Below are 144,179 nucleotides of genomic sequence, written 5' to 3' on the forward strand. Positions count from 1 at the left end.
AAGCCCCCAAAGGGGGAAGGGGGTCTACAACTCCAGTGACTGAAAGGACTGAGGGCTGGAGTGGGAAGGAAAGGACTCAAAGAAGCTAAAGGGAAGGGTGGAGGTGTTAAAAAGAAGGGAGGAGGAGAGGGTAAGAGAAGTGGGGGGTCATGGATGAGCCATTTTGGGGAGATCTCAAGTTTCCCAAAGAGGCCATTGGCGTTCTCGGGTGTCCTTAGCAAAATCATGCCATGGAGAAATAAATTGGAGTTAACATCCTAATTGCAAAGCGTATCAACAGCTGGTCTCTTCAGGGGCGGAGTGCCAGAAGATTGCCAAAACAGAGACCAAAATGCAAATAAGATCTCCAGGAAAGAGGGAGCTCAAAATTTAAATGAGATCTCAACAAAGAAGACAAACAGAAAAGATATGCCCAGAAAGAGTTCTACTCGGGCAGGGGGCAGGGGCAGGAGCCAGAAAAGATCCCAATCAAACCGAATTGACTTTAAAAAAACAAGTTCCAGAATATTATGCAAGCAAGATGTCCTTTTTGATATATTAAGAACAACTCAAAGTAAATAATGTGCTTTTTAGGAGCACACACCCACACTCACACACAAGCAAGGGAATGAAAAGCACAACATTCAGGGAGGAGGTTGGGGGAGGGACAAATGGAGGGCTGTGAGTTACTGGCAGTGCCCTTTCACGTCTGCATGGTGAGCTCCTAGGTGCTTACTGTCGCAAAACAAATGAAACTAAACATACTGTGAACTTATTGTACACTGTGGATGATTATATGGTTTATGAATATAACTCAATAAAATTGAATTATTTAAAACAAAAAACCTAAACAGAGTGTGCAAGAGCCAGTAATGAGCATCTTGAACCAAGATTTATGATTTATTCAATTCTGAGCATCTGAGGTCCATTAGAAAATAAATAACATAGCCATCAATGAAATAATAGAGAGGGTGGCAAAAACCAAATGCTGATTCTTTGAAAAGATGAATAAAACAAACCAACCTCTGGCATGATGACCAAGATGAAAGGGGGAAAACAAAAACAATCCTAGAAATATAAAGGAATGTAATGGCAGATACCGTAAAAACTTAAACAATAATTTGAGAATAAGGTGAACTTGTTTTATACATTGGAAAACTTGGATCAAATGAAAAACTTTCTACAGAAATATGGCTTCTTAAAAGTAGCATAAGAAAAAATAGAAATCCAGAATAGAGTCATATCAATTTTAAAAAGTGGAATCAGTAGTTACAACTCCCACAAGTAGTTATTAAACGAGTCTTCCAAAATTTCAAGGAGCAGATAATCATATGCCAATTGCGCCAAAGACATAAAAAAAAAAAAAAAAGAAAAGGGAAATCTCCATTTATGAGATGAGACAAGTATAACCTTGAGTCTAAAACCAAAAAAGAACAGTGCAAGAAAGGAAAATTATACCGCCAATTCCATGCAAATATCTTACATAAAATAGTGGCAAACTGAATCTAACAGATACATGAAAAAAGCGACAAAGTAGGATTTATTGCAGGAATGCACAGCTTCACCTACAGTGGAGCAGTGTAGTTCACACTTTAAAAGATTAAAGGAGGAACTCAAACCACAATCAGTCCCAGTGGATACCAAAAGACATCTGATAACAGTCAACACCCATTTATGCTAACAGCTCTTAGTGAAACCAGGGAAGCCAATTTCTTTAGCCTGATAAAGCCCAGCTATCAGAACCTAACACAAACATCATACATAATAGTGAAACTTTGAAATTTTTCCCCGTAAAACGTGGAATAAGAATTTACTACAAAGGGGAATCAAGTGAATTTGCAGATAAAATAATAGAACTATTCGGAAGATTCAGTCATGAGCTGGTAAATACTTCAACAAGCAATAAAGAAAGGTAACTCTGAAAATGGTGGCATTCACAGCCTCATGAGTCATTAACGTTTTGCAAAGCAAAACCACAATGATGTATCACTTCACATACTCCAGGATGGCCATAATAATAATAATAATAATAATAGTAATAAATTGGCAAAGATGTAGAGGAATTGGAACCCTCCTGGCATTGCTAGTGGGGACAAAAAATGGTGCAGACACTTTGGAAAACTGTTTGGCAGTTCTTCAGCAAGTTGAACATGGAATTCCCATATGACCCAGCAATTTCACTGATAGGGATATCCCCAAAAGAATTAAAAACCTAAGTCCACACAAAAACCTGCACATTGATGTTTATAGCACTTACACTCACAAACGCCGAAAGATGGAAACAACGCAAATGTCCATCATCTGATGAATGGATAAACAAAATGTGGTGCATCCATATAATGGAATATTATTCGGCCGCAAGAAGGAATGATGTTCTGATGCACGCTACAACACAGATTGACCTTGAGGACATCATGTTGAGTGAAATAAGCCAGATACAAAAGGACAAATATTGTATGATTCTATTTATACAGAATACCCAGAATAGGCAAATCCATAGAGATGGAAAGCAGACTGGTGGCTGCCAGGGGCTGGAGAGACAGGGAATGGGGAGCGACTGCTAATTGGGCTCAGGGTTTCCATTTGGGGTGATGAAAAACTTCTGAAACTAGAGAGTGGTGATGGCCGCACAACTTTGTGAACGTACTTGACACCACTGAATTGTACATGTAAAAGAGGTTAAAATGGTAAATTTGATGGCACGCGTATTTTACCACAATAAAAAATAAAAGCAAATATTAATTTAAAATGGGTATTACCCAGAATGGCAATAAAATCTGCATATACCTTTGAATGTATCTAACCAGATGTGTATGAACTTTTATTGCTGAAAGTATCAAACTTTATTGCAGAATGTAAAAGAAGATCTACAGAAACGGAGACTGTACCATGTTTGGATAGATGATTCCACATCATAAATAGAGCAAGTCTCACTAGATCTATGAATTCCATGCAATTCTAATTTAAATCTCAACAAGAGTTTTCACAGAAACTGAAGGGACGATCTTACCTTTCCGATGGACAAAAAGAGCCAAGAAAAGCTGGGTCAGTTCTGAGGAAGAAAATGGTGGATTTTCTACTCCACGAGTCAAGATCTGCCACAGTGCTATAGAAATAGGAACAGGATAGTACTGGTGCTAGGTAGACAAATGACTTAAAGTAGAATACGCATGTGTGTATATTTATGCATATACAGGTATCTGTGTGTGTATGTGTGATCTGAACGAGGTGGCATTACAACGGGGGAAAGAAAGGACCATTCATTAAATTGTGCAGAGTCAATTGGCTCTGTATATGAAAAAAAGATAAAATTAAAGTTCCACCTCACATCATTCACAAAAATAAATTCCACACAGATTGAAGACCTAAATATGAAAAATGAAACTTTAAACATTTAGGTGAAAATATAGATGATCTTTATGTCATCAGGGAGAGGGAATGATTTCATAAATATAACACGATAAGCTCAAACCACAAATCAAAAGAATGACAAGGAAAAATGGCCATGATAAAAGATATACTGTACAAAAGGAAAACGTCAATTACTTGGAGACAGTATTTGCACCATGCAAATAAAAGATTAGTGTCTAAAATATACATAAATAAGCCATAAAAGGAAACAAAAAAAAAAAAAAAAAGGAAACAGAAAGAGGCAAATGATATAAACAGGCAAATGACAGATGCAGGGCCTGAATATCTCTTGAACAAATGACAAGATGTCTACCTCACTAGTAATCAGAGAAATGGAATATAAAGCAAGAAGCTATAGTTTCACAATCCACCATTGAAAATAAGTTATTTTAAAAAAAAAAAGATGTCTATGTCGGAAATAAAGCGGTGCCTGTAAGGGAATAAACGCTCTCTCGGTTCTGGAGGAGAAAAGAATTTATTTACAATCTTGCAAGATGGGGCGTCCAGCCAAACACGCGGGAGGCTGGCGCGCCAGAGGAAGAGAATGGCGATGTTTAAATCCCCTACTCCTAATTCGCAAGTCCCTCCCCTGTTTCCCCATTGACTGGGTACTACAGAGGTTACAGCCTATCCGAGAACACTAACTAATTCATCTTTTGAGATTTTAATTTGTACAGCCAATCCCAGAGAGCCAACTAGCTCATTATTGAAATTTTGAACTGATTAGCCAATGCCCCCCCAAATTTTTATTTTTTGCTGTGAGTTCCCGCCTCTGATACTACCTCATGTCTCTTTACATCAGGCAGATTCTCTCTTCTCTTTGTCTGGGGCTTGTTTAAACTGGTTTTGCCTCCATTTCCCTTATTCCATGCTGTCTCTATGTGAAAACGAAACTTATTCCTTTCTTACAGATTCCCTCCTCTTTCTTTTTTAAACACTTTTAGTTTTCACATTTTAGATTCTCAAATTTGCTAAGGGCTTTTTCACATTCCTCATCATACGGATCTTTCTTATTTTTGATTCTAGTGGTTTTGATGGGTTTTTGAACTAGCCTTTGAGCACACAGGATTATGTAGCACCCAGCTGTTATAAACATTTTGGCTGGAATGATAAGGAAAATTAAAATAGATGTTGCAATTCCTTTCCATTTCTCGAACCAATTTTCCAACCATTCTATGAGTGGGTTGTTAATGCTAGAATTCTTTTCTAGTTTCTGAAATAAGGCTGTTAAGCCTTGTAGGGCTTTGGTGATAGTTCCATTAGGCGCAGTATTATAGGGGATGAATGTGCGACAATTTCCCCCAACTATAGCACAGATGCCTCCTTTTTCAGCTAGCATCATGTCTAGGGCCATTCTGTTTTCCCATGCCATTCGGCTAGTGGCATCTAACTGTTCTGCTATTTCTTTAATGACATCCCTGGTATAGTTGATAAATTTTAGCTGATGATTGACATTTTTATTGATGGTGACCCACCAGAATAAGGACGATTTAAATTCTGCAGGTACTTGATTTTTAGCTTTAAACTCATTAGGAACTTTCTGGGGAACCCCTATACTATCTACAAACATTTTTTATTGAAGGAACTAGGTACACTTTGTACATTTTTCTTTTCTCCTTTGCCTTGGGTTGGTACTTTTTTATTACTTTCAAATGCCAGGGTAAATGAGATAGCCAATTGAACCAGAGCACAGGTTCCTCCCCACCTTTCAGGTAGTGTTGGCCAGAGGATGCCCTTCCCACAGTACCACCAGAGGTCTGCTCGGGGTATAGTTAGGCTGGAGAAGTTGCCAGTACTATCCTTGCTCACATTCCACACCTGTGTACACAGAGCCATGGTACCAAGATCCTGGAGCCCTTCTTCCCATCTGGAGAGACAGGCAGAGTGGTTTCCGGGACCGAGGTGAGACGCTGGTATGGCTTTGACACTTCCCTTCTGGACTGGAGGGAAAAGGGAGGACAACGTACTACAACTTTCACCAGGAGTAGCATTTTGAAAGAGGAGTGTTATACATTTAAACTCCCTTTCATGCTTTTTCATCCCCAAGGGGAAGGGCATAATCTGAACAGTGGGTTGTTTGGTTGTACAAGCATGACAGTCACTTCTGTTTAGACTCTGGATGGTATGTTTGCCCCATTCTACCCAGGCATTTGTATTTCCATAACCTGTCTCTATTTCTGTGGTTTGCTTTAAGTCTTTGGTCTTAAGTGTTCTAATGACCTTGGGGTCAATTTGAACTGGAGAGTTAAATTCCAGCCAAGTTTCCCTTAATAGTTTTTCCTCCAACCTGGGTAAGACCCATCCCTCATACTGTGTGGTCCACCAAGCAGTGTCCCAAGAATAACAGGGGTTAGGTGTCTCATAAGTTATACTCTCAAATGTTCGCCCCCCAACAATCTTGCTTTCTATTTGAACAGTCTGCTTACATAAATGCTTATATTCCTCACTCAGTTGTTGCTGACGTTTTAGATTTTTACAGCTCATTACTTGACAAACATCAAATTGTACAGTTTGAGACTTTAAACCTTTGACTACACTTATAACCAGCTTAGCAGAACCTGTTACTCCTTGAATATAGAACATTATGATCAGTATAAGCAATTTCATCATTAAGCTATACACAGAGCACAATGCAAACATAGGGTTTAATTCAGCCCTTCCTCCCTCCTAGTATGTTCTTTCAACTGTTGCCTATTTAAAGTGATCCTTAGGGGATCTGAGGTAGGAGTCACTTTCCAGGATTCAGGTTGAGTTGCTGGATACTTATCGTCTGGTTCAGGCACCGGTCCCTTCACTCGTGTGTAATGAGTCCAGCCTCTTTCTGCCGTTCGGACTGCCGTCTCAGTTGTCAGCAAGACCTGATAGGGTCCTTCCCAGATCGGTTGAAGTTTGGATTCTTTCCACGACCGGATCAGAACCCAGCTGCCAGGCTGATGTCGATGGGCAGCAAATTCAAGAGGCGGGGTCTGAGCCAGCAGTCCACGGTGCCTGAGAGATGATAAAGTAGAAGACAAGGCCAGTATATAATTCTTAAGAAAAAGATCTTTTGTGTCTAGGGAGGGGAGCTCTCCAGTCCACCTGGGGAAAGGCAAACCAAAAAGCATTTCATAAGGGGAAATTCCCAGTTCTTTTCTAGGGGCAGTCCTGATTCTTAGTAGAGCTATAGGTAAGCACTTGATCCAAGGTAACTTTGTTTCCAAAACTAATTTAGAAAGATGTTTCTTTATGGTTTGATTCATTCTTTCCACTCTCCCAGAGGATGGTGGATGCCAGGGAGTGTGGAAGTCCCAAGTGACACCCAGGCTTCTCATGACATTCTGCAACACACAGGAGGTAAAGTGACTGCCATTATCAGAGTCTATATTTTCCACTAACCCATAACGGGGAATGATTTGTTCAAGGATAACTTTAGAAGTTCCCAATGCTGTAGCTGAGGATAGAGGGTAGGCTTCCACCCATCCAGTGAGGTGGTCGACAATTACCAAAATATATTTTAAACGACCGATTGGTGGCATTTCAGTATAATCAACTTGAATGCTCTGGAATGGTCTCAGGCCCGGCTCTCTTCCCCCTTGTACCTGTTTTCTTAAAACCTTTTTATTAATTTTTTTTTTGACAAATTATGCACCGCTCACAGATTTGTTTAGCAACTGTATAAAAGCCTACACATCCAAATTGTCTAAGTACTACATCACACATGGCTTGTACCCCCCAATGACTCCCCTGGTGTAGGACTGCTAATATCTCCCTCATTATTTGTTTATTTAACATTTGTCTGCCATCTGGGAGAAACCATTTCCCCTGATCATTTAAGGTTGCTCCTAACTGTTTCAACTCTTTTACTTCTTTGGCAGAGAATGTAGGGACCCCAAATTCCTTAGGGATAGAGGGTATTAGGATCATTATTTTTAAAGGGGGGTAGAGAGAGGCCTCCTTAGCCTTTTCATCAGCCAACCTATTGCCTTTTGCCTCAAAAGTAGGTCCCTTCTGGTGTCCATTTATATGCACCACTGATATTTCTCTAGGTAAGAGTAGATTGGTTAATACTTGTTTCACCAATTCCCCATGAACCAGTTCTTTTCCTTTGCTATTGATTAATCCCCTTTCTTCCCAGATCTTTCCAAAGGTGTGGACTACCCCAAAGGCATACTTAGAGTCAGTGTATATTGTACCATCCTTTCCTTCTAATAATTTGAGGGCTTGATTTAGTGCATACAATTCACAAGTTTGAGCTGACCACTTATTGGGCAATCGGCTAGCTTCTTTTACTTCACAAGTTATCCCATCCACAACTGCATAGCCATTGTGCCTTTCTCCTTCTAGGACTTTGGAGGATCCATCTATGAACAGTCTTTCCCCCGAGTGCAGGGGAAGATCCCTTAGGTCAGGTCGGACTCGAGTTTGGTATTCAATTAGGTCTAAACAGTCATGCTCAGGGGTCTCTACTTGCTCAGGCCCCTTCCAGAGGAAGGAGGCCGGGTTTAGGCTATGATCTGTTGTTAAGACCAAATCATCTTTTTCCATTAGGATTGCTTCATATTTTAAGATTCGAGAATCAGTTAACCATTTCCCTGCCCTTTGAGACAGAATAGTTCTCACTTGATGAGGAGTACTAACTACTAATGCCCCTCCAAAGGTTAATTTCCTGCTTTCTTCTACTAAAAGGGCAGTTGCTGCAATGGCTTGAACACACCCAGGCCACCCCCTAGAGACTGGATCTAAAACCTTCGAAAGGAAAGCCACCGGCCTTCTTTGGCCTCCCCAGATTTGGGTTAGGACCCCCAAAGCTGTTCCCTTATCTACTGTAACAAACAGGTGAAAGGGTTTTTCGAGGGAAGGAAGTGCTAGAACAGGAGCTTGCACCAGTGCCTGCTTGAGTTCATTTAATGCCTTTATTTCCACTTCCTCCCATTCTATCTTGTCAGGCTCTTCCTCTAGTAATTTTTGGTATAGCTCTTTAGTTCGAGATGCAAAAGAATCTATCCACAATCTACAGTACCCTACCAATCCCAGGAATTTTCTTAGCTCTCTTTTTGTTTGAGGAAGAGGCAACTCTACTATGGCCTGGATTCTTTCTGGATGGATTTTTCTTTTTCCTTCACTTATGAGGTGGCCTAGGTACTTAACTTCCCTTGCTACAAATTGCAGTTTACTTTTAGATACCCTTAATCCTTGTTCCCCTAAAAAGTTCAGTAGATTTTTCGTAGCTTGAGCCACCACTTGCCTTTCTTTACCTGATATTAATAGATCATCTACATATTGCAGAAGGGTGATTTCAGGTGGGACTGGAAATTTTTCCAGTACCCTCTCTAACTCTTGCCCAAAGAGATTGGGGGACTCCGTGAAACCCTGAGGTAAGACCGTCCATCTGTATTGCTGCTTTCGCCCATTGAAGAGATCTTCCCACTCAAAGGCAAACAGGTCTCTACTTTCTGGATCAAGGGGACAGGCCCAGAAGGCATCCTTTAAATCTACTACACTAAACCACTTATGATGGAAGGGAATTTTACTCAGGAGAGTGTAAGGATTAGGAACTACAGGGTGTCGAACCTGGACAATTTTATTAATGGCCCTTAGATCCTGCACCATTCTCCAGCTACCATCTGGTTTCTGAATGGGGAGAATGGGAGTATTAAAAGAGGACATACAGGTTTCCAAGAGTCCATCCCGAAGGAGACCCTCAATGATGGGTTGGAGTCCCTGTCTTCCTTTAAGAGGAATAGGATATTGTTTCTGGCACACGACCTCCCCTTCCTTTTTTTAACTTGATTTTAATTGGGGGAATTTGCAACCCTCCCCTGTTTCCTTCTTTTACCCATACCTCCTCCTTAATGTCTCTTTCATCTTCTTCAGTGAGCAGGGCCAAAACCTCAATCCGTCCATTCCTTACCTCTAAATCCAGTCCCATAGGTATTATTAGGTCTCTTCCTAATAAATTACTCCCAGCTTCTGGGATGTGCAACAAGGGAGCTATGATTTGATTATTTTCCCAACAAATGTTAGTAGGTTCAAGAATGGGAACTTTAAATCCCTCCCCTTTTACCCCTGTGACGGTGAGGGAACTGCCAGAGAGCCTGGCCCCCTTTGGAAGATGATTTACAGAGGAGCAAGCTGCTCCAGTGTCTACCAAGAATGTAATTTCCTCTTGATATGGGCCCACCTTTAAATTTACTAAAGGCTCCCGGTGGGCTTCTGAGATGAGGAGCCTCTGACTCTCCTAGTCTTCAAAATTCATTAGCGGTATAACTCGACCCTCCTTCTGTAAGTCTGGGCACTCCCTTTTGAAATGGCCAGGCTTTTCACAATGATAACACCCTGCAGAGTTCTGCATTTTCCTTGCTCCTTTTTTTAAATCAGCCCAGCCCCCTCCCCTATCTCGCCTCTGTCTGCATCCCCCATTTCCTGTTTCTAATCTTTTCTTGACCAAGTGGTCAACAGTGGCTATCATGACTTTAGCCTGCTGCTTTTGTTTTTCGTCCTCCCTTCTTACAAATACTTTCTGTGCTTCCCTTAATAACTCCTCCAATGGCTTATTCATCCATCCATCTATTTTCTGAATCTTTTTCCGAATATCAGGCCAAGATCCCTTCACATAGCTGACCTTTAACATTCCCTGGGCTACAGGGTCATCAGGGTTCATACCTGAATATTTCCTTACTTGTTCTCTCAATCTTTGTAGATAAGCAGAGGGAGACTCATCTTTCTCTTGATTTACCTCAAAGGCCTTATCCAAATTTTGAGATTTGGGTACCGCCAATTTTATTCCCTCTACAATGAGGTCTCTGAGATCCTTCATTTGTGCCCTATCCTCTTTATCATTATTATCCCAATCAGGGTCAGTATTTGGAAATTTTTGCTCTGCTGCCATCACCCCTTGCCCTGGCGGGTGTTGCCTTTCCCATTCTTTCATAGCAGCCCCTCTTATCATTCCTCTCTCCTCTTTTGTAAAGAGGATGTTTAATATGGACATAAGTTCAGACCACGTGTATAGGCTAGAGCCTAGGAACTGATCTATTTGCTCAGCCAGCCCCATTGGGTCCTCTATTAGCAATTTCATCTCCTTCTTAAAATTTCTTACTTCTGCACTCGTTAATGGGGCATTTACATACCCGACTTCCTGTGGCCCCATAGGCACCTCCCTCAAGGGGTAAAGGGATTTAACGGGGTGATGTTCCCTTACTCTCTTTCCTTCAAGAGTTTTTGGAAATGGAAAATTCTGTACATCCTTTTTGCACTGTATTAATTCTTTCCTCAACCATTGATGGGTCATATCTGGTGGGGCAGTTGGCGCCGATGGGCCTCCTGATTCCCCTGGAACCTGTGCGGACCTTATTAGGTCCTCAGACTCTAACAATCTCTGCCCTGGGGGAGGAGGGGAATAGTAGGGAGGAGGAAGGCTTAATAAGGGGTCCCAGGGTTTAGATTCTACCAACTCATCTTCCAAGTTTGGGTTTTTATCTTTCACAAGGTAAAGGGGAGTTTTTTTGTTCTTTAGCCAGCACGTGGCATAATCAGACTCCTCCTTAGAAAAGGGTTTCTTCTCATTAACATAAATTACAAGGTTGGCACAGAGCCAGTCCTCCTCTGACCCATACTTTGGCCAGAATACGTCTGGTGGTGAAATGCTTTCTTCAGTCCAAATGTAACAACAGTATTTAATCATTTTCTTTTTGTCCTTTCCCTTGGTCCGATCGCTATCGGTCCAATATTTTAACATCCTACCTAGTGGGCTATCTGGAGGGATGTCCCCGAGGGACTCTATAGGTGCCCCCTTTTCTTCTTCCCCGGCCGGCCAACTGCCTCTATTTCCCATCCTGAGTCTTGTCTGGGCTTCTTTCTCTCAGTTCCTTTCGCTTCGTCTGTCTCTGGCCCTTTCCCTCGCGGGAGAAGGGAACCGCAGATTGAGACTCCGCACTCGCTTCCTGCAGTATGTCGCACGTCTCAGTCACACACAAGCAGCTCCAGACTCATCAGGAATTCCCGACCACCAAGGCAATATATTACTTTCCTTACCTTGGTCCGTGCACGGAGTTGCCTGGTCAAACAGAGGCAAGCCCTTTCCCCCTTTTCTCATCCACAACCGGCAGATCCAAGCGTCTGGTCTCGGGCCCTTTAGCTGCCGGAGATGGGCCCCCAATGGCGGAGTCCGAGACCGCTCAATCAGCGGGGCGCGCCTTCCCTTTGTCCACCTCGGGGGTCCCCCTCCGAAGCTTTGGATCCCGGACGAGCCCCCAAGTTGTCGGAAATAAAGCGGTGCCTGTAAGGGAATAAACGCTCTCTCGGTTCTGGAGGAGAAAAGAATTTATTTACAATCTTGCAAGATGGGGCGTCCAGCCAAACACGCGGGAGGCTGGCGCGCCAGAGGAAGAGAATGGCGATGTTTAAATCCCCTACTCCTAATTCGCAAGTCCCTCCCCTGTTTCCCCATTGACTGGGTACTACAGAGGTTACAGCCTATCCGAGAACACTAACTAATTCATCTTTTGAGATTTTAATTTGTACAGCCAATCCCAGAGAGCCAACTAGCTCATTATTGAAATTTTGAACTGATTAGCCAATGCCCCCCAAATTTTTATTTTTTGCTGTGAGTTCCCGCCTCTGATACTACCTCATGTCTCTTTACATCAGGCAGATTCTCTCTTCTCTTTGTCTGGGGCTTGTTTAAACTGGTTTTGCCTCCATTTCCCTTATTCCATGCTGTCTCTATGTGAAAACGAAACTTATTCCTTTCTTACATCTATATTTTTAAACTCTGATAACACCAAGAGTTGAAAAGGGTATATCTCTAAACTGGGAGAGAACAATGATTATGGAGAGAAATCTGTCAGTGCCTAGAGAAGCTGAAGATGCAGCCTCACATCTAGATGTCTGTTCTACAGAAACCCTGGCACAAGAAAGAGGAACAGTGACTGCATTCTTTTTGGCATCAGCAAAAAAGTGTGGACACCTGTCTGTCAAGAGTGGATTGGGTTACAAAGGAGTATTACACAGCAGTTAAATTAACAAATAAGAACTATGCATTATGCATTACCAACATGAGTAAAATCTCAAAAGCATAGTATGTGAAAAAGCAAGTTGCAAAAAACAAACAAACAAACAAACAAAAGTACACTATTCTGCATATATTTTTAAAATTTACTAAGCAGCATTATATTTTGTGTATGGATATATACATATATAGTCAAAGTATAACAATACGCCTGGGATGAATACAAATCAACTTCAGAAGAGTGCTAACCTCTGGGGAGAGAGGAAGTAATAAGGGATGGGGGAGGGGGTGGTTAATTTTTGTCACATTTATTTCTTTAACGAGAAGGATCTGAAACAAATTTTTGCATACTCTTGATATCTGCTAAATTTGAGCAACAGATACATGGATGCAATATTCATAATGCAAAATAATAAGTACAGATCCCTCCATGCATCTTTCTGCCTTCATGAAAGAGCACAAACCTAAAAGGTTTGTTCATTGAAAACTAAAAGAATGTATTCAAAAATGGGGAGAGGGGGAATGCAGAAAAAAAGCATCAGATGAAGTAGGATTTATCCCAAGGAATAAGAGGCTTGAGTGGGGCCAGGGGCTGAAATCTCTGAGAGAAGGGAAGAAGAGAGCAACGGGGCTGGGAGGTACATGGCTGTGGGTGTAGGGCGGGGCCGTGGGGTGCAATGGGTGTTTGGGTGTGAGGGCCTGTGTATGGCTGTGCAGATATGGCTGTGGTGTAGGAGGAGGGGGGACAGGGGTGCAGGTACTTGGGTGAGGGGAGAGGGAATGGGAAACAGCTGGAAACCACCGGAAACCCTTGCAAAAGTGTATTAAAAATATCATCTTCCCACCTTGGCATCTCAGACATGTTTTAGGTTCCAAACTGTAGTTATCACATGGAGGAGGGAATCTCCTTTTGTAATGTAAAGTTATAATTAATTATTCTAAAATTGTGAGTAGCATAAAAGCATGGCTAACAGAAAAAAACGGAAGAAAATAAAAAAGAAACCCCTATTGCCCTCTTAGTAAAATCAGATCTGTTTATATTTTCCCCTCTTCCTTTGCCTCTTTATCTTGATATAATCCTGTCTTACAGGGTGTTCAACTCTACATTCTGATTTCTTAGTAAAGCCAAGCATTCCTGGAGTTTCCCACAGGGTCGCCAGAATCTTCACAGCCACAGAGCCCTGGCTGGATGTTTTCTGGGGTCACAGGATCCCAGAGAGCTTGGATTTTACGACCCTGGGCCCACAACCCTGGTCTCCTGAGAGCTCCTTTACAAAGATTCTCCTCCCAATTTAGCACACATCAAAATAGTGCTTTCTTTTCTTTGACTGCTGGTGAGAACAGACTAAAAGCAGGAAGGAGATAAGGCAGGAAATGAAAAACCCTGGAAGGGACGAGAGTGGGAGACAGATGGGTGCTTAAGCATTTAAAGAACAACTGTTCTGTCAGATAAGCCTGGAAATCCCTGGGAGAAATGGAAACCTGCAGTGCCCATTCGCCACAATGTTCCTTTTGGTTGAGACACCTTCCCACCCCTGGATGTTTGTATCCAAACAAGATCCCTGCCCTGTAGGTTTTCCTATCCCAAGGGAAAACCAAACTGAGTCAGAGTTGCAAATATTTGCCTTTTTTTCTGTTGTTATTTTAGACAGAGGAGTTAAACAAATGCCTAGTTTTACTGATTTGCATCACTGCCCTCCAAATTACAGTTGCATGCAGTTCAAGTCACATTTGCTAAAGATGTGGGACCATCCCTCTGGGGCCGCCTCCTCCCTTGGGCTGCCCTGTGTGTGTGTGTGTGGGGGGGGATCTGGCCCACCCCGGCCCTTGGAGCAGAGTGGGATCCCCTGTCCCCAGGTCTCAGAAAACAAATGGTGAAGGTGCAGTTTCCATGTGCAATCCTTTCAAGCAGAGGGCACTAAAATCATTAGGAAGAAGAAAATGATTGGTGCTGGTAGCTAATGCGAGATGCACAGGTTCTCAAATCAAGACACCAAGCTGTGGCACTGACTTTCCATTTTCAAAGAAGCAAGAAGCTTATGAAAAGCAATTTAGAGACACTTAACAGGGACAGTGCTACTAAGATGCACTAGCCGATCCCCCACGTCTAAAACTCAGAAATTATCCAATGCGACAATCTCAATTAAACCTGGTGCCAGTCTTTTCCAAATCTGAAATCCACAATACATGGAAGAGAAAACATGTGGAACAAAAGGTTTGGGAGCAGGGGTCGCTCCCACCCCCTTATAAGTATTTTTATACTTATAGTCAAAGTATAAAAATACACCTGGGATGAACACAAATCAACTTCAGAAGAGTGCTGACCTCTGGGGAGAGAGGAAGTGATAAGGGATGGGGGAGAAGGATGGTTAATTGTCACATTTATTTCTTCAAGGAGAAGGATCTGAAACAAATTTTTGCATACTCTTAATATCTGCTAAATTTGAGCAACAGATACATGGATGCAATATCGTAATGCAAAATAATAACCACAGATCCCTCCGTGTATCTTTCTGCCTTCATGAAAGAGCACAAACCTAAAAGGTAGTTCAAGCCTTGGTGGCTTGAACTTACTAGGCAAACATGTTCATAGAACTACGAGGAACTTCTGTAAAGCAAACTGGCGAGCATGAAGATCAAGGTGAAACACCCCCAAAAGGTAGCAGGCCAAACAGTTTTGTAAGCACTCCATCAAATGTTCATATAATCCCCAGGCCATGTGAACTTTTGTCATAGAAAGGTTGGAAGTTTCCCAACTCATTCTCCAAAACTGGAATAACCACATGTGCACACACAGAAGAAAATCACATCAAAAAAATGAGAAAAAAAATTGAACAACTATACACAAACTTCCCTTAGGAATCACAAGGCTAAAAATCTAATAAGGTATTAGTCAACTGAAACCAGCAATATATTAAAAGTAAAACGTATCGTGACCAAATGGGGATCCCTACCCTCACCCCAGGAATGGGAACATCCCAGGAATGAGTTGATTAAAAACAAAACAAAACAAAACCTAGATCTACTAATCCAATTCAGAAATTTAGCAGATTAAAGAAGGAAAGTATCATCATTCTGTAAATGCAATAGAAAAATCTAACATTCACTCACAATTAAAAAACGATTTGCAAATTAAGAATAAGAAAAAAAAAAAAACATTCTTTACTCCACAAGATTGCATGAAAGAATGTGGCATTTTGGGGGACATAATACATCCAAACCGGCACAATTGCCAAACAGGAATTTTGCATCTGGCAAAACTATCTTTCAAAAATGAGAAAAAAATTAAGACATTCACAATAAACAAAAGCTGAGGGACTTCATTCATCTCTATCTAGACTGTCCCTGTAAGAAATGCTCATGGGAGTTCTACAGGTTGAGAAGAAAAGACACTAAACAAGTGACTGAAACTATATGAAGAAATGAAGTTTTCATGTAAAAAATAATGTTCTAGTAATGGATGGTGGCAAAGGTACTACAGCATGGTGAATGTGATTAATCCCAGTGAATATTATGCTTGGCAAGGCATGGTATGAGAAGATTTATGTCAAATATATGTTTCCATATTTCTAAGAAAAGAAAAACTAAAGAGATGATGACAATTAAATATAGTACATGATACTGCATAGGATCTAAGAATGAAGGAGACAAGACTAAAAGGAACATTATGGGGACATAAGAAAAATTAGAATTAGAGTGTGTGGTTTATATCACTCTGTTAAATTTTTTGAACTTAGTAAGTGCACTCAAGGTGTTGAAATGTACATGGAAGCATTTTATTCAAGGATTATGTGTATAACCAGCTCTCTCAAGGGTTCAGAAGATAGATAGATAGATAGATAGATAGATAGATAGATAGATAGATAGATAGATGGATAAATAGATAGATAGATAGACAGACAGATAGATGATATAATGACATGACCAAGATGGCAAAATACTAAAATTGGTAGATCTCTGTATCTGTGTATCTGGGGTGAGGGAGTAGTTGGAGTTCACACTATGGGGTTTGTATTATTTTTGCAACTGTCCTGTGGGTTTGAAATCATTTCAAAATAAAAAGTAAAAAAAAAAATACAGTTGCTGTAGGGTCAGATGCCAGCCACCAACCCTTATGGTCAACACGGCTCTTGTGTAAATAGTCAGAAGAGAAAAAACACGAGTGACTCCAAAGATCACACCTTTAGACTGCGTGTGCTTGATATTGGAAGAAGTGAAGATTGAGATGTTTCTCCCCTAGGTTTTAAAGGTGAAATTAGTAAAGTCAGTTGAAACCCTATGCGGGGACCATCATAACCCCTCTGACACACATCACATGTCCAAGGCCCATTGGGCACAAAGCAAGGAGGGCACTGAAAGTGGTAGTCTTTTCTGATCACCCTGGGCTGGATTAGGTCTCCAAGGGCACAAAACAAAATGTTTATTTAAGAGAAAGATCAGTGGCCGGTGTTAGGGGTCGGCAATCTTCCACAATAATGCCTCCCAATCAGTGACCCAGATGGTTACAGGTATAGAAAGACATTTATCTCCTTAGCCCTGGGGCTGCCAGAAGGGATTCAGCTTGGCCAGAGCCACAGGCCATGCCCACTGGTTTATGAACCTACCCCGTATACCCAGGATCTTGTGATGTGATCACTGACTTTGTGGGTCAAGGTGTGGCAAAGATGGAGGCACCATTTTTCTTGTCCCCTCCCCCACCTCACCTGTCATCTGCCTTAGTTGCCAGGCAGTGGGGGTTCTGGGTAGAATGCTCACCGTGGTGTTCTGTCCTGTTGGGCTACAGGTTCGTGGCAGTTGAGGTGACTCAGCAGAGCTCTTGGGAGCTTCAGAGGGTGTGTGGATAGCTGTGACACTTTGCACAATCCTGATCCTAGTGGCCTTGTGCCAGGTGTTGGCAGCACAGCTGGAGGACTTTATACCAAGCCCAGGTCCTCAGGAGCATGGAATTTGATATACTGAAGACATCAGAAAATGGAGATCTCAGAGATGAAGAACCCAAAGTAGTGTTGACTGATGAGATGGAGTTGAATACTTACTTACGAACTCTCAAAGAAAAGATAAAACAAATGCACGTGAAACTAAAAGAAGAAACCAAAATCATCAATACACTTAATAACTGTGTGGAAAGATCCCAAACTGAAAGAGCCTCACTCCAGTCAGAAATCACCCAACTGGAAAGAGAGAGGCAAAAGCTCCAGCAGAAACATCAAGTCCATTCCAAACATCATCGAGAAAAAGAAACAGATTTTTATTCAATGTTCAATTTAAAGAGAATTTACCCCATGAAACCAGAGGAGGACTTTTTCAAAGCAAACAAAAATAGTAGCAATGAATGTGAAGAGCTGAAAACTTATAAAATTCAAGCAGAAATTGTTTCAGAAAAGTTCAATAGAATCACCAGGTATTACCAAAGCCTTCCTATATCCCAGGAGAGGAAAACTCGTGACATGTGGGTAAGAGCTCAGATAGCTGAGAGAAACCTATATCAATTAAGAAAAGAAAATGCCTACCTGATGCAAAAATTAATGGAGGAAGAATATAAAGTTTCTGAGAATTGTCATTCCATCCCTGATCTTCCAAATGGAGCATTTGACAGAGTCCTGAGAGCACATCCAGGAACCCTCTGGGCCAACGGATCTCCAAGGAAGGAGGCGCATCGGGCTGGCAGGGCAGGGCCTGTTTCCACCAGTTGCCAAAACTGTGATTCCCTCCGTAGTGGCCAACACCATCCTGATGCAGCAGGTGCCACAGGAGATCAAGTCAGAGCTGCTCCTGGGGCTCCTTGCACAGGCAGACGCAGCTCAGTGGCTTCTTCTCATACAACCCTCTCACCGGATAAGGGAGCGGCTGGCCCAGGCTCTGGTCCTCCACATCGCCCTCCTGTCAGAAGCCAGAGGTTACGAAGGAGTCCAAGGAGGAATTTCCCGAGAAGAGGGCATCCCGTTCTTCCCACCATCATGGAAACTGAAGAGGAAGCTCTTCAAGAGTCCGTTTGCTAAGGGAACTCCCTGGACAAACACTGATCTCCACTGGTGACAAGAATGTATCAGCAGCAATGGACAGACTCCCAGTTCTGTGTAGGTAACCTGGAAACCAATGTTTCATCTGCAGTGTTGATCATCTTTCCAAAGTCTACTTTGAAAATCATAATAGCAAGATCTTTTTTGTCTTATTTGATTTCCTTTAGGTTTATTCTATTAATCTATACCTTATTTTGTTTCTTTTTGTTTTATTCTATTAAGGAATTATAAAATGACTCAATTGTAAATTTGATAGGTTATAATTATTAGTGTATTTGATAAATGTAGATCGCCTAATATGAATCATAAGTTAATTTTAGTCTACTTAAATATAGTCTATGTATGTTTAGCACATTATAAAATCAACTATAGTAGCAGTTTTATATAAGAGGTTTTTTAAGTGAAAGCATTTGGATCTAAAGGTTTATTTCTGTATATCAAGGGGACAGTACCCACTGGTTATGTTAATGTAATTCACCATTATAAAATTTGGATAACAAAAAAAAAACACAAATGTTAAAAAAACATGTAAAATCAAACAATATGCTCTTTAGAATTACATACAAGATGTGTTTAAATGATAAAGACAGGCAAAGAAATGATAATTTCAGAATGATGGCTGCCTCTTGTTGGGGGCAGTCAAGTACAATTGGGTCAGGGAACGTCAAAATTGTGTAATGTCCTATTGCTTAGTTTGGCTGTCTCCTATTTCTATGTTCCCTGGATTATTATCATTATTCTTTAAACTGATGTATATATATTTTCTTTTATGTGTTTGATTTCATTCATAATAAAAGTTAAATCAAATGTGAGAATAAAATCATTTTATCATATAGCATATAATATTGATAAGATAGTGAAGATGTCTGAGTGCAAGTAGATCCAATCCACTTCAGCACAGGTGGATACCCGCAGCTCTCACTCAGGTGGCACCAAGTGGTGCTGCCCCACGTGGGACAGCAGGTGGAGACAGGGTAGACAGTGCACCCACTCAGAGAGCTGATGGGGGAGCCCACAGTGTAAAAGAGCCTGTTCAGGACCTGAAGGATAGAAGGCAGGAAAGGGGGCTACAAAGATGAGTGCATGGAAGACATGGGTTTCATGCCTGAACCAAAGGACTAATGGAAGTTTTGAGAAAGTACTAAGTCCATTTCAAAACAAATTGATAGTAAATGAGTCAACCTGAAAGCAGCAATGGGCTCATGTGAAAAATCTTACTCCTTCCTCTCTGTAAGGCAAAGACAGCTGGACTTCACTTATATCTGTCCCTTTACTGCAAGTTATCCGTCTGAGTAATAGTGTGGATGCAGCAAATGCTGGTTGATTTCCTTTTGTGTTGTCTGCTGGGAGATGGGCAGGGAAGAAGAGAGATGAATGAGGCACAAATAACTGCCAAGTATGTCAGTGAGGTGGGGAAGCACAGAAGAGTCATGAGGGAAAAATCAGAGCGGAGTCATATGATCACTAAATTGTTCACTCATTCATTTAACATTTGTTGAGCCACTTTACATATCAATAACTGTGCTGGACTTAGGGATGAAAAGATAAATATGACATTACCAATGTGTTCAAAGACTTGACAATCTAGATAAGGGGACAGACATGTAAATAGAAAACCACAACAAAATGTGGTAAATTCAGTGATACAGTTCTTCAGAGAACATTATGGAAAGAGAGAACAACACCCAATGTGGAGGTTAGACATAGAACTGAGAGTAGAGATTTTAGGAAAGTTTCTTAGAGAAGGCAAACTCTAAGTTGATATGGAATAACCAAGTGAAGAATAATGGATCAGCATTCCAGACAGGAACAGTAGATCAAAGACACAACAACAGCAACCTTTGTGTGGTTGGAAGCTGAGGATGGGGCAGATCATGAAAAGCCTTGGTTTTCTGGAGAGAAGTTGTAATTTTATCCTACATAATACATCCAAACCAGCACAAAGTCTATACTTATACTTTGTTTCTCAATCTTCTTGCCATTTCTGGTTCTCTTCATTTGTTCCTGTGGTTTAGAGTTACCATCTGGTGTAGTTTCTTTAATAACACTTCCTCTGTGCCATTATTGTCAAATATATTGCATTTCTATGTTATAGGACCAATAACACAATTAAATATATGCTTATACATGTGCTTCTTTTTAAACCAGTTAAAAGAATAATGGAGAAATATGCATTTATATGATCTTTTATAATTACATAATTATCTAATTATCTTTTCAGGTGCTTTGTTTCTTCATGAGGATTTGGATTATGGTCTGGAGCCACTTGCTTTTAGCCTGAAGAACTTCATTTAGTATTTCTTATAAGGCACATCTGCTAGCAACAAATTCTTTCGGTTCTTGTTTGTATAGAATGTCTTCATTTTGCCTTCATTTCTGAAAGACAGTTTCACTGGGTATAGAATTCTTGGTTGACAGGTTTTTTTCTTTTAGCACTTTTATTATATCATGCTGCTGCCTTCTCATTGTTTCTAAGGAAAATTCATCTGCTAATCTTATTGGGGTTCCCTTGTATGTGATGAGTTTCTCTTGCTGCTTTCAAAACATTCTCCTTGCCTTTGACTTTTGGCACTTTTATGATAGATCTAGATGTGAATCTATGTTTATCCTATTTGGAGTTGTTGAGTTTCTTTGATATGTAGATTAATGTTTTTCATCAAATTCGGGAAGTTTTCAACTCTTATTTCTTGAATTATTTTTCTGCTCCTTTTTCTGCCTCCTCTCCTTCTGCTACTCCCTTTACACCAATGATGGTGCAGGTAATGGCATCCCACATTTCTCTAAGGCTCTTTTCATTTTTCTTCATTCTTTTTTCTCTATTCCTTGGATCGCATAAACTCTATTAATTTATCTTCAAGATTGCTGATTCTTTTTCTCTGCCAGTTCAAATCTACTACTGAGCCCCTCTAGTATATTTTGCATTTCAGATATTATACTTTTTAACTCCACAAATTTAGCCTCTGCACCTTGGACATGGGAGGATGAGAAATGCTGGTGGCCTGTCCACCCCCCGCCCCCCCACCATGAGATCTGTGCCCCTCGTTTTCTCGGCTTACCCACTCAGGCTGGAGCTTCCATTATCACACTGAGATGAGGAGGGGAAGGCAAGGAACATGTCACGGGCCGAGGTCACAGACTCCAGCTGTTCCTACCAAGGCTTAGTTGGTTTCCTTGAGTAAATGTTTCATTTGCTGTATGCCCACAGGACAATTTCCAGAGACATTAAATTGTTGTTTTTTGTTTCCAATGGTTACGATGGTTATGATGGTTTGCTGGGTAGCAGGTCCACAGAGCATCTCATGCTGCCATCCTGGAAGTGGAAGTCTAAAGTATGTTTAAAGGTGGAAAATTTGACAGTGTGCTTCACTACATAAAGACGTATAGTAAAGGAGGAAAACTACAATATATCAATATATACAGAAGCATTTAATAAATATTCAGCACTTATTCATAACTTAAAAACAAAACAAAAATCTTAGACAATAGGACTGAAAAGTCCTTAACCTGATTAAGTTCATTTACTAGAAAACAACTGCCATATTTAATAGTAAAATTCTAGAAGCTTTACCTTCAATATCAGGAACAACATGTGAAGGCCACTATCACCATTTACATTGATTGTCACATTGGAAATACATAAAATATAAGGACTGGAGTGGAAGAAACACATTGTTGTTAATTGCAGGGGACATGATTGCCACAAGAAGGACAATTTATAGACTATTAGAACTAATAAAGAGTTCAACAAGGTTGCTGGATACAAGAACAATACATAAAACAATGGTATTCTTATAAATTAGAAAATGCAATTAAAAAGATGCCACTTATTATAGTTAGGAATGTAAGATGTGCATGACCTTGTTACAAAACACGTGAAAGTCACAATGGAACACCTAAATAAATGGAGTGATATACCCTATTCATAGATGAGAAACTCAGTATCATAAACAATCCTCCCCAACTAATCTGTACATTCACTGCACTTGTAAAAACAACACAAAATCCAAATGTGACAAGCTGATCTCCAAATTTACATGGAAGACAAAGGAGAAATCACTCCACCACACATGATGATGACCAATTATAAAGCTATGATAATTAAAAGAGAGGGTTAATGGCAAACTTAGATAAAGGGACCAATTTAACAGAAAACGGAGCCCAGAAACATTCCCATGGTCATGGGGAAAGTGGATATAATAATAGAGATGGCATTACAAACCAAGAGGGAAAGGATGGATTCTTTTCTTAAAAGGTATAGAAAGTCTAGTTATCCACATGGAATTAATGAGAGAATTTATGAGAATGCTTGTGAGCTTAGTTAGGTAAGAGGTTCTTAAATAAGGCACACACACACACACACACAAAGTAATGACTGAAAATTTTAACTACATTTAAGAACTTCTAGATGATAAATGATGCTATAAACAAAGTAGAGACACAGATATTCTACTTCTCCACATTTTTATATAAAAGATTCCCTTTTCTATCTTTAAATTACTGAAGAATAAGTCTAATGTGAAATGTCTAAGATCTTCATGAGGAAAGTTATTAAACTTGTATCCAAAAGACTTTAATAAATTGAGGTCTATGATGATATGAATGGGGAAAATTATATTAACTTAAAATCTATTATCCTCCAACCCCAATCCAATCCAGAAAGACATGATTGAGCCTATGATAAACTTGGCATTTCAAGTTGGTGGAGAAAAGAATGGACTACTGATTAAGAGTTGTGACAACTAAATGTTCATTTTTGTTAGGAGGAAGAGGGGCTAAAAGCTGAATAACCCATAGGAAAATTTAGCAAATGTGACACAAACAGGCAATGTACAACAGAGAATCTACAAATGATCAGAAACATGAAAATGTTTGATTTTACTGGGAATTAGGGAAATTCAAATTACAACTAGCTATTTCGACCATGAGGTTGGTGAGAAAAACTACCAAGACTGATACCACCTGGTGCCAGCAAGGGTAGGGAGAAATGGGTACTTTTTGTGGAGCATGAATTGAAGGAAGTAATTTCACCACATCTCTGATGCTATAATCTATATAATTTTTAATCCAGCAATTCCATGAAAAACGCAGAGCAATAATTACAGGAATGAAAAGCTGCCTTTTACATGTGCCAGTTTGAATGTATTGTGTCCCCCAAACGCCATTATCTTTGATGTAGTCTTGTGGGGCAGACATTTTGGTGCTGATTAGATTTGCTTGGAATGTGCCCCACCCAGCCGTGCATGATGACTCTGATGAGATATTCCCATGGAGGCATGGCCCCACCCATTCAGGGTGGGCCTTGATCAGTGGAGCCATATAAATGAGCTGACTCAAAGAGAAGGAACTCAGTGCAGCTGTGAGTGATGTTTTGAAGAGAGGAACGTCCTGGGAGAAAGCCATTTTGAAACCAGAACTTTGGAGCAGACGCCAGCCACGTGCCTTCCCAGCTAACAGAGGTTTTCCGGACGCCATTGGCCATAGTCCAGTGAAGGTACCCGATTACTGATGTGTTACCTTGGACACTTTATGGCCTTAAGACTGTAACTGTAGCCAAATAAACCCCCTTTTTATAAAAGCCAATCCATCTCTGGTGTTTTGCATTCCGCAGCATTAGCAAACTAGAACACATGTTAAGTGAAAAGTTGCAAAATAATGAGGGTATAATCCCATTTATGTGAAACATAGATATAAAACAAAACTAGCTGCTTAAACAAGTGAGGAATTTCACTCCAAGTGACAGGTCAGAGGAAAGCAGTTCAAGACTGGTGAGCCAGTTTCTCCAGCCTCAACACGTGCCCTCCATCTCGATGCCAGGTCACAGCCTCAGCCCCAGCACTGGCATCCCAGCCAGCAAGAAGGGGGAAATGGAGAGGAGTGTACCCCCAATTCCTTATTTAAGGGCCCAGTATGGAAGTTTTACTCACATCACACTGCCTAAAACTTGGCCACAATTAATGGTTTGAGAGGCTGAGGAATATAGTCTTTAGCTGAGCAGCCCTGCATCCAGGGAGAAGGAGTTGTATTGAAGAAGGGGGAAATGGTTATGGCAGCAGTCTCTGCCAATGTACTTAGGCCTGTGAACGCACAGAACAGAGCCTGGGAGGACACACGCCAAACAGCGCTCGGCTCTGGAACAGGACTAAGTATGATGATGGTGGGGAGCCAGTTGGGAGGCAGAGCATTGTATGAAATTTTTTCACAGTAATGACACATTCGTGTATTGATTAAGGAATTAAAAAAATGTAATAAAGGTTAAAAATTCTTTATTTGTAGCTTCACACTGATAGAACACATTGCATACATTAAATCTATCTACATTTCCCCAAATTAGATTTTATCCCATGCCTAAGTTACTCTACATTGGTGACCCATTATACCTAGAGCCTTGTTCTGGGAGTCCCTCCGCTTGCGAGGCACGAGAACTTTGTTCCGTGATATCGGCGTGCAGCGCGGTGGCCAAAGTGCCTGCGTGTCAGGGGCAGAAATGGGACACGAACTGGAACCAGCAGCGCCTGGCCCTTTCTGCAGCGTTGCATGCAGCAATGGTGTTTCTTACTGGAACAGAAGGCTACGACTTCTCTAGCTCAGTGTAACTCAGCTTTTAGACAATGGAGAAGGCAGGAATTGGCTATGATGCCCAAAGGCTTTGCACTACTGAATTGGATCAGGACTTCGCCCCCACAGCTAGGGGACCACAAGTTTTTTTGTAGGCTAAGGATTACAAAAATAAAAATAAAGAACTTCCCAGAAACAAAACAGTCATCGTCAGCTTTGACTTCCTTCTCAACCAACTATTCAGGTATAGGATTATCTACTGAACTGTTTAAAATGATGGCAGAGGGGAGAAAAAGAATCTGCCTCTCTTAATGTATAATAAAACAAACTAAAAACAGAAAAAAAATGAACAAGCCAGGATCCAAAATTACAAACAAAATTCTGGTGGGAATCATGAATCCTCAGTAGGACACATCTCTGTCTATGGGGAATGATTCTTGGCAGAAGCGGTTTAACAAACTCTCAGAACAGAGGAAGTCAAGCCCAATGTCCTCCAAAGAAAGCTGCATGCAGCTCCAGCAGGGGCTCTTCCCCAGCCCCAGCCCAGGCCCCTTCTCTCCAGGTCGCAGAGCAGAGCAAAGAAAAGATCAGGACCCAGCTGCCTACTTTAAGGTATAAAGAAATGGCATGGGATAAAGGCAAACATAATACAGGGCAAAAAAAAAAAAAAAAAAAAAGAGAGAGAGAGAGAGAAAAGATGGCAAGCAAGAGAAAGCATAATCCTAGAACCAAACAAAATGTCTCATGAAGAAAACATCTCAAAGATGACATGATAAATGACAAGGAGAAGGAAATGAGAAAAACAGACTGAGGACCCAAACAGCACCATCACAAAACTGAAAATATATGAAGTCCAGCCGAAACAGAACAGACACAGCCAAAACCCAAGCCACCAAAACAGGAACAAGAGAGGAAAGCAATTATATAAGGAGAACAATGATGTTCTAATATAAAATAACCAGCACCTTTAGCAAAGCAAACTGAACAAAATAGGAAACATTTGAAGATATCTATCAGCATTTAAAAAGCGAGAAAGGAATGGTTATTTATGGAGTGTAGATTCTAGAGTGATGACTGTGTGCGTGTGTGTGTGTTGTTTGATTTGTACTTTTTGGTTCTGCTTGAATTTTTTTTTATTTTATGAGAAGACATTTCATTTTCTTAAAACCAACAGTTATTGCAGGGAGAACAATAGACGTCCTCTGTTTAAAGCACAGCTAGTGTCAACTGAATACACTACAACTTCGTGTCAAATGCATGTCTTATCATGTATTACCATGCTATTTCATTCTTTAATTTTTCTTGGTGGCAAATGATAAACTGAAACCTTTAAAAGTTACGCATCAAAATAATATTGCTGTCAGATACTGATGAACTAGTTTGTTGAACAGGTCACACAAAATATATGACATGTTTTTAGCACCAATTAAAAAAAATCCCGAATTTCTGTTACCCAAACTTCTAAATGAGAGGTTATGAACTCCCTGATAGCCTTCTCTGGATAAAGAACAAATGTGCCCCAAGAAGTAACTGCTAGGTCCCTGATTAATAACATAATTCATAGTGCCCTAAACAAAGAAAAGATCAATCCCAGGATTTTCTCCTTTAGTTAGCATTATTAAAACTCTGAAGCTTTGGGGAAGAGTTTCTTCTTTTTTCAAGTTTTAATCATGAGGTAGACACCATTCAAAGTCACCATTAAGTGCATCCAACTTCTCTCGATAAAAATATGATTATTAATCATAAGATTAACAATCAGAAATTCCCACTATAAAAAGTTGATTCAAAGTTTTAGGAAACAATGCTGATCAGCAGTACTCTGGCTTGAGTTTCCACATTCCTTCACCACTTGAAGTCCTATGAAAAGTGCAAAGATTTCTCAGTAGTTCTCGAAATACACAGGACTGTGATGCTGATAGCTTGAATTCGAACTCCTGCAGTATCTCCCGAGTGCTGGCCTGGCCGTCGACCTGGGCCTGAAAAGCAATGAAGTTTCTCATTTCTACCAGGAGATCATCGTGCTCCGTCGTGGCGGGCGGTGGCCTGGAAGCCTCTGGAAGGTGTGCGTTTTCACTCTCTAACCGCTCTGGCAAAATCAGGTGGTTTCTAGCTCTCATTTTAGCCAAGAGTGAGGACGAAGTGGGGGCCCCAGACGAAGAGTCTGCATCTTCTGCTTTTCCACTAAAATGCTCTGGCACATTCTCTCTCCCCTCTTTCTTCACTACGCTGCCCTGGAGAGAGGAGATAGTATATTTATATATTTAATTTCATGCTTATGCCCCCACTCCTTCCCAAAAGGCTTTGAGAAGGCCATAAAATAAACACATGTGCCCAGGGAGAAAGAAATGAGCTAATGCAGGGAGAAGGGAGGGCAAATAAGCATCAGAATCCACTGACTATGAAAGACAGGAGGAGGGGCACAGTGAGGAGAAGATGAAGGAGGAGAAGGGGGAGGAGAAAAAACTAAAACATTCCCTTCATGTGCATTCTGAGGGGGTGAAGGAAGAGGGAAGTCAGAGTGGCCAGGATGGATGTGTCCTTTCCTTTTCTGTGGTCTTGTCCTGTTCTCCCACCACTTTATCCTCACTAGGCTCTGTGGAATAAGGAACGTATCATGGCTGTGCCTCTTCACTTTTAAATGTAATGTTTTTACTTGTTCCTATCCTATACCTCATGTTAGTTCCCTTAAAACAACACAAATCTACCTTTGAGAGGTCTCAAAGCCCTTCTGCCAAAAGGACTTGGGAAGTCAAAAAGATCCTCCATTCCTACATGTGCTCACATTAATCAAAACTGGAGTCTGAACCTGGCAGTTTTCCAAGTTTGTTATTAACGTAACTCCTAACTAGAAAAGACCAAGGGAAGCATGCAATGATGGGCTTTACCCAGTAGGTTAGGCCTTGGAGAATTTACTCTCATCAGTGCTCTCAGGTGTGCTGGGGGTTATGGAACAGGGAGCCAGACACCTGCTCCCGCAGCTAGTAACCCACGAGTGGCAGCCAATGCGGCTTTCCAAGCCTTTGTCTACTGGGCCTGCAGCAGGCCCGGCACCTCCAGCCGGGAAAGGTTCCTTTGGCAGTGACATCATCCCTGTCCCTGCGTTAACTTTCTGAGGGCAAAACAGAGATACTGCTACATTTCTTGGGTTAAAAACTTTGTCTTTTAGGAACTTGGCTGGCCCCTTTAGATTCAAATGTAAGTGCTTCATGTGTCAGAGCCTACAGTACACCATCAGGTGTCATCCTGCCGGCGATAACCATTTTCCTTTTACATCCAGAATCTAGTGAAACTCTCATGGCAATTTGTGCCAGTTTGGATATATCATGTCCCCCAGAAAAAGCCATGTTCTTTAATGTGGGGGCAGATGTATTTAGTCTTGATTAGGTTGGAACCTTTGGCTTAGGTTTTTTCCATGGAGATGCACCCCACCTAACTGTAGGTGATAACTCTGATTAGATAATTTCCATGGAGGTGGGGCCCCACCCATTCAGCCTGGGCCTTGATTAGTTTACTAGAGCCCTATAAGAGCTCAGATAGAAGGAGCTCGCAGCTGCAGCTTAGAGAGATTATTTCAGAGACGGCCTTTGAAAGCAGACTTTTGCTGATGCTTTAGAGATACTAGCCCAGAGTTTGCCCCAAAAAGCTAAGCCCAGAGACATTTTGGAGAATGCCATTTTGAAATGCAACCTGGGAGGCAGCAGACAGCAGCCATGTGCCTTCCCAGCTAACAGAGGTTTTCTGGATGCCAAAGGCTTTTCTCCAGTGAAGGTATACTCATATTTATGCCTTGGTCTGGACACTTTTTATGGCTGTAGAATTGTAAATTTGTAACCAAATAAAACCTCTTTATAAAAGCCAATCCATTTCTGATATTTTGCATAATGGCAGCATTAGCAAACCAGAACACAATTCAATCAAGTGAGTCTCACATGGGAAAAGCACGCAGGCCGCCACGTTACCTGGCATTTTTCTTTTGGAGATGTTGAAGGAGGTGGCTGAACAGAGAAGTTAGAATTCCTTTTCTGACCAAATCTACTCCTAAATAAAGAAAAGAATTACAGAAGTTAAAAATGTGCATATTTGCTTTTGAGACTTAAGAGATCAAAATAACCCCTCAACAACTAAACTCTTCCTGGAAGAATTTTTGTCCATATAGTTATGCGTTCATAGCCACGAAGTTTCTCTTCTATCTGCTTGGATTCCTCTACTTTATTCTCCTGGAAGGTAGGTGCTGCCTCTCAGAGTGAGAACCACATGCTATCCTGAATTTGACAGGTGGTGGAAACCACCTCAGATTCTAGGCAGGAAAGTTATTCTAAAAGAGCATAATGATACCACAGTAATTACTGCTTGTGTGACTCAGCTCATCACCTTACACACCTGACTCTGGCTGATGGAAGTCCAGATACCAGGGCCCTCCCTACTTCAGAGAAGCAGGAGGGTGCACCCATGCCTGCCCCAACTTCATTCCTAGCATGAATTGTTTGGCCTCCTCCGCGTCCGGCGGGGCAGCACCTCTTACTTTATTCCAGCTGAGGTGCCAGAAAGTCCCCGCTGGCCAGTCCAGGTCGGGACCCCAGATGTGGCCCCCAGGCACCGCTGGCGGGAGAGTCTCAGCGCTTTCAGGGCGTCCTGGGCCACTCGGTTGGCTTCTGCTTCCACCAGCACAAAATCGGGATTGGCGCCATCCATGATGACATCGTGCTTCATGACACTGTGCACACCGACTGGCAAGAGCAAAGCACACTGTCAAAGGGCACTCTGTGTGCACACAGCCCCACCTTCCTGCTTCCGTGACAGCTGCTGGGTCATGGTGGAGAGACGACAATGCTATTACCAGTGGCTGCTACAACCCAGGCACTACACCAGGCCTGCCCTGTCACCCCCCCGCCACCTCTAAGGGAGCTGTCGCGACCCCTGCTTACAGACAAGTGCACTGTGTGGAAGCCAGTCACCCAGGGGTCCTCAGCCTGAAGGTGAGAAATTAGGGTTCAAACCCACTTCTGCTGGAGGTTGCGTGCCCCCCACTGGAGACTTTCCCAGTAAGTGAATTTTCCAAATTCTCTACTCAAAGCATAATGCTTTAATTACATCATGTTAAACATTTAACCTCTTCCCTGCTACCCGGAAACTAAAAACGAATCTTCTATTAATAAACTCCGTAAGTGAAGAGACAAATACAAACCTGAGTTACGGAATTACTAAAAAATAATGATCATGAAAACACTACATAGCAGAATCTATGTGATACATTTATTGCACTGATCAGGGGAAAATTCATAGCCTTCAACACTTTTATCGACAAAAATGAAAGGATAAAAATAAACAAATTAAATTTCCAAGACAAAGTTACAAAAAGAAGAAATTGGGCTAAAAACATCTAAACTCAAAATAGGACAACAGCAACAAAAAAACACCCCAAAAGCATAAGGAAGAAAATAATAAAGATAAAGGTAAAGGCAAAAACGAATGAAGTACAGAACCACCAGGGTTAATTAATAAAACAAAATTCTGGTTTACTGAAACAAAAATCATAAAATAGACACATCACTAGCTAATTTAATAAAGGAAAAAGGATAAATACACAAAACTAAAAATGACAGAAGAAAAATTTTGAGAAGTCATGACAAGAATATTTTGTATATCACTATGCAAATAAATTTGAAAACTAGGCAAAATAGATAATTTCCCAGGAAAACTGATTCAGTTGAGACAGAATGGTTAAATGGCCCAATAACCTTAGAAATAGAGAAAGTCATAAAGGAACTACCCTACAAAAAAGCATTGGGTCCAAACGGTTTCACAGGAGAATTCTAACAAATCTTCAAAAGACAAGATAGTCCTGATGCTACATAATTATTCTGGAGCATTGAAAATGAAGGAAAACTTGTTTCACAGTATTTTTATGAAACAAGTTATAATACTGACAACTAAACCTGATAAACACAGTACATAGAAAGAAAACTATAGATCAATATTCATTTATGAGTATCAATGGGAAAATACTAAATACAACATTAGCAAATAGAATCCAACACCAAAGTAAGACAATAATACACCACAACCAAGTAGGAGTTTATCTCAGAATTCAAGGTTGATTCGATGTTAGAAAATCCATCGAAATAATAAACCTACTTAACATGGTTTATCGTCTCCTTAGATGAAAGCTCCATAAGTGCCGAAAACACCTTTGACAAAATTCAACATCCGTTCCTGATAAAAACAGTCACAAAATTGGGAATTGATCAATACTCCCTTGATACAATAAAACACAAAGTCAGCATTCTTAATGGGGAAACACTAGCCTAGGTATTTCTACTAAGATTGGAAAAGACAAGGAATATTCATTATATTTAATATTTAACATTTTACTTATTAGCCAGTGCAATTAGAAAAATCAATGAAAGATCTGTGAATTGAAAAGGAGAAAAAAAGTTTTCTTTTTGAGGTTTTTTTTTTTTTAAATGGTAGTACGCCTAGAAAACCCTAGAGAATCAATGATAACATCAACTCAGACAGTAAAATAATTCAGAAAAGAGAAAGATAAACAATTAGCATACAGAAGTCCACAACCTTCCTATTTACCAGTTAAAGCCAGTTAGAGAATATAAGGGTGGGAAAAACTCCATTCACAAAAGCAACAAAGAAGATAAAATACTTTGGAGAAAAAACTAAGAAATATGTAAAACCTCCATGAAGAAAACTTTAAAACATACCTGGAAAGATACAAAAATTAGACTTTAACAACAGAACAACATCTCTTGTTCTTGAATAGAACGACTCAGAAACATAAAGATTAGTTATCTCCATGTCAATTTATACATTTAGTGCAATCCCAGTAGAAACACCAACAGGCTTTTTTATGAAGCAAAAACTGACATTGAAGTTCATTTGGAAATATAAACCTTCAGGAATGTTGGGAAAACCACTGCAATTACAAAAGGCATGAATGGAGAGCAGTGGAACTGAGCAGAAAGTTCAGAAAGAGGCCCAACGACACATGGAAATATACTATATTACGTAATAACGGTGGCCTTACAATCAGTGGAGAAAAACAGATTTTTAAATAAAGGGTGTGAGAAAAACTGGACAGCCATTTGAAACAAGATAAAATTCGATTCATACTTCATACTCTAAATGGGATCAGTGATCTAAATGTTTGAAAAATAAACCATACAAGTACAACAAGAAAACATGGTAAATTCCTATTTTACCTAGGTTTACAAAAAGCTTTCTAACTATGACTCAAAACCCAGAAGCAATAACAGAAGAGATAGTTAAATCTGATTACATTAAAAAATAAAACTTTTACATGGGAAAAAAAACACCATAAGTAAAGCAAAAGACAAACTGAGAAAATATTTGCAACATATATGAAAAATAAAAGGTTAATATCCCAAAATTACAAAGAACTCTTAAAAACCAAGGGGATAAAAGATTAAAAATCTGATTTAGAAAACAGGCAAAAGAAACGAACAGACAATTCACACAAACAAAATATGATATTAAAATCGTCCTATAAAAAGTTGTGCAGTTTCTCTCATAATAAAATTAAAAGGATAACAACACACTGTCAGCAAGGCTGTGGGAAACGCTCTCTCGTACGTTGCTGGTGACAGTCATTTTGATATAAGCCTGATGGAAGGGAATAAAAGCTAAAAAAACAACCCTATTTTAGCAATCCCAGTTTTAGGATTTTTCCCTTAAGATATGCCTCCAACAATACACAAATACATAAGTACAAGATTATTTATTGCAGCGTTCTTTGAAATTGAAAAAAGCCCATTTTATGGCACAGCCACATAACAGAGGACTCCAGCAATAAAAACAAAAATGAGGACACTCTCTATGAACAAATATGGAGTGATTTTCAGGAAATCTTAAGTTAAAAAAAAAAAAAGTACAAGAGTATACAATGTGCATAGTGTGCTATTTTTCTGTGTGAGAGAAAGGGAAATATGAAATGATACATGTACCTGCTTATTTTCCCAAAAAGAAACACAGGAAAGACAAACCAGAAACTACTGAGAATGGGAAGAAGGGGCAAGTGTGGGAAGGGGCAATGACACTTTTTGTACAGCTTTGTCTTTTATAACGATGTTAACATTTCACATACTCAAAAACTAAAATAAGATCAACAGGGAAGGGGGCGGGGGACTCTAAAATGGAACACAAACTGAACTTAATAAATAAAGAAGGGAGAATAAATAAAGAAGGGAAGAGGAAAATCTCATCCATACAGTACAATGCTAATCACCATGTGGCAACCAACACAGTAATAAGAGGGGAAAGAAGCATCCATGAATGCCATAACTGGTGGATAAAAGCTTGTTCAGAAACAGGACATTTGTACAGTCTCAAAGAATACCCTCCAAATTACACATCAATTACAAAGGGGAAAAAAATGCCACTTTAACCAAGGGATCAACACTAACCTCCTCAGGAACAGGACAGATCAGCATCACGTGTCTCCTGAGAGATGCACTGAGTTAAGATACAGCATCATTTTTGTGGTCTTCCTGTCAAACAGGTCTGCACATATGTGTGTGTGTGTGTGCGTGCGCGCATATGTGTGTACAAAAAAGCAAATGCCAGAAAATGTTATTAACAAGGAATGGATGAAGAGTACAGGAGAGTTCTTTGTACCATTCACATTTCTGTCTTTAAGCTTAAAGTGATTCCAAAATAAGAAAGTAACAAAAAACTGTACCTATGTTAAAATGTCATGCATAATCCTGCCTTCTTGGAGCTCCTTAAACACAACAATCAAGGCCAACACAATGAGAGCCGAGGGCTGAACTAGATGCTTCTCCCCGTGACGACTAAGCTATGCACAGCCATTTGTCCTCCCCGGTCTGGACAACTTCTCAGTCTGCTTCTCCTGGTTCTTCTCCCTTGACATCAGCCATCAGCTTTCACTACTTTTAGAGGGGCTGCCCCCCACTGTACTTCTGCCTCCTTCCTCCATGACCTGTTACTTTAATTTCCTGAGCTTAGAAAATCAGATAACCAAGTTCATCAGGAAAGCATGCTCTTATAATAAAACAAGAGCAAGCAGACTTAAGTGGAGGCCTGATTGCTTCTATAAATCAAATGTACAGGGATAAAAGCTCAGGATAGCTCCTGTAGCCACTCATTGGGGTCCTTCTGGCTTAGTTTGTTTCTTCCTCTGCTTGGGACAGTGTGACTTTGCAAAGGGCTTCCAGGTAAGTGAATTTGCTACTGTAGTTGGAGGGGAGAAATCAATGAATAACTATAGTTAAATACCTGCATCGCTTAGCAATTATAACATTTAAAATTAAGTAGCAGAGACCCCAGAATTATTTAACATTATTTCTGATAAATACAGCACATAGAAAAATTGGCTATCAATATTCCAGTAGTACAAATCTTAAGGCATTGCACCACCCCCATAAGAGGTCACAAGTTACGTGCTCCTATTCTCCAAAGTTTCAAATTCTTCTAGGTCTAGGTCTTCAGAAAATTGTGAATAGGATTTTCAAAACATCAACACACTTCAAAATGAGTTTTAGAAGAAAAAATATTTTAGCCTTAAAGCCCACCTGCACCATCAGTTAGTTCAAGGCTGCCACTTCTAGAAACAGTCTACTCATTTTATATTCCTCGCACACCTGTGGAAAATGCATCAAAAGGATTACCTGATTTTCTGAAAAGCTTTTCCAAAACATAATCATCATTGTTCTGTTCCTTTGCTTCACTTTCGTTTTCGTTGTCTGGCTTCCGGTACCGCCTCTTCTTCACTAGATGTGGAATTCGAGTTCCTTCAAACTTGGCGTCTCTACGATGTGTGGAGTTCTTAGATTTTTGCTTCTGGGTTGGCTGCTTCTCCAGGGTCTCTTTTGATGCCACACTACGATGCTTTGTTTTTGATTTGTGTTTATAACAATTATTTTCTCCATGTTCATTCTCTGAAATAGATTCTGTTAGAACCTGGCAGCTTTCTCTTTTATGAGAAAGCTCTTGCTTTTCATCAATAATACTTTCCTCACCAGATGCTGCATGTGTTTCACTGATTCTTGGAGAATTTGAACATTTCCCATTTCCAGTAATCATTGATGAACCCTCTAGTCTGGACACTGCATGTGCCTGCAAACATTTCTCATCTACGAGGATGCTGCTAACTGTAAGATCACTACTGGATTGAGGATCATCTTTCAAAGCATTGCTTTGATTAGAAGTTACTGCATTTACTTCATCTCCTGTAGGTTTAGGTTTATCTTCAGATGATGTCACATCATTTGCGGATGTATCAGGATCAGACATCGTTTTGCACTTTGGAACATCAGGGTCTGCTCCGAAGGCTGGTTGGGTTTTTCTTTTTAAATGGCGTTTGGGTGTCTGAACATCCGAACCAGTTCCTTAAAGGGGAAGAACACAACTAATGTTATACCACACGGTGCTTATGTAAGTTATTACTCTAACTTAAAGGATGTGAGGCAATACCTGCAAAGATGGCACTTGTCTCGGTACTCTGGGATACATCAGGACTAGTCAGAGTAAATAGCTCATAAAGATCATTGGATTTGAAAAACCGCCGTTGTTTTGGATCTTTTAGCACTCTATTTGTTAAAAACTGCTTGAAGATTTGTCTAAAAAGACACAAATTGAATTGGTATGAAAACAATATTTAGCTCTACCTTAAAACTTGAGTTATAAAACAATGTAAGAGAAACCTGAAAACTGCCAATGTCTAAATAATCCCCCCAATTTTCAGCCTTGGAAAACTACAATTCAGGAAGTAAATAATATACCAGGTGGGTTGGTCTCCTGCAGTTTCCACGATTTAAAGTAGAAATGATACTTTATTATCGACACCCAATAAGGTTTTTCAACTTCTAAGATCCAGAGCCTCTCTGAGCTGGACCAAGAGTCCTCTGCCAACCCCTCGGGAGCCTCCTGTGATGGGGCTTGGGCAACTCTATTACTTGGGCTTTGCAAAGCTTTCACCTTGACCTGCTCCATGCTCTCGGCTGAAGCCCCACACCGTCACTTTTGCAGGGTACCTTAACAAAGCAGCCTGGCTCCTTCCTCCCAGCCGCTTATTCTCCAGGCTAATGCATATATCTCCTAGAGGAAGCTCTTCCTCTCAAGAGGATTCAGTTTATTGCCAGCTGTCTCACAACAAGAGCCCTCGAAGAACATTTAAGATTCCAGGAGTGGCCCGGTACACTGTGTAGCGCAGGGGACCCCCCCCTTCAGGAGCTGGGGCACAGCTTGAGGATACAGATTTTGGTGGTGGGAGGGGGAGAAAGAAGCTGGAAATATCGCATCTCCACTGCTGAACTTACCCTTGCCTCAAGCCCCCCAGGCATTAGAGAGAAGTGGAGCAACGAAATGGAGGGGCCTTCTGGTCAACTGCTCTCTAAGGGGCGTCCGTGCCAAAGACCCCCAGCGCAGGGTGTGGAAACACCAACACATTCGTATTTCAAATTTGCCACTTTTAAAAAATTTTCTGATAGAAGGTGGCAGACTGTAGGGAACCTTTCTCCCAGATAACAATATGAAGTTTACATCTAAGCTATCCTTGAAGTTTAATAAAGTTAGAAAAATTATCAGGTTTGAGGACATTTTCAAAAATGCACAATGTGCCACCTAAGCTTACTTGAATGGGGAAGAAAACAGAAACAAACGCAAAATAAAACCTGAAAACCTTACATCCCTGTGTTATAGCAATTATTATTCTGAGACAGAAAGACTTATTTAAAATAAGCACTTCAAAAACAATTCCCTGCTTCAAACCCTGGGGATGGTGTTTCTGTGCCCAGCCCTGTCGCAGTGAGGCACGCGCACGGGGGCCGTGGTCATCCTACTGACCGGTGGTAGATCTTTTCTTCAATGGTGCCCGCGGTCAGAAGCCTGTACACGGTCACCTGCTTCTTCTGGCCTATTCGCCACGCTCGCTCCCGGGCCTACAGCAGAGAGAGACACCTCAGCAAGGGCCTCCCCAGAAAGGAGGACCCACCACGAGGAACGGTAGCTGGTGGCTCCCTTTCACGCCCAAGGTTAAACTTCTGGCTGAGTCAAAGCACACCTAAGGCCTGCTAAGGAAGTGACACCTCCAAGTGACAGAGACAGGACAGGGACATCGCTGCCTGAAAAAAAGTCGTATCCCCTTTCCTCCCCAAACCCAGCAGTGAGAACTATAGGTCAACTGCTGGAGCCTCCTCCCGGTTGTGTGAGTCCCTTGGCTGAAGACTAGGACACCCCCAGAGACATACACTGTGCGCTGAAGCTCACTGGGACACCCCGAGACCACCGGAAGTGCTAATGACTAAACTGCATCTCCACCGACCCGTTCCTTTCTTACACAAACAGACCTGCGTGTCAGTGCTGGGATTCCAGTCGGGGTCGTAGATGATGACTCGGTTGGCCCCGGTCAGGTTGACTCCAATGCCTCCCACCCGAGTGGTCAGAAGAAACACGAACACGGACGTGTCCTGGAGGCGGCAGGCAACATGCGGAGAGGGCAGTCAAGACTGGCCACAGCTCTCCACCCCGACCCTCACACCCTCTACACGTGGAAATCTTTCCCTGACATAAGGAATCAAGATCCCATTTTACGGCTCTTACTTTCAGTACCAATTATATCAGCAATATTTAAAAATGGGGTTTTAAAAAAGATGGAATAGATGAGAAATTGAGAAATGCACGGAGTTAAAAACAAAAAGCCCCTTCCCCCCATCCAACCCTGCTCAGAGTGGTGAGGGCCCGTCTGATGTGACTGTCACAGCGACTTGTTACCTCATTGTATCTTGTAATCAGAGGTTGTCTTGAAGCGATTGTGGTGGTCCCGTCCATCTTGAGATAGGAGTAGTTTTGGGCTCTAAGGAACACTTCAAGTATGTCCAGCATCTATTTGGGGGTGGGGAATAAACACTTCAAAATCAAATAAACACTCGCAGTGAGTGACTCTACATTTGTGTGAACACAGTCCTACCTTCCCCAGACCACTTTCAATTAAAAAGGGTTTCTTGCTGTGAGTCAGAGAAACATAGCTGCGGCAAGAGTATTTTGGTATTGCCTTCCTGTTAATTCTTGCCAGTTTTATAAACAGCCTGGCATTTATTTGCATTTAGGCTCTAACTCACCTACACACCAGAATCACGCTGTGAGCCTTTTTTAAAAAGTCAACTTTCATGCACCATCTCTAGAGAAAGAACCAAACTCCCCAAGCAATTTGCAGGCTGCCACCCCATTTCCCAGGTACAGACTTGCTTTTGGAAAACATTAGTTAGAGTATATCCTTTTCCTATTCTGTGAATTACTGGTAAAATCATAAAAAAAAAAACCCAACTTGTTTCTTGCATGAGGTTTGTATACTCACCTGCTTTGACTGAGAAAAGAGCAATACTCGTTGGCCTTGCTTGTGCCATATTTTCAACAGGGACTCAACAACTATCATTTTCCCGGAACGTTTCCAGTATCCAAACTGATTTTCTTCCAGTTCCTGATCCGCAGCGCCTGTGAGATTCCTGGGACCTCCAGAAAAGAGGTCCGGGTGGTTGCATATTTTTCTTAGAGCCACAAGTCCAGAGAAAATCTGTGGTGCAAAAGGACATAATGTGCACTCAGATTATTCCACGTGAAATAATATTTATTCAGGGAGAAAGGGAAGGAGGCTCCTCAATGACACAAAAGAAGAAGTAATTCTTCACCAGCTTCTTAGTTTCTACCCAAATCACAGCGTATTAAGACTTGAAGAAATCAACATTCACTAATTTTCTTTTCCCATTAGGGAAAGTTCTCTGGGAAAAAGAATTTCTACTGAACTAAACATGTTTACAGGGGCTCTATTCAAATGCTGATAAAATTTATTTTCCCTCACTAGAACGAACAGCTCAGCAGTTCACAGCATCATAAATTTGATATAAAAATATGACTCATCTTGTAAATATAGATAAAAAATCTAGACCTGGAGAAATTGGTCATGTGACTTATCTAGCAGGAGTTAAATGCAACATTCCTAAATAAAGTACCATGCAGAAAGTTCTGTAGTTTTAATGAGTCAGAGGTTGACATTCCGTTTACCTTTATGCTACAATTGTATCAGAAAGCATGTTTGCATGAAAAATGCACTAATTGGAAAGATGTGAAACATCATCAGAAGGGCATGAGAAACCACATATGCCTCAAGGGTTCAGGGCATGGGGCACCCTCCCCAAACTGGCCCCCCAGCAGGACGGCACTAACAAAATGTTGACACAGGCCTCCTCCACAACTTTCAGAGGATGACTCAAACCAAGCCCACCAACATAAAAGCTCAAGTAGGAAAAAGAGAGTCATATATTAATGCCAATTATCAAAGGGTATGGAAGTTTTAACTCATCAACAAAGCTAAAAAGAGATGATAAGAGAATGGAACAAGTCAAGAACACCGTCAAAACTCTCCAAAGGAGCCAGGTGTGAGTCGTTTCTCCTCTCAAGCCCTGTGCAATCTGATACGGAAGGCACTAGTCAACAGGTGGCTACTGAGTGCGGGAATGTAGCAAGTCCAAATTGGGATATGCTGTAATTTACGAGAAAGTAAAATACCACTAATAATTTTTTGTTTTTATTATATAATGAAGTATTTTGGGTACATCAAGTTAAACAAAATATGTTTATTTGAAGTTAATAATTTAATTAAATTAATAATTTATTTAATAAAATTAATTCCCCATTTTCCTTTTCACCTTTCTAAATGTGAGAACCGGAAAAGGTACAATGACAGGTGCGGCTGGGTGTTCTGTTGCCCTTGGATTGGGCTGGCCTGTGCCACCTGAGGCTGCCCAACCTGGAGGCACATGAAGAAGTTAAGGGGAGACTGAGGAGAGATGACTAGAAGGGGATATTTAAAAAGGCCCCTAGAGATACTAGTGATAGATGAAAGAAGAAACAGTGAGAGATGGCTGAAGGAACTGAAATCAGGCCACCTGGAAAAAGGCATCTAGACTGAGGAAGAGCAAATGGCTGTGGGCTGAAGACCAACGCAGGCTACGGGGGACGTGTGGATGGATCTGCTCACAGGAAGAGCTGATGTCCAAGGGCCTGGGCTCTGACAGCCTGCTTTGGAAACCTTCTGTCCAGGGGGCGGCAAGGAGAGCCCGAGCAGATCACTGCGAAGTCTCCTCTGGCCCAAGCTAGTCTTACACACCAAATAAACGGAACACCGTTCACATTTTAAGATATGGAAGCACAAAGAAGTTGAGAGGTTTAATGGAAGCTTTACTGTAAACACTGACTATAAACCTAGGACACATGCTTCTAGAATAGACATGGGCCCACACGGACCGCTGAGCATTGCCAACTGCCACAATGCTATTGACTTGGAGGAAGATGTATAAAGAGAACCCTTCCTCGTGCGCCTACTGGCCCCGGGAGTCCAGGGCTGTCCCTCTGGCTCTGTGCAGTGTCTGTCCCCAGTCCCTGCAGGACTCATCAAACCCCACAGCTACTGCCGTTTTTCAGCCAGGCCTCAGTGTTGGGTTCGAGCAGCACAACACTATAGTACGATAAAGGGGGAGGGTGCCGAGAGCCCCTGCCTCCATGTCCAGTGAACGCCCTCCTGGTAAACACCGATGCCCAGGTCCCAGCACACAAGTCGAGCCTCGGCCTGATGCATAGTGGTCACCCCACTTGTGGGTCCCAGCATTTATGCTTATTGAAGGTGCTCTGGGAACACCCCAGAGTGCAAAATGTGTTCCAGAAAATCAAATTCAAGTACACCATTATGATTTTTGCAATGGGGCTTTTCTGAGAAGATACTATCAGTAACTTTAAAATTCCAGAGAAGAATAAAAAGAAGTTTTCTTAGTATCGGAGAGAAGAGAGTGACATTCATTCAATTCCTTTCACATACTGGCGACGATGAGAATTAGCATCAGAGACATTTGAACCAGAGATGACATCTGGCTTCTAATATCATAGAGTTCATAAACTTTCATTCAGATATGGGGCTCTCTTAAGAAGCTGATGAAAAATTATAAATCCCCTACCCTGAATACATCATTTCGGTCAGAATTCCTAGGTAAACCCAACCGCACGCCCGACACCCACCCACCTGCCTGGTAAGAACCTCTTCAGAACAGATGAGAACCTCTTTAGAAACAGAACGGCAGGGGCTTTGTAGCCCAGCTCCGTGGCTCTTGAGCTATGCCCCCTTGACCGGGGACAAGCACCTCCGCACCTTAATGTCTCCAGGCTGCAAGCCGTGGCACGATACCTACCGGGGGGGGCCACAGGAGGATGAACTGAGACAATATTACGAGAAAAGCCTGGCACGTTCTAGGTACTTAAATGCCAGATTCCTTTCCTCCCCGCTGCCCTTGGCCCACGACTTGTTTCTTCATTTTTGAGCAGCTTCTGTTTTTAGCTGACCTGCATCTCCCCATTGAGGATCCCGTAAACCTCTTTGGAGTCAATGAAGTTTTGGTAGACTTTATGCTGCTCGTCTGTAAGGCGGCAAAATAAGACCTATGTGGGGAAAATAGAGAAATTATAATCTCCAAAAAAATTAATTTAACAGAATAAATTAACTAAAATATCCTAAGTGAAAAAATGCACAAGGTATTCAGTTTTAACAATGCACCTTTTATTTAAAAACAACAAAACAATTCATCTTGCCTGGCATGCTCCCTTTCCTAGAATATGGAGTGCAGGTCTACAAATTTAATCTCCCTCACAACCCCTTCCCTCCCAGCCAATTGCTCTGTGACATCATGTTCTTTGACTTTCTGCCTCTCAACCCTTCCTCTCTCTCTGAGCTCACCACGACCTCGTGGCCTCACTTTCTTCCCCACCCCGTTCATATTCCCACAGTATTTTCCTTCGGTCACCTGTCTTCCAGTCACTGTATCTGCCCAGTAAACTTCCCAATGCAGAGTAACTCAACCACCGACCTCTCTATTCCTTTATGGTAACTGCTGAGCACTGTAGGAGAGAATCACCCAACTGCGCAGCTTCCTCCAGTGTAGCTTCTGCTCTCCAGTGGAATCTTCTAGGCACCTGCTGCCCAGCACCTCCCTCACACCCCAGAAAGCCTGTTCCAGCCCTCCCACTCCACTCATCAGGTACAAACAACTGGGTTAGGTATTCCAAGGGATTCTGAGGTGAATATGATACAGTCCTGACCCCGACGAGTTTCCAGTCTAGTAGAGATGACAAGATCTTAAAGTGGAATTCCCCCGTGCATTTGCTGGAACGGGGGGAGGGACACAGAAAAAAGCCCAGATGAAGGGCACACTATAGGCAAATAGAAGGGAAGTGGCACATGTTTGGAAAACGACAAAGTGATCTGCCTTGGCTACAGCATGGTGGACAAAAACAGACATTCTGGATTCCATACTTAAAATAAGTTGGTGCAATAAACTCCATCGGTATTCTTAATTAGGTAGGTGAAGTGGAGAGGGATAGTCAAGGGGGGCTGTAGAAAGATGGGCCTTGGAAAAATTAACCCAGCAATCATGTGCAATACAATTTATGAGGGACGCCTTAAGGACAGGGAGCAGAGGGGTCAGAGTGAGAATGTGAAAAGGTACAGATAAAACACCTCAGCAACTGGCTGACTTGGACTGGAGGCAGCTCAGAGGATTGTGGCCTGACTCCCAGACAGGTAGGCAGGGGCAGCTGGGAAAGAAGGGCTGAGACTTGAGTTCTGTGCGCAGGAAGGGGGAAGGCAGGAAAGCAGCCTTGATGGAGCTCCATCTTTTGTAGATTTCACACTTGAAAATTCTACAAAGCATCTACTTTTAGATTTGGAGTGGAAGGTGTAGTCACCTACTACGATTACAGAACACTAGGATGGACTTTAAAATTGAAATCAGAACATGTCACTTTGCTTCCTGGGAACTCCCTCCTCACTCAGAGGAAAACCCAACGTACCCAGTCCAGCCAGCAGGCCCTGGTGATCCGGCCTCTAGCTGATAATCTGACTTCCTTCCTCACCACACTCCTCCTCACTCCCACCTCCAGCCACCCTGGGTTCTGTGCGGTCTGTGAATACACAAACACACTCCCACCATCCATCTAGCTGGGAGGCTTCTCCTCCAAGAAACCAATGTGACTCCCTTTTACACCTTCTTTGGGTCTCTGCTGAAGTGTCATTTATCAGAGACACCGTCTTTGACATCCCTTATAAAAGGTTTCCCTAAATCCTTGCCCTCAGCACACCCTTCTGCCCCCTACCCCTGCTTTCTTTTTCTCCACCACACTTAGCACCACCTGGCATTCTGCATATTTATTTGTTGTTCCATCTCCCCCTCAGGAAGGACTGTGAGCTCTGTGAGAGCAGGAACTTTGCTCACTGCTCTACCCCAGAGCCTAGCACAGCGCCAGGCCCACAGTCAACACAGAGTACAATTTGTGGAATGAATGAACTGGGAACTTAAGGAAAATGGAAAAGTCTATAAAGAGCAGCTATATGGAAACCGTGTCAACAGGAGAGAGAAAAGAGCCTGTGGGCTAGAGGAAGGGGCCTGCTGAGGGCAGACGCCACACCGGCGCCTTGCACACTCAGGGACATGCAGATGTGCCAGGGCCAGCATCCACACATGTCAGCCTCACCGATGACACATGAGAAAATGAGCGCAAAGGGGCAGGCACATGTGTGCTTTAGGAATGTTCTGGTAACCCCTGGATTTACAGACCTGTTCATTTTTATCTGGTAGAGAAACGCTCATTTTGACATCTGACTTCATTCTCCGCAGTAGGTATGGATTTATGGTGTCTCGTAAGACACATGCACACTTATAAGCAGTTTTAACCTTTAATAAGAAAAAAGAAGAAAGTATTACTGCATGTTTAAATACTGCATTTGTCACCTTTCAATTGATTTGAGTGCTTTAAGACAAATGACCAATGTTTGCAGAAAATTGGTTGGAAACGGATGGAAAATGGTTGGAGATACCAGCACAAGATCTGTATACTCCAGGGTAGTAGCTTTCATATTAATATCACCATTAATATCAATATTAACCAACACATACAACAAAAGTAAAGCTAGTAACTTTGTGCCTTATCCCTCTTCTACAGTTTGCTTTAGTTATTATTAAATAGTTAAACTCTAAAGAAAAGATTTACTTGGTTCTCGACCACCCTCTAGGGATAAAAATGCTTTAGAATGAATCTCTATTTATGATCTTGTAGTCTCCAAAAGCTACAAAGGAACTGCTAATCTGTAAGACGGAAGATGAAAAGCGAACTCTGGGGAAAGCTGCAGCAACCAGATCATAAGCGGAGATTACTGCCCACTGGAGAGTAAATTCAAGAAAATCCCTGTGATCCCAGAAACAAAAGGTCACTCTGGCCTAAAATGGAGCATATGGTTCTATAATGGAGCTCAGCCACATGAGAAGGGTATTAACTGTACACAGAAAAACAAAGACCTACAACCCAGGAAAACGACTCCCTCTGCAATCCACTTAGAGGCAAACAAAGAATTCAATAAATTATTGATACCTAAAAAAAACACAAAAAAACAAAACTAAATAGGCTTAACAATTTACTCAATTACTATTCAATGGGACAAGAAAAATTCCAACTAAAGTTCAAATTTAAAAGCGGTAGCTGTAAAATGAATAATAAGAGCCTCACCATAAGAAACACAGAAAAATTCATGCTAAAAAAAATCAACACATTAAAAACAGCATTTTAAAAGCCTCCAAGAATACCTCACACAAGTCTGTATACGCGTGCATATATATATATATGTATGTATGTGTGTGTACATAAATATAAAAATCAGGCTTACTTAGAATAATAAGCAATAACAGAGTAGGTCAACTAATCAACAACTTTTGGATACATGTAAGCTTCTAAATGTATCATTCAGACACTGATAAAGATTACCTTTAAGACGATAATCAGGTAAATATGTTGTGATTTGTAGTAAAGAGATGATTAAATTTCAGAATGTAACAATATATTACAGTCCCACCAAGGAAGCAGGTATATTGTTTAAATCATTCTTAACACATGCGGTGTGTTAAGGAAACCTCCCTGTGTCCCTGCCTCTGTCCATACCTAGGAACTTCTGTCCACATCTCTGTCCGGGAGAATCAGGGAGCTGGTGGGTGAGGGGGTGAGGCTGGGTGAGGGGTCTGGGCCTATGAGTGGCCTGGCCTCTCCGCTCACCTCACATACTCTCCTGCCTGTCCGCCCGCCCCATAGGGCCCCATGGGGAGTTCCTCCACCTGCTCCTTCCCCTGCTCACAAAGATCAGAGCCCAGAGGGGCTGGGGATGGGTCTGCTTTCCACACCCACTCTCCCCAGAGGAAGAGCTTAAACTCTAGACTGGGGTGTGACTAGGGAAACAGGGAAGCACAGAAAACTCTAACTTAGTCGTGGAGTCAAGCCATGTTCTCGTTCTCCAGCCCAGCTTTACAAGGGAGTCCTGTGCTTTGGGCAACAAAGCTGGTCCTATATTTAATTCCAGACCCCTGGTGGAGTGTGCCCATGCTCCCTCCCTTTCCTGGCCCAGTGAAAGCAGCAACAAAAGCTCCCACAATGCCTCTTCAAGGGCTGGGTGACCCTAGGCAAGACATCAAAACGCTGAGACTCAATAACGCCAAGCATGAAATGAGGAGGCAGCTAGAGGATGACTCTAACATCCCTGCACCACCCTAGCATACCAGTTCAGGAAGCAGTCTGTACTTTCAGCTGGCACTGCTCTCCCCACAAACTTATAAGTCCTAGCCCAGTCACCTCTTTCTCCAGAAGCCTTTCCTGACTCCCACAAGCTCTGAGCACTGGAATCTCCCCTGACCAGGTCCTGATTGCATTGTACTGAGATGATCCGTTTATTTATCACTTTCCCCACTGCCCACCCTCCACTAGACCAGGAACACAATTTAAAGGAAGGTTCTGGTTTCCAGCTACCTCCCATCATTTTAGCCTCAGGCTGACACAAAGAATATCTGCTGAAATACTATCTGTGATCCAATAACGCAGATACCATGCTTTTAAACAAAAAGGAGCAAATAAAGTGCAGGCCACAGATTTCCCAAAAGGACTTATACCTCCTCTGTGCCTGGTGCTAGGTTCTGGGGGTACATGTCACTTCTGCTCCCAAGGACCTTACAATCTAGAGAGTGGAAAAAGATAAGCACACAAACTCGTAATCCAAGGACTTCAGGGAAGGAACAGATCACATTTACCTGGTCTCAAAGTATCTTCCCATGAATTACTTACTAATTCCAAAGGATAAAAACCATCCTTACATTGGCTTCTCCACCTGAGGCTCCTGCCTGGGACAACCCCATTCCACCAATCACCCAGCCTAAAACCTCTGGGGTCGGCTGCAGCAACCCTACCCCCCATCCCAATTCCTTTACCTTGTAGTCTAAAGCCCTCTCTGAAGGTGTACACATTTCCTCGAGCCTTCCCCAAATAACCCAGTCACCCCGCTTCCCCCTTTCCTACACTTACATAAAGTCTACATTACTTTATATGACACACTTCACTAAATTACACACTGCCCAGAGCTGATTCCCTCTTGTTTCATTAATTCTGACTGCTCTACTGATTACAGATGACAACTTTTAAAAAGAAAAATTTCGTATCTGTCAGAAATATTCCAGGAAAAATCAATACCCTAGCTATTTGATTTCTATTATGTGAGGAGAAGTTTTATTCTAGGGATTTCCTCTAAGTGGGTGTTTTCCACAATTTTAAAAAACTCATCAGGAAAAACAGGATTTTTTATTTTATCATACCACCTCCCTTAGGCTCTGCATGGCTGAGCTGCAAGGTCTGACATTTAGCAGGAACATTTTTACCGCAGAAACGCCAAAAGCCTGGCCGCCCAGCCCGGTACCTGCACTGGGGAAGCGTTTGAGTACCCGCCCATGGTGATGGGCACGGAAAACTGCTCCATGAACACTGGCAGTGTGCCTAGCTTTCCCGGGAAGACAAAGTCGAAGAGCGACCACAGCTCCCGGAGGTTATTCTGCATCGGTGATCCAGACAGGATGAGGCGATGAGGGGTGCGGAACTGTTTTGTGAAAGGACACATCTTTTTGTTAAATTCTCCCTTTACCAGGTGATCACCATCCCTACTCCAAGACACCCCCACACAAGCTGGTGATTTGTGACCTCATTTAACACATTTGCATCACTTTAGTTCTTGCATCGTTTTGGAGAGGCCCAAAATATAGAAATTTTCTGCAATTATAATTCTTCAATTACAAAGAGATCAAACAAATGGGGAAACTGTTTCTTAGAGTTTAAGCTGAATAGAACAGATTAGAGTTGTATTTGGTTACATTCTAACAATTGACCCTTATAAGAGACATTAAATAATGTGAGCAATTAGGATAAAAAAACATTATGGGTAACACTAAAGAATTTTTTGCATTATGGTAACATACATATTTTTAATTCCTGATGCAAAGGCACAAGGAGAAAGAGTCAATAAATGTGTTGCTAAGAGCAGTTTACTTTGAAATAAATACTGTTCTCTACCTGGAAATCCCCCTTGTTATACGAAGTCATACCTGCTTGCAAGCAAGGGTAATGGCAGCATTCGGGTTTCGAATTTTGTGTCCTTCATCCAAGATCACATAATGCCAGTCGTGCCTGCTGATGTCATCTTGCATCAGTCGGATGTAGGAATAAGAAGTGATCAAAATCCCATGACAGTGAGCAATCTCTTGAATTAGTTTCTCCTACAACCATAATAAAGCAGTAATGTCAATTTTAAATGAGAAGTTAAATTAAATGAGCCTGGCTCCTAAAATGACAACCTTTCATCAGGAAGCAATCTAAAGACTATAAATATGCACAAATACAAACATAGTATGTACAATCATAATCACACATTATTGGCCCTGAAAGTTTACTTTTACATTTTGTCTGCAAGGTAATAAACACTGATTAATATTACCACTATCAAAATAAGATTGGGAGTGGGGGTAGAGAGAGCTCTCAACGTAAGATCAGAAAAGGTGCTAATGTGTGAACACTTGCCCAACTTTTATTTTTCCAAAACCTGCTTTGTGTCTATCCTTGTTGAACTTAAAACAACAAGGTAGAGGGAAAGTGATTGATTATTTTAAAACAGAGAAAAACCATGAGAAAAGTCAAGAACATAAAGAAGATAAATCTAGGAGCTCTAACAAAAGTGTAACATGAATTCCAGGAGGACAGACTGGAAAAGATATAGAAGCGGTGATTTTAAAAAAAAAAAAAAAAAAAAAGGTAGGAAAAAATTCCCTAAACTGAGGAAAGACTCAAGCAAAGCATCCCCAGAGAGTGCCAGGCTGAAACACTGAAAAAAGGCATGCACCCAATTAGATCCTACTTAAATGTTTGAATTACAAAAATAAATGCCATAGCTTACAGTCAGGACAAAACAGAAAAAGAAAAAGAAAAGATTCCTTGCAGAGGAAAAAGAATCTGCTTACATTGGACACCCTGTCTGCAATATTAAAAATCTCAGAAAGCAGAGGGAAAATCTGCACATAATTCTAAGAGGGAAAAGCAGTGACCCTGGAATTCTATATCTATTCAAATTAGCAGTCATGCTTGACAGAAAAAATAAACCCCACCTTCGGACATGCAAGGACTCAGAAGAAAAACCGCCCAGAGACTGGCTGAATCCATCATGGGTTTACCCAGACAATGGGGGAAGGAAGTCAACCAAAAGAACGAGGCTCCTGCAAACGAACCGAAAGGGAAGATGGAAGCTGTAAGTGGAAAAGCACGCTGCAGAGCAGCAGAACAGCCTCTTCCACAAAGGGCACAGGTACATGACAAACCCCATCTCCCAGGTGCAAACACTGTGGCCTAGAGACAGCAGACAGGTCACATTGCTGCTGAGCAGCAGAGTCAGGATTTGAATACAGAAAGGACGTCAGCTCCAAAGCCAGTACCATTAAATACTAGGCCACGCTGCCTCTTACTATAGTATAAAAGAAAAAATTTTAAAAGGAAAATCACACGTAATATATATACCACTTATCAGAATAAATCAATAAAACATAATAAAGTCTAAATGAATATTAAAACATTGTTTTAAATATTTAATGAAACTGTTAGAGGACTCAAATCTGAAAAGGTATATATCTGTTATTGTAATTGCAGTTAGTTTAACAAAACTTGGACTGAGATCAGGGGAAAATAAAAGTGTAGTAAAAATCTCATCTTGTACAAGGGTGGGATGGGGTATACGTAACAGATACTGTTTAATTCCAAACCTCCATAGAAAAACACATTCGAATACATCTGTAAAAAATTTAAGCTCATCTAGTGATTGATAGTTGTTACTTCAGCATAATCACTGGAAAAGAAACAGAACATTGAACTATAAACCACGATAGGGGGAATAAAGTAATAGAAAATAGCAAGAGTCAAGAAAAGAAAATGTAAAAGAAAGTAAGACAGCAAGTTTTGGGCTAAACATGTTAGGGACTGCTGTACAAGTGTGGGTCATTTATTAACAGCCAGACTTGCCAACTGGTAAGTAAGGCGAAATCCAGCCTCCCGTTCAAAAGAGACCCAAATAGACTTGCACTGGAAGATGCAAATAAGGCAGCTATTAAAGGTATACCAAGGAAATGCAAACCAAAAAGGGCAGGATAAGCCATATAAATATCAGACAAAAAGAATTAAGCAGAACAAAGAGGGATAATTTCTAAAGGGACAACACTAAGAGTGCAGAGCCATGAACCTTTACTTACAGAAGGCACCAAAACTAACCCTAAAAGCAACAGTTGGGCCATGCGTCAGCACTGGGACACATCCCACTCCGCTGGAGTCATGACCACAGCCTATCTCAGAAACCAACAGGTCAAGAGACAAAATAAGATATAAGAAAATAAAATGTTTAAAAATTAGCAAATAAGGGACCTCAATGTCCCCATTATCGAGCTCCTTTTAGTAGCTCCCATCAGAGCTTTAAACCACATCAAGCTCTTTTCAAATATGCTAGCAAGAAAGACTGAAATCAAACTAAGTAGTCAACTTGAGTGGTGGAAAAAGGAAATAAAAAATACTAAGATAAAAACAAAGCTTTGGGACTCCTAAAGAAATAATCTGGTAGAATTAATAAAGAAAAAGAATTACTCTTTGAAAAGACCAAACAATTTGAAAAGTCAGACCAAAAGAAAAGAGTCAGCTGCACAGCATTAGAAATATCACAGGGATGTAATCACAGAGAGAATACAGACATACGATTTAATGCCAAAAAATCTGGTTTGATAGAGGATGACTGGTAGTTTGAAGCTGTTATGTACCCCAGAAAACGCCATGTTCGTTTAATCCATTCCTGTGGGTGTAGACCTATTGTGGGTGGGACCTTTTGATTAGGTTATTTCAATTAAGAAGTGACCCACCTCATTCAAGGTGGGTCTTAATCTGCTTACTGGAGTCCTTTACAAGAGGATAAAGGACACACAGTAAAAGCGCAGAGAGCTCAGAGAAACATCCAGAGAAATTTAGAGAAAAAGGCACAGATGGAGAAGCCAGAAGCTGAAGCACGAAAGCCAGCAGAGAAGGACCAGCAGACGCTGGCCACGTGCCTTCCCAAGTGACTGAGGTGTCCCAGATGCCAGCAGCCTGTCTTCAGAGAAAGTATCCTCTTGTTGATGCCTTAATTTGGACATTTTCATGGACTTAGAATTTGTAAAATTTTAAGCTCAGTTTAAAAGCCAACCCATTTCAGGTATATTGCATCCTGGCAGCTTTAGCAAACCAGAATGATTTAAAGAAAAGAATTACCAAAATGGATCCAAGAAAAATTACACAAAGCAAACAGACTGATAATCACGAACTGGAAAAGGATGTGAGGCTCCTCCCACCAAGAGTGCACCAGACCCTAACAGATTCATGAGTGAAATGGGGTAGACAGCTCCTGTTATTTAACTGCTCCCAAGTATAGAAACGAATAGGATGTACTCCAAATCATCATTCTAAGGCTAGCAAAACCCTGCTTTTAAAACTGACAGCATACTATACTTTACAGCACATGTACCATACCCCCAAGCTAGAGACCCACTACTTTACAAATAAAATCTAGCAATATATTACTTATTAAGGTTTATTGCATGACTATAAGAAAAGCAAAATATTAGGGAAACCTGATAGCATAATTCATGTCATCACAATCATCTCATAAAAATTTAATAAAATTCAATACCAAAAATAATGATTTTATTAATATCTTAAAATATGAGAATATCTTTTTTTTATTAAATTCAGTTTTATTGAAATACATTCACACACCATACATCCATGATATACAATCCACTGTCCACAGTATGATAACATAGTTACGCGTCCATCACCACAATCCATCTCTGAACATTTTCCTTACATCAGAAAGAACCAGAACAAGAATAAAAAATAAAAGTGAAAAAAAAACACCCAAATCATCCCCCCATCCCACCCCATTTGTCCTTCAGTTTTTATCCCCATTCCTCCACTCATCCATACACTAGATAAAGGGGGTGTGATCCACAAGGTCTTCACAATCACACTGTCACCCCTTGTAATCTACATTATTATATAATTGCCTTTAGGAGTCCAGACTGCTGGGTTGGAGTTCGGTAGTTTCAGGTATTTACTTCTAGCTATTCCAATACATTAAATCCTAAGAGGTGTTATCTATATAGTGCATAAGAATGTCCACCAGAGTGACCTCTTGACTCCATTTGGAATCTCTCAGCCACTGAAACTATTTCGTCTCATTTTGCATCCCCCTTTTGGTCAAGAAGACACTCTCAGTCCCATGATGCCGGGTCCACATTCATCCCCGGGAGTCATACTCTGCGTTGCCAGAGAGATTTACACCCCTGGGAGTTGGGTCCCATGTAGGGGGGAGGGCAGCGAGTTCACCTGTCGAGATGGCTCAGTTAGAGAGAGAGAGGGCCACATCTGAGCAACAAAGAGGTACTCAGGGGGAGACTCTTAGGCACCATTACATACAACCCTAGACTCTCCTTTGTGGTAATGAGCCTCATAAGGGCAAGTCCCATGCTTGAGGGCTCAGCGCATCAAACCGACAGTCCCAATGTTTGTGACAACATACGCTAGGGGTTCAGCATCTCAAAGTTTAGAGATAGGCCTTACAATTCAGGGATAGAGTTAACTGTTGTAAGAGCTTACAATCTAGGGACTATTACAATTATTGTGTCCACGTTAGGCTATGTTCTAAGATTCAATTCTGAGTTTACACATTGTAGTTAGTCTGAGAATATTTTCTAATTCAATAAGGTATAAAAGGATGCAACAACAGCTAAAAAAAACTGACAAAAATAAAAGAGGGAAAAGTGTCCTCTCATGTCACAATACAATAGACACATGAGAAATAATAAAAGTGCTTTGGGAAGATGATTGTATAGCAATGCAGCTTACAATGGGTGACAGTGTGACTGTGAAAACCTTGTGGCTCGCACTCCCTTTATCCAGTGTATGGATGGATGAGTAAGAAAATAGGGTGGTGGTGGGGAATGATTTGGGTGTTCTTTTTTACTTTTATTTTTTATTCTTATTTTTACTTTTTCTGGATAAGGAAAACGTTCAAAAAATAGATTGGGGTGAGGAATGCAGAACTATATGATGATACTATGAACAGTTGATTGTACACCATGGATGATCGTATGATATGTGAATATATCTCAATAAAACTGAATTAATAAAAAAAAAAAGAAAACCTTTCAAAATAAAAGTTTCCAAATAAAAGTGAGCACGTTCTGAATAAAAATTGTCTTTATGAGTGTAAAAAAAAAAGTGCTTTGGAAAATAAGCACAATATCAGTACCTATTAAAGGTTTGAGAGGTGAGAGCTGGATCATTCTTACTATTTTTCCCTCTTCTGACTTACAATTTCCAGTGACTGCACAATACTGCATGCGGGCCCCATCTGATTTAACCATTTCTGAGTTTAAACCTCGTAACTAACACAACAGTGACTCCTCAGGGCCCACAGCCTCACGAATACACACCCCTTTTCCCAGGACTCCCTGTGCTGCCCCAGCTCCCTGCCCTCTCGGTTGCCACCGGCCCTGGCTCAGGGAAGGGGTCCACAAGATGCCCCTCAGCCTACAACACTTCACCCGGCCAGTCCTGCGACTCTCAAGCATTATTCCACGTGCCGGTTTGGATATATTGTGTCCCCCAGAAAAGTCATGTTCTTTGAGACACTCTTGTGGGGGCAGACTTATTAGTCTTTTGATTAGGGTGGAACCTTTTGATTGAAGGTTTCCATGGAGATGTGGCTCAAGCAACTGTGGGTGAGACCTTTGTTTGGGTTATTTCCTGGAGGTGTGGACCCCACACATTCAGAGTGGGTCTTGACTGGTTCACTGGAGTACTTTAGAGAGCTCAGGAACCAACACAGGTGCAGATGCTTGGAGAGACTTGGAGATGCAGATGGAAAGACATTTGGAGATGCTAAGCTAAGAGATGAAGCCGAGAATTTGTCCAGAGAAGGTAGGAGAGGACCCCTAGATGCTTAGAGAGAAATGCCTTGGGAGAACAAGCAAAGATGCACAGGAGCTAAGAGAAAGAAGCTAAGAGAGAGAAGCTAAGAGAGAAAGAAGCCCAGAGACATGTTGGAGAAGGCCATTTTGAAATGCAACCTGGAAGCAAAGGACCAGCAGATGCCAGCCAGGTGCCTTCCCAGCTGACAGAGGTGTTCAGTGAAGGTATCCTCTTTTTGATGCCTTAGTTGGACACTTTTATGGCCTTAGAACTTTACATTTGTAACCAGATAAATCCCCTTTATAAAAGCCAATCCATTTCTGGTGTTTTGCATAACGGCAGCATTAGCAAACTGAACACTCCACCAGATGACGGGCAGGCAGCAACCCGACTCTACTCTTCTTCTCACCTCCGGGAGCAGTGACAGTCAGAAGCCGTGACAGCAGGGGCAGGGGGGCATAAGGTGACAGCAAACTGAAACCCATGCCTGGTTCTACTTCCGCTGCAGAGCACTGTGTGCCGATAGAGATCAAAGGCCAATGAAAATGACTAAAACTGTTTGGGGGCTTGAAATACAGTCGGAGTTAAATTATCCCTCTGGTTTATGAAATGCCCTCTGCATGACAGCTAGACCCTGCCCATCTATGTGACTCAAGTGCTAACCGCTTGGGGCACAAACACGCTGTGGTCATTCCATTAACCTAGAAGGAACACCACCCGAACTGAATTTTGGGCATCACCTGGGGTAACTGGGAGGTTTTCCTAGAGTTAAGCAAATGACCTGCCAAGCTTCTCAAATATACAACACTGGGAAAATGCCTAGTTTCTTTTGTTTAAGGGTTGAAGTTTGTTTGAAAAATTCTGTAATGCTGGCTAGAGAAACACAGAGTTTCTACCACATTCAGAAAGATGTATAACAATTAACAAAAATTAACAAGACACTTTTTTAAAAAAAAACAAAGAATTTTAAAAGCTGCTCTCATTGAAAATATGATCTTCTCTTAACAGCCAGTGGATAAAAAACATGTCCAAGACTGTTTGTTCTCACCTGATTCAATCTCAGAATCCTGCAACTGCCTGGACTGTAGTTTCAATAACGGTGAATTGTTGGATATTATGGACGTCTCTACCCAAACACTTAAGACAAATCATCTCGGGCGGTTTCAAATTAAAAGCCTGTAAAATATGTAACCTCTCCTAGTTTTTGCAATTAATAGGGTACATCTGCAATTAGCCTGACTTACTGAACGCAGTGCTGTTGTCATTAAAAGATGTCTTGTGAAAGTGCGGCTGTTCTTACGGAGGCTCAGGAGACCAATCCCTCCTAGAGGGCAAACAGTGGACGGGTGGAAAACAACAGCCATAAATCACACTGTCAGGTGGCGGGGAGAGGATGCGCCGGGCTCAGGCACGGGAAGGCCGCTCGCGGTAAACACAGCCCGGCAGCTTCCCAGGCAGGATTTACAGCACCTGTAATTAATTAAAACTTCCTTCAAGCTAAATCTTTAATAAACAAGGATTTGTGCTGACACTGAAGAAAAAAGGACTCCAGCAACACAATTTCACAATATTCCTCGCGAAGCAAGCGTAGCTCCTATCACTTCCTGCGTCCCGTGGACATGCTGTCCCCGGGGTTAATAGGCACTACATCGCTTTGCGTGATAATCTGTGCGCTTGGAATGGGTTGGGAATATTTAGGTTGCTTGAGGGACCAAGTGGCCCTTTTGTTTCGTTATATTTTTTACTTGATCTCAGAAAACGAGACTCTTCAAAGAACATGAGGTGGTAGTTCCGTCAGATGGCCGAGTTTTCGCGTGGTTTGTTTTTTAACCACACCCTGCATTTCCCAAAAGAATTCTGATATTCCATTTGATTGTTCCTATGTGGGACCACATGTGTCTAGACTTGAGGAATACAGGTCTAGGGACATACACTCACATTTTTTATAAAGCAAGTGCGACCCTTCTATCTTTCCAATCACAACTGCCTCCTTCACCTTCTTTTCTTTACTCAACCACTGAGATGAAGAGTTCTGCTATCTTCTTTGTTTCTCACAAAAGTAAGAACTGTCTGAGCAAATAGTATATGCAAGGAGCCACACGAAGCTCTTTATACAGACACAGACACAGACACACACACACACACCCAGCAGTCCTTGCACCACCAGCAGTTTTTTCCCCATTATGCAGGTGTTGAAATTGGGCACAGAGAAGCTACTGTCACAAACTACAAAACAACTGATCTGAGAGTCAAACCTTGGTCTGGTAACCACAAAACCTATTTCTGAAAACTTGATGCCATTAGTTCTTTTCCCACTCGTATGCTTCTGAATGGTGTTATTGATGCAAATGAGAGAAAATCTTTGAATTATCTAAGATATTTCATTGACTTTTGTACTAGATTCTACATAGCAGAAAAAGACGGGAGAGAGAAAGTGACAACCATTTCAGAATGAAACAAGACATTTCTAATTATACATATTCCAACACATTGAGAAAAGAGACCCTTATCGTTAAATAAACTTCACAACATAGTGCTAAAGAAGCCACCACCCAGTATAAGCTATGTGGTAAGTTATCACAAAACTGTCTGCTTTTATTCTCTTTCCATATATTATATTTGCTTTTCCCAAGGAAACTGCTAGCTTTTCAAGGCCAGCTAACAATATCATATTAAATTTTTGGGAGCCCTGCCAGCACCAAATACTGGGATATAGTGTTTATAGCTACTCAACAAATAAATATTAGTTGACTCATCTAACATGTCCCTCTATGTTAGAAAAAGAGATGACAAAACATACTAAGAACATCTTACATTCCTATTAAATGAAAAGTTTAACTGACCATTAAAGGAGAGTCTAAAGCCTGAAAACTTCTTTAACTGATTTGAATGTTTGGTTGAAAATATTAGCTGCATATTTTTACACAGTTGCTAGACATACATTTGGTAATTCTAAATTATGCTGCCCATCAAAGAGAATATCAACAAAGACAATATAGGATCAAATGGTGAGACTGGCAGGAAGCTAAAAGGCAATTTGGGGAAGAAGAATGATAAATGTGCTCTATTCCAAAATTCTTTAATCATTGAATATCTGCTCTCTAAACAAAACAAAAAAAATTCACAATTTTATGTCATACCAGCCACAGCAAATCATTAGGTGAATAAAGGGTATATCTGAGAGAGAAACAAAACAATTACGGTCTATCTAAAGAGAAATCCTCCTCTTCCCTCTTTTCTCTAGCATTGAATGTTTCTCTGCCTGAGGTTCACTTTTACATTTAGATGGGAAGCTGGTGGGCACAGAAAGGGCACCCATGGAGAAAAGAAAGCTGATAAGAACGGAATTAGATTATGAGCTAGAGGAACAGCCTGGCATTGAGAGAATATGTGAGATAGGAATAAAAAGCATACGCTCTGCTACAAATGTCACACATCTATGCAAGCCAGCAGGTGTGGACGGGTGGAGCAAAGATCTGTCTGTACAGACAGTAAAGGAAGGAGCGGAGGGAGCACATGCCACCCCACCTCGGTGATGTCACCTGGAGCCAGGGTCTTGGAAGCATCACTCACTAACCAGGACTGCGCAAAGGAACGAATAACAACGTTCTCGATATGCCACTGCCACAGATGACAGACGGATTGAATTTCCAAGTTAAGAGTAGAGTTTGATAGATGAAAAAGTACATCTTCCCTTTTTTTTTTTTTTTTGCATAACAGCTTACATCCTTAGAAGTTTGAGGTGCTTTATAAAGGAAAAGGAATAGAAGAAAGAGAGTTAAAGGCTAAGGATAAAAACACAAGGGAATTGTATGTGGCTTTTCTGGAAAAGTTAAGTAAGAAACTTCAAGGTAAAGTACTTGGTAAACTGTAAAGCACTGAAAAATTTATGAACCACCACCTGTCCATGTTTGCAAAACAACTTCGGAAGGTAGAACCACCCACTGTACCCGAAAGTAAAATGCCTATTATTTAAGGTTTTGCCCTCCAGGCAAGCTAAGGAAGGTAGTCTCATGAAGAGCGTCAGTGTCAATTCTACTGCTCTTAAAGAGTCAGTTACTTTAATGCCCATTTTGTTTACATGAACGTATTTCTTTATGTGGTAATAACAGAGGGAATGCAGGAAATCCACGATCTAGGGGAAGGCGTGAAATACATACACTTCATCAGTCAAAATAAAAACAAAAGGATAAAGAGGAACATATGAAAAGCTTGCCTTTTTAAGACAAACATCAACAAACAAATCCTGCTAAAAGATTTCATGATACCAAACATCAAGAGACCTCAATAGACAATGAAAATGTAAAAAGGTATCAAAAACTTGGAAACCAAAAATAATCATTAGCAAGACTGAAGACAAGCTAGTTAACAGCAATTTAGACTTTGACTAGAAAAATAATCTAAACTGTTATGATTTTCAGGATGCTAAAAATCACTGGTTTTCCAACACAGCATTTACCCTACTTCACCAACGGCCTTAACTCTGTTTCCCACGTATCATTTAAAATCAAGGCAAAGTCAGTAAATGTGAACAACAGCTAGGATAAACGAGATTCCATCTCACCTCATTTGGGCTAACAAATTACAGATACTCCTGATTCATTTCCATCGAAAGTTCTGCTTACCAAATGATCAAGAACAAAATCGGAATGTGTAGGAAAAGGAGTTTCAAGAAAACTACAGAAGCCGTGGATTTCAGGGGCGCACATGTATCCTTATATCCCAAAGAGGCAAAATGTCAACAGTTCTTTCCAACCGGCACTCCTTGTGTGGGATCTGTGAGCGCTCCGCCAAGAGTTCAGAAGACTCAGGGAAGAAAGAACTTACACAAACTGATCCTCTTTCTTAAAAATAAAACCTGCAAATCCATAGTGAAAAGGTCTAGTTAGTGGTCATTCAGCAAATGCTTATGGGACACTTGGAATACAAATTAAGTAAGACACAGTCCCTGCTCTGACAGAGCTCACAGATGGTGAGACGGAGATGACGACAAAAAAATCATACTACAACATTTCTATCCATGCTAACCATAAGGGCACAGATACGCCTCCTTTCTGAGAATGTGGCTATTAACAAAACCATAAATAAGGGAGGAAATGCAACTTTCTAAATACAGTGATTAAAGTTACATGATAATCGAGGATTCAGAGAACAAAAAGCAACTTAACTAAAAAGCATCAACATAGATTGCGAAACTCAAAAGGAGCATGCTGCTTTTTTCTTTCAACAAAAACACATTGTAAAAGCATACGAATAAATGTCTTTACCAATGAAAAGTCATTATATTACTTTTTGTATCCACTTCCCTTGGGCAGGTGACTGTTACTGAAGCCACCTGATTTATGATCCCATTCACACTCCCAGCCTTCGAGAACCCCTGTCTGTGCCCAAGTTTGTTTCACTGGACAATAAACATGTCACAGGATCACTGAGAACTGCTGGAACAATAAAGCCTGTATTCATCACTGTTTTGAAGATACAGAATTCTAAATTAAGGCAACAATAACCAAATAATTTTTAAGATATGAAACAGAGGAATATACATTTGAGAAATAGATGGATCAAAGAAAAACCAAGTATGTAACATGGTTTGTTTTAAAACAAAACAAAACGGTCCTGAAGTATTATGAACGTTACCTTTCTGTGGGCATAGGAACCGGTATCGTGCAGGACGGCCACTCTGAACGGAGGCCACCACGTGTGCAGCTCTTTCACCCACTGATGCATCACTGTCGTTGGACAGACAATGATGGATGGACCCAGCCCCTCAAACCTGCACCCAAAACATTCAAGAAGATACAACCGTGAAAGACAGCAGATTGAGGGGTCAACAGATCAAAAAAAGAGAGTACTTATTTCAAAAAAGAAAACTCTAACTATGGAAACATATTGATGTTTTCTGTAAAGAAAAAGCTATTGGGGTTTAAAAACCAGAATGCAAAATCTCTACCACCCCATTCAGCAGGTCTTAAGTGAAAACTCCAGGATATTAGAAGATAATATCTAAAATAAAGTAAAAGAAAACCAAACAAGAATTACTTATCAAAGATACTTTTTCTCTCCCCTTTGACTCCATATAAGTAAACGTTCTACGCAGTGTTATCTTAAGCAAAGTGAACATAATGGTATCTTAAATTTGCTTGGGGCTTTATGGCCCACAAAGAGTTGTTACCCATTGAGGTTCAACCAATCTTCACAGCCCTGGGAGGCTCAGGGGCTCTGAAGGTCAGCATGCCCGAGCAGATCTGGTCACCGAGTGGTGGTGCAACAACAGTCTCCCGAGTGCTGACACATGCTCTCCCAGCAAGCCAGGCCGCCCGTCCTCGGTGGGATGAGACACAGGGCATAACGGTGAGGCTGTATGCCAGAGAGCCCACACCGAGTGTGTAAGGAGCACTACTCTCAGGGCATGCGGCTCAGCAGCGCAAGACAAGAGCCTTCAAAATCCTCGCATGTGGGCCTGGCAACCCCATACAAAGATTTATGAACCGGGATGCCCACAGTAACATTATTTATATTGTGCAAAAAGTGGACACCGCCAAAATGCCCACAGGTAAGTGAGGAATCAAATAAACGATCCCCTATCTCTGACACATTGCCAGCTGGTGGGGAGGAGCACACCCCAGCTTCTCACAAGCTAGCTGTGTGGTCTTGGGCACATTATTTAATTCTCTGGACCTCCACTTCTCCTCTTAAAATGGGACTAATAACAGTGCCGATCCTGCAGGGTTATCATGAAGATTAAATCAGTCAATATCTGTAAAGGGCTTAGAATAGAGCCTGCCGTATAGAAAACCCTATAGAAGATGAAATAGCATATAACCATTAAATATTGGTTGTGAAGAATATTTAGTGACATGGAGAAATGCTCATAAGTTTAAAAAAACAAAATTGTTTCTAGATGCAGCTCCATCCCCACAGCCACACGTAGCTCAATAGAATGGCTGTGGCCACCATCCCCGACCCATTTCCTACCCTCTCCTTCCAGATGCCCATGGCTGTCTCACACTCATTCTCACTTTCCCCTACCTTTTCCACCCAAAAAGTATGCTGAGTATGTGAAGCTACAAGTACATAGATGACTCCACTGTACACACTTTCCTGTGCTATCTCATTAACTCCCACAGTTTCAGGGACTATCTTTATACCCATGATGTCCAAATCTGTCTCTAGCCCAGATCTACCTTCTTGTCTACTGGCTGTCATCTCCTCCTGGATGACCTCAAGGCACCACTAATCACTTTCCGCCACCTTGCGCTCCTGCTGTTTCCTAATCCAGTGAAGAGAATCGCCACCCTCTCTCCAGCTGCTTGAATCGGGAATCCAGGCCTCACCCTTGACCCCTCCTGGCCCCCATCATATCCAGTCTATACCTAGTCCGTGTCTCCTCCCTCCTACAACCCTCTCAAATATCCCCATCAATATGGCCGCTACTCCAGCACAGGCTGGTGTCTCTTCTCTTGGGATGACTGCAACTTCCAGCACTGTCATTTATTTTATTTTATTTTATTTTATTTTATTTTATTTTTGGAAAAACATGTTATTATTATTGCATAAATAACAGTAACAATGGCAGACACTACCACTTAGTGGGCACACTAGGTGTTATGCTCTATTCTAAGAGCTGTACAGCTATCAACTCTGCCATTTACAAGTGTTTTTTTTTTTATCATCATTTTATTGAGATATATTCACATACCACGCAGTCATACAAAACAAATCGTACTTTCGATTGTTTACAGTACCATTACATAGTTGTACATTCATCACCTAAATCAATCCCTGACACCTTCATTAGCACACACACAAAAATAACAAGAATAATAATTAGAGTGAAAAAGAGCAATTGAAGTAAAAAAGAACACTGGGTACCTTTGTCTGTTTGTTTCCTTCCCCTATTTTTCTACTCATCCATCCATAAACTAGACAAAGTGGAGTGTGGTCCTTATGGCTTTCCCAATCCCACTGTCACCCCTCATAAGCTACATTTTTATACAACTGTCTTCGAGATTCATGGGTTCTGGGTTGTAGTTTGATAGTTTCAGGTATCCACCACCAGCTACCCCAATTCTTTAGAACCTAAAAAGGGAGCACTGTCATTTAGAAAGAGGCCTGGCGGTCTCACGCCTCAGCCTAAAAGCCTCCAACAGTTCCCCACTGTTGAGGGGACAGTCACAAACTGTCCACGGGGACCTGGCCTCTGCTCGCCTCCCAGCCTCTCTCACATCCCCAACCCTAACACTTGCACCTACGGTTCGGAATCCTGTCAACCTGAACTTTTTTCAGATTCTAGAAGGTACACACTTCTCTCACCTCCTGCCCTTAGCCTTGCTCCTCCTCACCCTCTTACCCATGCTAATGCCTGCTCATGCTTCCCAGCCTCCAGAACGGTTCCCACTTTCTCTCCAGGGTGAGGGATGCTTCTTGGGCACCCATGCTCATCAGTCCCCTGCCCTAACCAGGTCACAACACTCACCACCCTTACTGTAAATAACTGCTTGTTTGTACCCGTCCTCAGCTCTAGGAGGGTCAGGGCAGTCTCTCCTTCAAACACTCTCAACACCTAAGCTGCGGCTGGTAATTACAAGGTGCCTGCATGCCTGAAAAACAATTTGTAATTCTACGGGATTTGGGCCAAGCCGTACTTAAGTGAGGCCTCCTCTGGTACCCGGCCCAAAGGACGGCAACAACATGCCCCTGGTGACCCTGATGTGAGGAAATGCCTCTGGCCACATCTAAATTCTCTCAGCTTCAGTCACTGCCTCTGACCCTTTGCTCGGTAAAAAGGGTTCAGACTACAAGAAGCCACAGACTACAGGCTAGCGCACTTCCTGTAGAAATCCTACGCTACGCTTTTCACCCAGGGGTACGGTATAAACTGAAGTGGTCCCGGAGAAGCTACCACCTTGAATTCCCTGCAGAGAACAGTGGCTCTGCCCTGCCCTCCTTCAAGAATACTCCTTTCCAAAAAGGACTAAGTGGACTAGCTTCTCTAGATCCTCCAAAGGGAATACAAGAGAGTTCTCTTTAATACACACTTAGCAGAGATTAAGAAACAACCAACCAAAGCCGACAAAAAAAATTTTAAAACACTCAAATAAGCATAAATACATACATATGCCTTTTCAGGTTATTCAGCATTTTTTTTTTATTTTTAAACATACCTTCTGCAAACTTCCACATTGATGATTCATACTTTGTCATGCGAGGCCAGTATTTTATTCTGACTAAACATTTCTTTAGCATTATTATGCCCATTAATTTCTGTCATTTTCACTCCACTTCAAGAACATGAGGATTTTTATTCTAAGCTGAATTCTAGGAGCAGGCCTAGATGCTTCTTGGACCACAAAAGTGGTAATAAAGTCCATTAGGAGTCATGAAAACGGAAGCACCCTTTTCCAACCCTCAATCCCAGAGAGATGAGCGTAAGAAATGGCTAAATGTACTCGAGTGATTAGCATCAATTACCAAACTGGCTACAGCTCCTTTCCTCTTTGACTATCATTGATTACCTAATGAATTTTGGACAAGCCAGTATCTCCACGGTCAGATATCTCAACTCACAGGATGGAAATCTACTATTCACGGCCGACAATTCACCAGGAATTACAAAGTTAAACATGAAACTTTGGAAGTCTATTAGCTTTGTCTGGCCACTTATTCTCAATTAGGAATTTACAGAGTGATATCAAAGACTTTAAAGCATTAACTGAAGTTTGAAAGGTAAATAATTCATTTCCTCTTCCCCATAAAAATTCAGGGGAATGACAAAGTGAAAGGAAGGCACTGTGTTTTGTCAGATCCAGGAACACAACCACCAGCCTGGACTTTCATCCAGCACACATGATATGCTTCTCCCTCTTTTTAAAACAAACACACATACAAACACTTAAAAATCTTATTTATCCATGAGACTTACTATCCCAGAGTCTTGGACCCTTTCAATATTCATGGACGTTCACATGGTAACAACACTAAGATCATCTCAAATTGGGACCCAAATATCCACAGCTTGCAAGAGTTCCCAGGAAATGTGCACAGCCAATGAAGCAATGCCACTTTACACAGAACCCCATTTGCCCTCAAGGGCTGCCTATTCTTCTCTGGGACATATGCATAGAGGAGAACTCCAAATTCATCTTTTTTCAGAGGAGGACGTGCTATAAGAACAGGATAAAATTTACCCTGGCCCATTTGAGGGGAGGGGTCCAAGCCCCTTGGCAACCCAACAGGATTGCGAAGCGGCCTGGTGGTTTAGTTGATACACGACCACCTTCTGGAAAGCCTTTCTACCAATACTATTTTAATAAAGATGGTCTGGGCTATACTCTAACATGCTACACTATTTCATTATGGAAAGGAGGATATGAGCATTGATAGTTAATTGATTACAGCTGCTACTCATTATTAGCCCTGACTTCACTCGAGAAGGATTGTCACTTCTCCAGAGAGCATGTTTTAATTTTTAGATCAAAACTACACTGCAGGGATGACTTCAGGGCTCCTAGGCCCAGAGTATTAGACGCCCACACAACTTTCATGATAATAGAAAGGGAAGGGAAGAGATGGGAAGCAAGAAAATCCCAGAAATCATTTACGGAAAGAAAGGCAATCCCAGAAAGCATCTGGGGTGGCTGGGGGCATTCTAGTTATCAAAGAAACCCACATAGAGTCGCAGAAACCAAGCCAAGGCTTATTCAGAATAGAGCAAGTGTTTTTTATAATGCTAAAATAATGACAGCCATAGATAAGAAAATGCTAAATGCCCATTTCAACTTGGACTTTTCCCTTGGTTTGGAATGTTTTCACATTTCTAGGCAAAATGTAACACAATTCTAATATTTGAAGAAAAAACCCTGCTTCAATACAACCTCCTTGTAAGTAACAACAACAACAAAACACTTGGTATTACAAATCCTCCAAAGGCTTTCCCCACTTCCTACATCTATATAAACGCAACTGGAGTTTCTAAAATATTCTAAAACTTCAAACACTAATCCTGGGAGGTGTTGATCTGCTAAACTAATGAAAGAATAAGGACTAAACACAAACCACTACCCCCGAAGAGTGAAGCCATGTTCTTTACTCAGTATTTACAGTGCGTCTTTGGCTCTCTCCTAAAAATTCCTCAACTGATGACCAGAAGTGTGGGACAGAGATTAGCTGTAGTTGCTGGCTCAATCCAGGCACATCAACACTAACTTAAAGGTGTCTCCAAATCATATCCAGCATGTGGCGGAAGCTTCCATGACACCACAGTCTGGAACATTTCTTGCTGTTCCTCATTAGAAAAACCTATTGAAACCCAAGGAGCTTTTGGATTAACTCAGCGCAAGATGAAATATCCCACATAATTTATGCAGTAACATTTTTACCAATACTGGTTTACGGAAAGCCAATTTACAGCTTAAACATGGAAATTCTCAGAATACTTTATTTCCAGATGAAGGATTTCGGTCCAACCATACTTAATTCGCAGAGATTAAGTGTTTGTGCTTTCGTAATACTAAAGCTTCAACAGTTTATTTAAATTTTTACAGAGAGCAAAGATTAAAATCTCAGCACAGTTTACTATTTTTTTCTGAACAGTCATTTCGGCTTTGGCCTGAGAATTTATATAAATTTCATAAAAGATTAGGAAGGAGAGTAAAAGCATACAGAACAGACTATTGTAGAGCAGTAACTTTATTTAAAAAAAGAGCTATCTACAAATGCTATCATACACACTGATTATAAAAGAAATCCAGGAGAACGCTTCCCCAAAGCTCTGACTTCCCCCCTGAAAAGACTGTACTTACTGTAAGCTCACCTGGTCTCCTGCCAGAACAAATATTTTAACGTAAAATTTAATAAATGGAACCGAAGGTATTATGTCTAATTTAAAATTCCATATTGTGTAAACTATTGATATTAACATAATTGAGTTTGTAAACAATCCATTTGTAGAAGCTAACCTTAGACATTGTATTGACCCAAAATATCTAGTGGGGCTCATCTGCAAAATGAAGCATCAGTGCCTGGAATTCATTAAAAGTGTTACATGTTTAATTTCTCCTGCCCTACAGCTCCATTGTCTCGTAAAAATTTTCCTTTGATGTCCCCCACTAAAAGAATTAAAGGAATATTGTAATTGAAATGTCATCAATAATTCACAAGACCCTCCTCCACAGCAATACATCTGATGAAATATTAATTGAGCGCCACAGACTGACAGTCTGCAGAGGAGCACTTGCCTGTAATTTGAACCACGAGTCCTGATCTTGCTGTAGCTCAGACCTGCCAAGAAGGCAATTATCTGGATGGTCTTGCCCAATCCCATCTCGTCTCCCAGAATCCCTCCTGCCTGCTGGCAGTGCAATTCCCACAGCCACCGAACACCTGTCTGCTGGTACCTACGACAACAAACACCAAGAAAGGGAAAATGGCAAATGGCGGATAATACAGATCATAACCGAAAGCACTCATGAATTAATCATTTGTCTAGGTTCTAGCACCAGTCATCGAAACTTGCCGGATGTGTGTTTTACATGAGTGCTATATTTATAAGGTCATACATTTTTGATCACCTAGGCATAAAATCACAAATTTTTCTTTACAGAACATTAACACATTTCTAATTAAACTGATAGATGGCATAATTAGGGACCATTTCATTTCTTTTTCAACATTAGAAATAGCTTGGTAAACAAGCATAAACTTACTATCTTTTATTCACCATCTTTCTGGGAAAAAATCCCAAATATTTTTAGTGTGTAGAGTTCCATTAATTTTTCCACAGAAAAGAGGCATTCACATTTATTTTTTTCAATCTGACTAGCATCAAAAAAGAAGGGCAAAGGACACCACAATCTACAGCATACAGTGTTGGAAAACCACTTGGTAATCATATTATCTTTTTACAGGAAAAATTAAATTAAATTTTAAGACCATAAACAATTCTGAATAACAGGGTTGCTCTCAAAATTAGTACGTAACAGATGATTCTGTAATATTACAAGCAGATGCAAAAAAGAATGGTTTAAAGACTTTACAATTCAAAAGGAAAGAGGTTTTTGAAAGGATAATTTGGAAAAGGTCTTTTTAATATTTTAAAGCAGAACTTGTTTTAGGATCTGTATCATAGACACAAAAAGAACAGAACCATTAAAATTTTAAATAAGGACTTATGGGTGGAAGAGAAATTACATATTCTACCCCCTCTAAAAAAAAATCAAACAATATAGAAGTTGGTACATTCCTTTCTCCATCAATGGTGTGCTTAGGAAATAAAAAGGAATAATGCAAAAAACATTTCTGAGAGAGGAAGAAAGATTGATCATGGGAATAACATGAAGCTTATATGCCACATACAAAATCTAAAGCAAAAAACACCTAAGAGAATGATATCAAAGATAAGATACCAAAAGCACAATTCATTTTTGCTTAACTATATGAGTGTACTGTGAACAGGTGATTGTATACCATGGATGATTGTATGGTATGTGAATATATTTCAATAAAACTGAATTAAAAAAAAAAAGCACAATTCATTTTAAAAAATATTAAACTGGATATCATCAAAATTAAAACCTATTTCTCTGAGACAGACAATAATAAAAGAAAGAAAATACCAAAACAAAAACAAAAAAGAAAAGACAATGAAAGCAAATGATTTTTTTTTTTAAGAACAGCAAGGTGAATAAGTTCCCCACATTAAAAGAAGTTCATTTTGTGGTTGCTACAGAGATTGTTTTACGGCTCAAATGCTTACCAATTGCTACCTGGTACATCCACTTAACATCTCATTTTGGACCTCAGGCTTTGTTGAACTGGTTTTATATGCTCTCCTCTCAGTAAATATGTGGGACTCCCCACTTCCCCAACCCGGTATTTTGGAGATCAATTCCTGAAGTCTGAACTTAGCTGTTGCAATTAGCATTGATCATATAAGGATAACTTAGAACGAGAATTTTGCTGCTCATTAAGTTTGCTAATTGTAATATATACATTGAGTATGTCCCTTGGAGAAAAGGATTAAAAATTAAAATAAAATACCGCCCAATATTTAAGGTTGTTTAATTTGGGAAGAAGGACAAGTACCATAAACATGTGGTATGCCATTGGAGAACTCAGGAGGCACTAGGCCAAGTGCTTTAGATTTAGCCTCACAACTCTGCACAGTGGAGATCACAAACCCATTTTATAGTCAAGGAAACAAAGGCTCAGAGCAGTTAAGTAACTTGCCAAAGGTCACACTGCCAGAAAAAAATGAAAGAGCCAGAATTCATATCTAGAACTGTCTGGTTCCAAAGTTCCACTTTGGAGATAATCTGGATGGACCAGTGGTTCTCAGCAGGGGGAATTTTGCTCCCCAAGGGACATTTTGCAAATGGGGAGTGCGACAGGCACCTAGTGGGTGGAGGCCAGAGATGCTGTTCAACAATGACCTTACAATGCATAGGACGGTCCCCACAACAAAGAATTAAACAGCCCAAAACGTCCGCTGTGCTGAGGAGGCTGATTTGTGAATCGGTTACACTGGAACACTCTCAGCTTTTGAAAACTATGTATTCCAAAAAGCTCTCCAAATGGTTCTGAGGTGCACTCAGCCTCCAGAGTCACTACACACTCGTCCATTGACCTCCTTCCACGGAGGCACAGAGCGAGTATGGGAACAGGTCCTGGGACGACACAGGGCCCACATCTCCCAGGGATCCTGCCATCCTTTGCCACTACACCCCTCTGACTCCCTCCAACATGGCCCAATACCTCTCTCTGTTTGTGGCCAATTACTGAATTAAAATGGGAAAAATCTGGAGAGGAGCTTTGAGAAATTATGAAAGAAATAAGAAACAGAACCAGGATAGTACCCCAGAGGGAGTTCAGGAGGGAGTGAGGACATCTGGATTCTGCGTGGCCCGGGGGTGGGGGGGGGAGTTTGGCAGTGTTTGCTTGTGTACAGATACAATCTCTGAGGACTTTCAAACAGCATATCATTATGTATAAGAGGATGATTAAGCCTAAAAAAATGACTTAAGAAAAAATATCTACTAGGTAGAGCTTCTAAAATCTCACTACTTCGTGGAAATCAACAAGTAGGGATACTGTACAAAGATGGCCCAGACTGGCTCACTCTTTTCCCCCAGGACAGATGAAGGCCCTCAGACTGCAGGTTAAGAAAATTCACTTGCCCATTAAAAATCTTCAGATGAACTGGTCAGCAGCCATGTATCACTGAGATCTAATGCTTGAGTTTCCTAATAATAAACCCTGTGAAACAGTTATACCGTTGAAACAAAAGCAGGGTTTAGACTCTCATTTTCCAAAGCTTTGAGAAGTAGACAGATTATTCTTTAGGAAAAGTTCAAGATTTTTACACACTACTCTGCCACAATAAAGACATATCCACGCTCTGCCACCGTTATGAGACTGAGCATCACAAAATCGGCACAGGTAGTTGGTATATCTTGGCATCATCACACTAACACAAGACTGCGTTTGCTTCTGTAGCTGAAAGTAAGGTCAAAAGATTGGAATCTGTCGTTCGCTTGCTTAATTATGCAGACAAATGCATCTGCTGGGCAAACTTTCAAAACAGAAGTTTAAAAGTTAAATATTATCCTGCAGAAAATACTGCTTAAATGGATAATTGTACCTTCTCACTCCCTTGTGTACAACTATATCCTGTTAATTTAATTCCACAGAGTGTGGTAAGTACAGTAAAAATACAACTACAGTTTAAAATTAGATTGGCCTGGCTAAAACTTAATCATCAAAGGGAAATGGAGATCCATCTATCCTATTAATTTTTATCATATGGCAAAAGAAAAGAAATAGTTGTTTTATCACAGTTATAAAATATTTAAAATCCTGTTTTTGTAGAGATGAAAACAATGAAATAGTTTCCAGGAATATGCAATTAAGCACAATTTTTTAAAAACCCACACTATGTATTTGTATTAACTACTACCGAGTTAATTATCAACATACTGAATCCCGTAAGTCTTAGTCAGCAGTTTGGTTCTATTAACTGTGAGTTTTCTTTGTTGAAAATTTGACATTTAACCAAAAACACTCAATCAATGACCCTTGAGGATATTTTTCAAATCACCTACTACACATGTAGAAGCATCCTATCCTTGCTGGATCAACTTAATCTATAATTTGGTATTCCTTTTGCTAATACAATACCAATACTATGTGGGCTGTTCCTTAATAAGCGATTGCTTTAGAAAAGATAAAAGAGTTGCCAATAAATTTTGTCTTTATTTACCTTTCCATAGTCAGTTTTCATTTAGGAGAAGCAATAATCAAAGAAGCCAGCTCTCAGGGCTTCACAATGATTTATCTGAAAAAAGAACTAGAGTGACTTAGATTTGAACTTCTAAGCAGTTCTTCTGCCTGGTTTTGGCAACCCCAACCAAGTCGCTTCACATCTTTAGGGCTCAACTTTCCTTTACGGTCCGTGGGATAAAATAAGTACTCCCCATTCTCCTTGCTCCCCAGCCAGAGAAAACAATTAAGACTGTAATACAAGCTCTTTGAGAAGAAATATAAAAAGCATGCTGTTTTTAAGCAGACAACTTGCACAAGTTTAGGGCATGGCTGACAGCTGAATATATGGAGGGGATTAAATTTAATCATCTTAAAGAAAGAAGTTTGCATCCTCTTTCCAACCACCAATTGATGATACAAAAGAGACAGAAAAGAAGCCCATTTAATGGTTTAACTTCCTATATGCATCTAAGCAGCTCTTCTAAAGCATCTTGTTAAGTAAATCCCAGGGGTGATAAGACTGAAAATGTTTCTCAGTATTTACATTCATCATCAGAGAACCTCAAGCCATATATACTACGAGCTTGTCATCTCTCAGGCAGCATCCGGTTATCAACAACACTCAGCCCCTTCACAAACGAAACTTAGTCAGTTTCAAACAGCTACATAATCCCGAAGGTGCTGGACTATCTCCTCTCTTTTGACATGAGAACACTATTAACATAAAATATTTAGATACACATTTGGTCAACTCAAAAGTATTATACTTGGGTACAACAGAAGACAATTAGAAAATAATCTGAAAGATGTTTAGGTCCATACAGAATAAAAAAGCCTCCCCAATACTGATCTGAATACTAAACTCTTCTTGTTAAGTTAATCTGAAGGAGAGGTTTGGTCCCTTAAAATTACTCCAGAACAACAACAAAAAAATCCAACATAGATGGCTTTTAAACATGTTGCTTTTAGTCTGCTTAAATAGATCCATATAGGTTCATCAGGTTATAAACACACCCAGTATGCACTTTAGTCAATTTATGATTATCTAATTTTAATGAAGAATATGTGACTAAAATTTCATTTGACAGTGTCTGTATTTGCAATAAATTGCCCCAAGTACGCTAAGGGCCCACAAGTAACCACTGATTAATTCCTAAAATATTAATCTGTACATAATGACTTGATGACGAAAGGACAGAACACATGGTACCTACTTAAAAAGCTTTCTGAACAGAAAACCCGGTATTTTAAAACCTTCATCAAATTCAGTGTCACTTTCCTCAGATTCGTCTTCAAGCTTTAGGTTCTTTTCTTTGTCCTTCAGTCTCAGTTTATCCCATTTCCTACCACAAAAATAAAAACTATGTTAACAATTATTTCGATTACAAGATAGGTTAAAATAGATAGCTCTAGATTAACATACTGGAAAAAAACAGGCAAATGAGAAAGGGTCTTTCAGGTTTCTGCTGCCATTATCAACCAAAACACTGCGATTTGAAGAAGGAAAACAATTTTCCTTTCCTTCTCTTCAATTCAATTCAATTCTTATTTGAATTATTACAGTTGCTCTAGAAATACTTCTATCAGCCCCCATTTCATTATCAAAACTACATGCTTCTTCTCTGGCATACCCTAAGGGAAAATTTCTCTGCTCATTCATAAGATACATGAATTTCCAGAAATGATTCAGTGAAAATTTCAATATAACTAAATATCTTCAAAATGGCAATACACTCTGTAACAAAAAATAGATTTTATTCATAGTTTACCATTTCTGTGCCAAAGATCTGATAGTCATAGCATGAGAGAACATAGTATCTTGGACATAAAGCAAAGTTTGGGTCAAAACTGCTATATCAGATTAACATATTGATTATTTAATTGGAGGGAGTCAACAAAAGAAAAGTACTGAGAATTATATTGCTTAGAAAAAATGTGTTCACTGAACAAAGTCGAAGTTACTAATTTAGTAATAGGATGCTCTTTGAACATAAAATAAGATAAACACACTTATATTTCAGAAGGGTGACCTATCTCTTTCTAACAGGAGAAATGCCATTTGTCTAAAGACCTGAAAGTCGCAACACGGGGAGGTTGTCAGGAAAGTGCAGCTACTTACCCAGACTGACTTTGCTTTCATGTAACTACAATGGAGACTGGTGTCCTGACGAATTAAAAAAAATAAAATAAAATAAAAAAATCACCGAAGTCGATAGCCTCACATTCTATTCACTTTCAAAATGAAAGGACGACTTTTTCCAGCAGGTGTGCAACTGACACTCTGAATTTCTGAAAATGATGGGAATGGAATAAAAGCACCAGGACAGATAAATGCCTTCCAAATATAAAGCTCAGAGAAAGGGAACGGGAGTAGCAACACATAAAGAAAGGCATCTATCTGCCACTGACCATGCTAGAATAATAGAGAACATCTGAGAGAAGGCAAAGGAGAAAAAGGAAGGATAGTTTTGCAGAAATAAACCACACACCCTGCCTGGGTAGAGCTGTATGGTTTTCTGGCGTCAATTACAGAACCAGCACAGGGGCAAAATGCAAGACGAACGCTGCCGAGGACTTCCCGGCAGAGCCTCTGACACATTCTTGCCCTGTTGAAAATTTCACGCCTTCAAGGTAACAGAGGGAAGGGCTCGCTGAGATTTAATTGTGACCAGTAAGGAAGAACTAGTTGGTGATGTGAAACTCCAACCGAGGGTAGTAAGAAAATGCATAAATAAGATTTTATTTATTTCCAGAGAAGAGCAGCAAATGAAAAAGCCAGTACATGGTCAAGTCTAAGGAAAGAGCGACCCTATAACCACAGGTTTATGATGTGAAACTCTTTCTATATAAAAAAAAATTAATGATTTTTTTGGCTTCTAAAAGCAATCTCTTCCTCTCTTATTTTCACTTCTTTTCCTTAAAAATGATCTCCAGGCAACTGATGAAATGAAGTCTCCAGGTTAACTGTAAGAGCATTTGTTATCTTCTGAGTTTCATGTTATCCACAAATTTCATTAAATGCAATGGTCTACAGCAGTAGTTCTCAATCGGTGGGGGGCATAGGGGAGGCGCTTTTGCATCCCCTACCCCTACCCCAGGGGACATCGGGCAATATCTGGAGATACTTTTGGTTGTCACAGCTGGGGAAAATGCTACTGGCATCTAGTGGGTAGAGGCCAGGGGTGCTAAACACAAGACGGTACCCCACAACAAAGAATTATCCAGCCCCCAACAACAATAGTGTCGAGGCTGAGAAATCCTGGTGTCCCTAACTGTGGGAACTTAGAGACCCAAGCGATGTATATACAGTTTCCTGATGTATATATCCTAGTTCCTGCTACTCTCTGGCTGAAATTCAGGTGGCAAGCAGGTTCAGATAACAAGCACCCCTTGGGATCCAAACTCCATCAGAACTCAAAACCAAACACATTTGCCTAACAAAGGGTACTTCTATGAAGCCAATTTGTGGAAACTCCGAAGGATGGCAAAAGCCATCACAGCCACTTAAAAAGACTTCATTTTGCAATTACTCAAGGATTATTTTCCAGGAAGAAAAATAAATATACCAGAAGAAGATATTGGCCCAAAAAGATCATTAAATATTTTACATGCAAGAGTATTGCATATTAAACTTCATTGACAGATGGTAGCTATTTCCTTAGACTTAGCCAGTACATCTTTGTGGCTGTTAAATTTCCCAACACATCACTCTGCATCAAAAGGGCTGCAGCTTCCTTCCTCCCCCTCCCTCCGAAAATATACAGGCATTGTGTCATCCACAGAACACAACACATAGGAAACCACATAAGCCACTACTGAAATGATTGCATTCAAGCGCCTTCCGCTCCTTAAAGAAAGATGAAAAGAACCAAACATTTATTTAGTTTGGCTACGGGATGACTAAAGGTGGTGGGGAAAAATCATTATTGCCTACAAGTATTTGAATTACTGTGAAGACAAATCGCCCCAGTAGTATCATATACACGTATTAAAGACAGAAAAAACCAGCGTTATAAAACCACATGCGTATGTGGCTCAGGCTAAAGAGAATCTTCTGTTATATATAAAGCAGTAATTCCTCATGCAGCTTGAAACCAAAACATCCCTGGTCATCTAACCAGTGCCCGCGAAGAAAGGGGCCACAGGAAGACAGCTGGTCAACAAAATCATGACTCAGCACATGAGGAAGACGGAGCTGGGCTCACCTGAGTGCCAGCCTGCAGCGTGCTCACCTGGCATGTCCTGGAATCAGGCTGAGTCATCTACCCGACCACCAGAAGGAAAGGGGGATCCCGCAGTATATACACAGTAAACGCCAGCCAACACGCCAAGTCTGGGCTCAGATGCCCCGAACCCAATCATGACCATTCATGAGCTCTCCAACCCTCAGTGAGCATCTCTTCAGCACCCCGCTCTCCTTGGCTGTGAAGTGGGGAGGACAAGAGCACCCACTTTACCGGGATTGGGGGGGCAATTAAATGAGGTGTAAAACACTCAGCATGGTGCGCAGGACACAGCACGAGTCTAATGAATCCATCCACTATCATTATGATCAAAGATGCCTCTGAAGTCCACACAGCAGCCCCACACCAGGCACCATAAGGACATCTGCTTCCAGGGGAAACGGAGGCAGGATCGTCAGCACACCACCACCCACTAGAACGGCCGGAGCAGACATGTTTGAACAGAAACTGGTATTTTATCAGATGGATCCTGATTAATTATTAATATGAACAATCCCATGGGAGTACAGGCAGGAGGCCTTCAGAAGGGGCCTGCTGAAATAGTGCAACTTAAAAGTTCTGTAACAAACTTGGGGAGAGTAAACTGGCACAAAAAGGAGGCTGGCCAGCTGTTATATGAGACGAACAGAAAACAGAGACAGAGTGATTTAAAAATGGCGGTGACCCGAGTCAAAGCTGAGATCCAGGAATCTGAAATCTTAAAAAATAGAATTGTCCCCCGAATGTCTCATTTCCATAATTTCAATAAACCAGATAAGGGGGGAAGAGGCAGTCAGTAGTACAACATTTACACTTTTAGAGAAGAAGTAACTTTATTACGCTCTCTACCTCTCGTTTTATAATCTCCACAAATGTAATAGTCACAGCTGCAGCCGCATAAAAGCAAGCGGGCCTGGTGTTCCCTGGCAGGCCTCCCCACGCTTCAGACCACTGCCACGCGCAGCCCACCTCGGCTCCACTGGCAGCCACTTAGAAGAGAACCCGGTAATAAACATAAACTTACCACTGCAATCAGATGCCGGCAGAGAAAGCACTCCCTGGCCTCCCCACAGGCTTGCAGGCGGTGGGGCCTCGGGCAGATTCTGCAAGCATCGTCTGTCAGGAGCACCTCGGACCCAGGGCCAGACTGCTAATGACACAGCGCTGCCTAATAAGTTGAACTGCACCAGGAGCACTGCTTCTTCCAGTTGCAACCTAGTGGGGCACCATATCCGTGGAACGCTAACACACTCCTGAGGGCCAGTTTCTGCCATTGCAAGTTCATTTATTTTGGAAGAACTTCCATGCATTTTGAGGCCATTAGAACCACATAAGTGGAAAAACGTGGCTGGCTGGCCCCCTCATCTTTGTGCATTTGTGTTTCCCATGCTGGCCCAGCCTCTCTCCCCCCAACACACACCCACACACCCTGGCAGTCACCACCCCCCCACGCCTTGGCTCAAGCAGCAACCCCCAAGGGAGCCTCCCCGAGCAGCCCAGAGCCAGGCCTCCTGTCCTCCCAGCTCCACGGCACCCTGGGCAGGCCCGGGGTCTCTACTCAAGTGCTCATCAAGAGTTAGCACAGTTTAAAACTTGTACCTGTCTCCTCCATTAGACTGGGAGACCCCTGAGGACAGGGTGCCTTCCTCATTTTTATAGCCTGAGAGAACACCTCATGGCAGACATGCAGCAGACGCTGCATGAATCGAGGAGCGAGATTCAGGACTGGGCTGGGGATGAGGAAGACATCCAGGACAGAAAAGCATGGCTGGAAAAGGCCAGAGTGGGCTGCCCAGACAGGGATCTGCGGACTTACTGTTCTGTATCATTTACAGTCCGCTCTCTGCTCCCGGCCCTGCTCCTCCTACCCTTCCGAAGGTGAGGCTCTACTCCCAGCTGCAGCCACAGGGTAAATGTGGTTCTGCGCCACAGCAAAGAATGCCCCCACCGCAAATGGCACTGCCAGTCACGTCTACCCCAAGTCAGAGAAATTCTTAATTTAGGCTTTTATAAAGGGGAAAAAAGGAGAAGAGGAAGCTCATTATTTTAATAAGAAGGTTTGTAAATTATTTTCAAGTCCTGAATTCAGCTCTTAGGGTTCCCCAGTGGATGCACTTTGGAAAGAGAATGGTTTCTGCAAACTGGCCAATGGAAAGAATAGGAGATCTGAGTTTGGTTCCAGTGACCAATTAGGAAAAAGGTGAAAAATTCAATTTCTTATGACAGGATTCTTCTTCTCATGACAGAAAAAAAAAAAAAGTTGTTTAACCAGCCCTAAACTATATTTACATGGCCAGACAAGAAATCATAGTTTTTATGTTCCCACTTTCACATGGTTTTTGATACATGTATGTAACAGTCACAGATGCAACCAAATAAAACCCAGTTTGTGCCCTTCACTGGCATGTCTTCTAAGGCCTACCATTTTCACTCCGATCAGACTCTCCCAGAGGCCACCTAGAAAAGTGCTCAGTAATAAACACAACTTAAAATACCCATTGGGAAGTAAAAACCCGTTACAGCTGGAAGGCTGCATTACAGGCCTATAACTGCTAAGGGGAGGTTCGAACTTCAGAAAAGTCATTTAGCAGTGCTGCATGTTTCCTTGACCATTACTGAGCCAAATAATAGATTCTTATGAGGATTAAATGAGATTATATACGTACAATACACTTTGGAAACTGTTATACTACATTAGCATCATATATGCTCCTACAATTATTGGCAGAAGTTTATGTAAAAAACACAAAATGAGAAATTTCAGTTAATTGCATAAAGGTGAATAAAAAATAACAAGGGTCAAACACCTCTGGCAACCTTGGGCAGGCCTGGGTGAGGTTCAGCCCAAACCGAGACGGCCACTCTACTACTCTCCTCCTGCCACGGTCATCATGGCCCATCCTGGGCGTGATGTCCCATGCAACAGGACAGCAAGGGGTCTGGAAATCAAGCCAAATGAAGAACAACAGAAGGATCTGGAACATCTATCTTACAATAGAGAGAAGGACCGAAGTGGGACCGAGACCAACAACCCAGGAGCAGGTTATAAAGTTTAATACCCCCTGGGTAGATGACCAGTGCCCCCTAGTGTGTTCAAGGGAGAAATGGCTTTTTATTTCTCCTCAAACAACTGCTAACACTGTTCTTCCAATCATATAGACATTTTATCACGAAGGAGGCATCAATTGTATAAATAAGAAATGTATGAAAGCTAAGAAAAATGTGACAACAAAAAAATAAGTGTATTGAAGCTAAGGATCTGGCTATGCATATTAATATAATTGCTAAACTGCCTTTCACTTTGGAAAGAGGTCACTCTCATAAAATATCCATGTTTAGGAACATGATTCTCGCTGACCCTCTTTTTCAAGCTTCTACTGGGATCTCTGTACTAACTGTTTTGGCTGGTGGGCAGGTGAGGACCAAGAGCACCGAATATTTACCAAGTGTTTGACGTAAGCCAAGCATCTGACATGAATTACCTTTTGTAATCCTCATCTCACTCTTTGAAGAAGGTGCTACTAGGATTCCCATTTTACAGATGAGGAGAAGAGTAAATAAACTGCACAAGTTTGCATAGCTACTAAGCAAGACCCTGGCAATGTGAGCTCACGTCCCGGGTTTCTTAACCCCCACGCTACCCACCACCTTCTTAAGTTTCCTTAACACACACATGCATATATATATATATACATGTACGTGTGTGTGTGTATGCGTGTGTTAGAGTCAGAAAATAAACACAAAGTAATAACAAAAATGGCTGAGTTTCTCAGGCTTGCTGGGTGCCAGGCACTGCTTTCAATATACTGCATGAGTTAACCCATTTAATCTTTACAACCCTACGAGGTGGATGCTATGATTATTCTCTTTTTTTTACAGTTAAGGAAACGTAGGTGGAGAGAGGCCAAGCTCCCCACCCAAGATCAGTAGTCAGTGGTGGAGTCAGGCTTCAAACACAGGTAACCCAGATATATAACACTGCCTCTCAGAAAGTATTTTTCAAACTCCCCGAAACCACCGCTTTTCTCAGAGTGCCAGCCAGAGTCAAAAATCACCTCAATTACAGTCACATAATGAAAACAATTGTACCAGAGCAAACCAAATTCTAAAACTTCAATTCAAATTTTGTGTCCAAAAATATCACTGCAAAAATTTAAAGAAGGAAAAGATTACCTTAGTTTTTGTACAATAAAATGATTCCGTCTCTACCTCAATACAGTATGGGGCAAGTCAAAACTTTCTAGACTCTTGCAAATTTTTCCAAGTAACAGTAAAATCAGTTTCAAAGTTCTTTTGACTATAGATAACCTGCGCTGAACAAATAAGATGCACTTAATACCAGACCAATCAACGCACACAACTGCTTATAACAAACCACACAGAAAGCAAAATATATATATTAGTGGGAATCAGGAAACATCAGCAGCCTAAGAGCATATGTTCACAAAACGAACATGTTCTCTCCAAAATGTCCAGGAAGCCACATACTGAACTCCTTGGAATGCAACAATAACCTCTGTGCTCTGTCTCTATTTTTATGTTGCAAGGGTCACTAACCCTGGAGCAGTTTAAATCTGTACTGGCTGCACAGGCAAAAAGCTGTATGTCATACAATTAAGTCATCCTGAATATAAGGGTAAAATTTAAGTCTTGGGATCATTTTCTACTTATTGCAATACCCATGAAAAAAATTCTACAACAGCAGCACAATGAGTACAATTTGATTTTTTAAAAAATACATTCAGGCACCAAGCTGGGTATTTAATATAGTTTGCATTTCAGTAGCGCAATAGGTTTTCTATTTCAGACAGCTAAGAATCCCTTACAGATTAGTCTAATTTGCTAAATTGAGATACTCCGTGTTTTAGTTTTCTTATCTGCCTTTTTATGGTCTATCTGGGTGGACTTAATTGGCACATACTAGCAGATGAAATACCCTCAGTTAGGAGCCCAGGCCTCACAGAGTAAATTAAGACGGATGCAGACAATTATGCACTGGAGCTGAGGAAGGAAAGGTGTGAGCTGAGCAGGAAGCAGAATTAGTCTTCATTTGTGTCTCTGCTTTGTCATTTAAAGAAGCCAACGTGCTCTCTAAGAAAACATCCTTAAGGGAGTAACTATAGATTCCTAGAAGGGGGAAAAACCAACAAACAAACATAGGTTTATTTTTTTTTTTTTTTTTTTTTTTTTTTTTTTGTCTGTGGAGCTATTTTTTAAAATTTATTTTAAAATTATTTTTAATGCATTTTTTATTGTGAACTTTAACATATATACATAACAGGTATAACTTTCAATGTACGATTTAACAATTAGAGAGCAAATGTCAAAGAAGGTCATGGGTCACAGTTCCACAACTTCTTCAGCTATTTCCATTAATGTAAAATATAACATACGTACAGAAAGGTGTTAACTTTCAATGTACAGCTCAACAAGCAGTTATATAGGTAATTTCAAAAACTGTTATGTGTTACAGTTCCACAGTTTCGGTTCCTTCCTTATTATGAAATATAGGGTATATACAGAAAGTTGAAGACTTTCAAAGCACAATTCAATGAGTAGCTATAGAGCAAATTTCAAAGAATGTTATAGGTTACAGTTCCATCATGTCATTTACCACCTTCCAGCTATTCCAACACCCCAGCATCTAAAAAACATTTATATATTTATATAAAATTTCAATATTCATAGACCTTTGTTAAATCTTGTTTTTTGCTACCCCTTCCTCTCAATCACTTTTCTCCATCTTCAGGGGTGCCTAGGCAGTGACCACCCTAACTTTTTCATATTGAAAGGGGGTGTCGACAGTATGGGAAGGGGGCTGCATCTGATTGTTATCCTTAAAAAGGCTATTGCCTCTGGGTTTTAGGACTTGTCTGGCATGAGAACACTCTGGTGGATTTAAGTTTCTGAGAGAAAAAACTTAGTCTTTTATAGAATCTCGGGGATTCAGGTATTTGGGGACTACTTTTGGTAAGGGCATGGGATACTGTGGCCATTTGGGATGTCTAACTGGAGCTTGCATAAGAGAAACCTCCAGGATAGCCTCTTGACTCTATTTGGGATCTCTCAGCCACTTGTAGTCTGTGGAGCTATTTTGTCTAAAATGTGTTTGTGTATATGGTGATCTCATTCAGCATATGTGACTTAATTAGAAAACTTAGTGTTCTGCCAGGATTCGTCAGTGCTTATTTCCAAGAGACCTCTCTGATGGGTGACAGCCACCCTGGCCCTCAGCACAATGGGCTGGTAATATATTATATATTTTCCCCCTAAATTTCTCAATTTCATTCTTGGCTCAAATCAGTCTTTCAAAACGCTTAGGTGAGAGTTTGTCCCCAGTGATTATCAGTTTCTCCCCTATTCACTAGGTCCCCAATGCCTTGTGCATTTAGTATTTAATTTTACCACCTCTATAGTAAAGAGCATTTGTATATGGAAATCTTCTCAGCTTCTTTCTAATAAAGGCCAAAGCAAATACTGACTGGGAATTTTCATATATGGAAAAAGAAAAAAAAACAAAAAGGGAGAGAAAGCAGCTATGATGTATTGGGAAAAATGTATTGGCCCTGGTACCTGGATGGGGAGTGAGTCTGTGTTATGTGTGTGATGGACGGTGGAAATGAAGGAAAAAAACAAGCATCACTTTTTGTACCTGCCTTTCCTTCCATTATGCAGTCTCTTCAGGTGACCAAGAGTCTCAAGTTCTGGATTTGTGTCCCAGCTCTACCACTTTTTAAACCACAGCCTTTCTCACTGATTAAAAAGTCAGGGTAATATATACTTCTGACTCTTTGTGAGGAACGAATGGGAAAAAGCAGTAAAGTGTTTTATATACAGGAAAGCAACATACAAAAGTAATGTATTATTGTAGAGCATGCCTTTTGTGTTTTAAACTCATATAATGCAAAAGTTGATAAATGGGAAAGTTCCCTGTGGCCTAGAAGAGTTCAGAGAAGCTTTAGAATTGAGATTGGATCTTTAAGGCCTTCTCTTGAACTGACCAGGAGTGGGGAAGGGTAACATTCCAGGAAAGGAGTACAGCATTAGCAAAGGTGTGTACGGCAGGGATGAATACAGGGCTTTGGCATCAGTAGCACTGCCAGGGCTAGTTGGCAGGACAGGAGGAGGTTTAGGGGATAGTTAAGTGGTGGCAGCAGAGAGAGGAAAAGAACAGAGTGATGAGACTCTGCTTATGAAAAATGAACAGAATTTGGTGACTGGTTTAATAGTGATAACTAAAGAACAGGAAGGAAAGATACCTCAAAGAGTCTGAGTCCAGAATGTGAGAGTACAAGCTGGGGCAGTGTGGAGTGGGGCATCACTGACAGAAATGGGTGAGTTAATAGGGGGCACCAAAGAGGACGATAATAAATTTGATTATAGACTAGCTGAGTTCTACTGGATTTAAGCTGATTTGGCAAGATAGCATTTTCCCCTCACAATGTAAAATTTAAGTCACTCTGTGACAGTTCAGTTATATTAGGAACAGGAGAAAGATCTAACACCAACATTATAAGACGCTTAGAATACTACCAAGAGGACCTGTTCTTGCATCCATGAGGAGACCAACTGGATGCTGGTCTCTACTCTTGACCATTTATCACTACTAAACTTGGGAGAGACTTCCTAACTTGTACCTTGATAAAAACAAATTCTTTCTTTCTTTTGCTTTATTTCAGTGGCTAAGGGGAGGGTAGCCTCTCTTTAAGGACAGGATTATGATGTATGATGAACTCACTCACTCAAAAAGTGAGCCTAAGGCAATCCAGACAAGGCTGGTACAGGTTTAGTTTCTTCTCAGATTTTCCTATTCTATTATTTGAAGAACTTTCAGACAGCACTAAGTATATAAACAATATTTGGAAGTTCCACTATTTGGTAGATGAGAACTTTAAAATACCTTATGCTTATCCATTCAAGTTTGTTCTTGGCCTAGTAGATATGATGCAATGGGGTATAGATTTATATGGTGATAGAGCCTATATTCTAAGTCCCTGAAACTCTTTGAGTGGGCTTTCCTCATCTGTAAAACAAGAGGCATGGCCTAGATGACCATGGTCTGGCCACTGTGCAGGAAGTCTAGTTTTGGGGCTTAAGTGTGGATTCAAATTACAACCTCCACCACTAGATGTCACTGTTGCTCATGAACTAGATATAGGTAGGTACCCTTGTTTTTTCCTAGGGACCGCAGGGTCCAATGTAAAAAACAACAAAAAAAAACTCTTTATTTTAATGAATGCAACAAACCCTTACTGAACACATATATAAGGCAGGCACTAATGCCAGGTGCTTTGGATGAAAAAGACCTTCATACCTTTAAACAGACTAGTTCAAAGAGAGACACATGGAAACAATCACACACTAGTGCTCCTGTAACATCCAACATTAAGTCAAGGATCTAACTCTCAATAAAATATGTGCATACCATTAAACCACTCACCTTAAGGTAGACCACTGCTTCTTTGGTGAGACCTCCTCTGACCCCATCCCTGAGTTGGGTTCGCCAACAGACGTTCCTGTTGCATACTGTACCTAATATTCATCATGCTTTGCAGCCTTTCCTATTAAGACTATAAGCTCTAAGGGTGGGGCCCATGTTTTTCCTGTGTTGCTGCATTCCCAGTGCTAGTAATAGTGGTAACAGCAACTTTTTCTTTTCTGCCTGGGACAGTACTGGTTTGCACCAGGCACTTTTTTTTAAAAGTTAAAATTTCTGAAATTTATGCTCTATATCCATCAAGCAACAACTGTTTCCCCCTTCCCTATCTCCTGGTAATCTGTAATCTACTTTCTATGAATGTGCTACTTCTAGATATTTCATATAAATGAAATCATATGTATATGTCCTTAAGTGTCTTGCTTATTTCACTCAGTGTAACTTGTCAGGTGCTATGGTAAGTCCTTTACATTCACCCAACAACCTTAGGTCACTAATATTGTCCCCATTTTACAGATGAGGAAACCAGGGCTCCTCAGCTAGTATGTGGCAGAGCCATGAACCGAGATCTTATCCACATGAGCCACTTTTCAGAACTTCCATAATCTGATGCCAGCCTACCCATCCAACCTAATTTACAGGTTAAGTAACTTGCCCAGGCAAGCAATTCCATTCATTTTCTCTTGAGTGCTCATTACCATCCCGGCACTTCAATTGTCTTCTTTCCTCCTTATTCTCTGCTATTTGTCTAGATCGCTGGCTGTCAAATTAATATTCAGTTGGTTTAACAAAATCAATAGTATAGTCCTTTATTAGAGTGACCATTAAAAAAAATTGTTCCCAAATTTGTTCTTCTAAAGGCTTATCCTTCATTAAACAACTGTTAGGACTGCCTGTAGGCATCTTGTATAACATCTATTCAAAGCTGAGAAGAGTTCCTAGTACTATATTCTCAAAGCACTTTCACATAGAGTCATAGAATGATCTATCAGCTAGAGAAGACCACAGAAATCTTCTAGTCAAATCTCTCATTTCAGATAGGAAAAGACTGAGGAAACCGTTATGTGGTCCAGGTTATAGTCACTGGTGAGCAAGGACCATGCTCCAAAATCTTGTCTAATTTTATTATTTATGACAACTGCTGCCACTCCGCCATTAATTTCACAAAGGCCAACATTTTAAGTGTCTGTCACCTATTGGCATCTACAAATAGGCATCTACAATAGGTATGTACTCTACTTACCAACATCTCTGTATTTTCTAGACAAAATGCTTCCAAAGAGTTGATTGTTGTCCTTTTTTAAAGGACAATTCCAATCAATCAAACCAGAACAAAAATGCATAACCATGCACTCAGTTCTAAAGCCAATATAGTATAATAGATAAGAATACAGGCTCTATGCTAAACTGCCCAGGTTCCAGTCCCAACTTATCACCTTCTCTGGCATCATTACCTTGGGCAAGTTACTTAACCTGTTCTTGTCTCTATGTCATCTATGAAACGAGGACAATTGTCCCTACCTCTTAGGGTTGTAAGGAGCCCTAAATGACATTATACATGAACAGTGTGCAAGGCACATAGTCTAAGTGTTCAAAAGATGTTAGCCAAAATGAATATTCCTATTTGATAGCTATTCTTTAACAATGATTCCTACCAAAGGTACAAAATGTTACATCTCTTTCCTGGAACTTAATTTTTGTGCTATTTTGAGGAATGACTTATTTTTCCTTTTGGTAATATTGAAATAAATATAAGGCATTTGATGGGTTTACTCACTTTAATAACAATATGTTTACCATGTTATCACCATGGAATGTAAAGTCAGACAAGAGAATTTCACAAGTGCAACAAAGCATTCTATAGTATGTCACGTTTGTGTATAATGCCTGGTCAAGCCAACTTGCTCGTAAATACAAAACACCGGTAATATATTTTGTTTAACATTTTTGAATCTTACAGAACTAAACTAGAATCCATAATTAAGTTATCCTCATGTTTATTTATAAATACGATTCTACAACAAATACTACTTGTAAGCAGCTGTTACCAGGTTTTTAGGTTTAGCTTAAACACATACACACACACACACACACATTTTCAGTTGTAGGAGGCATTACAATGTTATAGTCCATGCACTTTTCTGAGTTCTTTGAGACTAAACCAGCCCTATACACCAAGACACTAGACAAGTTTAGAAGGTGGGCAGAAAAAAATTGATTGGGGTAAATAGCACATAACAACCAGACAATGTGATATTCTGCAGCAACTCGAAGTACTTCAGGGTACTTTTTAGAACTAATTTCATCATGAGACTTTAAGAATGTGGACATTTTACCATTATCAAGAGAATTTGGATGACATGTTTCTTTTGTGCTAACTTGACTTCCCTGAATGACCTAGTTAGTAAACTTGTCACCAATAATTTGGTCACCAGGCAAATCAAGCCCGAAAGAAAGGAAGCCAATATTCAAAATACCATGTTGTTATCTGAACCTACTCAAATGTTTTATTTTCAGCATATATGTGTAACCTTAATTTGAGGTGTTTAAATAAAACAAATACCATCAACACCAAGATAGCACGACAGCACCTCTTCTTCTAAAGTTTAGGTTTTGCCCAGTATTCCCGATACAAGGAATAGCCCATACCAAGAGTCATTGCTCCCACAACAAATCCTTGGGCTGCCACACGCATGTGAATCAGGTGAACGGACATTTTAGTATTTCCCCTGCTCTTCAATTTGTATAATCCATATGCAACAATTGCTGCAAAACCTGCCATCCCAATCGGGACAAATGGTGCCTCTTTAGCTTTTCGGATAAGTTTAGATCCCTGATCTTCATCATATGAAGACAGAGAAACATCTGTATCGGTTGACATGACTGGTTGAAGAATCTTCCACTACCGAAGACACGTCTTGAGCTTCCACTGACGTCTGCCCATAGGTTTATTTTTTAAGAAAGAAATTAACTTTCTGAAACTGATAAGAACAAGCTTTGAATCATTAAATTTAGGTTTCCGGATAAAATCTAGGTTTAAACTTTAACTAAGTTCAGATTTTCAGCGATCCAGTTATTTAGGCTTAAAAAACAAAAAGAAAAGGACAAGCAAATCAAGCTCTACACTGAGATTTGGCCTGAAAGTCCTGAATTCTGAGGGCAACAAAGGCTCCGATGAGAGATGGACAAAAGTGCAATCCCAGCACAAATGGACCAGGAGCCAGCTCCAGGCAGAGGGAAGAGACAAGAAAACAGAGACAGACCAAGCAGCAGTTCTAGAGGCCCTGGCCTTTGGCCTTGTGGAGGGTGAGGAAGGGGACCCCAAAAGCCCTGCAGTTGGTCCCCATCAAGTGAAGGAGAAACCTGTCCCTGCAGCAGACCAAGCTAATGGGCCTCATTCCCACTGACCCCAACCACCTTCAGGTCCCTGCCCGTCTCGAGGCTCCTCTGCTCCGTCTCGAGGCTCCTCTGCTCCCGGCTAAGAGATGGGAGGAAAGTGACCTCATCTTTCCACATTCAGGTCCCTTTCCCCCAGGAGGCCGTGAGGATTAAGCCAACTAATCCCTATAGAATGCAGCACCACCACACAGATGCTCCTAATAACATCAGCTACAAGCTACGTGCTATGTGTTACGTGTTACACGACCCCACTGACAGTGCCCCTGCTGGGGCCACCAAGGCCTCCTCCATGTTTCTGGGGTCGCCAGCCTCTCCTCAACATCTCCCCACATGGTGGGACCCCTCCCAGCACCTGAAAAGGCCTCCGCTACCCCCCTCCTCAGGACCAGGCATGGATTCAACCAGACCCTGCTAAGCAGGAGGCACCTCACCCCTGAGCACAGAAGCCCTGGAGCTGAAGACAAAGAATATCATAGCTCCAGACAGTTAAGACTAACAAACCATTAGATGATATTCTGCAATGGAGTCTGTATCAATGCCTTTTATATGAAATTTATTCATGCAAAATAAAAAAAAAAATCAGGCAGAAAAAAAGAAAAAGTTTTAGGATCAAAATATATATAAAAATTACAATAAAAAAGTTAAAAAAGAATTAAAAAAAGGCAGCCACAGCCGGCATCATGATCACAGATTTAGGATAGACAAGACCATGAGGCAAATTCTATCCTACACACACACCAGGCTTGAGGCTTCCGGGCTCCCTAGCAATCTCCCCAAATGCTCACCCAACCCCCAGATCCCTGGCTTAGGTTCCGGGTTGGGTTTCCAGTCCTTGGAGGGGGAGCGGCCATGTGCTGATTTTTGGCACCACCTGGTGATCATACCTAGATATTGCACCTTCCACCCAATTCTGCGAATGGAAGGAAACCGACATTTTGAAATCCTGGTTTCAAATCCCAGCTCTAACTCTTAACCATGAGGCAAGCGGACTAACATTCCGAAACTCACATGAATGAGATAATATCTCATATAGAGAAGGCTGTTGTGGGAATTTAATGGGAATTTAACTTTGAAAACTATGATAAAGTGATAACAATGTCTCACTGTAACAATGTAAAAATACAAACACATAGGATCAGAGACTGGAATGAAATGTAGAAAAACAAAAACAATGAAAGTAGAGGTTCAGGTAGTGTTTTCATCTTAATATTGCTATCATACTTTCACAATAAAAAAGGGGGAAACATAAGAAGGGCTGAAAGGCGGTGCTGGGGGCAGGTGGGAAGCCTCCAAATGGGTTGGAGGTCTGACTCAACTCCAAGTCCATCAGGCTGTGGTCTCACCAGCTGAGCCCAATGTGCAGGTCATCCGAGGAGACTGAGGCACCAGCTCTTAAGAGAGTCTGTTTCTGAATTCTCCATTGCCAGTTTCTGATTTTGGGGTGGGGTGAGGTGGGGTGGGGGGCAGACCTATCCCAGCAGCAATACCAAGCAGATTAGGAGCTAGAGTAGAGAAAAAAGCATTGAAATTCTCAGTCCCCAGCACCCTTACCCAACAATGCTTTACAAACACCCTCACATGTCTCCTAAAGGTGACACATTAGAGAAGTTCATTCGAACCCAGGGCCTTGAAAATGATGAATGGCACAAACATCTCCCCAGAATCACCAGGAGTCGTGCCCAGCTCCTCCCAGCCCCGAATTCCTGCCTTGGCCTCCCCAGCTGACCCCGACACGTGTTCTGAGTGGCTCCTGGGTGACTCTGACGTGGGCGCCAGCAGAACCGGGCCATTGCGTGATCTGCAGCCTTCAGCTGAGAGAACTGACCCTGAGGGTCCGCTCCCGCCCCTCTTCAAAGACTGAGCTGGGGTTTGGGGCTAAATCAGAGAAAGCAGAATCATAAGTCATTACCCAGTTCCAGCAAAGGTTAAGCTGCACAAGGGCTTGACAGGAAATTCCTGTTGCATGTCAGTTAAAACTAAGGTACCTAGTTAGGGCTAACCTAGAGCTACTGAAAGACCTATTACTCCAAAGCTGAGAGAATAAAGGGGATGAGATGTCTGGGAGTCATGCACTTTCAATTCCAAGTTAAAAAGAGCATTACAACTAACAGGGCTAAAACCAATCCTATCTGTTAAGTTCAGTAAAAGGGACCTGGTGTCGGTATACATTCCCACATTCTAACTGCTAAGGAAATTTCATTTTCTATGTTGTAAACTGTATGGATTTATTCTGTTAACCCTCAAACTATTGCTACAATAAGTAATCTAAGGTCTTTTTCTTCACTTAAGGGCATACCTTTACAATTTCAACCCATTTTGGAGATAAACAACAAGTACTCACAAAATACAAAGATGAGTGACTGGCAGCAGTTCTAAAATGGGCTTAATATGCTTCTCAATCCTGAACATTTTCTTTTCTTTTAGCATCCCCTGATTCAAAGAGTACCCAAGGAGATTTACTGCAAACATTTCAGTGTGGCTATCTGTAGTTTAAGAGCTTTAATAACTGTAGCTATAAAATTTTAAGAACTATAGTATTTTGCTGGCAATTAGAGTTATTGATATTTCTGAAATTCATTTGAGTTTCTATTGTAGCTTCAGCAAAAAAAAAAATGGCTTATGATTTGGCTTTGGAAATATGTTGTTTTACAATCTTAACATCATTAAGAAAAACTTACTGCCATGAATTTAAACTAAATCCATATTTAAGATCCAACCAAAATCAATTGTTCTTGATCAAAATACTGATATATTTAAGATATGTTTACTATTGACCCAATTCAATGGGAAAAATATATTCCTCCATTTATATCAGTATTTTGAGACTAACACTTTTATTCTCTAAAGAAGCTAAGAAAAACACTGACGCTGCTCATTGTTCAAGATTATGAGCAAAATTCCTCTAACAACTTGACAGAGATAAACTGTGCAAAATATGTTTAAAGTTGCAATGAGAAATGATGAGTTTAAGTCACTCCTCAACTATGTATTGCTACTAGAATGAGTATAACACCTCTAAAGAACTGAACTTAAGTCACAGATCACTGCAACAAACAGATTAGGTCTAAAAATTACTTTCTGAGAAATCTGCACTGCGTCTACTTTAAAATGTTACAAAACAGGTGTGGCAGACTGCACACGTCTTCAGCTTTTTGAAATAACAGAATAAAAAATACCAGGTCATGACTCTTGAACAATAATCAAGTAGACTTGATTATTGATGATAATCATCTAACTATACAGCTTTTATCATGTGACCATGTGATAGTGAAAACCCTGATACTACCTTTAACCAGTGTATGGTCAGATGAGTAATAAAATAATGACAAAAAACATATAAATAATAGGGGAGATGAAGGGTATGGAATGATTTAGGTGTTCTTTTTTATTTCCTTTTTAATTTTTTTATATTTTTTCTTTATTTTCGAGTAAAGAAAATGCTCGAAAATTGATTGTGGCATTGACTGTTTACTTTGGATGGATTATATGGTGTGTGAATATATCTCAATAAAATTTCATTAAAAAGGAAAAAAAAAAAAAATATATATATATATAAAATCAGGTCAGTCTTCACTCCCAAAGGCCAGAGGAAAGCTACAATAAATACAACAGCCTAGGTCTCCCCAAAGTGAGAAATGAGGGAAAAAAATAGTGGTTCAGGATTGAGAAGCAATTCTAGGAACGAATGTAAAAACAGAAACCTGCAGAAGAATGAGGTTTGGAGACACAGGTAAGCATGGAAGAACCTTCAAAACATTATGCCCTATGACAGAAGCAAGACGCATAAGGATAAATATTGCATGAGGTCACTCAGAAGAGATGTCGACAAATAAATTTACAGAGACAAAAAGATCAGAGGTTACCAGAGGATAGGGGGAATGGAGAGCATATGTTGAGGATAAAAACAAAACAAACCAGTAATCTGTTCTTAAAGTTAAACAGACTCCTTTTTCACTTTGAATTTCTCACAAGCTCTTAGTAAGCGGTTGCATGTGATGGGGTAGGTTTGCTGGGACACAGTGGAGGGTGCTGTAGTATCAGTTGTTTTTCTTGGCTCAGAGCAAAACGTGAGGCAACAATACTGATTTCAGGAACACATGCGCTCACCTTCCCTTTCGTCTTACTTGCATCATGTACTAACAAAGTCACTGGAATAAAAGCAGAAGTCAGTCTCTGGCATAAAAATGACAGAAAAAAGGAAGCACACATTTCCAGCAGGACTGTGGCTTCTAATTCTGGAGATGAATCCTTTCTCGAGACAAGGAAGAAGGGATTTAATTTCTTATTCTTTCAAACACCAAAGCTTACATTACAGCTCTTTTTCTTTGAAGGGAAAGTCCTCACAAACTCAACATTTGCCTGCTTCAAAAGAAAAACAAAACCACCCCAGTAGCGAACACAACAGAAGTCCTACCTTTTCCAGAACCTTGTTCCAGGGTGACTGTTCTCACAGGGAAGACTGCCCAGGTCACGTTCAGTCCACTGCCTGCCTGCTGCCCCAGTCCCTCCCCCTAAACTTTTCTTCTTAGATTTGCCCCCTGATCTAAAGGAAGACCTAGAAGTGCAAGCACTTTGGGTCAGCTCCTTGAGGACTCAGGGTCTCAGTTGATTCTTACTGGCTGAGGCTGCAGGAAGTCCAAATTCTGGATAAATGGGGAGCTAAGATATTAAACAGTATCAAGACATATTAATTAATAGCCCTCCCGCCTTAGATAAAACGAGCAGTGCCACCTGTTTACACTCCCTGCAGACTGACCTCAGCCGCTGTTTGTAATAGTCTTCATCGCCGTCATCTCGGCATCTCACTATTTTCCGACCCGCTCTTCCTTCTGGGGCTTCTGCTTCTTCTCCAGAACTTGGGAAAAAGTCATCGCCAATCTCCTGCGCTGGAACTTTCTTCTGCCGTTTCCCACCTCTGGGCAAAGGTCTCAGTTCGCAATCGGTACCGTCCTCGGACAGGTCCGCCTCTTCCTTCTCCTCCTCTGGAGGCAAATACTCGGACTCTTCACTTCCAGAGTCGCCCTCTCCCCTCTCTGGTCTCCCCTCTGCCTGCAAAGGCAGCTTTCCTTTTGGCAATCCCACCTTCCCCTGGAACTGAAGCGCCCTCCTCTGGAGTTTCTTGATGTGCTTCTTCAAGCGCTTGTCTGTTTTGGAGAGGCTGTCACTGCCCTTGTTTTGTTTGTTTTCCTTCTGTGCTGGGCTCAGCTGAGAGGTGGCCGAGGCCAGAGCTTTCCTAGCCGCTCTTTTCTTCCCTGCTTGCTTCTTCCTTTCAAAAGACAGCTTTGCTTGATCTGCTAAGTACTTTTCAAAGCCCGATGCCTCGTCGAGCACCAGTTTTCTGGGCTTTCTCTCCTGCTTCTGAGGGATTTGGGTACCGAAAGGCGTCATCTGGCCAGTGCGGATGAGCTCTTCCCACGTGGCCTCCTGAACGGGCATGAGCGTGCTGCCCAGGCAGGACGGCCCCGGTTCTGAAAGAGCAATGCAGAGTGTTGGCACAGCACAAGCTACCTGGGGTGACAACAGTCACTTGTACAATAAACGCTACACACTTACCAAGAACTCAGGTGAAAAGACACTGTGGCAGGACTAAATCACATTCTGCACAAAGGATAAAGTAAAACATTTCACAGCACCTATCACACTACATTGAATATATTCTTGTTCAAAACATGACTTCTCAATGCCTTTTCTCCAAAACATTACATATAAACATACTCCCCTGTGCATCCAAAGACGGGCCTATCCTTACATAATATACGGTTTAGATAGAGAAATTTAGGATGTGTTATTCTTATCAGTTGAGGAGTAACCCATGAGGAAACAATCTCCAAAGTTCCCTTGTCATTGCTAATATTAGTATTCAAATGGACTTAAATTCAGGAGACAATATGGGAACCCTATATTTTAGGCATGATTTTTCTGTAAACCCACAACTTCTCTAACTTAAAAAAAAGTTAGACAGTAAAACTAAAAACAGACATCTAAATAACCAGTATGCACCTAAATAGAAAAAATATAAATGTTAGCTCTGTACTGCCCAATATAGTAGTCAGATGTGGTTACTGACATTTAAATGAAGTTAAATTAAAAATTCAGTCCCTCAGTTGCACTGGCCACATCTAATGTGGCTAGTGGTTCACACGTTGGACAACAGATGTAGAACGTCTCCGTCACTGCAGGAAGGTCTATCAGACCTGTGCTGGATGTATGAAGCTACAGCTGGGTGACAAGAGATGAAATAAAGTCGGAGGTATAAAGTAATACCATAGGAGGTATAAAGTAACCCAGAAACCATTCCTCTTTCGTGAGCTGAGATTAATTTCTAGCCCAGTTACTTTGCCATAGAGCCCAAATCCCAAAGGACCGAAAGGCTGAACAGGAAGGAATCCACATTCTAAAATCTGATCAGTAACACCACAGCCCACTTTTCGTGAAACTCTGTCCTGAAATAAAACACACATCAGGAAAGTACAAACATCATATGTGTAAAGCTCAATGAATTTTTGAGAAAACCTACCAACCCATATACCAACACTCAGATCTAGAAACAGAAATTACTGGCAACCCCAGGAGCACCCTTTGCGGGGCCCCTTCCAGGCACTACCTCCCCCCAAGAGTACGACACAGTAGATAAGCTTTGCCTGGTTTTGAACTTCATGTAACTGGAAATGCTGACACTCCTCCATGCCTGGCTTCTTTCCGTCAATACTGCTTGCAGCTTTATACCTGTTGAGTGTAGCTGCTGCTGGGTGCAGCAGTTCACTGGTTCTCCCTGCTGTTAGGGTTCCAGTATATACCTCGATTTTTCCAATCCACTGGTCATGGGCATTTGGGTAGTTTGCAGGATTTGGCAGTTGGGAATAGTTTTGCTATGGATATTCTGGTACACGTCTTATAGTGATTATGTACACAGTCTTGAGGTATGGTGAGCTTTAGCAGACCGTGCCAAACTGTTTCCCAAAAACGCTGTGTCCACACGCAGTTCCACCCAGATTTGCAAGTTCCAGCTGCATGTTCTTGCTACTCAGTCTGAGCTATCTTGGTGGTGGGGAGGGGCCCTACACTGTAGCTTTCTTTTGCATTTCCCTGATGTCTAGTGAATCTGAGGTTCTTTTCATAGGTTTACTGACCTTTTGGAGAGCCTCTTTTGTGCAAGATTTGTAGGCATTCTTTACATACCTTGGACATGAATCCTTTGACTGATATGTGAACTGCAAATATCTTCTCCCACTCTATAGCTTGCCTTTTCACTCTCTTAATGCTACCTTTTGATGAACTTCTGACGAACTTTTGATGATGCTGTACATTTTAATGTGCTCCATTTAACAAATCTCTTCCTTTACAGTGAGCACTTCTGTGGCCCGTTAATAAGTCTTTGTTCACCCTGGAATCAGAAATGTTTTCCTCTCCTGTGTTCTAAAAGCTCTACTGCTTCACCATCCACACTGAGATGTACCTCCATTTGGAATTTTTTGTACATGGTGTGAGAAGTCAAAATTCATTTTATTTTCATACGGATTAACCCAGAACATTTACTGAGAAGACCTTTATTTCCCACTGTGCTCCACTGCCAGCTTTGTCACTGATCCAGCGACCGCACATGGGCTGTCTGTCTGCCGGACTCTTTAATCTGTCCTCTTGGTCTGCTTGCCCATCCTTGGGCTAATACCACACTGTTTTCATTCTCACAGCATTATAATAGGTCCCGATATTTTGTTCTTCTAGATTGTCTTGACTAGTCTTGGCCCATTGCATTTCCATATAAATTTCAGAATCAGTTTGTTAAATGCCCAACCACCTCCCCCCAACAGGAAAAAAAAAACAAAACCCAAATTTTATTGGGATTACTTTGAAACTGTTAGCTCAATAGGAGAACTGACATGTTTACGATAGCATTCCATGACCATGCTCTATCTCTCCCTTTATTTAAGTGCTCTTTAACTTCTCAATGACATTTTGTAGTTTTTAATGTAGAAGGTACTCTACAGAAGATATTACAGAAACAGATGCTGATGTAGCAGATGCTGAGATCAAGTGAAGCCAGGGTGGAAAGGGGACTGTGGTAGGGTGAATTCTGTACCCCACAAACCCATGTTCTTAATCTTAATCTGTGTCCCTGCGGGTGTGAACCCACTAAAGACAGGACCCCTTGAAGAATTTACCTGGAAGTCACCGGAGTGAGAAAGAAAAGGAGATCACCATGTGACCAGAGGCAGAGAAAAGCTAAGGAACCCCAAGGACTCCCAGCAGCCAGTACCAGATGCTATAGATGCTGGGGAGAAAGGATAGCCTTGTTGATGCCTTGATTTGGAAGTTCTTCTGGACTCAAAATTGTGAGCCAAAATATTCCTGTTGTTTAAGCCAAAACCAGCTGGTAGTATCTGTGATAGCCAACTCAGGCAAACTAAGACAGGGAGGTAACTATTAACCCTGGGCAAAGTTTTACTAATGCGGCAATGGGAGGTAGAAAACGGCAGCAGGTTTGGGACAGCAAGACAGGAACAAAAGAGAAGAGAACCAATGAGAAGTATGGTATCTTGGTGGCAGCGAGCACTGATCATGGGTTTAATGGACTTTAAAAGCACATCTCTCTAATATTTTTTCTTTGACCTCGATTAACTCTTCATAATTCTCTTCTTCTACTGAATAAACTACTGGAGCTACAGAAAATATTTGCTTGAGAGCTTAAATGTTAAGGTGTCTGTTCCGGTTTGCTAGAGCTGCTGTTATGCAATATACCAGAAACAGATTGGCTTTTATAAAAGCGATTTATTAGGTTACAAATTTACAGTTCTAATGCCCTGAAAGGGTCCAACTATGGTGTTCCAGTTTGCTAATGCTGTCATTTGGCAAAACACCAGAAATGGATTGCCTTTTATAAAGGGGGTTTATTTGGTTACAAAATTTACAGTCTGAAGGCCATGAAAACATCCAAACAAAGGCAGCAACAATAGGGCACCTTCACTGAAGAACACCAATGGCATGTGGAAAACCTCTGTTAGCTGGGAAGGCACGTGGCTGGCGTCTGCTTGCTCCTAGATTGCATTTCAAAACGGCGTTCTCCTAGGCCTTTTCTCTCTAGGCATTTGGAGGTATTCTCTTAGTTTCTCCCAGGCAAACTCGGGAGTAGCAAAATTCTACTTTCAATGGCCATCTTCAAAAATGAATCTCTTGGCTGCAGCCGACATCAGGGGTCCGCAACTCCAAGCATGTCTAAGCATCAGTGTCAACAAGAGTCTGGGCCTGTGTGGCTCTTTTTTAAAGTACTCCAGTGATTAAATCGCGACCCACATTGAATGGGCGGGGCCACACCTCCATGGAAATAATCTAATCGAAGGTATTACCCACAGCTGGATGGGTCACAGCTCCATGGAAACAACCTAATCCAAAGATTCCAACCTAATCAATACTCCCACAAGATTACATTAAAGAACATGGCATTTTGGGGGACATAATACCTCCAAATGGCACATATGGCATCAACAAGAGAATACCATCACTGAAGAAAGGCTGATGACGTCCAGAACACCTCTGTCAGCTAGGAAGGCAAGTGGCTAGCATCTGCTGGTCCTCTGCTCTCTGGTTGCATTTCAAAACAGCTTTCTCCAAAATGTCTCTGGGCCTCTGTCTCTCTTAGCTTCTCTCTCTCAGCTCCTGTGCATCCCTGACTGTTTTCCCAAGGTGTTTCTCTCTAAGTGTCTGGGGGTCCTCTCTTAGCTTTTCTGGGGCAAACTCTGAGCTTCATCTCTTAGCTTAGCATCTCCAAATATCCTGCTGTCTGCATCTCCCAGCATCTCCAAGCGTCTGGGTCTCTGCTGGCTCTTAGCTTCTCCTGGGGGCAAACTCTGGATTCCGTATCTTAGCTTCTCTCCAAAATGTCTCTCAGCTTCTCTGAGCTCCTTGTTTCCGTGAGCTCTCTTAAAGGACCCCAGTGACCTAATTAAGACCCACCCAGAATAGGTGGGGTCACATCTCCATGGAAATAATTTCATCAAAGGTTTCACCCACAGCTGGGTGAGTCACATCTCCATGGAAACACTCAATCAAAAGTATCCACCCAACAAGATTGGATTAAAAGATCATGGCTCTTCTGGGGTCCACAATAGTTTCAAACCAGCACAGACTCTTAATCTGTATTTCAAGCAGTAAATGACTCAGCAGGTACCAAAAACCTAAGCATGCATACAAACACACACACATATTCAACGACTGTCAAAATACTTGGTTCTGGAGTCTATACGTTTTCCCAAAAGGTTTTCCAAAATGACAACACTGCTTATATATCCAAGGCAGTGATGTACACAAAAACATTTCCCTAAGGTAAACTTGATTGAAGAAGTCTTTTCTTAAACAACAGATCTGATGCTTGGAAAGCCTGCCAACTACACCCCATAAAGATATACAAGAGCAATTCTATGAAAGTCAATTGATGATGCTGAGCATACAAAATACTGGTCTTTATCAAAAAACTATACAAGAATTTCAAAATTTCTAATTTATTAAGCACAATAATAAATGTGCACCAGCAGCCTCCAGTGAACTGAGTTAAAAATCTACTCTCATTCTCTGAACACCCCATGTGATTTAAGAGATTTGGTTCTGCAGGTGCAGAGAAGGAAATTTTCCTAAATCTGTTTTGACAGCAAGGCAGAGGAACGTACTGTTCTCAAAACTCAGGCAAAGGCTGAACACATACCCTGAGCTGACCACAAGCACTGGTTCGAGAGCACAGAGACAGTCTCCGTGGTCTCCTCACCTGCGTCCTCCTCCAGATGGGCATGTTCTAGTTCAACTCTGACCTCCGCCCCTCCAAGGATGGCCTGAAGACGCTTTTGTTTGGCTGTGATCTTCTTTAGCTGTTGTTCCTTAAGTGGTAAACAGCAAATACAAAACAGCAATGAAGTGATTTACTGTTAAATACAAAAGATGGCATTACAAAATTTTAAAACTTTCATCAGGGGGAAAATAAAGTAGAAATTCCATATACTTTAATTACTAGACAGAACCTCATTGAGTACTCCCACTAGCATATAGGCTTCAAAGCATTCCCAGCAGGAAGGCACCACCGTCCCTGCAGGAGCTTGGCAGCCCACAGCTCAATTATGGATACGTTGACACCCTCTCTCCACTGACTGGGGTGGGGGTGAAATCCTTCTGCTCTGTTCCCTCATTGACACATGGGATAAATCACTAAATGTCACTGGGTTTCCGACCTTAGCAGTCAATGGGCCCTGAGGTCAGTGGGCTGAAGGCCTAAGAAACATCAATACAAATGTTTGAACGGTCTAAAGTCAGTTCCCTTTGATAACATGATCTTCCTTTATGGTAGTCTACCCAATCACAAAATTTTAAAAGAAAAACACATTTTTGATAAACTCCTTTACCCTGTCTGCCCCAGGCCCTCTTTGTCCATCTTCCCTTATACCACCACTCGGGTATATGGCCATTCCAAAGCCTCCCACCTAGCCGGGCCTGCGGTCCTTGGTTCTTCTTCCCAAGGTCAATCAGGTTTAAATTCCAAATAGGAGCATGGGGGAGCGGAAACCATGAATATGAAATCACATTGCAATGACTTGCAATCCGTTTTCTCTCAGTCTCTCTCTCAGCAAAATTCCAATAAAAATAACCTTTTCCTATGACTAGTCCATCTCTAAACATCAAAGAGCTGCTAAAGAAAGATAGGAATATATAATTGAGGAGTTACATAATTAAAATAAGACCACTACCCAGAGTGGCCTCAAGTTTGGTCTCTCTGTCCTTCAACACCCCAGCCCACCCGAAGCCCAAGGTCAGAAAAGATCTCCGCACGTCCATTCACGTGCCCCCACAAGGGGCCAGCTGTCCCTCCTCTGACTCTGGGGGACCCCAGCTACCCCAAGCCACTTCTGCCTCTGACCCTCAGGCGGCTTCCTCGGTGAGAGGAAAAGGGTGTGGTGAGGAAAACGGGCTAGTGAGTGGAACACAAAAGGAGGACAACACAGACGGAGTGTATACACACACCCAGTCAGAGAACATAAATAAAAGACACAAGGAATGTGCTCGCTGCCACAGGTCAGCCATATGCACGAGGATGCCTGTTCGCCATTGTGGACGGCAGGACAGAAATGACCAAAACTAGTCATTAATCAACCACAATGTGTTTTCCTAGCCTGGTACATGAGTCCTAAATAATGTTTCAAACCTCATTAGGACAATGGTAAAAGTTAACAGGCACATTGCCCCTGAAGTCAGTTCTCATGCCATGTGGCCGTGAGGCGACCCTTACACCCAAGGCAGTGGCGAAAGGTCAGCCACTAGGAGCAGCCAGTGTGAGGGTGTGAGGGGCACTCGGTGCAGGCAGGAGCTATGCAGAAGCAAAGAGAGTTCATGCAAGCCAAGGGGATGGGGCGAGAGGCCAAACAGGAGGCTGAGCTGGGAGAGAGGAAACGGGTGAAGCAAGGCAGACTGTGGAAGTGCATGTGCATGGGGAAGCAAGCTAGGCCAAAAAAGGAACTTACTCTCAAAGATGTGTGTGTGTGTGTGTGTGTGTGTGTGTTTAAAAACACTCTATAACACAGCACATTAAAGAGAAACAGTTGAAAAATTAAACTTTCAAAAGGCAAGTCAAAAAAAAATGTATTGTACTTCTAAATATTTGCTTCACATCTTATAAGTACTTTCAGAATACTTTCTAAATTATTGAATGAGCCCACACAATGACTTTCTCAAAAATACAGTATGTAATATGTTACTTTCAATCACCTTATTATACTTCTGTCGTTTTACAGAATCTAGTTTCCTGTTGACGGCTCTGTTGATGGTAGCTTGAGGGCTAAGTTGTTCGATAATTTTATTGATTTGCCTTAGAGATGTCATACATGACCTGAAAAATAAGATAAACTGTCTGTTTCCCATTTTTATAGCATAATAAAAAGAGAGAAATGCTAAAAACATATTAATTTTACTTCTTATTAACTAAAAGAAAACAAACTGGCATGCATATTCTTATTGGCCACAAATTTAAACTGAAGGGTCTTCTGAGGTTTAAGATGACTGCTAGACAACCCAGAACCCAAGAATCTTGAAGACAATTGTATAAAAATGGAGCTTATGAGGGGTGACAATGGGATTGAGAAAGCCATAAGGACCACACTCGCCTTTGTCTAGTTTATGGATGGATGAGTAGAAAAATGGGGGAAGGAAAAAAACAAACCACAAACAAACAAAAAAAGGCACCCAGTGTTCTTTTTTACTTTAATTGCTCTTTTTCACTTTAATCATTATTCTTGTTATTTTTGTGGGTGTGGTAATGAAGGTGTCAGGGATTGATTTTGGTGATGAATGTACAACTATGTAATGGTACTGCGAAGAATAGAATGTACAATTTGTTTTGTATGACTGCATGGTATGTGACTATATCTCAATAAAACGAATATTAAAAAAAAGATGACTGCTAGTGTTTTTCTTTTATTATCTGGCTGATTTAAATCAGCTCATTCCCATTCGTAAGCTGGTTCATTTATTCAACAGTCATTTTTCAAGTATCTACTTTATTCAAGTTACTCTGCTTGAACAGTATATAATTTATCATCCTTTTATATGAAGAAATGCATGCACAGATTTTTTAAAGTCCATTATTACAGAAGTAATCCAAATATTGGAAAAGTCCTAAACAGGTTTAAACATGTATTTACATAAATCAGACATCATGGCAATATTTTTCTTTCACAAGACTGGAAGATTTACTTAAGGGAGTGTTACACTTTGTGGTGTGAAAAAAAAATCAATTTATAATAACTAAAACATGCACCAAAGAATTATAGCTTCCAATTTTCACAATACAAATTCAAGCTTCTCGACACTCGTGTAATTTGCTGCATATTTGTATACTTTGTGAATTTCAGGATAAAAGGGGTTTTTGAAGAAAGGCACTAGCTGCTGAGCACCAGAGGTGATTGTCCATCCAGCGTGACCTGAGTGAGACCCTGCAGCTCCCTCCTTGGCTGCCACCCTCTACAGGAAGTGGAACGTCCCCCAGAACAAACACAAAAGGTGTGGTCATTGCAAGGAGCTGAGGTGCCGAACCCATCTGGGGGTCAGACGACAACAATGCAACACCTGCCACTGGAGGGTCCAAAAGAACACCCCAGGGGCTGGAGCAAAAGTGGGTTCCTCGGTGCCAACAGCCGTCTCGACTGGGTAGCCAGCAGTTCCACCCTCCTTTCCCCCCACCTCCCACTCCCTGAGCTGCCCCGTCCAAGGCACCCCTCATCGTCTCCTCCCCCTTGCCTGGCACTGCCTACGACAGGGGAGAGGATGGGGGCCAGGTGACCCCCCACACACGTACTCGGTCCTCCCCTCCAACCCGTTACACTCTCGTCCAAGTCTGCTCTTCCTCAAAATCACAAATGATCCTTCCTCCAGCCGTGACCATCACTATCTCAAAGGGACTGGACCTTTCCTTATAGAGTTACAAGTAGGACAGAAGAAACAAAGAGCAGAGTTCTTTGGGGGTTTTTTGTTGTTGTTGTTGTTCTTTCTAGAAATTCAAATCTGAAAATTTGTCCAAGGACTGAACACAGGGGCAGGGAGCTGGAAAGAAACCACAGGACAGAGAAAAATCTGAGGGGCCAGGACGTGCTTCTGGTATTTCAGGAAGGAAACACGAGAACTTGAGGGCAGCTCCCCGGAGGACTGTTTTGTGAGTGCACAGGCTGGTAAGTCTGGGGCCCACTCAGAAACACACTTTTCTTCAGGATATCATAGAAGAAATAGGCTTTTAGGAGGGGCGAAGACCCGAACTGTTGTGGACAACGTCACTCCTCGAGGAAAGGGTTGGGGCTCAAAAACAAGGTGAAAGTTCCCCCTATGTGGGACATGACTCCCAAGGGTATAAATCTCCCTGGCAACATGGGACATAACGCCAAGAGATGAGCCTGACCCTGGCATCGTGGGATTGAGAACGACTTCTGGACCAAAAGGGGGAAGAGAAATGAAACAAAATAAAGTTTCCATGGCTGAGAGATTTCAAATGGAGTCGAGAGGTCATTTTGATGGTAACTCTTACTCACTACACAGATATCCCTTTTTAGTTTTTAGTGTATTGGAATAGCTAGAAGGAAATACCCGAAACTGTTGAACTGCAACCCAGTATCCTTGATTCTTGAAGATGAGTGTATAACTATGTAGCTTACACAGTGTGGCCATGTGATTGTGAAAACTTTGTGGCTCACACTCCCTTTACCCAGTGTATAGACAGATGAGTAGAAAAACAGGGACAAAAAGTCAGTGAATAACATGGGGGAGAAGGGGTATAGGACACCTTGGGTGTTCTTTTTTACTTTGATTTTTAATTTTATTCTTATTTTTATTTTCATTTTTTGGAGTAATGAAAATGTTCAAAAATTGATTATGGAGATGAATGCATAACTATATGATGATACTGTGTGCCACTGACTGTACACTTAGGATGACTGTATGGGTATGGGGTGTGAATATATCTCAATAAATTTGCATTTAAAAAAAACAAAAACAAGGTGAAGGGCTGCCTTCGTTGACTTTTCGTCCCCGAATAAGAGCATCTGTGAATCTCGTCCGTCTCCAGAACACGACTGCTCTCTCCCATCCGAGTTTCCCCACCAGCCTCCCACACAGCCTCTGGCAGGGGCTGAGGGCACACACTCACGTGAGGTCATCCAGCACCGACCCATACTCCTTCTCGGCGTCGGCGAGCTGGGCCGAGCGGCGGGCCTCGTGGATGGCATCACCCACCTGCTGCAGCACACCTCGCTCTAGCACCTCCTGGTCGTAGACGTCCACCCCCAAGCCCTGCAGCTCAAGGGCCTGTGCGCTTGGCTCCACCGCCGGGATCTGGTGCCTGTCGATGCGCAGCAGGGCTGGCTCTCTCCTGGCAGCTTCCAGCCCACCCTCCTCGATGCAAGTGGGTGGTCCGAGATCGGAGGGACAGGAGGGCGGGCACGCCGCCACCGCTGCCACACCATTTTCTTGCTTGATTACCATTTCTTCATTATTGCCAACACACTGACTTTGAGGACAGTCTTGCTCCTGGGCTGGACTTGAGTGGGGGGTTCCATTATTTGGCATCCTCTACAGAATATGTAAAAGGACAAAATAAATAAATATGGCTTGTGGAGATAGAGAGTTAACATTTATATAGTATCTTAAGTATTTTATAATTAAGGCAGACTGAGTGCTCAAAAGATGAAGTAATTATCCTCCTGTTAAATAAATTCAAGTTTCCAAGTATGAATTGTCTATGAGGGCACAAACTATTTATCTTCTTGAATTTTGGTAATAAAGAAAAACTAGCACATACACACACAAAGAAATGCAGGATCATCAATAGAGAACATTTGGGCCAGGAAAGGCAGCCACCAAAATCTTGAGTGACTCCATGGTGACTTCTCCAAAACAGCTGAAGTCAACTGGCTGCTGTTTTGCAAGAGAGCATCTTTACCATATATGGCACAGATGATTGGTAGCGCAGTGGTACGATAAACTCCAATGTATATATTCAGTGATATAAAGAGCTTCAGTAAGAATCTTACCCTAGAAACATCAGTGGTGAACATCTGTGCCAATAAACAGGAACTCTGAACAAAAGAGGGTACCACTACTCAAATCAGAACCTGAGAAAGGTTAATTAAAATATTCTCAAAAATAACTCCATCTCAGGCCAAAAGATTTCGGAAACAACCCAAGTGTCCATCAGTGATGAATGGATAAACAAAATGTGGTATATACATACCATGGAACATTATTCAGCAGTAAGAATGAAGTCCTGATGCATGCGACAACATTGATGAACCTTGAGGACATTATGTTGAGTGAAATAAGTCAAACACAAAACAATAAATACTGTATGATCTCACTAATATGAACTAACTATAATATGCAAACTCATAGAGATAAAATCTAAAATATAGGTTACCAGGAGATAGAATGAGGCCAAAGAATGGGGAGTGGTTGCATAACGTGTGCAGAATTTTTAACGAGATTGAATTTAAATATTTGGAAATGGATAGGGGTGATATCAGCACATTCTGGTGAGTATAATTAACAGCCCTGAATTATGTGTGTGTTTGTGGTAGAAGGGGGAAGTTTAGAGTCATGTATGTCACTAGAAGGAAAGCTAGAGGATGAAACGTGGGACTGTACACCACACTGAACCCTGTGGTAGACAATGATTATGATTAATGGTACAAATATAAAAAAGTTCTTTCATGAACTAGAACAAATGTACTATAGTAGTATTATAAGGAGTTAATAATAGAGGGGTATATGGGAAAAATGCATCTACTGCAAACTATAGACTATGGTTAACAGTAATTTTTTTATTAACTTTATAAAAAAATTGAAACAAAGGACTAAGAAAAACAAATATCCTAAAATAAATTCATTACCTCCAATATGCTCCTATCATAACTCAAGAAAATTAACAAACCAGTCATTCCTAAGCCTTCCCATATCATTAAGATTACCCTTAATATCTTTACCTGTTCTTATTATTGTTTCCCCTTCACTATAGCTGCTATCTCTAGATCCCCTATATTCTACAATGTAAGACACTTGTTTTACAGTAATAATTTAATATTCTTTCATCCACAGTAATAAATGTATCACATCAAGGCTAAGGGTCAATAATAAGAGGGATAAGGGGTATATGATGTTTTGGGGTTTTTTTGGTGGGTTTTTTTTTGAGTAACAAAAATGTTCTAAAATTGATTGTGGTGATGAATACACAACTATGTGATGAAACTGTGAGCCACTGATTGTATACTTCGGATGGACTGTATGGTGTGTGAAAATATATCAATAAAACTGCATTTAAAAAAAAGAAAAAAAAAAACTCTAGTTCAATATGTGAGACAGTTTCTCACTCATCACATTGGTGAAAATGTAAAGCCTGACAATAGCCAGTACATGCCAGGAGGACCCAACTTCACGCAGTGCTAATGGGAAGAGAAATCAGTGAAGCCTAATGAGGGCAATTTAGGAATGCATCAAAATGTGAAATGCACATGACCTTGCCCCACAATCCCAATTCTACTCAAGAGAAATAATCACACCTAGGTATAAACAGGCTTACTATAGTGTGTTTTATGTGGCCATTTAGTATATTCATGGTTTAAAATAAAAGTCATGTTAAGTGAAAAAGTCACAGGGTATGCACCCATTTATGTTGGAGGCGTGTATCCACATCTGTGTACAACACGTGAGGAAAAAGATCCGGAAAGACATATACCAAACCTGCAACAGCTGGGGCACGGGGTGGCACGGAACAGAACCAACAGGGAGGGATAAAGGGGAACTTCCACATTTTACCCCACATACTGGGGAACTGCTTGAATGACAATGTATCCACAATGCGTTACTTAGATAACTATAAATAAACACATTAAAAGGCAACACAGTAACAATGAGAGCCTAGCTTTTTATTTAACTGGGGACAAACAAAGGTTTCTTTCAGCACTGAAACTTTATTTCTATGAAATGACCACAAGCTCCCCAACCAGGCCCGTTCATTTCTCATTTATAAAACAATCCCACCTACCCCACCTCAATGGTTGCTAACATGACCACAGACATAGGGGACTGGTGGTTTTGTGGGTTGGTAGGTTTTACTCTTGGGAAGACGGTTGCTGCAAAGGAGAGGCTAGGCCTCCCTATAATTGTGCCTAAGAGCCTCCTCCCGAATGCCTCTTTGTTGCTCAGATGTGGCCCTCTCTCTCTGGCTAAGCCAACTTGAAAGGTGAAATCACTGCCCTCCCCGCTACGTGGGAGCAGACACCCAGGGGAGTGAATCTCCCTGGCAACGTGGAATATGACTCCCGGGGAGGAATGTAGACCCGGCATCGTGGGACGGAGAACATCTTCTTGACCAAAAGGGGGATGTGAAAGGAAATGAAATAAGCTTCAGTGGCAGAGAGATTCCAAAAGGAGCCAAGAGGTCACTCTGGTAGGCACTCTTACGCACACTTTAGACAACCCTTTTTAGGTTCTAAAGAATTGGGGTAGCTGGTGGTGGATACCTGAAACTATCAAACTACAACCCAGAACCCATGAATCTCGAAGACAGTTGTATAAAAATGTAGCTTATGAGGGGTGACAAGGGGATTGGGAAAGCCATAAGGACCACACTCCACTTTGTCTAGTTTATGGATGGATGAGTAGAAAAATAGGGGAAGGAAACAAACAGACAAAGGTACCCAGTGTTCTTTTTTACTTCAATTGCTCTTTTTCACTCTAATTATTATTCTTGTTATTTTTGTGTGTGTGCTAATGAAGGTGTCAGGGATCGATTTAGGTGATGAATGTACAACTATGTAATGGTACTGTGAACAATCGAAAGTACGATTTGTTTTGTATGACTGCGTGGTATGTGAATATATCTCAATAAAATGAAGATTAAAAAAAAAAAAATGTAGCTTATGAGGGGTGACAATGGGATTGGGAAAGCCATAAGGACCACACTCCACTTTGTCTAGTTTATGGATGGATGAGTAGAAAAACAGGGGAAGGAAACAAACAAGCAAACAGACAAAGGTACCCAGTGTTCTTTTTTACTTCAATTGCTCTTTTTCACTCTAATTATTATTCTTGTTATTTTTGTGTGTGTGCTAATGAAGGTGTCAGGGATCGATTTAGGTGATGAATGTATAACTATGTAATGGTACTGTGAACAATCGAATGTACGATTTGTTTTGTATGACTGCGTGGTATGTGAATATACCTCAATCAAATGAAGATGTAAAAAAAATAGTAATAATAAAAAAATAAAACAATCCCACAGCCATGCTCTGTGGATACAAAGATGCCCATGACTTAGCTCCCTGCCCCCAGTTCCTTGACGGGAAGAAGTGCGTCAGTCACATCACAGCCGGACAGATCTCTGGTGGAGGCATGGACAGATGACAGGCCTCGTGAACACAGAGGAGGAAACAAGACACTGTGTCCGGGGCCCAAGAAACATCATGGAGGAGCTACGCTTTGGACACCGTGTCCAGGATGTAGTACCAGGAGGTGCTCAATATCTGCTGAAAGAGAGTAAGGGACAGAGGAGTCTAAAACAAAAAAGTCTGGACAACTGAATGACAGGTGAATTCGGTCACAAAAACGGGAATCTCAGAAAGGGGGCAGACGAGGAGGTCGGGAGGGGCTGATGAAGAGCTTCCAAATTGCCACTAGCACATTCCTTGTGCAGTCAGAAATGCAAATCTGGAGCTCCCGGGGAGCAGCCTCAGGGTTCCCTCGGGCTGCAAGTACCAGAGATCATTTCAGTTGCTGAGAAGAGGCTACCGTTGAAAATGTTAAAAGGGAACAACAGAATGAAAAGGGCTATCCTGTTTTGGGGTCTCTTTCAAGGCTTCTGTTTCACCATCTGTTTTCAGTTAGTCTCCCGTTTCAACAAAGAGGGTAGGATTCAGGCACAGAGCCTTCTACTTAGCTAGAATTTAATTTTTTTTTTTCATTTTTCTTATTTCTATGTGATACAGGATTCCAGTTTAGTTTTTAAAAAAGGTCAATTCAACCCAAAATATCAAGTTATAGTATTATAGTGAAAAGCTAGGGTTAAAAATAATGAAGTTTGGGGAAAATCTCTAATTATAAAAAAGGAGAAAGAAGGAATGGTCAAAAGCAGAAAATGATATGGCAAGTTCATATTTGGAAACTAGCAGGTCACTGGCTCTTAGTAAAAGAAGTTTCAGTGGAGCAATGGGGATGAAATCCAAACTGCAGTGTGTTAAGAGGTAAGTAGGAGACGAAGTGGAGACCTTCACCTTTAACAAGGAGGCAGCCTACTCCTTCAATAAGCTTGGCTATGGAAAGCAGCTGGCTGGAATGACAGAGGAAGAATGGGTTGGATGACAGGAAGTAGGGAATTAGGGCAAGAAAAACTAGAGAATTCCCTCCTGGAAGGGGAGTAGAAAGCTATACAGAAAGTTGTCCAAGAAGAGACAGGAGTAGGGGAAGATCAAGGGTAAAAGAGAACAGAAAGCACAACTCTGGCACAGGGATGACTTCTGATGGATCAAAATTTGTAGGTGGAGAGGAGAAAGTCACGGTATGTCATACAGAAAATCTCCTATAAGGTAGGATAAGTTTGAGCATTTGGTGGCTAGAGAAGCATCTGGAATAAATGTTCTATGGAAGAGAAAAGGGAGCCAATAGGGAGCATGCATTGGTGACAGGTATGAAGGGCCCACCTGAAGTTGGAACCCACAAAACCTGGATCACCAATAATCCCCAAGTCTGCACAATTTCCTTCCTCAGCAGTCAGCCATCCTGGAGGAAATATTACATTTGGGAATTTTCAGAGAAGTGGCAGAAGGACAAAAAGGCCAGAGGGTTGAAGATATTAAGAAGAAAAGTAGTTGAAGTAACTTGGATCCAAGCTGGGTAAGTGAAAAAAGAAAAAAGAAAACGAAAAAAAAAAAAAAAAGCCAGAAGGGATTTGAACTGGAAAAAAGAAAGAGGTCAAGGCATTTCAAGTCTGGCTGGGAGAGAGAATTGGAAACCAGGAGGTTAATATTAGAAGGCAAATAGTATCAGAAGTGAAATAAATCATCCATTCAATGAATATTTATTGAGAATCCATTACACCAGGCAATGCACTTGGTTAACTAGTTCCTGCCCCCACAGAGCTTAGAGGCTCTTGGGGAAGACAGGCCTATATATATATATACTATACATACATACATACACACACATACATAATTATGGTAACTGCTATTAGAGGAAAGCACAGGATTCTTTACTTCAAAATAACAGAGGAACAAACCTAATTTAAATTGTGGAGTTAAGTATGAGGTCAGGGAGGATTCTCTGACAACATGACATTTGAACCAGAATCTGAAGGATGAATAATAATCAGGCCCAAAGTGGAACAAACATCCTGCAGGCAAAGAAACAACATGTGCAATTCCTAAGGCTGGAAAGAGTTGGTGCCTTGGAGAACCGAAGAAGGCTGGAACACAGTGAGAATGTTTTGAGTTAAAAATTGCTGACTGGGATTCATTATGTAAATCTTACAGAATATCTTCTGCAAGGCTTCATCTTTCGGGAAAATACTATTCACTGTCCTCCTTGAGCACTAGGACTTGTGGCTGGGGGTGAGTTGGATCCTGGTTGGGAGGCTTTGCTGGTACGCAAGCATGGTTCTGAGAAGGGGAACGGAATGGGGGCATAAGAGAAGGTGGAGGGGTGCAAAAGGGGTCAGATGTACAAGGCTTGGGAAACTGTAAGCTTGCATGATTTTACTCTGACTGCACAGAATGACTCAACAAAGTTTTAAGCAAGGTGATGATGGCAGGGGAACCAACTTATGTTTGTAAAAGACCCCTTGAGCTACGGTATGACGAAATGGATTGGAGGAAACAATGCAAAAAGGAGATGAAGGAAGGAGGACATTCCGGGGAAATGGGACGGCCGCTGGGAACAGGTGATGGCAGTGATGATGGATGCTACGTGGGAAATCGTTTTCAGAATTTACGTGTAAACTGTTCAATCCTCCTTCACAGACTCCAACATGGCTATATCGATGCCCAAAGCGACTGATGCTGATTTACCCCGACTCTCCCTTTCAGATAACAAATTAACTTCAGAATTTCAACTGAGATCAAACGGGGCCGCACTGACCCTGCACGCGGGGTCCTGCTTCGAAGTCCGGGAGACTGATGAGCGGCAGAAAACCGTCAGACAGGGGTGGTCGCGGGCCTGCGTAACGTCACTTCCGACCACAGGTGCGCCGGCCGGAAGAAGGTGCGCGCCCGACCGAGACGCGGCTTCCGGCTGCCCGCGCAGATGGGCTCCATCACGGCGGCCGGCGTCTAGGCGCCCGGGACCGCGGTCGCCCGGGGAGACCGAGGGGGGCCCAAACAGCCTCCTCCCGGCATTCAGCCCGGCTACCCGAACACTCACCTCAGAGCCGCGCGGCTGCCCGTAAGGAAACAGAAACGCCGCCGCCGCCAGCAACCGAAGAAGCCGACTGGGACTGGTCGCCGCGCACGCGCGCTGCGACCGCAATTAAGCACCGCCCCTACCGTGACCCAACTGGGGCTGTTGTGGGCGAAGCAAATGGCGCATGCGCCAGGCTGCCGGCTTGTGTGGCACCTGGCGCGGAGCCACGTGTCACCTGCAGATCGGTGGGAAAGTCGCCTCGGCTACTGGTAGCGGTGTGGCTTTGGGCTGAGCCCTTCACCTTCTGGTGAAAAACACCTCGCTAGTAAGGAGGTTTATAAGAATTTTAAGTGATGTTTTAAAAAACGAGAAAACAAAAAACAAAAAACAGTGGTGTTTGCGAGAGGGCGATAAATGCTTACAATTGCCCATGAACCCTATGGGAAAAGTAAACTGGGGGAAGGGAGCTGGCTCCCGTTGAGCGCTGTACCTTTCAGTAGCGGCATGCTGTAGTCGTTATTACTTCCCACGGTCCCCTGGCACATCTATGAACTGTGAAGAAGAGGGGAGACGTCTTATTTATCTCTGGTCCCCTCTCTGCCTCAGACACGCACATCTGGGTGAGGGGGTGCGTAGTGGACCTAAATAAATGTCTTGAATTGCATCAATAAATCAGTCACTTTATTTATTTATTTATTAAATCTGTCCTCAGATTTCAGAGGGAGGGAGGGTTTTGAGCCAGGAGAAAGTTTTAATTTGGAGAAACAACATAGGTTAGGACAAGGGGAAGAAGTTGCGCCGAACCTGAGGAAAGACCAGCCCTGTATGGGCGGTGGCTGTACTCTGCGCAGGGATTCCAGCGCTGGGAGAGGGTGGATTTGCCAGGGCCCAGAGCCAGAAAGTCCTCTGGGAGTGGAGAGGACTGCAGGAAGGATGTTTGGGGCCCAGGGAGGGAGGTGCCTTCCTCCCCGACCCTTAAGAAGTTTCTGGGCAATAGGGAAAAAGGGTTGGGAAGCAGATCCGGTAGTGTTTTGGTGATGTCTCTCCTTTCAGTGGGGTTGATCTACATCTGTCTCTGATCATCCCACATTCTCTGATCATCCTACATAAAAATGTACTTTATTTTTTTTTTAAAGGAAGAAAGTTCTGGTGATCTGTTGGATAAAATACTGAGAACAGAAAAACAGCTGGTACCGTATTAGTTTTAAAATTTGAAAGTGAAAGAGTTTCCCCCGAGATACATAGTTGTTCCCAACCGTTTTGAGAATGAGGTTCCCTTTGTAACATGTAATATTTTGGATATACACAGACACACCCGTGTATGGATCACAGTCTCAAAGATAGTCAAGGAGAGTAACAACTTTTATAAACTGTTCTGCATGGTGCAATACCCTTGGGGCTAACGAGATGCAAGGATCTGTTCCCATCCCAGGGCCTGAGGGGGCTGGGAGGACACAGGTAATGGGTCCAGAGCAGAAGGGTTGAATGAAGAGGAGCACTTCACAGGAGTGATGAGCCAACCCTGAGTCACCCAGCAGGAAGGGAGCTGGGAAAATAAGTACCCTGACCTCACTTTTTGCAATTATTTCACCTGCTGATGCCTCCTGATGGCGAAAACCAGTGGAAAGCTAGAGGGCAAGGGAGCATGTTGATGCCATCTGCATAGCTCAGCGTCCCAGGGCAAGAACAGGTGGAGAAAGATGGAGAGTGGGTCTGGAGTGACAGAAAATATGCACCATACCCCACACAGTTGTAATGATGCTTTCAGTCTCCTTTATTTTAGGAAGGGCATAGTCACAAAGAGTCTCTGTAACTCACTAATGCTTTTTAGATGAATTTGTATTTTGTTAATTAAAGGGTCTATGTAAGTTTCCCCTGACCTCTCTAACTTGAGAGTAATAATGAGGTCACGTTTGCAGTGATAACTCAGATTTCGATGATTCGTGTGCCCAGCTGCATACTGTGGAACTCCTCTCTTCCCTTACACCCTCCCCACCTGGAGCAAAGTTACTTCTGGAGCTTCTGGGGTGTCTCCAGCATGTGTGTATGCTCAGGCCTCCTTCTTTGCTATCTGCTCTTCTCAAATCCTCTTGGGGGGGGGTGGTTCCCATGCTGCTGCCTGCCTCTGTGTGGGAGCACCACCAAGCCTGGGCCTGAGGAGCTCTGCCAAAGCCACCTCCCCATTGGCATGCTCCAAGACCCTCACTGAGCCTGCCTCCAGGCTGAGATGGAGAGTGGACTCCCTCAGTCACTCTGTCACCCGAGCTCCATAGCAGCCCTGCTTGTCCCCTCCCTTAGCCTCTGCATCATACGTGAGCACACATTGCCCCACTACCACTGTACAGTACAGATACTGTGCCATTACACAAATCCTTCCAGTTTCTCCCTTAGGCAGACACACCCATGTGTACACAGACACATACACACACACACAATTTATTCCTTCTTCAGTGCTTCTTCAAACACACTCAAATGAATCATGGATTCTGGGCATAGAATTTCATCAGATGTCTGCCTTCCTATTTAAGCCTCAGGTAGGGGATCCCTCTTGGAAGCTTGGAAGCTATTAGCACTTAGCCGTGGGAATCACGATTTATTCAGTTTTCACACTTCCTTACACAGAGCTGTCTGGATGGTCCCCAGGAGCCACGGCCTCCCTGAGAGTCCTGAGATGCACTGATAAGAGTTTCTGAGTCAACACCAGGATGCCCAAAGCACGAGCCCAGGCCGGTGATTAAGAAAGGAAGGAAACTGTGCCAAGGGCCAGAATGGGATGTCAGTTGTCAAGGAAAAAATGTTCTCTTCCTCCAAAACCCTTTAACAACGCACCAGAAACTTTCTAAGAGAACTATTCAGAGAATTGCTTCAACCGCAGCTTCCAGATGCTAAATTACATCTGCAGCTTCATCATTCAGAAGACACAAAATTGGAGAATAAATTTCCTCCTTTCTATCTAAGGTCCTAATGAAAGAAATGGGAACATAGGATTGATCTGCAAACAGCTCAAGCTGAAGCATACCAAGGAGAAATCTAGAATCAGAAACTCTACCATCACCCCTACCAGCTCGGAAACAAAATAGATAGGATGTAAAAAGGGATGGGGTTTTAGTAACTTATTTATAATAATGCACTTAAGCACTCAGAAGCCTAGATGTCCACCAAGACCTCTCTCCTTTCTACTCTATGTCCAGTTTGTCACCAAGTTCTGTCATTATGCCTCCTCAATCGCTTACATGCCCATCCCACTTTCTCCATCTGCTCTGTTCTCTTGCCTTCACTATTGCAACCAGTTTCCTAACCCCAGTCTTGCTCCTGCCTCATTTCTTTGCGTGCAGTTATCCAATGGGTCTAAGATGCTGCTGTGACCATGTTTCTCCTCTGCCTCAGACCCCACCCCCTGCAGGATAAAATCCAAGCTTTTTAACACATCACCCAATTTTTCTGTCTCATTTCTGTCCCTCTCTCCCTAGAGGCCTGTGCTCAAAATTTAAGGAACTGCTTGATATTGTCCCATACAGTGCTGGGTTGCAGTTAGCTCCTGCTGGCTAGCAAACACGTGTGCATCTTCTCCCCACTCTGCTTTTGCTAACGTCATGATGGTAGCTTGAAATCAATCATGGTGGGAGTATTTACATCACAGAAATGGACAAATGCCAGGGGCTGGGATGAGGCCTGGTGTCTTGACTCTTTAGTCACACTGGCATGGTGTTTTGTTCATTTATCTCTCTTTATCTCAGTGTTTCATCTATCTATCCAAATTTGCCTTTACCCTGAACTTTTTCTCCAACTCCTCCCTGACTAATTTTGGGCCTCACCTTTTTCCTAACCCTTTAGGGTCATTTTGGTAATCTCCAGCAAACACCTTACTTTCCAAGGCTGATATGAAGAGACCAGATGAGCATGGCACTGCTCAAGCATGGGGTAATCTCAGTAAGCCCCGTTTTTAGCAGGCTCTGCTGTTTTAGTGGTAACTGCCATCATAATGAGCATGTGTAGTCATACATTAAAGAGATTTTGAAGGAATCAGGATGATTCTGAACACATGAGAAGAAGAACAGTTATTGGTGGTGTATCCTTCACGTCTGGGGAAACTGCTTGAGCAAATGACTGTAAAGAATTTAGCAGTAGTAAGAAAAACCTGAAGACATTGACATGTCCACAGGATATCTAATTCCAGATGAAATCAGTAGAAAGAAAGTAGACTCTCATAATGCTGTGCACTGAGGGGGCAATTTTGCTTGCTTGAATTATTATCAGTGGGTATCCCTTTAATCAGTCTACTCTCAGGGGATGCTGTTGGACAGATATTCTGCACAAGCAGAATATCAACTGATAGGTGCAGGCAACTTTCATTTCAGCAGATTCATGTTAATTGAGTGGCTACTATGTGCCAGATGTGCTGTTGGATGTGGAAGATGCTGAGTCAGACAGGGTCCCCACTCTCATGGGTCTAAACTTCTAGCAGAGCAGCAAATAAATGCATTGAATATAACATCATAAAGCAGTAAGTGCTATTAAGGAAAATAAAAGAGGGTAATGTGATAGAGGGTGACTGGGTGGCTCCTTGAGCTGGGGGGTCAGGAAGGGTCATCTGAGTAGGAGACATTTAAGCTACAATCTGAAGGACAGGAACCAAGTGGAAGAGCATTCTCAGCAAAGAAATGGTGGTGCAAAGAGGCCAAGGCACATGCAAACTTGGCAAGTTGTGGCTGAAGCAGAGGTAGTCAGGGACCAGACAGCTAGGGCTCTGTAAGCTAGACACGGAATTTGGATTTTACTCTACATGTGAAACAAATCCATTGGAGAGTTTTAAGTAAGGAAATGGCATGATTGGCTCTTCAAAGGACCTAAAATAACCAAACAATTTCACAAAAACGAAAAAAATTTGGAGGACAGTTACCAAGACAGTGTGACATCATTATAAAGTTATACAAATAGGTCAGTAAAAAGGATAGAGAGTCCAAAAATAGGCCTGCACCTTTATGGACAACTAGTTATTGTCAAAGCTTCATGGGAAGTTCAGTGGTGAAAGTAGAGTCTTTTCAACAAATGGTGCTGGAGTAGATGGCTATAGTGGGTTAAATTGTGTGTCCTCTAAGAGATAAGTTCATGTCCTAATCCCTGGGACCTGTGAAAGCAATCCTATGTGGAAATAGGGTCTTTACAAACATAATCAAGTTAAGATCAAGTCATACTGGATTAGGGTAGAATGGTGTCTTTATTAGAGAAGATTTGGATACAGAGACACAGAGAAGACACGAAGAAGAAGGTCATGTGACAACGGAGAGATTGGACAAATGCAGCTACGAGCCAAGGGATGCCAAGGATTGCTTGCGGGCACTGGAAGCCAGGAGAAAGGCAGGGGACAGATTCTGTCTCAGAGCCTCAAGAGGGAGCCAACCCTGCAGACACTTTGGCCTCCTGATCTGTGAGAGAATAAGTTTCTATTATTTTAAGCCACCCAGTTTGTGAAAGTTTGTTACAGCAGCCTTAGAAATCTAATGCGATAGACACGAGAAAAATAAACTGAACCTTATTTCCACCATATACAAAAATTGACTCATAATGGACCATAGACCTAAATGTAAAACCTAAAATATAAAACTTCTAGAAGAAAATATAGGACAAAATCTCTGTGACCTTGGATTAGGCAAAGATTTCTTAAATATGACCCCAAAAGCACAATCCATGAAAGAACTATACAGAATTGTCCACTTCGACTGCATCTGAAATGCATTGCCTGAAGGATGTATCCTGGGCTATCAGTAGTATCTTCCACCGAGGATTGCCTCTTTTGAACCATAGATGCCCTCGGACAGCCAGGAGCAGGCTGTAGGTTCCCAGGACCGGAGAAGAATGAAGCATATGATTGTAGTCCCTTCTGGCTTTACAGCCTGGAGGGACAAATAAGAGTAGCTGAGATTCATGGCTTCATTTCCACCAGAGGAACTGCTGGAACCTCAGCTCCAAATCCTCACCTTCTGGTGCTCTGGGGGATCCAGTGATGTAACACTTGCTATCTTCTGTCTTGAGTCTTCTGCCTCTTTCTCTCTGCTTTAGAGCCTGGCTGGTAGGAATTAGGCAGATGTGGGTGTTAATCCAGGCCCCATTGCCTACTCATTTTGTGACCCTGGGGATGTTACTCAGTCTCCCTGAGTCTTCTCCTATGGAGGCCATTTGTCTACTCCTGGTATCTAAGCCTGGCCATGTCAGATGCTTTGGCCATTGTGACCCTGTAGGATATAAGCAGAGCTTTTAAAAGCACTCTTTAAAGAGGTGTGATGACCATGAAAGTGGAAGCATGAGAACTTACAAAATTTCTCTTCTTCTTAAAAGCAAAGAGGACACTGGCAAAAATTTTCAGAATCAAATTTTTCAGGACTCTGAAAAGTAACCAAAGGCTGGCAGCCATCCAGGGGGCATATGTTGAACAGTAATGGTTTGTGGTGTTTCAGCTTACCCTATTCCATTCCCCTTCCCAGCTCCGTGGTAGCTTTGAAAACCAACAGCTCACAAGCATGGTGAAAACTAGCAGCCTGGCAGTCACCGGAGAGGGCTCCTTCAAAATCCAGAGAATTATCATTATTTGGCCTGTCTGGTAGTTCCCTGTAAGACCCCACTTGCAAGGATGTCTTTATTTGACCTGAAAACCCACCCAGTGCACACAGCCTTCCTCCCCTGTGGGGGTGGGGCATGTTTGTCAAACAGAATCAAAGGCAATTGTTGAACATCATGACTACCTGAGGTGATTGGGTAACAGCTGGGACAAACAATGCTTAAGCATAAAGCTTACTAGGAAAAGTTGGGGAATAAGATGTCCACAGGGGGCCTTGTAAAGCTCAGACATATTTCTGGGATGCTAGAAGACCATACAGATATGTAGGGCTGTGCACATGCTCAGGAAATACCTGAGGAGGCCCTAAGCTCTAACTTCTGGCTGGCTTTGAGGTTCAAGCAGGAAGTGAAGGCTAAGACAGAGCTGTAAACTGCCTGGCTGAGTACTGAAGGCATGCCCCAACAGGCAACAAAGTCACCGTGCAAAGACCGGGGAGCTTTTTTACTCCAGGCATCTGAGGAAATCCATTCCAAACATCAGCTGATGAATAAGCTGTCTGAGCAGAGATTTCAATGGTCACACCTGTTTAGGTGTACAGATTTTACAAAATTATTTTAAAACAGTCACTAGACAAACAGCAACAACAACAAACCTTGAGGAGGGGAAATAATCTGATCTCCAAAAGTGCCACATTAAATTATTTAAAATGTCCAATTTTGAATGAAAACTTATAAGCCATTTAAAGAAGCAAGAAAGTGTGGCAAGCAATTGATAGAAACTGGACTCCCTAGACAAATTCTTTAAATCAACTATTTCAAATATTGTCAAAGAACTAAAGGAAACCATACCTAAAGAATTAAAGGAAAGTATGAGAATAATGTTTCACCAAACAGAGAATATCAGTAGAGAGAATGTTTTTAAAAGAACCAAATAGAAATTCTGAAGTTGAGAAGTACAATAAATGAAATGAAAAATTCACTAGAGGGGCTCAACAGCAAATTCCAGCAGGCAGAAGAAAGAATCAGAAAATTTGAAACTAGATCAATTGAGATGATCCAGTCTGAAGAATAAACAGAAAAAATAATAAAGTGAACAGAGCCTCAGAGACCTGTGGGACATCATCAAGCAGACCAACATATGTGAAATGGGACCAGAAGAAGAGGAGAGAGAAATGGGACTTCAATGTCTGTTCAGATTGCCGGCTTTTGAAAGAGAGGCAGGGAGACACTCCTGCTTCCACCAAGAGCAGTGGTTGGCAAGTGGGATCCTCCCTCACAGCTCTTCTGCACACCTATTGGGCAAAGACTTCTGGGGCAGGAAGGAGAGGTGGAGAGGGAGAGAAGGAGGCTGGGGAGAGGCCAGGCCACAGTGTTTTCCTCTATCAGCAGCTCACCCCTTCTGAAGACCAGGGCAGAGGATCATAACATCCAAATCGGCTAAATATTTACCTGAAAGCACATGGAGGAAGTTACCAGATGTGACTGGGTAATATTATCTGGCAAGAGACCAAGATTTCTTTCCTCCCCATTTTTGGGAACAGAAAAAGAACCTGAAAAGGCAAGGTTGGTAGCAGTGGTTAAGGGAGCCAGAGTGGGGGGTCATGTTTGCTCTCTGCTGGGTTAAAATTGCCCAATTCAGCCTGTTACATTCTCAAATGCATTTTTCTTTCCCTAATATTAAGAACTAGCAATATGCCTGGTCCTTGGAAAGTGAAGGAATAAGTGTCTGAGTCTTTGCTCACGTCCTTCTTTTTCTCTTCGGGTTTTCAGCCTGGTGACAGAATACTCATCCTCCATGATTTAGCTCAGATTTCTCCTCTTTTATAAAGCCTTCCCAACACTTGCTCCAGGATGCTCAAAGTCCTCTTTCATTCTCTGCCACAGTCCACTCTGCACTGTAACTGGCTGGGTCACTGTCCTTTTCTCCAACAGATTGGGGACCCAGGACCTTTGCTGCTCCCCTAACTCAGCCCTTTCCCTCCAGGTACACCAGATGCCACCTCCCAACATATCCCTTCCCCCCATCCATGGGGACTTTCAGGCACTGCAGATAAAGAGCTTCAGCTGCTTTCTCTCAATGCATCAGCACCTGAGGGCTGAAAATCTCAGAGCCATTGGCTGTTCTGAGATTGTATGAGGTTGTGAGCCTTCAAAAATCACCATGGGCTGGGAACCCCAGTTCAGTGCCTCCTCCAGCCTGGCAGGAGACGCTGCCTACAGCTTCCCCCTTGTGTCTGCAAGGTCTGTATTTAGAGACACCCAGATTTCTCAAGGCACTGTTTAAGACTTCCTTCTCTAGGCTGGCAAATTGTTAATCAGTTTGTGGCAGCACAAATAAAATTAAAGGGTTTAATTAAAATTAATGGATGAGTGAGTGGAGACCAGCCTGGTCGCTTTGCTCTCTGAGCCTCGGAGCAGTAAATAATGAAAGGGTCACACAGACGAGTGACATGCTTTAGCAGAAGTGCAGGGGCAGCAGAAATGAGGCCACAGAGCACGCCTCTACCCAGGTGCAATTTGCAAGTTGGTGGAACCCCCATTTTGGCATGTCTATATTAAATAATATCTGCAAAGTTGTTCCATTTTTGTAGCCTTCCACTGGGGGCTCAAGGCAGAGGTGAGGAGAGGGATGCTGGTGTGGGGAGGGGGGTAGATGGGAGGGCAGGTAGAGGGTTGTATTGAGTGATTCCCATCCACCCCCAAATGGACGTCTGCATGATATGCCTGTCGTCTTACTCTGCCAAGTCTACTATGATGCATACCACACAATGAGTTGCTTTAGCAACAAGAATTTGTTGTCTCACAGTTTGGAGACTGGAAGTTCAGCATCAGGGATTTAGCAGGGCTATGCCTTCTCCCAGTGCCTGCAATGTTCCAGCAGTCCTCTGTCTTGGGCATCTCCCGCTCCGTGTTTCTGCGTCTCTGGTTTCCAAGGACTTCTAGCTTCTGCTGACTTCTGTGTCTGAATTTCCTTCACTTATAGGACTTGAGCCTTAGGGTTAAGGCCCATGGCAATTCAATTTGGCCTCACCTAAGTAGGATCTTTGAAGATCCTGTTCACATGAGTCCACACCTTAACAACTTCGAAGGTCCTATCTTCACATGGGCTCACTCCTACAGGAAGGTGGATTCAGACTTGAACATGTCTTTTGTGGGGTTGTGCTTCACTTCCCAGCATCCGTTCCCTGCGTGTCTGCAGCATGCTTTCCCAGGGTACCTTCTCATGCCAAGGTCCTCATGCACAGTTGCAGTGGATACAGTGATGGTGACAGCACTGCAGGCTTTTTGTGGGTCAGAAATTCTCACATTCTGCAGTGCACATGAGGGTACTGCAAAAGGAAAAACTGGCCTGCATCCCACTTGACTTTCAAATGCTTTCCCAGACATTTGCATGGGTGAAAAACCTGTTTCTGATTATTTGACCTTGGACCTAAACTCTGTGTAAACCTAAAGTCCTTTTGGTACAGTTTTATTACGTAATGAATTTTTCCAGAAATGCAATGTGTAAAGTGAGGTAAGCTGGTATTTTACTGGGGATCATTTTTTAAGTCCCATCACTGATGATAAAACCCGCTCTGGTACAAGTCTCAGGTAAAACACCCCAGTGTCAGTCTGCATCAGAACTTGTCCCATTCAAGGGGATTCTACACACAAGTACAAGCGTCTTACTGTCCTTGAGTTTAGACATCCCCATGCATTTACATATTGAAATGCATATTATTTTATCATGAATTACTTTCCTGTCATTTCATTCAGTGAGGACATTATAATGATTTCAAAAAACTGTGTGTGATTGTGCAGGGGGTGTTGTGAAATGTTTGTTAAAGAAATGGGTGCACTGGATAAGATGAGTTTGGGAACCACTACTCTGATGTCTTTCAATGCCCATTTGTGACCTTAAAAATTGGTGAAAATGTGCCACTTTGGAAGAATGTGCTCTCTCATTGCTCCTCCCATTCCATGTCCCACCTTGACCTCAGCTCCAATTCGAGTTCCAGGAAATTTCCAGAAGCTGTTTCTGGGCTCCTGGAGCTGTTTGGCAGCCTGAGCAAGTGGTCCCAGGTCTAAACCCCCCATCCAGCTGCCTTCTTTTTCAGTTATTTCTCTAGCTCTCTGCCTCAGCATATCCCCACTCCACTCCAGTTTTGTAAGAACCCAAGAAAGCCCAAGAGTATTTCTTTACTCCATTTCCTTAGTCTTCCACTTGCTATTAGGTACAGGGTGGGGGGCCATGAGGGTAGGGGTCCTGAGCCTGGGATGGACACTGGGGCAGGGATATGGGCAGAATTCTGTGATAATCCCCCTGTCTTCCCAAATACACACCCCGTATAATCCCTGGGACCATGACTATGATGGATTTTATTCCTGTGATTAAGCTATGTCAAATGGCACAACTGGCTTTAAGTAGGGGGATTAGCTGGGTGGGGACTGACTTAATCACATGACCCTTTAAAAGCAGAATTTTCTCTGGTTGCAGAAGGGTAAGTCAGAGATTCTCAGCACATCACCGGTGGCTTGATGATGGAGGGATCACGTTGCCAGGCATGTGGGTGGCATCTAGGAGCTGAGCACAGCCCCAGTTGACATCCAACAGGGAAACACAGACCTCAGTCCTACAACTGCAAGGCCCTGAATTCTGCCAACAAGAGTGAGCTTGGGAGCAGATTTCCCCCAGAACCTCCAGACGAGGACTCAGCCCATGCAATACCTGCCATGTTTGTGAGAATTTGTTATGTAGCAAATAGAAAATTAATACAGACTGGCAAACTCCCCCTGAGGACAACAGAGTGAGGTGATCAACAAGGCGATCTGAGAAGGGGCTGAAGGGCAGCCTGCAAAAGGGAAAAGCCCAGCATGGGGTCACGGGGTGGAAGCCAGGAGCCAGGACAGGATGGAAGGTTCAAAGGTTCACGTGGAGGGCGGGAGTCAGCCCTGCATCCCCTGGGTTGACAAGATGGAGGTAGCAGTGTTTGTTTCTTTAAAAAAAATTATTTTTCTATATATAAAGAAAGTGCATCCTTGTTAGGGAAAATTCAAACACCACCACAAGGTAATAAGAAAAATTCAGAAATTCCAATATTGAGAGACAGTCACTGTCAACCATGGTTTGCATCCTTCAGGTGTCTAAGTGTATATGCAGATAAATAATTTTACATAATAACTATAACTAATTTAATTGAGGGCTTCCCATGAGTCAGTGCTGGGCTAAATGCTTTATGCACAGTAACTCATTTAATCCTTGCAAAAATCCCACAGGTACAATTATTTTTCCCATTTTACAGTGAATTCACTGTGGCCCAGAGAAGCTAAGCAACTTTCCTGTGGTCACTCTGACAGTAAGTAGCAGAGTGGGGATGAAAATTCAGGTGCGTGGACCCCAGAAGCTATCCTATTACCTAGACCACCCTACCACCTCCTGTAAACAGGACTGCTTAATGGTGTCTGTTTTGGTTTGTGTTCCGGTTTGCTAATGCTGCTGTTAAACAAAATACCAGAAATTGATTGCCTTTTATAAAGGGGGTTTATTTGGTTACCCAGTTACAATCTTTAAGGCCATAAAGTATCGAAGGTAAGGCATCAACAATTGGGTATCTTCATCAAAGGAAGGTCAATGGCATCCAGGAAAACCTCTCTAAGCTGGGAAGGCACGTGGCTGGCATCTGCTGTTGCTAGATTGTGTTCTAGCTCCTCTCTCAGTTCCTGTGGGTTCTTCAAAATGTTGCTCTTGGGGTGTTTGTCCTCTCTTAGCTTCTCCGGAGCAAAAGTCTGCTTTTCACAGCCGTCTTCAAAATGTCTCTCTCAGTTGCTCTCCAAAATTTCACTCACAGCTGCTCTGAGTTCCTTCTGTTTGTCAGCTTTTTATATGGCTCCAGTGTTTTAATTCAGACCCACCCTGAATAGGTGGGGTAATACTTCCATGGAAATTGTCCAATCAAAGTTCTTGCCCACAGTCGATTAAGTCACATCTCCATGGAAATACTCAACCAATAGGTTCCAACCTAATCATATGTCTGCCCACACAAAATTGCATCAAAGAACATGTAGTTTTGGGGACATAACACATCCAAACTGGCACAGTTTGCTAAAGCTGCCAAAATGCAGTATATCAGAAATGTATTGGCTTTCACAATGGGGGTTTATTAGTTCACAAATTTACAGTTCTAAGGCCATGAAAATGTCCCAGTTAAGACATCAACAGGATGATTCCTTCTCTGAAAAAAGGCTGATGACATCTGAGGTTCCTCTGTCACATGGGAAGGCACATGGCCAGAGACTGCTGGGCGTCTCACGGGCTAGCTTCTGGTTTCTGTGGCTTTCTCTAAAATGTCTCTGCACTTCTGTCTCTCTTAGCTTCTCACTCTCAGCTCCTGTGCATCCTTGCTTGTTTCTTCTGGGGCATTTCTCTCTAAGCATCTGGGGGTCCTCTCTGAGCTTCTCCAGGGCAAACTCTAGATTTCATCTCTTAGTTTAGCATCTCCAAATGTCTTTCTGTCTGCCTCTCCAGATGTCTGGGTCTGTGTGGGCTCTGAGCTCTCTTCAAAATGTCTCTGCCTTTTATCCTCTAATAGAGGATGCCAGTAAAAGACGATTAACACCCACCTTGAATGGGCAGGGTCACAGCTCCATGGAAATAATCTAATCAAAAGGTCCTACCCACAATTGGGTGGGTACATCTCCATGGAAACAACCTAATCAGAATGCTCCAACCACAATAAGTCTGTCCCCACAAGAGTAGATTAAAAGAACATAGTCTTTTATGGGGTACATAAAAGATTCAGATCAGCACTGTGCCCTTTTACAAACTGCCTTCTCACTCAGTAATATCTCACAAACAATGTGTTAGGTTGGTGCTCCTGTTTGCTAATGCTGCCATTAAGCAAAATACCAGAAATGGATTGGTTTTTATAAAGGGGGTTTATTTGGTTACAAAGTTGCAGTCTTAAGGCAATAAAGTGTCCAAGGTAAGGGGGTACCTTCACTGAAGGATGGCCAATGGTGTCCGGAAAACCCTGTTAGCTGGGAAGACATGTGGCTGGCGTCTGCTCCAAGTTCTGGTTTCAAAATCGTTTTCTCCCAGAATGTTCCTCTGTAGGCCACAGCTCCTCTTCAAAATGTCACTCTTGGTTGCTCTTGGGGTGTTTGTCCTCTCTTAGCTTCTCCGGAGCAAGAGTCTGCTTTCAATTGCTGTCTTCAAACTGTCTCTTGTCTGCAGCTACTCTCTCAGCTTCTGTGAATTCTTCAAAGTGTCCCTCTTGGCTGTAGCAAGCTGGCCCCTTCTGTCCGAGCTTATATAGTGCTCTAGTAAACCAATCAAGGCCCATGTGGAATGGGTGGGGCCACGCCTCCATGGAAATCATCCAGTCAGAGTTTTCACCTACAGTTGGGTGGGTTGCATCTCCATAGAGACACTCAATTAAAGAATCACAGTCCAGTCAACACCAATACGTCTGCCCACACAAGATTTCATCAAAGATAATGACATTTTGGGGGACATAATACATTCAAACTGACACAGTTTGGTTCCACAGGAAACCAGCACGGGGGCAGAGATTTGGGTGCAGGAAGTTTATGCGGAGTTGGGGAAGCAAGACTGGGCAGAGAGGAGAATTGAGCTGCAATGACATCTCAACACTGGCCTTGGAAGATCTCAAGGAGACCTCTGATGCTGGGCTAGCCCTTCAGATTGTCCCAGACTGAGGCAGGGGGACACTCATCTTTGCCGTTTCCTCCAGGATGCAATAATAATTTGATTTATTTTCTTGGCTAGAGTTGGGGAAGGGCAGTTTCAGAAGATTCTACTTGGCATCCCCACTTACAATAGCTCTTACAGTAGGCCAAGGAACCACTGTGGGAATTCTGTGGATGACCAAGTATGCCCTTCCAGTTACACATTTGGGGGCTAGAGAAATGACCACGAGTGGGTCTCTGAATCCTTCCACAGAAATTGTCCTCAGTTAAACAGAGCTACATTGTCCAAAGTTACCCACCATCTAATGGCTGGTCAGCACAGGGGCACAAAGACCCAGCCTCAATTCAGAACATCTCTGAAGGACCAGCCAGCCCTGAAGGGACTGGCTCCTGCACTGCTTGCAACTGCATCCCCCCTCTGCTCAGCCCTGCTTTCCAAACTCCCACACAGGTGCTGTTCCCAGGAGCCCTCCCCAGTAAACCTGCTCTGCCTCAGAGTCTGTTGCACAGGCACCCGACCTAAGGCAGCTGGAGCCAGGAGTGCTAAATGGGACTTTAGAGTTGAATTAACCCACTGCCTGGCAGTAAAGGCCCCATAACTGGAATAGGTTGAGTAGATAACCACTAGCATGCTGGAGCAATGTGATTGTTAAAGCTTACACCAGCCGTGAACTGGAATGGGGCACCAGTGAAAGGAGATTGCACTGGCAGGTGCAGTAACTCAAGCACCTGAGAGGTTCAAGAGAAATAATAGATTTATAAAAACATAAAGATAATGGAATAGGTTGGCTCTTGCTGAGTGCCATGGATGCATTGGAGAAAGTCAATGAAAGGCTGAGGGTGATTAATCATCAGTTAAAGGCATATGTGTGTGGTGGATTGAATTATGTACCCCAATTTAGACATGTTCTTAATCCATTCCTGTGGGTGTGAACCCAGTGCAAACAGGACCTCTTGAAGATGTTATTTTTAGTTACAATGTGGCCAGCTGAAGCAAGGTGGGCCTTAATCCAGGTTACTGGAGGCCTTCTAATAAGCCAGAAGCTGGAAGTCAGCAGGTACCAGAACAGCAGGAAGAAAGGAGAGGATGTCACCATGCAAAGAGAAAGCTAAGGAACCCCAAGGATCACGGGCAACCAGCATGGAATCTACAGTCTTAAGGGAGAAAGCAAGCCTTGCCAATATCTTCATGCTGGGCTTCTGCCCTCTGAAACCATGAGCCAATAACTGCTTGTTGTTTAAGCCAACCCATTGTGCGGTATTTGTGATAGTGGTTCAGAAAAACCAAGACACTGTGAAAATCAGAGCCTTCTTCGCAACTTATAAAGAGATCCTAATCTCCTGGAAAAACAAAACAAAACAAAACAAAAACCAGAGAGATCAGGCCCGGGGAATTAATTATAAAGGTAGTGGAACTCCAAGGAAGGCTGAATTCTCAACCCCAGCAAGTTTCCCATTCTAAGGTAAAAGCCAGAGATGGGAAGGAGTGGGACCCTGAGATTTGGGACTGGGACATCTGGGTTGATGCATTTGAGAACTTTGAAAATCCACGTCCCCCTGAACCTGCTTGGTCTTCACAAGTGGCCCAGTCCTCCTCATTAAAGGTTTAAAGAAGGGGTGAGGGAGGCCTCTGCCTTTTAAGACAATGCACACTTCCTCAGGATCTATCTCTCCCTCCACCCCGCTCCTAACCTCCAGACCAATAAATAGGGTCAGGTCACAATGTAGCATAGCCAAGAGAGTACTAAGCCTACTAAAGGAGGAAAAGGATAAATGCCAAAAGAACTGTAGGTCCTAGGCAACATATACCAACAGGAGGTGGGGGACTGTGACCAGGGGGCCCTGACCTACAGAGAGCTATAGAGATGTGACAGTAGAAAATGGAATTCCTAAGAACAAGAGAAGTGGGCAGGCAATCAATGAGGTTATATAGGCAATGAAAAGAAACGCAGGATGCTCAGAAGGTTGAGGGCAGCCACTGCAATAAAAGTGACACTCCTTTGCCCTGTTTCTGGACCTGAGCCAGTGTTTGGACCTGAAACCCATTGAAGGAGAGGCCCAGTCCCCAAAGGAAGCACCCTGCAACAACACATGATTCCCCAGCCTACAAGACCATTTCCTTAGATGACCTGTCTCAGTCCTAGGGGTAATTGCTGCACCTTGTATCTGCTATTCCTGTATTCTTTAGAGTTCTCTCTTTTTTATTAGTCAATTCCTTGTTACTCCATTCACCTGTTAGAGTTAATAATTATTTATGCTAAAGTCTCTGTATCCAAATTATGGCATGATTTTTCTCTCCTGATTGGACACTGACTGATACAGAGTTGTTACCAGAAATGGTTTTATCTCCCACTGTCTAATTTGTGTATGTCTTGCTAAGGCACCTAAAGTACTTGCCACTTCCTACTCATCAGATCTGATCAGCATGTTATCAATTGGGTGGACCATTATGATGTTTTGTTGAATGTCAAGATGATGGAGATTTCTGTGGGCCGTAATATGTCATGGAGTGGGAGAACTGAAATAGCCCTGAAGCCTGAGTGTGAAGCTATACTGTTAGTCTGCAAACTGATTCTGGTGATCCTCATAAATTGGTTTGGAGATAAAGTTACTAGCCAGGTCAATAGCTGAATATCAAATGCCAGGAGCTATGTTATTTGTTCTAGTCCTACAACTGGGAATGCAGTGGAAATTGAAGTTACCACTTGGTTAAGTTTACAATAGTCCACTAATTCTCCACCATCCTTCTGAATTCTGCACTGGCCAAATTGGTGAATTAAATGGAGATGTGGTAGTTCTCACTGTCCATACTTCTTTTAAGTCTTTTACAGTAGCATTAATTTCTGCAACTCTCCCAGGGATGTAGTATTGCTTCTGATTTGCTACCTTGCAGGGAGTGGAAGTTAGTCCTTAGCCATTCCTATTATAATGGTCCTCTCCTTCTAAGTCAGAGAGCCAAGAAGGGGATTCTACCTATTGGTAAATACGTCTACTCCAACTATATATTCAAGAATAGAGGAAATAACTACAGAGTGGGTCCATGGTCCAAAAGGGCCCATTGAGACAGACCTGGACTAAGATTTGTCTATCACCTGACCACCATAAAGACCCACTTTGACTTATGGACCACTGTGACATTTGGAATTTGTGTCAATTCAGAGTCAGTGCCTAGTGATTCTGGAAAAGTCTGGGGATTTCCTTTTCCCCAGTGCATAGTAAACAAGTTTAGGTCCCTGGGGAAAGCTTGGAGTAAGATTTACAGTGTACATTTGTGGCAATGGGGTAGGGTCCTTCCTCAAGGAGACCTGTCCTCCCCTTCAATCAAGCCCTCGGAGTGTGTTAATATATACTTAGGTCTAGAAATGGGATGACAGGCCATGACCCTCCACTGTTGTAACATAAGTTATTTTTGGTACCAGCCCTAGAGTTTTTCTTGTTATATAGGTCAAGAAGTACTGTCATAGGCCACCCATCTATTTCCTTCTTAGGGAGACCATGATCAATTAGCCACTGTCAAAGACTTCTGTGGGTGAAGGCATTCTGATTGCCAGTACGTTACTGCTGCCCTTTACAGTAGATGTGCCTTTGGCAGGTAAGCGCTGCTCTTGGCTGCTGCCACTCTGAGCTCTTATCCCCACTGAAATCAGGGAGCCCGTCTCAATGGCTGCATCCCCTACAATCATAGCCAGCCAACAAAGGAGAGTGACCAGAGAGCTTTTTAAAGATGCAGGTGCTCTGCTTACTAATGTATTTCTCAATGGTTTAGTGAAGGGAACATATTCTGGTCTTCTCCGGGAACATGGGAGGGAGCAGATGTGCCGGTAGCCAGTGATAAACCTAGTCCAACATTCCTATCTCGATAGCCCTTGGATTCTCTTCTTCATGCCATGCCAGGGCAGCGATAGCATCTCAACCTCATTGAGTCCAAGTTTCAGTCAACCAGCCAAGCTAGCCATGAGTCACCTCCAGCTGCATGAGTTAGCACATTAAATCTGGAATCTCTGCTGTACCCATAGCAATGTATCAAACTGATCTAGTGTGATATTCCATTCTCCTTGGCTTAACACCTCTAGAATTCACTCATACATGTTCTCCAGGTTTCTGACAATACATGCTAAAAATTTCTAGTAATCCTGTTATGTATAAGCTATTTCCTCTGGGTCACACTGTGCACCTATTGCCAAGGAGAGATTTAACATTAGTTACAGGTCTAGTGACAACAGGGGGTGGTTGAGGTGGGTCTTGAGGAGAATGGGCATTACCTTTCAAGGCGTCTGTCCTAGATGAATTATCACAGGATTTTCAAGCAAAGAAAAGCTTATCTCTTCAGACACCAGAGGGCAGGCTACTTCCATTGGCAAGGGAAATCTCAGAGTGGTTTGGAGATTCCAGACTGTCAGCTTCATCTGGGTCCAAACCACCTCCTTTCTAGTACCTGGGCTTTGGTGTCTCCACCCTAAAACACGCTTTTTTCCCAGCTGTTCTCCTAGTACACCCTCACACCCTCCACGCTTTGCTGCAATCACCTCCCAACCCTACACTGCCCTTCCTTTCTGCAGGTGTCTTCCCAGGATGTGCCCTTCTCCTTCCAGGTCCTCATTATAACTCTGCCCCCTCCCTCACCGGAGAACACCCCTACCCCTAGACCAAGTTTCCTTTCAGATGAAGGAGCTGAGTGAGACAGAGAGCTGGAACTCAATGCACAGGCAGTTAATAAGAGCAGTAACTGCCATTGACAGAGCATTAGCCAGGCACCAGGAGGCTTGCTGGCACTCAACATCTGTCACTCCAACTGCCCTCAAGCAACACTACCAGCCGGCATTCTTCTGCCCTTTATACCGGGACTGGCTTCCAGGGTGGGGAGTGGGAAGCTACGAGAGGTCAGGGGACTTGCTGCCCAAGGTCCCTCAGTTGGGGTGTCCGAGGCAGGCTTTGAACTTAAACCAGTCTGGCTCCAAAGGCTTTGCTCTTAACTCTTCTCTCTGCTGCCTTGGAAGGAAGACCGCAGCAGCCAGGAGACACAGCGGGAGTTCTTTCAAAGCAGTATTTTATGAATGTAGAGTAGATACACATGGCACTTGTTTTTTCACTTGATGAGTATCTTCTCCCAGGCTTCATATTAATATTTTTAAAATACAGCTTGCCACTGTGCCCGCATGAGCACGGACCACATTGTTATAATGCATGTTTGTGTGTTCAGTTGGCACACATTCTGAGGGCACAGGTGGGACTTGATGTACCCTTGTCTCCTCACTGCCTAACACAGTGCCTGAGATATGATTCTGTTTAACATTTGCTAAATTGATGGGGGCTGCCATGTGGGGTCTTGGAGAGCCACAGACAGGAAGTGTTCCCAAGTCCTACACGGTCTTCTTAGCTTGGGATGGTGGTTCTCAGAGTGCAGTCTGGGGCACACCCACATCAACACCATGAGTGGGCTTTTTAAACAAAGTGCCTTAGTTTGCCTGAGCTGCTGTGACAAATACACAAGGGGTTGGCTTAATAGGAATTTATTGGATCATGGTTTCAGAGACTAGAAGTCCAGGAGATCAACAGGGTTTGCCTTCTCCAAATCTGTAGCATTCTGGTGCTGATTGCCACCAATCCTTGGGGTTCCTTGGCTTGAACCCCTGATTCTCATCACATAGCAATGCCTTCTCCTTTCTCTTCTGGGTTTCCACTCACTTCTGGCCTCTCTCTGTGCCTTCTCCTTATAAGGCCTCCAGTAATCACAATTAAGATTCTCCCTAATTCAGTTGAGCCTCACCTAAACTAAAAATAACATCATCAAGAGGTCCTGTTTACAACAGGTTCACTTCCACAGGAATGAGGGTTAAGATTAATAACATATGCTTGTATTTTACAAAATTTTTTATTAGAGGTATTGTGGGTTTATAGAATGATCATGCACAAAATACAAGATTCCCATATACCACCCCATTATTCACACCTTGCATGGATGTGGTACATTTGTTATAATTCGTGAAAGCACATTTTTATAATTGTACTATTAACTATAGTCTACGGTTTAACTTAGGGTTCACTGTTTGTCTAGTGCAGTTCCATGAATTTTTTCTAAGTTTTATTCCATTACCATATATACAGTCTGGCATTTCCCCTTTTAATCATACTCAGATAAATAATTCAGTGTTGTTAATTACATTCACAATACTTGCTACCCTCACCACCATCCATTACCAAAACATTTCCATCATTCCAAATAGGAGCTCTTGTTGGTACATTATTTAACCTTCCACACAGATTCCTGGACCTCTCCAGACCACCTGAACCAGAATCTCCAGGTGGAGCCAGGAATGGGCCCATGACACAAGCTCCCCGTGGCCCGTGTGGCCTGATCCATGCCGAGAAGCAGCTTCCAGGACCTCCAGAGCAGGGGACACACCTCAGCCTCCCCCTACTCTTGCCAGCTCCCTCCTCCTTCCTGCTCACCCTCAGTGTCACTGAGGTTCCACCAACATTTCATGTCCTTCCATTTCCCCCAACCTGGTTACTTCTCAACCATCAGCTTGACCTGAGTTGCACACAAAAAGAAACATTGTGCAACCAATGGTCCCGTATTTCAATGGTACCATTGTTTCACGTTTTCCACTCAAGGAACATGATATTTTCTTGGTAGCTGGCAGTCACAAAAGTGATACAGGTAGGGAGCAAGGAGCAAAGGTACAGAAATTGGGAAATGTCCCAGGAAAATCCCAATTTAACAAAATAATATTTAAGGAAAGAATGAAAACCCCTCTCAATGAATGCCTTGGATCATGGATTTAATTTTTAAAAATGTAAACTTCTTGTTGGGGTGAGGGTTGGGAATCACAGCCAGTGGGGTTGTGCATCGCTTTCTGACTGATAAAGGAATTGAGGCCTTTGGTCCAGCAGAGAAAACTGCAGGGCTCAGCAAGTTTCCAAGGCAGAAGCAATTTGGAAATGATTTGGAGGAGATCAATTCCCCATCCAAAAGGTCTAAAGAAACCCAAACCAGAGCTTTTACATAAATGATTAGAAATGAGAGCAAAAATCTCGTCAAAGCAAAGGTGCGTGTGCAGTATATTGGTCCCTTGGTGTCATTTGAAGGAAATTAATGTGGGGGCCAAAGAGATGGAGTCTGCAATATGTGATGCTCCCAAGACCTGCCTGCAAGCTCGTTCCTAGAGCAGCAGAAATAAATGCTCCCAGCAAACCTTCAGGGAGAAATCAGACATGTGCATAAGTAAGATTAATCAGTAAAGCTGGCATCAACCTAATGAGTCATCTTTGACATCATAAAACTTGAAAAAGACAAGGTTGTAGCATGCCAGATTTGTGCAATCTTAGAAGAAGCAAGACTAGCGGCTGCCCAAGCACACAGCTGTGGGGTAGCTATGAGCACATTAGCCTTGGCAGAGGGGAAATGATATGGAGATGGCTGCATGATGGGACTTATTGACCTACTGGGTGTGTTTCTGGAAGGCACTGGCAGGGGTGGAGAAAAATGGAGGTCTGGGGGCCCATGCACCTTCTCTGCTCGAGAACTCCCATCTATACAAATGAAATTCCCCTGTGGGGCTGTGGCTCCACCCAAACAAACCATCAGCCAAGGATTCCCTGCAACCCAGCACCAGTTTCTTGGAGGTTGGAAAAGGAGGGGCCCAAGCCCAAAAAGATCCCCAGACCCCCATTGTTTCTTCCTTTAGTCTTCAGATACAGCTTTAGTGTGTTTGGGGTCTGCTCAGGGCTGGGCACTGTTGTAGGTCCTTCTGCATTATGTTTTCATTTTACCCTTTTGACAATTCTTCATTGTATTGGATTTTCCAGATGAACAAGCTGAGGTCCCAAGTCCCATAGCAGGTACATGGAGAAGGTGAAGTCTGAGCTCACCTGGAAGATGCTGAGCTCGGGTTTCTGCTCCAAGCAGGAGCTCCATGGCATTGGACCTTCAGAAGTCTCAGACCTGGTACGAGCATGTTTGGAGTGGCTGTCCATCCACCTGTGCTGCCAACTCTCTTCCCCCGTTTGTCACCAGATCCTCCAGGCCAGCCCTCACCTGTAATGACCCCATGTCTCCACCTTACATCCACTCCTGCTCACAAACCGCTCTTACCTCCCCAGAGCCTGGAAATCTCTTCATGCCCCACCACTCCCTCCTAATTGCCCCTGAAATCAATCAAGGACAGCCTGAGACTCATGGTGCTGTCCTCCTAAACACTAGAAGATCCTTCTAAAAGATGGTCCAGTTTATTCATTGCCTCAGATGTCCCCACTCCTGCCACCCTTGGCCATCAAAGCTTCCTCAGGGAATCATATGTTACCTGGCAAGACAGACTGTGGATGCTCAGACCATACTTCCCTCAGGCATCTCCTGGTTTTGAAAGATTTCTTCAAACACTTGAAATGTTGAAGCCCACCTTTCTCTGTTGACCACTTCCATTCAGATGGTCAAGCAGCATGCCCCAAGCCCTAAGGAGACCTTCTGTAGTTAAAGCCTCATGAAAGAACAGCAGGTCCTCTGCCACCCACAGCCAGATTCAGTGCAAGCTGGTGTACCCCACAGCTGCCAAGACCACAGTGCCTGTGCCGGTGCTGGCACCATGCCCAGAACACTCCAGCACACTGAACACATACTGGCCCTGCTGCAGCTGCAGCCTGGCTATATGCTGCAAGACTCAGCTGCAGCATGCACAGTCCCAGGCACACAGCCTCCTCCCAAGCAGCTGATCCTCTTCTTTTGAAGCCCTCTTTCTCAGGCCATTGGCATGCTTCCTATTCATGCACAGAACTAGAATAGAGGCCCCTGGGATTTATCCTCATTGTAGCCACCGAGAGTGTGGAAGGGCATAAGCTCTGGAACAACCCAGCAATGGGTCTGGGTTAGTGTCCTTGCTCTGTCACTGATACCTATGCTTGGCAAGTGAGTTAATGTCTCTGAGCAAAGGTCTTCTCACCTTTCACTCATTCGATCAATATTTACTGGGCCTACTCTGTGCCTGCACTGTTCTAGGTGCTGAGGAATCAGCTGCAAATAACAAAGACACAACCTCTGCTCTCTCGGAGCTTACATTCTAGTAGAATAATTGTGATGGCTAATTTCTTGTGTGAGCTCTGCTAGGTGATGGTGTCTGGTTGTTTGGTCAAGCAAGCACTGGCCTGCTTGTTACTGTGCAGGTATTTCATAGATGAACTTGAATCTATTATCAGTTGACTGTACCTGCAACCAACAAAAGAGATCGTCCTCCACAATTTGGGGAGTCTCCTCATCCAATCCAAGTTGGAGGTCTTAAAAGCCAAAACTGAGGATTTCAGAAGTAAGAAAGAAGAATTTCTGCCTCAATTCAGTCAGCTAGCTTCCTCGTGGGAATACAGACATGCCAGACTTCAGAGTCACCTTTATTGGAGTTTCCAGTTTGCAACCTGCCCTACCAAGTTCAGATATGCCAGTCTCATGGTTATGTGAGCCAATTCCTCATAATAAATCTCTTGATATATGTCTGTCTGTCTGTCTATCTATCTGTCTATCTATCTATCCATCTATCCATCTACCTATCCATCTATCCATCCATCTGCCCATCTTGTGATTCTATTTCTCTTGAGAACCCTGACTAACACAGAGAGAAAGACAAACAATACAGAAATAAGAAAATAAATAATTGAGATAACTTCAGGCAGTGATTAGTGCAATGAGGTAAATAAATGAAGGCAAAGTGACCAAGCAACTGTTGCTGAACAGACAGAGGGAACATGGATGGAGCAGTCAGGGAAGACTGCTCTGAGAAGTTGATGTTTGAGTTCAGGTCTGACAACCAAGACAAAACCAGACATGGAAAGGTCTAGAGGGAGGTGGGTGCACTGTAGAGAGAAGGCATATGAAGAATTAAAAGGGAAGAAAAAACAGATGGGATAAACAGAAAACAAATTAAAAGGTAATAGAAGTAAACTTAACCATGTTTAAAAACCATATTAAATGTAAGTGAATTACCCAATTAAAAGGCAGAGGTTTTCAGATTGGATTGAAAAGCAATCTGAAACTACATGCTGCCTACAAGGAATACCTTTTTATACTGACAGAAATAGCCCAAAGTGAAATACTGGAGGAAAAAAGATGTACCATGTGAAAAACAGTTAGAAAAAAGCTAGAGGAGGGTGGTATCAGTGAAAATGACAGAGTAGGGAACTCTGGAGGCCCATCCTTTCCCAGAAACATAAAAAATATGGTTTAAAAACTGTCAGTCAACCTAACTTTAAATCTGGGAAATAGTTATGGGTTTACAGCTACCAAGATAATGCTAAACCAGGAGAAAGGTCACCTAAACATAGCACTTAAGGAAATCTCTTCCAGGTCTCTAGCTCACTACTGGGATAAAAGAACAGAGACTTTAGAGACCAGACATGACAAGAAATGCAGGCAATACAAAAATACCCAAAATGGCCAGTTTTCAACAAAAAATTGTGGGGCATATGAAAAAAAAACAAGAAACTACAGCCCACACTTGAGAAAAAAAGGAAGAAACTAAGAAACTCTCCCTGAGGTAGTACAGACATTAGACTTAACCAGACAAAGACTTTAAATCAACTCTCATAAACGTATTCAGAAAGCTAAGGAAAATCATGTATAAGGTACTAAGAGACCAATGTCTCAACAAGTAGAAAATATCAATAAAAAGGCAGAAATTATTTTTAAAAGGAACCAAATAGAAACTTTGGGGGTGAAAATTACAATAACTAATTGAAAAATTCACTAGATGGTTTCAACAACAGATGTTAACAGACAGAAGAAAGAATCATTGAATTTGAAGATTGATCAAATGAAATTATCCAGCCTGAGGAGCAGAAAGAAAAAGTATGAAGAAAAATGAGCAGAGCCAGAAAGACCTGTGGGAAAACATCAAGCATAAGAAATTAACATCATGAGAGTCCCAGATGGAGAGGAAGGATAGAAGGGTGAGAAATAATGGTCCCAAATCCCGAAATTTGATGAAAAATATGAATGTACATATCAGAGACGCTCAGTGAACTCCAAATAGGGTAAACTAAAAGAGATCTACACTAAGACACATTATAATCAAAATGTCAGAAAAACTGAGAATCTTGAAAACAACTAAAGAGAAGCAACTCATCATGTACAAAGGATGTGCAGTAAGATTAATAATTTACTTCCTATGAGAAACTATGGAGACCAGAAGGCAATGAGATAATATATATTTTAAGTGCTGAAAGAAAAAAACTTGCCAACAAAGAATTCTATATCCATCAAAGTTATCCTTCAAAACAACTGTATAGCAATGTAGCTTACAAAAGGTAGCAGTGTGATTGTAAAAGTCTCATAGATCACACTCCCTTTATCCAGTGTATGGATGGATGAGTAGAAAAATGGGGATAAAAAACTAAATGAAAAATAGGATGGGGGGATGACTTGGGTGTTCTTTTTTATTTTTGTTTTTTATTCATATTTTTACTTTTTCTGGTCAAGGAAAATGTTCAAAAAAATAGATTGGGGTGATGAATGCACAACTATATGATGGTACTGTGAACAATTGATGGAAAACTTTGATGATTGTATGGTATGTGAATATATCTCAATAAAATTGAATTAAAAAACAAAACAAAACAAAACAAATTATCTTTCAAAATGAAGTAGAAATTAAGACATTCCCTGGTAATCAAAAGTTAAAGTAGTTCATTGCTAGTAGACCTGCTCTACAAGAAATGCTAAATTGAGTCCTTCAACTTGAAATGAAAGGACACTAGAGAGTAACTTGATGTCATATGAAGAAATAAAGAACTCCAGTAAAGGTAACTACATGGTAAATATAAAAGCCACTAATGATGCATTTTTGGTTTGTAACAACTCCTTTTTTCCTATATGATTTAAAAGACAAATGCATAAAACAATTATAAATCTACGATAATGGCCACAAAATGTATACAGATATAATTTATGATAATAACAACATAAGGAGAAGAGAAGGAGATGTATAGGTGTAAAATTTTTGTATATGTTTTAGACTAAGTTGGTATTATTTCAAACTAGGTTTTTATAAATTTAATATGTTAATTGTAATCTCCAAGGTAATATTAAGAAAATAATTAAAAACTATACAGAAAAGGTAATGATAAAAGGTAAAGGAGTCAAAATGGTATACTACAAAAATCAAATAAACAAAAAGGAATGCAGTACTGGAAATAATGAAGGGAGGAGGGGTATGATATATAGAAAGGAAATTGCAAAGTGGCAGATGTAAGTCCATTCTTATCAGTGAACACTTTAAATGTAAGTGGATTAATTCAACAAGTAAAAGACAGAGACTGGCAGAATGTATTTAAATAAAAAAACATGATCCAGCTGCTGACTACCAGATACTCACTTTAGATCCAGAGTCACAACTAAGTTGAAAGTGAAAGGATGGAAAAAATATTCTATGCAAATACTAACCAAAAAAAGAGCTGGGAAGGCTATGCTATATCAGACAAAATATACTTTAAGTTAAAAATTGCTACCTGAGATAAAGAAGCACATTATATGTTGAATAAAGGGTTAGTCCATCAAGAATATATAATAATTATAAACATATATACATATAATAACAGAACCCCAAAATATAAGAGGCAAAAATTGGCATAAATGAAGGGAGAAATAGGCAGTAATATAATAATAGCTGGAAACTTCAATACTCCACTTTCAACAATGGATAGAACAACTAAACAAAACATAAAAAAGAAAATAGAGGATTTGAACACAGCATAAACCAATTAGACCAACAGACATACATGGAACACTCCAGCCAACCACAGAAGAATACACATTCTTTTCAAGTACACATGGAACATTCTCTAGAATAGACTATATGTTAAACCACAAAATAAATCTCAATCATTTTTTTTTAAATAATAACAGCTTGGTTTTAATAGTATACAAACACTCTGCTCCTATAGTATATAAACACCCCACCTTTATACATCATGTGCCCATTTACATAGATTTATAATTATTGTTTTTTGCATATTCTTGTTTTAAATTCAGTTTTATTGAGATATATTCACATACCATACAATCATCCAGGGTGTACAATCAACTGTTCACAGTATCAATCAATTTTAAAGATTGCAACCATGCAAAGAATCTTCTCTGGATGCAAGGAAGTGAAATTAGAAATCAATAACAGAAGTAAATTTGGGAAATTCAGAAATATATGGAAATTAAACAACACACTCTTACACAACCAGTGGTTAAGGAAGAAATCACAAAGGAAATTAGAAAATACTTTGAGATGAAAACAAAACCTATGGCATGCAGCAAAATCAGTATTCAGAGGAAAACTTGTAACTATAAATGCCTATATGAAAAATGGAAAAAAGGACTTCAGAACTGGATGAGTACTGAATCAAGAAAAGCCTTATTTAAAAAGCAGTGGGATCTCATGTTACCCTGGCTCATCCCTCCCCACCCTCACTGGCTCAGCAAAGAACCGGTCTGTGTCCCCAGTGTGGATCCCTGATCTTGGGTCCAGAGGGGAGCAGAGTAACCCTCATGCACATACTAGGAGCATGTATGTCTGGCCCAGTCTGGTGGTGGTCTTAGAGACTCACTGCCCCAGAATTTGCCCCATGTGTAGAAGGCAGCTCACAGAGCTTTCCTTCAGAACACTATGGGAGAGCAGTCAAGTCATGGCCTGCAGCAAGGGATTAGTGGCTGCAGAACATACAGCACAATGCCCAGGGCCATGAGGAAATGGTTTCCCAGAGAAGAGAGGAGAGAGGACATTGTCGTCCATGTAACTGGGGAATTCCTAAGGCCATATGACATGCTTGAGAAAAAACCAGTGTGTATAAAGAATCAGGGAAGACCCCATGCATTGGCCTCAAGCTATTCTCTAAACTCATTATATGGATAAGTTCTGAAGGAGAGCACTAGTGTAGGTCAATCTGCAAGGACTGGGAAAGATGTTTTCTTTTTTTCCTTTTTTTTTTTGTTACCTCCTGGCTTTCAACGAAAGCTCTGTCATAACACAAGCTGGATAGAAGCTTAACAAATAGATGCTACAAAATCTAAGCTTCAGAAGTAACACATTAAATTATCAAAATTTCCAGATTTCAACAAAAGATTACAAAACAAACAAAGAAATAGGAAATGATAACCCAGGCAAAGGAGAAGATGAAAGAACTGGAAATCATCAATGAGGAGGATGAGACTTGGAACATACCAGACAAAGACTTTTAAAAAAATGGTCCTATGATATTGACTGTGTTTTAAAACTTCAACTTCAGTGTGAGACTATGGGAAGAGATGTTTATTTGGTGCAGGATATATATCTTCTACAGGACACTAAATAATTTAACTTGTATAGTCTGTTTATTCAAACACCATGATTATATGGAACTTTGAATAGGAAGTGAGATATGATAGGTTTGTACAGGTTAGTGTGAAATAGCAATACATCCCAAAGTAATTTGGACAGAGAATAAAAATATATTTGCAGGGCTCCCCTGAGGAGCTGGGGAAAATTGCGGAAATGTTGGACATCCCCACCTGTGTTATTGCTGATATTCTCATAAACATTGAGGACTGACAATTTGGTATGCTGGGTCCTTGATCTTGGGGCTTGCCCTTATGAGGTTTGTTACTGCAAAGGAAAGGCTAAGCCTACTTATAACTGTGCCAAAGAGTCTCCCCCAGAGAACATCTTTGTTCCTCAAATGTGGCCCTCTCTGTATCAAGCTAAGCCAACTCAGCAGGTGAACTCACTGCCATCCCCCTATGTGGGACCTGACTCCCAGGGGTGATTATCTCCCTGGCAATGCAGGATATGACTCCCAGAGATAAGCCTGGACCTGGCATCATGGGATTGAGAAAATCTTCTTGTCAAAGGGGGAAGTGAAATGAAACAAAATAAAGTTTCAGTGGCTGAGAGATTTCAAATGGAGTTGAGAGGTCACTCTGGAGGGCTTTCCTATGCACTATATAGATATCCCTCATTAGGTTTTAGTATGTTGGAACAGCTAGAAGGAAATACCTTGAACTGTTGAACGGCAACCCAGTAGACTTGCCTCTTGAAGATGATTGTATAACTATGTAACTTACATGCTGTGACAGTGATTGTGAAAATCTTTTGGCCCACACTCCCTTTATCTAGTATGTGGATGGATGAGTAGAAAAATGGGGACAAAAACTAAATGAAAAATAGGGTAGGATGGGGGGATGGAATGATTTGGGTGTTCTTTTTACTTTTATTTTTTATTCTTATTTTTATTATTTTTGGTGTAAAGAAAATGTTCAAAAATAGAATGGGGTGATAAGTGCACAACTATATGATGGTACTGTAAATAGTTGATTGTATACCATGGATGATTGTATGGTATGTGAATATATCTCAATAAATCTGAATTTTTAACAAATAGTCCTAAATATGCTCAAAGAGCTAAAATGAAACATGGAGAAATAACTAAAGGAAACCAGGATAGTGATAGATAAACACAAAGAAAATATCAATAGAGAGATGGAAATTGTGAAAAGGAACTAAACAGAGCTGAAGACCACAGTAAAAGAATTAAAAAATTCCCTAGAGGGGCTCAACAGAAGATTGCAGCTGACATAAGAAAGAGTCAGTGAACTCAAAGATAAGACAATTTAATTCATTCATGGATTAGAAGACATAACATTGCTAAGACTGTTCATGGAGTGGAAGACTTAACATTGCTAAGATGGCAATACTTCCCAAACTGGTCTACAGATTCAATACAACTTCTATCAGAATTCCAGATAACTTCTTTGTAGAAATTGGCAGCTAATTCTAAAATCATTTATAATTGCAAGGGACCTGGAATAGCCAAAACAATCCAGAAAAATAAGAACAAAGTAGGAGGACACCCAGTTCCTTCTTTCAGTGCTTACTATAAAGCAACAGTAACCAAGACAATGTAGAACTGGTACAAGAATACATATACGTAGATTAATGGAATAGAATAGAGAGTCCAGAAATAAACTTACATGTCTTAGTTTGTCAGAGCTGCTATTACAAATACCACACAATGGGTTGCTTTAACAACAGAAATTTATTGTGTTGCAGTTTTGGAAGCTAGAAACCCAACATCAAAGTACTGGCAGGGCTCACCTTCTCTAAGAATCTGTAGCATCCAGCAATTCTCTATCACATGATGATCTCTCTCTCTCTCTCTCCTTGTGTCTGTTTCTGTGATTCCCACTGACTTCTGGCTTCTTCTGACTTCTGCATCCAAATTTCTTCTACTTGTAAGGAATCCAGTAATTTGGATTAAGGTCCACCCTGATTCAGTTTGGCCTTATCTCTAAACAGGAACTCTGAAGGTAGCATTCACAAATGAGTCCACACTTTAATTAATAATGACATCTTCAAAGGTCCTGTTTACAAGTGTGTTTGTGCCCAGAAGAACACATGTTAAGACTTGAACATGATTTTCATGAAGAACATGATTCAATACCCAACACTATGCATTTATGGCCAACTGATTTTCAACAAGGGCACTAAGATCATTCAATAGGGAATGAATAGTCTTTTAATAAATGGTGGGGAGACAACTGGAAAACCACATGCAAAAAAATTAAGTTAGATCCTTAGCCCATGCCATACACAAAAATTAACTCAAAATAGATTGAAGACCTAATGTTATAGTTAAAACTAAAAAACTCATAGAAACAAACATGGGGCAAATCTTTATGACCTTGGATTTGGCAATAGTTCCTTAATATGATGCCAAATACACAAGCAACAAAAGAAAAAATAAACAAGTTGGACTTCATCAAAATTTAATATTTTTTTGCATCAAGAAAGTGAAAAGATAACCATACTATAGGAGAAAATATTTGCAAATCATATATCTGGTAAAGATCTAGTATCCAGAATGTATAAAAAACTCCTACAATTCAAATACCCTTTGAAGACAAACAATCCAATTTAAAAATGGTCAAAGGACTTGAACAGACATTTCTCCAAAGAAGGTTCACAAATGGCCAAGAAACTCATGAAAAAAAATGCTCAGTATCATTAGTTATTAGGGAAACATAAAACAAAATCACAATGAGATATCATTTCACACCAACTAGATTGGCCATAATTATAATTTTAAAAGGAAAATAACAAGTGTTGGTGAGAATGTGGAGAAATTAGAACCCTCATACATTGCTAGTGAGAATGTAAAATGTGCATATGCTGTGGAAAACAGTTTGGCAGATCCTTAAAAAGTCAAACATAGAATTACCAAATGGCTCCCCCAAACCACTACTAGGTATGTATTTAAAAAATTGAAAAATAGGTATTCAAGTAAATACTTACACATGAATGTTCATATCAGCACTATTCAAAATAGCCAAAAGGTAGAAATAACCCAAATATCCATTAATTGATGAATGGAAACAAAATGTGATATAGCCATGCAAGAGATGAATATTCATCCATAAAATGGAATGAAGTACTGATACATGGTACAAACCGATGAACCTTGAGTTATGCTGAGTGAAAGAAGGCAGACATAAAAGGTCACATGTTGTATGTTCCATTTACTGACATACCTCAGAGATATTGTGGGTTCTATTCCAGACAACCACAATAAAGTGATTATTGCAATAAAGTGAGTCATAAGAATTTTTTGGTTTCCCAGTGCATATAATAGTTATGTTTAGACTACACTGTAGTCTATTAAGAATTTAATAGAATTATGTCTAAAAAGCAATGTATGTACCTTAATTAAAACTTACTTTATTGCTAAAAAATGCCAGCTATCATCTGAGCCTTCAGTGAGTCATAATCTCTTTGCTGGTGGAGGGTCTTGTCTCAGTGTTGATGGCTGCTGACTGATCAGGGTGGTGGTTACTGAAGGCTGGGAAGCCTGCGGCAATTTCTTAAAATAAGACAACAATGAATTTTGCCATATCAACTCAGTTTTCCTTTCACAAAAGATTTCTCTGTAGTATCTGATGCTGTTTGATAGTATTTTTCTATGGTAGAACTTTCAAAATTGAAGTCAATTGTTTCAAACCCTGCTGCTGCTTTATCAATTAAATTGATCTAATAGTCTAAATCCTTTGTTGTTATTTCAACAATGTTCACCGCATTGTCACCAGGAGTAGATCCCATCTCAAGAAACCACTTTCTTTGCTTATCCATAAGAAGCAACTCCTCGTCCATTAAAGTTTTATCATGAGATTGCAGCAATTCAGTCACCTCTTCAGGCTATGCTTCCAATTCTGGTTCTCTTGCTATTTCCACCACATCTGCAGTTATGTCCTTCACTGGAGTCTTGAACTCCTCAAAGTCGTTCACGAGGGTTGGAAACTTCTTCCAAACTCCTGTGAATGTTGATATTTTGACCTCCTCCCATGAATCACAAATATCCTGAATGACATCTAGAAAGGTGGATCCTTTCCAGAAGGATTTCAATTGACTTAACCCAGATCAATCAGAGGAATCACTATCTAAGGCGGTCATAGCCTTATGAAATGTATTTCTTAAATAATAAGACTTGATAGCTGAAATGACTCCTTGATCCATAGGCTGCAAAATGTATGTTGTGTTAGCAGGCATGAAAAGCACATTCATCTCATTGGACATTGCCATCAGAGCTCTTTGGTGACCAAGTGCATTGCCAATAAGCAGTGATATTTTGAAGGATTCTTTTTTTCTGAGCAGCACTTCTCAATGGTGGGCTTAAAATATTCAGTAAACCATGTAGTAAATAGATGTGCTGTCATCTGGCTTTGTTGTTCCATTTATAGAGCACAGGCAGAATACATTTAGCATAATTCTTAAGTGCTCTAGGATTTTCAGAATGGTAAATAAGCATTGGCTTCAACTTAGTCACCAGCTGCAATAGCTCCTCACAAAAGAGTCAGTCTGACTTTTGAAGCTTTGAAGCCAGGCATTGACTTCTCCTCTCTAGCTATGAAATTCCTAGATGGCATCTTCTTCCAGCATCAGCCAGCTTCATTTACACTGAAAATCTGTTTTTATTGTAGCCACCTTCATCAATTATTTTAATTAGATCTTCTGGATCTCTTGCTATAGCTTCAACATCAGCATTTGCTGCTTCCCCTTGCATGTTAATGGAGATAGCGTTTTGCCTTAAACATCATAAACCAATCAGTTCGTTTCTTCTGCAGCTTCCTTACCTCTCTCAGCCTTCATAGAATGGAAGAGAGAAACTTGCTCTGGTTTAAGCTTTACTTAGGGGAATGTTGTGGTTCATTTGGTCTGCTACTGAGAACACTAAAATTTTCTCCATATCAGCAACAAGTCTGTTCCACTTTCTTATCATTCATGTGTTCACTGGAGAAGCACTTCTAATTTCCTTCAAGAACTTTTCCTTTGCATTCACAACTTGGCTAACTATTTGGCACAAAAGGTCCAGCTTTCAGCCTATCTCTTAATCATTTCTAGCTTTTGATTTAAAGTGAGAGACGTGTGACTCTTCCTTTCACTTGAACAGGTGTAGGATTATTGATTGGCCCAATTTCAATATTGTTGTGTCTCAAGGAATAGGGAGGCCTGAGGAGGGGGAGAGAGATGGGGGAATGGCCAGTGAGTGGAGCAGTCAGAAACACTCAGCTCACCTTCTTATATGGGTACAGTTTGTGGTGTCCAAAATAAATTACACTGGTGACATCAAAGAGCGCTCATCACAGATCACCGTAACAGATATAATAACAAAGAAAAAGTTTGAAATATTGTGAGAATAATCTAAATGTGACACAGAGACATGAAGTGAGCACATGCTGTTAGAAAAACAGAGCCAATAGAATTCCTGGGCTCAGAGTTGCCACAAACCTTCAATTTGTAAAAAAACGCAATTATCTTCAAAGTGCAATAAAGCAAAGCACAATAAGATAAGATATGGCCAGAGGAAACCGGTGGCTGCCAGGGACTGGGAGGTGTGAGGGGTAGAGGGTGACTGCTTAGTGGGTACTGGGCTTCCTTTGGGTGTGATGAAAATATTTTGGAACTAGATAGAGTTGATTGTTGCACAACAGTGAGAATGTACTAACTGTCACTGAATTGTATACTTTAAAATTGTTCATGGTTAATTTTATATTATGTGGATTTTACCTTAATTAAAAAAAAAGAAGTTGGAATGGCTATCTCAATAACAAAGAAGAATTCAGAACAAAGAATAATATCAGGGATAAAGAAGATAATTTCATTAAGATAAATGGGTCAATTAATCAAGATGACATAAGAATAGTAAACATGTAAGACCTCAATAGAGAGTTTCAAAAGTAAAAACTATAAAACTGTAATGAGGAACAGACAGATCCACAATAATAGTCAGAAATTTCAATACTCCTCTCACAATAGTTGTGAGAAAAATCAAACAGAAAATCAGAATATATAGTAATATATCTTTGGTTAATATATATTAACCAACATGACTGGTTTGATCTTTACAGAATGCTCCATTTAACAACAGAAAAATATTCTTTCTCTTCTAGTACACATAGAACACTTAGATATTCTGGGCTATAAAATAAGTCTTAACAAAAACAAAAAATAAAAAAGAATATAAAAAGTCAATAAATTCAAATTGATTCTAGCTATACAAACTGTATTCTCTGACCCCAATGAAATTAAATTAGGAATTAATAACAGAAAGAAATATGAAAATTTTCCCAAATATTTGGAGCCTAAATAACACACTTCTAAATAATGGTTCAAAGAAGAAATTCAAAGGAAAAAGAGAAAGTATTTTGAACTGAATGAAAATGAAAGCACAAGATATCAAAATTTGTGGGATGCAGCTAACGCAGTACTCAGAGGGAACATTACAGCACTGAATACCTATATTAGAAAAGAAGAGAGGGCTCAAAATCAATGGCCTCATCTTCCACCTTAAGAAACTAGCCAAGCAAAAAATCCCAAGTAATCTACAAGAAAACTATTAGAGCTAATAAATGAGTTCAGCAAAGTGGCAGGCTACAAGATCAACACACAAAAATCAATTGTGTTCCTATACACTAGCAATAAACAATCTAAAGAGGAAATTAATAAAACAGTTCCATTTATAAAAGCTTAAAAAATAAAATAACTAGGAATAAATTTAACCAAAGATACAAAAGACTCATATACTGAAAACTGAAAAACACTTCTGAAAAAATTAAAGAAGACCAAAACAAATGGCAAGGCATCCTCTGTTCATAGATTGGAAGAATTAATACTGTTAATATATCAATATTACCCAAAGCAATATATAAATTCAATACAATCCCCATCAAAATTCCAACAGCCTTATTTGCAGAAATGGAAAAACTGCTCCTCAAATTCATATGGAACTACAAGGGGCTCCAAATAGCCAAAACAATCTTGAAAAAGAACAGGGTTGTAAGGATGCACACTTCACAA

At 41.5% G+C, this 144,179-nt stretch overlaps 2 protein-coding genes across 3 annotated transcripts; both read right to left on the reverse strand.

Annotated features, from left to right (window-relative positions):
- Positions 1-24,645: 24,645 nt before the first annotated feature.
- ERCC6 (ERCC excision repair 6, chromatin remodeling factor) lies at positions 24,646-108,696 on the reverse strand. Of its 2 annotated transcripts, none has more exons than XM_037804055.1 (21): positions 108,607-108,696; positions 101,351-101,772; positions 98,428-98,548; positions 96,443-96,551; positions 90,443-91,154; positions 70,842-70,970; positions 65,607-65,765; positions 59,008-59,143; positions 47,445-47,615; positions 46,766-46,942; positions 43,599-43,715; positions 41,332-41,427; positions 38,300-38,515; positions 37,717-37,827; positions 37,293-37,412; positions 36,790-36,884; positions 35,419-35,564; positions 34,614-35,333; positions 29,477-29,681; positions 28,914-28,992; positions 24,646-27,185 (listed from the first exon to the last, which is right to left on the reverse strand). In XM_037804055.1, exons 2-21 carry the CDS (start codon positions 101,767-101,769, stop codon positions 26,763-26,765), a joined length of 4,461 nt encoding a protein of 1,486 aa, XP_037659983.1. In that variant the 5' UTR covers positions 101,770-101,772; positions 108,607-108,696; the 3' UTR covers positions 24,646-26,762. The 2 variants fall into 2 exon arrangements, with proteins under 2 accessions (XP_037659983.1, XP_037659985.1); XM_037804057.1 differs by having other exon boundaries at positions 108,325-108,622.
- On the reverse strand, positions 84,047-86,179 carry LOC119510038 (HIG1 domain family member 1A, mitochondrial). Its single transcript, XM_037804058.1, has one exon. The coding sequence runs from the start codon at positions 85,166-85,168 to the stop codon at positions 84,887-84,889; it is 282 nt and encodes a 93-aa protein (XP_037659986.1). The 5' UTR covers positions 85,169-86,179; the 3' UTR covers positions 84,047-84,886.
- Positions 108,697-144,179: the final 35,483 nt, after the last annotated feature.

This window comes from Choloepus didactylus, chromosome 15 (assembly GCF_015220235.1).
Source record: "Choloepus didactylus isolate mChoDid1 chromosome 15, mChoDid1.pri, whole genome shotgun sequence".
Lineage (NCBI taxonomy): Eukaryota > Metazoa > Chordata > Mammalia > Pilosa > Megalonychidae > Choloepus > Choloepus didactylus.

Excerpts from the sequence above, each read along its gene's own strand:
- ERCC6 (XM_037804055.1), bottom strand. The coding sequence starts at position 101,769 with ATGCCAAATAATGGAACCCCCCACTCAAGTCCAGCCCAGGAGCAAGAC. Across the intron at positions 91,155-96,442 it reads CCATCTGGAGGAGGACGCAG|AACCGGGGCCGTCCTGCCTG; the intron begins GTGAGGAGACCA and ends TTGCTCTTTCAG. Across the intron at positions 35,565-36,789 it reads GAAGAAAAGATCTACCACCG|ACAAATCTTCAAGCAGTTTT; the intron begins GTCAGTAGGATG and ends GTGTCTTTTTAG.
- LOC119510038 (XM_037804058.1), bottom strand. The coding sequence starts at position 85,168 with ATGTCAACCGATACAGATGTTTCTCTGTCTTCATATGATGAAGATCAG.